The following is a 144,179-nucleotide window of genomic DNA, read 5'->3' as shown; positions in this document are numbered from 1 at the left end:
AGCAAACAATAGTGTGTGTGACTAGTCAAATCAAGTTGTATCTGAACACTTGAAGGTTTTAAGAACCCTTTGAAAACCATGTTTAGGGGCACTTGCCAAGAATTTACTATTTACCCAGATACTTCAGCGATGTTTCCCATGTATCCATGAGCCATGAGAGCATTTCTACATTTCTGCATTTTGCTGTGTGGATCCATCACTTGATTTAGGTTTTATGAAACAAATACTGTTTATGAAAACTAAATATTAGCACAAATATTTTCTTAAAATGTAAAAACAGAGAGGGTTTATTTTCTTCAATGTGAGTGTTCTCCTTAGTTTCATACTCTAATCAGTAATGTTAACTTAAAATACTTGTGCACTTAAAGGCAATTTGTAAAAGAACTTGCTGGAAGATGCCGGGAAGTTTAAAATCTCCAGATAGTTCCATTAACTGCGCTGTTTCTCAGTGAAGAATAGCAACGTTAGAAACATTAGATATTAAAAATTATCTTCTGGATAGTATAACTGTTCGATTTTATTTCAAATACAAGCATGGATCCAGGTTTTTTCAACCTAGAAGCAGATAATTTAAGAAACTTGGATCAGATATTGACTGCATACATTGATTTTAGTGCTGAGAATTCTTCCTCAATGAAAATGTTGCACGCTTTGATTATTAGAGCACTTCCAGTGTGCCCCCTACTACATCATCTGAAATGAAACTTTGCCTAAGGCAGTTTTTAAAATGTCAGCTGTTTCAAATATTTTGGCAGATCTTTAATTCTTTCCCTGTCATTACTTCATCTCCCAGTCTCTTCAAAATGTTGAAACTAAGCTGGAGCTGTTTTGCCCAGCACCAGAGCATGTGTAATTGTCAGCTATGATTCCAGACATCAAGAACAGGTGACTGGATGTGGCTGCTCTTATTGCATTTTGGAGGCAAAAAAAAAAAAGAAATCAGCTGCCCAAGAATGGCTGAAAGTAAAATATTTTAGAAATCTGCACCACTGTCAGAACTGACCTCAAATTATACTGTAAGATCTTATAAGAAAGCTGCTTGGGAGCCTTAAAACTCCTGTTACACTGTGGGGAATGATGTTCTACAGGTAGCAAGTCCTGCTGTTGATATTATCTGCCACCACTGAATCACCATGGGCCTGCCATGTGGACCATTCGTTGTGTTTAGGAATAAACACATTTCTGTGTCAATGCAGATCAGGCTGTTTTGTTATATATGTGTAACACTGAAAGTGCAATTGCTTTAGTTTTCTTATTTCTGTAATCTCTATAACTGGACAATTAGTTTGAAATAAATTTTATTTATAAATGGCAAAAATTACTGACTGACACATTCCCACAGAACTTATGGTCCTGGAAGCAGAACAACAGTATTCAGGCAGTTTTCTATGCACACTTGGAGTGAATCTGGTTCCTCAGAAACCTTGCTGTAGTAAGAACTTATATAAATTACAAAACATAGTGGGATACAGCTTGTGTGTTAAAAAGAACCAGTAAAACTCACAATTCTGTGCCCTCTGTTTTCCCCAATGCTTTGCTTTCTGACTGTAAAAAAAAAAAATGATACAGGTACTGTAGATTTATAAACAGCTTTTCAGGACAGTAAAGACTTTTTCTACCTAAGACCAATTTCTTCAGTGGTTTATACTATTTTTTCATGTCAGCTAATAAAAATAGAAACAGGCTACAACTCCCACCAGTTTATGATCCTATATTGTTGCTCCAGAAGTGAGTCAGCTGAGGTGTCCGAAATAAGGCTAACTTGTCTTCAAACACATATTTTTCAGGAAAAAAAAGATACAAATTCAGCAGCTTTAAAACTTCTTGTGTATTTGTTTTGCTATTAAAAAACTAAATTTTCTTAAGTACATATTGTTTAACAATTTCAAAATAAAACATTTCAATTTTTCCATTCAAGATTTCTCTTAATTTTTAAAAATCTTTTCAGTTTTGTTTTTAACTAAATCTTAGAACTTATTTCCAAAAATATAATGAGTGTGGGAAAATTTCTTCTTTTAGCTGACGAGGAGTTTAGGAAAAATATTGAGAAATTAACAGAAAATATTCTTTCATTTATATGATAATGTTAAATAAAAAAATATTATTTAAGTGAACTCCCTGTTCAGAATACCACATTTTTTTAAACATTTTTCTCATTATTTGCCTTTATGCCTTCCTGATCTTCCTTTACTTAGAGGGGTTATAAAAAAAAGAGGGAGAATGACTTTTTACACAGGCAGATAGTGATAGGACATGGGAGAATGGTTTAAACTAAAGGAGGAGAGATTTAGATTAGATGTTAAGAGGAAGTTTTTACTCAGAGGGGGTTGAGGCACTGGCAGAGGTTGCCCAGAAAAGTGGATGTCCCACACCTGGAAGTGTTCAAGGCAGCTCAGAAGTGCAGCCCCATGGTCCTCTGCTGTGCCTGCTGAGCTGCAGCATAAAAGAGCTGCAGCATAGGGACTTTTAAGACCAGACCACCTGGATGTTACACAGTAGGAGTATCTTATGGGGTTTTACCAGTTACGGTAGGGAGGTATCCATCATTACGTCTATTATTTTGTGGAAATTGAGAGATTTGGAGACATAACGCTTTTCAAGTAAGGCCAAGAATCACACATCTAGTCTGAGATACTGAAATAGTAGCCTGATTTTAAAAATAAAGTAGTCATGTCCTTATTACTGCCATAAAAACATCAGGTACTTATAGATACTTCTTTCAGCTTTACAATTTAAACTTTATACAACTAGTCCAGAAGTTACTTTAAATTCCATTTCTAAACCTATACATTAATAAAGAATTTTTCAAAGAGGCAAACTAACTTAATTCATTTACCGAATAAATTCAGGAGTAGGTGAACAAGAGGCTATGTAAAAATCAGGAGAGAAAAGAACCCCCTTGCAGACAACATGTGTGACACAATGTTTCATCTGTCTTTGTTGTGTTCTCCTGCCATGACTCCAAGTCAACACAATAGCATCTTGTTCCTGGCAGCAATGAGCCAATAAAGAGACTCTCCAGCAGTCAAATCAATGTGTTTGGAAGTGCCCTTTTTCTCAGATCTCTTGCTAATTTCTGGGAAAAAAAACCCCAACTTTTCAGTTAAAAGTCTTTTATTAGTTTCCAAATGCTAGATGAAATAATACCTGAGGAATGTTATAAGATACACTTTAAGCCAAATTCTGTCTGTATTCCTTTTGAAAAGCAAACTTTTAACCTTGTTGAATAAAAATTATGAAAATATTCATATTAACTTCAGGTTCCATGATAATTTCATTAAAAATATACCTGAGGTGAAAAATAACCTCTTCCAAGAATTGCTTAATTTCTAAGAAGATCTGAGACCCAGAATACCAAAATGTTTCTTCTTGATACAGTAACAGAAATGTCTTTACTGAAGTAAACGCTGAAACCAAATTTCTTTACTCTGATTTTGCCAAACCTCAGCAAAGACCCAGGTGAAGTAGGGCTGGTGATTAATTGCATATGTAATTAACACTTGCTGTTTAAGGAATTTTTTCTACCAGTGTGAAGATAGTTTTATCTCACCAAGGGCTGTTGATGGAAAGACTCCTGACTCCCACTTCAGTGTGATGAAGACTTTTTTGACTAACTGCCCTTTGTCTTTTGGGCCTCCCAAAAGCCTTCATCTGACCTCATGTCATTACTGTAGAGTGAATGTAGGAGATATGCAGAAGGTATGCAAATGCACAGAGGGGGAAAACATCAAGGAATATTTTCAGAACATGTTTTTGAGGGGATTTCCTGCAGCTTCAGAGAGGCAAGGATTTAATCTTCTTCTAACAGCTTTTTCTAATGCTTCTTCTCTGGATCTCTTCAGCACCATGATTCTGTGCGATTTTTTGGGATAAGTTATCAGATATCTTTTACTTGAATTCAGAACTTTTTTACAAGAAAGAAAGCCCATAACATGTTTACTGGTTCATGGGGAATCAAAAATAAAGGCAAGTTGAACAGAGACGTACAACAGCCAAAGTCCAGCATTTACATTTCACCATCATAATGCAAGCATTCATCTTAAAATAATTACTATTTTAACCCCAAAATATTACCTTCAATATAATTTGATCTAATTTATTATTTTCTAATTATTCTTTTATAATTTTCCCTTTCACAATGAGAAGTTTGACAGCATAGTCCACTTCTCTTTGTTTCCCTCTCAGGCTCACTCTTTTTGCTTATATAGTTTATGATTAAATTCTACTTTCTGGGTTTCAAATGAGGGGTAAAATCATTTTAGGGCTATAAGTGGGAGACCCAAAGAATTGCAGCTGAAGTTGTTATATCATGTGTAACACTAAGACCATTAAACACATGGAGTAGAAAGAATCCAACAATGTGTCACCTCTTTCCCAGGGCCAAGTTCTTGTGCCATTCTGGCAGTGTAAAGCAGCAGATCTGGGGGTGAGTGCAGATAAACAGAACCTGCTCTCTGGCAGTCCCCACTCTGGCAACAGAAAGCTTGCTCAGTTCTCACTGCCTAAGTACCACTCTTGTTGTACTCAACACTGAAGTAAAGATTTGCCTTCAATACATGACTTGTGACAGCACTCCTGTTCCCAGCTGGATCTACTGACCCCTACAATGGCGTAAGCCACCGTGTTCAGAGATGGCTTTCCTCAGAGCCCTGAGCTGGGTAGTGCAAACATACTGCAAAGAATTCAGCTTCCAAGTTGGATCAGTTTTGTTTTGCTTCCACATCCCTTGAGTTATCACCTTTTCTAGAAGCAGGCAAAGGCACACACACCAAATTATGTTATGTGGTTAGCAAGTTTCAAGGTCTCCCAAGTACTTTTCACTAAGAAAAACTGAAAATTGAGTCTACAGTCTTTGTGACAGAGTTATTTCTTTGCAATAGAATTAGAACAAAGTGAAGCCCCAATTACTCCCATCCTGCAGGGATCTAAAATAGATATTTGTTCACAGCTTCAAACATCTTTCACCTGATATATGAGCCCTGAAATCCCCTTACCAAGCTTTTATAAGTGTCTCTAATGTGTCGTTATTCTTTGCTCCCTGTTTCTAACTTTGTCCCTTATGCTCTGCCTCAGAAATTAAGTCAGAAAACATTTCTCCATTTATAAGTAGGTTACACATGTACTTTGCTGGGACCTAAAGCAGTTCCACAGTGTTTTCACATCTGACTAAAACACCCATCTCATAGTAACAGCTGCTCCTGGTGTCCATTTACCACCTCCATGCAACCTATAGGTCTGATTCCATTGAGGAAAAAGCTCCACTCCAATAGTGAAAAAAGAAAATAAATTGTGTGAGAAAGGGGTGAAATGAGAAAAAATAGAAGAATATGTGGTATAAGACCATGTATTTAGAAAAATTTGAAATTATTATTAACCACTAAAACATGTAGAATTTCTATTAACAGCAAAGAGAAAGGCTACAAGATTGACACGATAAGGGAGAGTCTATCTCACACCAGAAAATGAACTTTTAACATCCAGGAAAGAGGCAGGAAGAATTATATGTTATTATCTGTGAAGTTTTACTGTGAGGGTTAACACAGCTCAGAAGGGCCATATTTAGGCTGGAAGATAATACTGACATAGGAAAAAAATGGATATGAAAAGGCCAGTTATAAATTCAGCTTGCAAAATAAAAGGCTTTTACTCATTACAGTGAGTTTAGAAACAGCCATTCATAATGAGAAGCCTTGGGTAAAAAGAGTGAATTTGTTTTACATTAGTGCTTATAATTTAATTACATTATATAAAGTGGTGGAGCATTTTGCAGTAACTAGAACACAGACTTCATGACTCAGAAAGTCTTTGCCAGCACTACAGTCTGGTGTGAATCTCAGATCATGCATTCTTAGCTATTCTCATCATGTTTTTCCTTTGGAGTATCTTTGGATAAATGATAACTTTCTATCTCATGGTAGTGCCATTTAAACAATATCAAGAGCTTCTCTTTCCATGCCAAGTTTATATTCACTGGGGTCCTGAGTAATACCTTGTGTTCCTGAGCAAATCTGCTCACTGGGGCAGATTCCATTTCTTTTGTTCTGTTGGAAATTTCATTCTTCTGGAATGTTTCCACAGATTATACTCCCAGCTATATGGGTGAAAAAAATTACCAAAACTTTGGCCTTCAGTTTTTCCTCACTGGCTTTTATGACTAATTAGGTTTTCATCCAAGTATCCAAAAGTATTCTTCTCCTATTTCAAGCATTTAGATCACCCCAGAATAAGACAAACCTAAGTTTATCTTCAGCAAAACTCTTCCCTTCTTCTAAGGTGTGAAATCAGATTTAATGTGCTCCTGTTATAATGTCTCTTTATGGCCATACACCAAAAATCTCAAGTGTCCAGAATCTAGGACTTTGAGGCCAAATAGTCCAGCTCTGAAAATCTTTCGAAGAAATCTTTTTGGCTCACGGCCTGAGAGCCAGACACAAGTACTGCCCATATGCACTTTACATTTCCACTGTTTGCTCCTGCCAGCTTTTGGTGGTAAAACTAGTCAAAGGTATTTGTAGTAGGCTGGCCTTTGATAAAGGATTGGTACAAACCAGAGAGCTCAAGCCCTGGAACGTACTGGAATGAAGGCTTCCACAAGAGACACAGAAGAGACACAGAAGCCAGTAAATGTCAGGATCCCCGAGCTTTCACAGGTCTTCAGTTCTCTGTATTTATTATTTTATCCCAAACCTTTGGATAACCCATTTTGATGAAATATAACATAGAATCAATTCATTGGAGGTTCTGCTGTCACCTCAGCTACTTGATGTCTCATATCTCATATATCAGATTCAAATAAGATCCAAGTTGACCAAAATCTCTTTGGACTTCTGAATTTCATAGGGCACCTTCTGGTTTTTGTCAGTCATGATGCTGCTCTCCCTATCAGTTCTGCTTTTGTGTCAGTGAGATCTTCCCAGAGATGGGCTTCCCAACTTGCTAGTGCCTTTCATTGACATTGTTTCAAGAAAAGCTTCACTTTCACACCAATTTTCAGTTAACTCTCTTTTTACAGAAACACTTAGATGTGAAGCAGTTATTTTTCATTCAATCCAGATTTTGATGCTCATGTGTGTAAATGCAAAATTCTGATTTTATGTAAATAGTTCGGCTGTATTTTATTACTACATTTTTCTAATAATATATTTAAACTGATTTTTCTGTGTCTCATTTTCTTATTCCTTTTGCTTTCCTTTCCTCTAGTTTTTATATAACACAAACAAGTACTAGAAGGGCACTGCTTTTATTCACTTGGGGTTTTAAGAGCTGTATCACTGAAAAAACAGTGACCAGTGGGAGAATCCCATCACCTGAACATGTGAAACCTGGTAATAGTGTATCTATCTAAGACAATGTAGTTTCCACAGGAAACTGCTGTGAAAGAAAGGCATCTGTCATGCATAAAACTAAACCTAGATACCTTAAATGTTCTTTGGTGACTTTACAGGTAACTTCTCTGGACATCTAAACATTAAAGGAATTCTATATATCTTTCTAAGGATGGTTGCAGGAACTATTAATTTCTGAATGTGAATAAGTCTTGGGTTTTTTACCTCCCTTTGAGCTTTCAGGCTGTTTTATTTATTATATTGAATTATATATAAAACCAGCTGGATCTAAGCCATATAATTTTAGGCTTTATTTGGGATGCATACAAGTTTTTCGTATTCTAAATGGACTTGGAATTTCTATTGACGTGAGGCAGTCAACCAGAAATTGTGTTAAAATATTTTAAGCTCCACAAGTATTAAAAATCTTGTTAAATCGAGTTTACTTTATCTTGGATTATGTGGATTCAATAGAAAATGCATATCAAGCTGAAAATTTTCCTGTTTGATTTGCAAACATTCAGAAAAACCTTGGTTACTAGAATCCATGGCTTACCATTAAAGTACATGAGAATTGCTTTATCCATATACAAACATACAAGATGTTCCAATTGTGAAACTCTGAGCTGAGATGGAAAGAGGTCGGGGGAGAAGAATATGATTAGAATTAAATTAATATCTGGAAGACATAAGTGAAAATCAAAGAGTCCAATCTGAACATAAATTAATATGTATTAATATGTTAGTAAGGAGGAAAATAACTTTAAATGGGCATTAAAGCAGAAGAGTTTAGATCTCTTGGAATTTAGAACTGATGAAAATAAGCTGCTTATAAGCTGGGGGCCTTTAACCTGTGTTAAGAGTCTTTCAGAGTGTGCTCATACCCAACACAGTATGAAAGACATCTGGAAACACAGCTCATACCAAACCTCACTGACAGCTCCCTGGCTTGCAAATCTTACTGCATAGGCATGATGGAGCAGTCTTCCAAGTATGATCCTAAATGCTTTGCTTGGTGGAGATGCAGGTGCTGTTGAAGAGCTCCAGAGAAAACTGGCATTGGCTTAAGCATATCAAGTGCAGGAGGTCCTGCCTCTGGAAGCTTCAAAGATCATAACTTTGCTTCACTGCAAACATACAAACTAAAGTATTTGCTTTAAGTGCAATGTCATTTGAAAGTTCAAACTGTCTCAGATTTCCTGAGTTACTGTCTCAGATCTCTTCACCAAAACCCTAATCAGCCTAAGGCATTCCTAATAGCGATATAAGCCGTGCTGGTTAAGCAGCCACAGTCACAGGACCACTACACAAACAAGACAAAACACAAAAAGTACACCTGTTGGTTCAGCAACAAGCTATAGCTCCTTGTCACACAGTTACACAAAGCAGAACAATTCTTCTGCAGCTTTTCTAAATTCCTGATTTCTCTGTGATTTTTTAATTTATCTCTCTGGAGAGATATGTGACCTTCGCCCCAAAAAGGAGTGTTAATTATGTATTGCAGCTTGGAAAATAAAGCCACCAGCATAACAGCAATGCCCTGAAGTGTTTCTCTGGACATGGTATGGAAGAGGAAGGAATCACAACACAGACAAGTGAGGACACCCAAAGAAAAGGCTGCATGGGCTAGGGGGAAGATGGTCACAGGTAGAATCAGCTAATACAGGAGTGTATCAGGAGGACACAAAAAAGACACAAAAGGACACACAAGAATGGGTGAAGAGAATAAAATTAACAGGATTTTTATCTTGCAGTGAAACAATGAAGAACATAGTGCTGATTTACAGCTGCATTTAAAAATTTTGTGAGCTGTACTTGTCATCAGTGGCATTATGTTCGGAAACCGAGTTTCTCCAAGAGACAATGTACCTGTCAAAATGCAGTGTGCCTAATGAAAATGGATGAAACTCCCAGCCTAGAGATGAGACAGTACCTCATAAATTCTTTCTGCAAATTCAATGCAAACTGGCATAGGAATCAGGATAATCTGGAAAACTGTTAACATAAGGTAATCAAAAACATATAGAAAGTTTCCATTCAACAGTCTTAGATGATTTTTTTGATTTCTGGCCTGTGTAATTACAGAGACAAAATAACTTCATGTGTTGTTTCTCTGTTTCTTGCTGTATCTGCCCAATGCCTTTGTGCTACATGTGAAGGGGTACCTAAAAAAATCATCTGAATACATAGAGCTAAGTATCAATCTATGTTTTCCAGTGCCAGAAACAAATGAGTTCCTTTCCTCTTTCACCTTCTTTCCACTTTTTATCCACAGTCTTAGAAAAAAAATAAAATGTTTATTTAAAACCTTCAAGCTGAGCCACCTGACACGGCTCATTTATCTGCAGAATATAAGGGCCTGTTGGAGAAGGAGGTGCTGCAGAGCTCATGCCAGGCTGTAAACAGTGGAAGAGACCATTTGATCTGAAAGGCTTTTCATTTGGGCCAGCCTCACATCCTTACACAGGCACTCACCAGATGAGCTTTGTTCATTTTCTGAAAACAACCCTTCTAAATGATTGTGGAATGACATGACTAATTACTATACTACTTGTAGGATAAATATTTCCAAAATAAAACAAAAGTTTCATAAATAAGTGGGGGGGGAAAAAAAGTGTTGAAATTGTGGTTGTTCATTGCCAGAAGAAAAAACATCAAATATTAATTTCTGTAAATTTTATGCTGACTACTGGAATAAACAAAAAAATGCTTATCCACAGGGAACTAAGTAAAGCAATAGATGAGGGTGCTTATAAATAACTTGTGGTAATGAGGGAAAGCTGTATATATTCTTGTTCTCCACATGTAATATGACAAAAGGAGAACATGCCAAAAAGCATTACGTTAAGATTTTTTAAAACCACGAACAATTTTGGCTCCTATGTCTACAGATGTCCTATGAGAGCTAGATTTATAGGTAAACAATTTGTGAATCTGGAAGATACTTAATGGTTTACAAAAACTATTCAACATTCATTTCTGGAAAAGCAGACACCCGGACATGGCCTGCAATGTCCGAACAAGCCCATGAAGGTAAAAACGAATGCCACGGGTGACAATCAGCATTTCGTGTTTAATCAGAGTGGGACCAGTATGTCACCCCTTTGAATGAGCCTCTTGTTACAGCCCAGAAAAGAGAGAGGGGACTGGAATTGTGATGTGAGAAGGACATGCAAGATTTCACTTACTCTGCAGTATGTATTGTGTATTGTGTGACAGCATGAATGACTGTGCAACACCAATCCTTTGAACATACAAAGAAGTATTAAAGTCAATGTATCTCCAAAGGCCCCTGATGCTAATCTTCTTTTGCTCATTTTAATAATGTGATGTTTTATACCAAGTACATATACTATAGGAAACCTTCCAGGACTTGTTCAAAAAATATATTAAAATATTCAGTTGATATATTTTGACAAATAATCTTGGTAACAGGGCTTCAAATGTTTCTGGTTTGTGGACATTTTGGATACCTATCACATAGTAAGGCATCCAACATGCCATCAGAAAGAAATGGAAGGCGCTCTATAAGCCTTGCACTGCAGAGAAGTGTGTAATCTCCCAGATAGTGCTATAATGGGATGTAGCCAAACTGAAAAAGAGGAAGAAAATGAGTTGTCTACCCAAGGAGAAGGATCAGAAATTAATTTCTCTCTGCAACAGAACTAAACTGTGCATTCTAGGAGAGAAAAGAGCTGAGCTTAGCCTGACAGGATGTTTGGAGAGGGAGCAAGCACAGCACAGGCTCTGAGAGATCAGATTCTGCATTTTCAGGACTCTCTACCCAAGGAAAAATGTAATTTCTTTTGACCCGACAATTTGTATACTAAAGACAACTGGCTGGAAATGGCTGCTGACACATTCTATAAACTGAAAACTGTCCTAGAAAGCAGAAAAAAAAGATATTGGTCAAGGGTGATAGGCCTGGAATGATCCTTTGGAAGCCCTAAAATGCCAAGCAAGCAGGACATCTGATCAAAAGGTACAGGGCACATCTGCCCTAGACACATGTAGGGTCCCAAAATTGTCTCCAACACTATGTAAGAAGTTTAATGTTGATATTAAATGTCTTAAGAAGGCAGGGGAGGGGAAAAGATGAGCAGACCTCTGCATGACACCCAGTATAACCATGAAACTTGCCAAGGCCAGGTAAGCAAGTATCTACATGGTACTTTGTTGTCAGCTGCAGTTAAATCACAACAGGAAGGCAAGTAGGTTACATGTTTCAACTTGAATGTATTTATTTCTTCATTATTAGTGATTCTATGCCACATTTTAGAGTATTTTTAAGCCTTGTGCAAAGCCTGTCTACAATACGAATTTATCACAAGTCCGAAGGTTACACGGAGTCCCCAGAGGACCCACATGGAGAAGTGGACACAGATGAACCATTAAGATTTCTGTGTTGGTCCAGGAGGCTGCAGAGACTCACAAAAGTAAGAAACACATAAAGTGTGTCCAGAAAATACACTGATGGAAGCAGGAAAGGAAAGAGCCTGCTGATCCAGAGAGGACTGCAAACGGAGAAAGGCTGACTGAATGCGGAACAGGTGGTAAATCCTGCAATTTTACTCTAAAGGAAAATTTATTAATTTGAATTCTGCATGACATTTTACAATTTTCATTGCATTAGAAAATGAAGAATTGTTTATTTCACAGAAATGTCATTAGCTATTTTAAAATGGAGTGTGAATTACCTCTGTAATTACCTCTGTTATTCACTGCACCTAAATATTGCCTCAGGAAAGCTATGACCACATAAATAGTCCATTAAGACCCTATTTTGTTCTTAAATAAACCAGACCTGAGACCTAAGTAATTATGACATTCCTTCTCATTAAAGTGTACTCTTCCTTTCTTAGTCTCCCCATAGACCTCTGTTAAATCTGGGCCTTTTGCTCCACAGATAAAATCATAGGAATTGCAGTATTTTGTCCTAGAACTGATAGTGGGAATAAATATACAGAAATAAGAGTAGCAGTTTCTTCACAGACTAGGTTTCCCTCACCTAAGCTGGTAAAGCAATACAGAAAACAACCTGGTCCAAACATGTTATGATAACATAGTGTGAGATCTAATTTGAGCCTTCTATTACAGTAGCATCAAAAATATCCTAGATGCTGCTGAGAGAAACAATTAAAAACACTTATTTGGTGTCAGCAGACAGATTATCTGGTTTGCAGTCAAGACATATCACAGAGGCAGAGTCTTTGGTGATGTCTCAGCACATAATATTTTGGGATGACATAACTTAGTCCTGCCTTATTAGGCTCCATGCTGTGCAAATAACTGCAGTCCTCCTGAGGTCACCATATCTGCTTTTTGCCACCATTGGTTGACTACAAAGTGCCCAATGGCTACCTCTGCTCTTATGTGGCAGCCTGCTGTTTTTTAGAACTGCAATGATCTAGTCAAAACAGAGGAAATTTAAGTGAAGCACAGGACAAAAGTTTATGTGGACAAGAATGTATTTACCTTGACTTATTAGGAGAATTTCCCCTGATTACCTTTAAGGAATAAATGTTCTGTTCTTCCATGAGTGAAGGCAGTAGAAGAGAGCCAGGGGAAGAATCTGGAGGGCTGAGGACAAAAGTTACACACTGAGAGCGCAGCCAAACTAGTGAGGGGACTGAGAAGCAGGGAAACACCAGGGCAATTCCTGACTGAACCAAGCCTTGAAAATAGTGTCAAAATGCCCTAAAAGGCTGTGCTAGGAACACAGGGAGGGAAGGTGAACACTGGCAGCAGCTGGGATGCAGGCTTTGCACCACATGCTTTGTCAACAGTGTTATGCCCCCAAGATGAAAGCTGTTTCATAAGGCAAGGGCACTTCTCCAATATGCTGAGTGACATTTTTCTCCAGGCTGCCACTGCTGGCAGCTCTGTGCAGATGTGCTCTGAGAGACACCACTCAACTCCCATCCCCACCCCACAGATGCCTGGGCAGGGCTCACAGCCAGAAGGTGCTCCTGGGCTGGGGAGGAGGTTCAAGCTTGATGGTGTTGGCAAGCCCCCCCATGCACAGGCAAGAGCTGCTCAGAGCATCTGCAGTGAACTTCTCTATCCCAGACTTCCTTACAAGACTGGAGGCTCTTCCAGTTGATGACCGTGAGTGAAACACAAAGAGAAATACATTAGATTTATATGTAAATTTATGTATTAGAATTGTATTTCCAGCAGCGCAGCTCTTGAGTAGCAACACAGAAATATCCACTCGGCAATACGCACAAGTCTTATTCCAAAGCTGTGGTGGCACTGCCCTGGGGTGAGGTGTGTGGGCTAAGTGAGACACACTCCTGCACAGGGCACAGCAAGGAGGGAACAGCGTGGCTGCCCACATAAACTCACCTTCTGTCCACCATGGCTCATTTTTTGTGCTTTTCCTTCTAGACCAATCTTTTCTCATGTCTTGTACAAAGATTTTGAGCTCTTCAGGGAAGCATATCTTCGCCTCTGCTTATTGCTTGCAGGTTTGTCCACTGATTTCCTCCAATGCACTTCTGTCTGCACCAGGACCTACACAGGACTATCAGTTTCTCTTCAAAATATGCTAAATCTATACTAAATCCCAAAATTAGGTCTGTAAATCCACCAGTATAGGGCAGGAGGCCCAGAGCACCATTGAGAGAAAGACAGACAGCAATCTTGCTCTGGTCTTTCCATCTTTCTCTGCAAGACTACAGTGTTCACGCTGAACCAGAACAGCCCTCCTCAGTCACAGATGTGACTTCATTTTATATTTTTTTTTTTACTGCAGAGGACTTCTTTATTCCAAGGAGCAAAGCCTACAGGTCACAAAGGATCTGGTAAAGCCATTTCTGTTCTGCTGGCTGGAGCCCAGTGGCTGGGTCAGGCACCTCATCCTAACCAGATTCTTCTAAGAAGAGCAAAGGTGAGTGACCAAACCCAGAGACTCTGTTTCATGACAGATGAACATGGGAATGGCAGCACTCAGAGCAACCCACACTTCTGGTCTGGCATCACTTCCACAGGGCTGCTCCACCACTGCACCTTGTCCCCTCGGGCTACCTCTAAAACACACAGATCAAACCACCTAGCAACCAAACTCTGGGCTCAAACACCTGTAACACATTCAGGCAGGAACTGCAGAAGGAGAGACGCTATTGACTTTGGTCCAGATAATTATTTTGCTTAAGAAAGCTAATATAATCCTTATTACTGGGATAATGGAGAATTTTAAAATAGCTATGAATAATTATAATTAAATAAAAATAATAAAAATAACTATCATAAATATAGTCAACATGAATCACAATAATGTACTTTGCATATACTTCTGATTCAATATCTTTGACATATCAAAACCCAAGTGATTTTCTTTGTCATTTCAGGTCCCTAAATTGAGAAATTCTCTTGGAAAGGAAAAAGATGATGAAAAACCTTGGGTTTGTTGGTTCAAAGTTCTAAGCAATCTAGTTTTTAAGTTTTATGTTCCTACTTTTGTTTGCATAATACTTGGGTGATGAACCTGCAGACAGAGAAGGAAAAATAGGGCACAATTATTAAAAACAGGGGGTGATGTTCTTCATCACTTCAGCTTCGAGCAAAACCAGCACTTCCTCTATTACTCAAGTCAAGAGATGTTCTTAAGAAAAAAAGATAAGTTACAAAATTGGTGCAGATGATGAATATCCATGGTGTGCTGAGAAGCAGCCAAGTTACTCAGCTTTTTCATGTGTTCTGAAAGTAGACCTACAAAATGCACAGAAAGAACTGAGGGAAGAATTCAAGGTTAGATAAATGTTGCTTTTGTTTTTAAGGGAAAAATAAATAAAATCTTCTGCAATTTTGTTTCTTCCTTAAAAAAAAAAAATTAATTTTCTTTGTTTAAAAAAAAGTCCATTACAATTATAGTAATTCCAAAACTGCAGAACCAGCCAGCTCCTGCTTCCATGTCCTTTGGAATTTCAGCATTTGGACACAATAACTTATTTTGCCTAAATTGTTGTGAATCTGTCAGTTTCTGGAATGGGAGCGAACACCTGTATCTATATGAAATCCAGGGTAAGACAAAAAACTTCTGTTTGACCCAGCATGTTTAGAATCAGTGAAAAGATTCCAGATCTTAAAAGTGTTACTACATTGAGACCCTTTGAGCTATCCTCAGATAAACCATATTATGCAAAGCATAACACAAATCACAGATAATCAGGTGAGAATGTTTATTTCTCTTCCATATTTCTGCTAAGATTCTTATCACAGTTGTATGCTTTCTACCCATTACAATCAATTTTTCTACATTTTTTTAACATGCTATTGTAAAAAAGAATTTAGTATCACTTTTCTTCCTGTTTACAAAACACCTGACAGATTTTTCTGGGACATCTCTTCCTGCAAACTATCTGGCTCATCTAACGTAGGACCTTGCAAGAAGACCAGGGAATGTCCCTATACTAAGAACACCAACATAGAGTACAGATGACAATGACTTGCTATAACTTGTTGTGGGATTGCATCTTGCCTAGGGATCAGGCTGGATTAGGACATGCTTGCAGGTCTTCTTGAGTTGTCTGCCGCTCAATACCGTCTCATCTGTCCGAGGTCACCAGGCCCAAAAGCCATCCATCCCCAACTGCACTGTAGCAAAATTCTCCCTAAGGTGAAACTAATGTTCAAGAGATGTTTTTCTTTTTCTTTTGGGTCAATGTTGTGCTGAGCGGATCAGAGCAGATACAGCTGGGTCAAGTCAGTGAATTTATTTTCCCAAGGGACACATTTGTGTATCCCATATGATGATATCAAAAATCATTTAGATACACCTGTGTGAATTGGGGGCATTAGCACGGAAGGATGTCTGACTCCCTTTCCTCAGAACTGTGATTTACTCCACACAAAATAAATAATCAGTTGTGCAATATGTGAAGACAACATGGTGGACTGGAGTGACCAGGTGTTCACTAATACAAAATAGACTCCACAAGCTGCTGAATTGCTCCTCATAACTGCTTCTCCTTAGTTCTCTGCTATGGAAGTGACAAATATTTAACATTAGAGTTTGTTTTTCATTTTGTTTTTCTCCTGGCTCTCAACATGGCATTCATATTGCTACTCTTACGTTTGCAAACAACCATTATTTTCATCATCTCTTCTCTCACATTTAATTTTTAAAAAAACCCTACACTTCTAAGTGCATATTTCCATGTTCTTGGAAACCAGTACTTTGGATTGTAGTAATTTTATACTCTTTTTTATTATTAAGATAAAGAGAAGAAAGAAGCAAGAGGGATAGGGAGTTACATGCCTCCAAAATCACATCCTCTTGCATACAGAATGGAAACAAGGCCAGACACAGAAGAGCTGGAGAGGCTGCCTGGGATAGATTGTGTTGCCATTACTGAACATGTCCTGTTTCCATTAAAGTAGGTTCAAAGTTCAAACTCACTGTCATGATTTATCACGGGCTACTATTTCCATCATTGTGACAAACCAGGCTGTCAGTAAATCAGACGTGCAGGCCACATCCTGAGACTTTGAGGCTACAGTTTCAAGACACAAAAATGAAGCTGATCGGCAGGTTTGCCTCATCTTTAATCCCCAAGCTGAGCTGTGTCCACCGTGACACCCCAGGGCCTGTGCACTTTTGAACCCTGAGTCCATACTTTCTGTGAGGAGCCACAGTGAAATCAGTGATCACAACAGCTCTCTCCAGTTACCATGAGCGAACAGCAGGACACTGTGTTACCACATTCCTGCATGTAGTTTCATGTCCTAATGACAGCTTTGCTTTGAAACTAGTTATGCTTTTTAACACAATTTTAAGGGGTTCCAGAAGTAGAAAATGTGGAGTGCCAAAAGGCCCCATGCATTTCAGATGGCTGCTAGAGAGGCCATTAACTCCAACTTCATGAACCCTGATGGCCCAGGAAAACAGTGCATGCCTGGAAGGAACTCAAACAGCAACTTGAACCTTAAGTGAAATCCAGACAGACAAACTACAGATCCAAGATCTTTCACCCCCTGTCAGCAGTGGCAGGCAGAGAAACTCATAGTGTTCAGTGCACCACATGAGGATAGAGGCGCAAAAAAAGAGGGAAGTTTAAGGAATTGATGAAAAACTTTAAAGATAATATCTAGACAGCTTACTGTGTTTTTTTAATAGCTACTTGGGGTAACAGTAAAGGAGAAGGGATAAATAAGATAGAAGTTTTTCAGAGTTCTGCATCTGCAAAGTAAATTCTGTGAATATGAGATATGAAAAGGCTCTTTAAATGGCAGATTGTATGAATAAACATATACAGGTAACCAGGGTGACCGCCTATCCACAGTTGAAATGCAAACAGTAGCTTTATTTCATTACCTTGCTAGCAACACCAGGCAGCAGAGACACACAGGGGGACAGGCTCCCTTAGGCTTAGCTCATCCTAGCAAAAAGGGGGAACCTCTTGCCTGCCCCAATATGTCAAAGGGCTTCATGCATGCACAGTTTATTACAAGGCTGTGCTTTTACTGTCTCTGTCTCTTCCAGCAGAAGGCTCAAGCATGTCTGTGAGAGTGTATTATCCCTGCACAGGAGTACACATAATCCACAATTAGGAAGAGATATTTGTAAATCTGTAGCAAGGGAGTCACAATATACAGCCATCTTCATACCACCTATGAATCGGAATGACCTCACCTTTAGTGGTTTGACTATGGCTAATACTTTTTTTCTTAAAAACATGAAAAGATGAGCTCTGGCCACTCCCAAAGCAAAGAAGGAGAGTATCACACATAAAACTGAAATACTATTCGTAAAAAATACTCTATTAACCCCATAGCCTTTGCATTATATCTTGTTTGATAGGCCAGTCCTTCTCTGGAAAAAAACAGAGAATGAGATTGCTGCTTCTTCCCTTATAACAATCGCAATAATATGACTGTGCAAACTTCAGCCAACAGAATTCTTTAGGGTATGAATTTTGCACGTGTGACGTTCACCAGGTTGTGATGAAAAAACAAATGAAGCATTTTGCAGGGACAGATCCAGGCATACACTACCAGTGCCTTGGGATAACAGCTATCTCTCTGTAACACCAGTAAGAGCTCACCCCAGGCAGGATTAAGGCGGCTCCTGCTCCCTTTGCACCACCTGTGCTGCCTGCTCATGCGCAGGACTGAGAGCTCAGCTCCCTCCCTCCCTCCAGGACCTGCTCACCCAGCATATGCCAGGTCAGCCATGTTTGTACAGTTCCTAGCACGATGACTCATGGCTGCAAGACAGCTCCAAATCATTCATCATAGAGGAACCAGGACTCGTGCTGGCACCCTCTTACAGATTAACTGCCAGCAGTGGTTGTGTTCTCAGATTATGATACTATGACCTTAACTGTTTGTAACATTATAAATTTCCCCTTTGCTTTACAAGACTCAGCATAATCTTCTAAAGCTTTCCTTTTCATTTTCAATAAGGATTGTGATTATTAGAAAATTCTGCAATACACCTGTATACACTTTATTCTTGCTTTTTCAATGTTGTAGATGCTACAATAAGATTTGAGGTCTTCAGACCCATTTACTCTTAGACTCTGATTATGGGAATTTTCTGACTTTTTTGCAAATTTGCAGATTTACAGATTTCTTCTCTAGGGTGTTTCTTTCAGGTTCTAATTGTCCACAATCCCTGGATGATTCAGAAATAAAGAGAGGATAGAGGCTGTGGGAGATGTGTTACTTAACTAGTTTAGATGACTTTAAATGCTTAACTCAAGTGCGAGTGTAGGATAAAAGTTAAGAGTTTATGTTCTCAGGAGAATCCAGAAGAGCAGATTCTGGCAGTGCGAAGGGAATAAGGAGCTCATTGAAAGAGTTTTAAACTAGGGACAAAAGGATAAAATGAGCCTTGCTAGAGATAAACCTGTGGGCAGCATACCAATATTTGAATGATGGTGTGTAGCCAGGTCCTTCAATCTGTGAAGGTAGAGCATGAAGATCCTTGTGTCAGCAAAGACACAAGGGCTATCAATGTGATAAAAACCACAGAAGTGCCTGAGAATGGTCACAGAGAAATTTGGGCTTCCCTGTCCAAAAATGTGGCAGGGTCGATGACCAAACTGAAGTACATCTACCCCGATGCACACAGCATGGGCAACAAACAAGAGAAGCTGGGAGCCATTGTGCAGCAGGAAAACTATGACATAGTTGCCATCATGGGATGACTTGAACAGCTGGAGAACTGCAGTGGATGGTAATAAACTCTTCAGAAGGGAAAGGCAAGGAAGGAGGGGTGGTGTGGTAGTCCTGTAGCTTAGGGAATGTCTCAGTTGTCTGGAGCTTAATGATTGTGACAATAGGGTGGAATGTTTACGGGTAAGATTCCGGGGAAGGCCAATGAGGCAAATATCCTGATGGGTGTCTGTTATAGACTCCCCAACCAGGATGAAGAGGCAGAAGGAATATTCTGTAAGCAGCTGAGAAAATTCTCACAATCCCTAGGCCTTGTTGTAGGGGGACTTCTGCTAACCAGAGGTCTGCTGGAAATACAGCAGAGCAGAGAGGGAACAAACCAGGAGGTTCCTGGAGAGAGTGTTAAGACAACTTCCTGACACAGCTGGTCAGTGAGCCAACCAGGGTAGGTGCCCCACAGGATATGTTTTTAGTGAACAGAGAAGAACTAGCAGGGGATGTGATGGTTAAAGTCTGTCTTGGAAACAGTAATTGTGAAATGATAGAATTTTCACTTCTTGGAGAAGTCAGGAGGGACACTGGCAGAACGGACAACTTGGACCTCCACGGTCAGATTTTGGCCGGTTTAGGAGCCTGGTTGACAGCATCCTGAAGGGCAAAAATGTCCAGGAAGGCTGGATATTCTTCAAAAAGTAAATCTTAAAGATTCAAGAGCAGGTTGGACAGACCAATCAGGAGGACTACAAAAATTTTGTGATGTTATGCAGAGAAAAAATTAGACGGCCAAAGCCCAATTAGAACTTAATCTGGCTACTGCAGTAAAAGACAACAAAAAATGTTTCTATAAATACAACAAAATTAGCAACAAAAGTAGAACTAAGGAGGATCTCCATCATTTATTGGATACAAGGGGAAACATAGTGACAGATGATGAAAAGACTGAGGCTATTTGCATGTCTTTAAGAGTAAGACCAGTTGTTCATGGGGTACCCAGCCCCCTGAGATGGAGGACAGGGACACAGAGAAGAATGAAGTCCCCAGAATCCAAGGGGAAATGGTTATTGATCTGCTACACCACCTAGACACACACAAGTCTATGGGGATGGATGGGATCCACAAAAGAGTACTGAGGGAGCTGATGAAAGTGCTCACAGAGCTACTTTCCATTATTTGCCAGCAGTTCTGGCTAACGGGACAGATCCCAGTTGACTGAAATTCAGAAAATTTCCTCCTCAGCAAGTTCACTGAGGATACAAAACTGGGAGGAGAGGCTGATACCTCAAAGGGCTGTGAGACTCTTCAGAGGGATCTTGACAGGTTGGAGAGACAGGCAGAGAAGAACCTTCCAAAATTCAGCAAGGGTCAATGCAGGGTCCTGCACCTGGGGAGGAATAACCTCAAGCACTGGTACAGGTTGGGGGCCAACCTGCTGGAAAGTAGCTCTGTGGAGAAGAACCTGGGGTCTGGAGCACACATTCTGTGAGGAGCATCTGAGGGAATTGGGATTGTTTAGCCTGGGGAAAAGGAGGCTCAGAGGGGTCTTTATCACTCTCTGCAACTACCTGAAAGGAGGCTGTAGTGAGGTGGGTTTAGTCTCTTCTCCCAGGTAACAAGGGATAGAACGAAAAGAAATGGCCTCAAGTTGTGCTGGAGAGGTTTAGATCAGATACTAGGAAAAATACTGAAAGGGTCGTCAGACATTGGACCAGGCTGCCCAGAGAAGTGGTTGAGTTTGAAAAATGTGTGGATGTGTTACCTGGGGACATGGTTTAGTGGTAAATGTGTAACAGTGTTGGGTTAATGATTGGAACTGAAGATGATCTTAGAGGTCTTCTCCAACCTAAATGATTGTAGGATTCAAGGATCTACCTGAGATACCTACACCAACCAAAAGGTCTCCCTCTTCTATGCATTTCTTTAACCATATTTCAGTCCTAGCTTTTCTTTGATGGTGCCTGTCATGCATTTACTTTTGGATAGATAGATAGGTAGATAGATAGATAGATAGATAGATAAATAGATAGATAGATTTTGCATACATATTCATTGATATCTGTCACACACAGTCACCTCTTTTTTATAAGTTATTTTGCTATACCTGTCACCAGTAGTACAATGAGAAGTATTTCTCTCTCAAGGAAGCACTGGCATTCTCTAGCTTGTTTAATATCCAAAAGACAGCATAGTATAACTGCACTTTATCAAAGAGATGCTCTAAAGATTGATCATCACTAATGATGTAATCTTGACTTCACAACCTGTACCAATGAGTTCCCACAAGGCCCTGACTGATTTAATTAGCAGTAAGCAGCTATATTCTTCAGGTAAGTGAGAGAATGTCATGGGTTAGCAAGCATAGTCCTGGAAGTGATGTTCTTGCAAAGGGGTGCTTACAGCTTCCTCTGTGACTTGACAGAACCTATCAGCTGGCCAGTTTGAATATGGACAATTCTTTGAGCCACTTAAGATTGTGACCGTCTCTGTGATCCACACTTAAGAACAGACAAACCCTGGGCAGAGCTCTCTCTCGTTTGTGGTGCTGGGACAGGTGGCTGTGGGCCCCGTGTGGGGGCCAGCGGGCCCGGCCAGGCTCTGCTTGGGCCAGGCCGGGCCGGGCCACAGCCATCCTGGAGCCAATGGGCCCTGTTCCACCCGCAGAACTCCCGACAGCCTTGCTGTGAGCAGCCGGAGCAGCCCGGCTCCCCCTCTCCAGTGCAGCCAAGATTCAGCTGAAGCTGCCCTGCTGTCCGGCAAAGATCATGTGACCAACAGCGATAAGCGACATTCCAGCTGCAAGGCCTAGGTGAGATTAACCCTTTTAGCACTGTGAAGAGCTGAAAACCTGAGGGAAGAGAAAGAGGAGATGCTTAAAGCTGAAATTCTGTTGTAAAGCTATGATGTATCAGAGTACCCATTGTAATTTCATGAAGGCATGGGGGGTAGAGCGTTCAACTCGTAAGCAAAAGCACCTGCTCTGAGATAGGCAGATGCTGATGCAGCTGTAATTTCATGAGAAGTTTGAACAGGGAGAGATGGAAGCGATGAGGACTTTGGTCCAAATGGGAAAGGAGAAACCTCAGTTCCTAGAGATGCTCCCAGAAATAGTCCTAGAGATGAAGATGAGGAGGACCCTTTGCTCCAAGGGAAGGAGAAGGGCCTCTACTCTTAGAGATTAAATGCTCCCAGAGATGGGTGAAGAGAACTTTTGTTTCTGAAAGGCTCAACCTTTAAATTCTACCCCAGTAATTCAAGAGTGGACCCTCGAAAGCAGCTGTGGGAAAAGCTGCAAGTCGGGGAAGGGACTCACATGCAAGCAGAGAACCAACCTGGGAGGCTGTCTCGTTGTGATAATGTTTTCATAGCATGGGCAAGAGAGACTCTTCTTCCTAAATGGACTGAACAAGGTTATTATGGAAGTGGTAAACAGACTGAACATCTCAAGGGTTGTCTTTTTACATTGTCACTGGGAGAAGGGAGAAAGGTGGGGGAGGAGAAGTGTTCTGAAGGTGTGGTATGATTTCACCCCCCCCCCTTCTTTTAGGTCTGTTAATAAATTTCTTTACATTCTTTCAAGTTTGGTGTCTGCTTTGCATTTCTCCTAATTCTTATCTCCCAGAGGGTAAATAGTAATGAGTATTTTGGACCAAACCACTACACTAAATTGGTGTTTCTGCCCGGTTACAAACCCAACCCGCTACAGAGGATTACATGAATACATGCACCCATTGACATGTTTTGGCAAAAGGAAACATCTTATGAGAACTGGGGCCTTTTACAATCACACACTCTTGCTTTGCAAAGCATTGTCCATAGACTGTATCTCATAATTATCCTTTAACAACTTCATGTTTTCTGTGCTTCTGCAAACTGAACTTATTTTTGACGATTGAGCGGGATCTGGATGTTTTTGATGTAGTGTCACTAATGGGTGCTTCCCCTTGGGAGGTTTCCAAGAGAACATTTTTTTAGTGGAGTTTGCTTGTTTATCATGATCTGATGGAAACAGTCCCATTTCAACAAGACCTGTCAGGTATGTATTGCTTGATTTTCCCTCGGAGATTGCTGCACTCCTGCACAGGCAGTCCCTGAGCAGGCAGCAGCCAAATGTCCCACTGTACATCAATAATTTTCCCTGAAGGATTTTGAAAATGGGAAACTCCGTTATGGGATTTCTGGAATTCAAGCAAAAAAATATTTGAAAATTTGAAGGTACACTTCACCAAGCCCAGGACAATTTCCACATTGGGTCCACATTCTCAACCAGATAATGAAAACAGAAGTTATATTTTTGGATATTAGATTCAAATGTTGCAAATTTCTTTGTTGATTCTTTCCAACAATAAAGCAGTAAAGACAGACAGATATACCTGTAAAGACAGCCCAAACACCATGCAGGCTTTTTAAAGATCTGTATTTTCCCAGTTCTGCCTCGTTCTGCTTCTTCTCACTGACATCTCATCCACTAGTTAACATATTTCCTCCTTGTTCTTAACTTTTACTTCACTCCAGACTTTTCAGTGTAACTCTTCTTGACAATGTTTCAGGTTGCAGTTTTCAAAGCCATATATGTGAGAATTCAGCATCAATACTGCAATTCCTGATGGCCTTACTGTCTCTGCTCTACCTTTCCCACATGCTATTTGTGGGAGTTAGAGGCTGCTCAGACAGGGAGACCAGCAGGAGGCACTGAGGTACCTGCCCTGCTAAATGAGAAGAGACTGGGAAGCCAACTCAGCCACTCCACACAGTCTGTCCACTCTTCTGTCATTTTATCTTGCTCTATGGTTCAGTCTTGGTGTGCTCCACCTAGCTGTCTCCCAGACAACATCTGAGTATGGCTCTGGGATGCTTTACTCCAGTGGCCCCTCCAAAAGTCAATGAAAACTGCATTACATCAGATTTTGTACCTGTCCTTCAATACTCTCTGCACTCTGAAACATACCCCACAAAATTCCCAGCTCCCTCTCCCCAGAAGGTTCAATACACAATCTCATTTTCAGGTTATGAAAACACAATTTTGCAAGCTGCAACACAGCCCCTGCACTGTTTTAGATACCATGAATGGAAGCTTGGCACATGCTCTTTAAATCTTAGACTCACCAGACAGGGCCTAGAGAAACCCAGGATAAAGAATTACGTATAGTGTGGCTGCCATGTTGACACTGTCTTTCCAGGAGCATTGGTCACAATGCAGGGAGATTGCAGATGTCAGAGAAAAATTTCCAACCATACTTTTTCTAATCATTACCTGATGTCCCTTGATGTTCCTTTTCTCAGAGACAGGGCACTTGTTCACAGCCCATCCTTTGGTTTTACTCGTCTCTGCATTTGCCCCCACAACTGAACCAAGCTATTGAACTGTTACAGCTGCAGTTCCAGCAGCCTAGTCACCCCTCATAACAGTTCATGTGCAAACCTCATCTCCAGCAGCATTAAAGCAAGCCAGACATGAGGTGTCTCATTAATTCTTGTTCCCAGCTTCCAGCAGCCGCTGACACACCCTGATGCAGTTTAAGCCTCAGATGTCAGATGTCATTGTGCAAAGCTTCCAGACACAACCCTCTGGTCTCCTCCAGTACCTCTGCTACTTGTCAGACCTATACTCCACAGTTTCCATTCTTCACTTGGCAAGCACTCTGAGACACTGATTCCATTTCATTTTCCAGTGAAATCTCAGTTCAGTAATACTTAATTGGCCTGGCTTCCTATGTAGATATTTCCAAAGTATTTTTAAAAACAAAGATAAAAAAAAAACAACCTCTGGATATCTCTCTGAGGTACCTCTTCTCAGCTTGATTGATGGAAGGGTTTTTCTTCCACTTCACCACTCATCGTAGATGTCTGCTCATTGATACATTCTCTTACCAAACTGTCTGCTTGCAGACTTTCTTCACCTTGAGCTCACTGAGTTTTTCCATATGTGGCTAAGTTTCACCTGGGAGACATGGTTTATAATTCTCTTGCCTTTTTTAGTGAAGATTATAAGCTTTTGCTATGATGATGACTATATTTTACCTTGAGCAGTGCTTCTTTGGCCAGCTTTTATCCTTAAAGCAATTACTACCGCCTACTTTGTGCCTCATCTGATAGCTTGGTATCAACACCTGCTATGTTATTTTCACTCATCAGAGAGAGTTTGAAAAAATAACTTCACATCTGGTGATCCAAAATATTAGCACCTGCTCATGCTTTAAAAGTAATCAGATTTGTATCTTTATAAGACGTTTGTATCATTGTAAGGGATTTGTATCTTTATATATCTTCATATATTTCTGTATATCTATTTTTTTCAATATCATGAGAAAAAAAATTAATGTGTGGTATCAGCACGCCTTGCAAGCTTTTAGACTTGCGAATTATTTACTAGTCTATGTGCTTCAGTCACAAACGAACCTAAAGAAATTCCTTTTTGATTACAGCCACCAGTTTCCTTATCCTTCATTCATTCTGGGCTGCAGTGCAGTAGCAATGCCACCCAGGTTTAGTGTTCGATCTGAAAACATAGCATCAGCCCTTTAAAGTAACCAGAAATTCAGTTGTGCCAGGCACAGAAGGTGTTCGAGGCCAGGCCGGATGGGAGTCTGAGCAACATGATCTAGTTGAAGATGCCCCTGCTCATTGCAGGGGGGTTGGACTAGATGACTTTTAAAGGTCCCTTCAAACTACTTTATGATACTATTGATGCCTTAGGTTTTAACTTTTATATTTTTCAAATCCTGTACTGCCTGGTGTGCAACTCTGAAGTTTCTTGTAGCCTGTTAATTTCTGCTCTCTCAGGCTAGGTAGACATAACAAAGCCTCTCCACACCTGCTCTTCAAGGACACTCAGATCATCCTAGGCCCAAAAGTATAAATCAAAGAGCTGCTAAGGGGGGTAAGCTGTGGGGAAAACTGAAGCTTTAATTGGAGAATTAACCCTTCTATGCAAATGAACCAAACCTATAAAAGTGTGAAGAACTCGTGACGTGGGATCCATCTTGGGGTCCCTCTTGGCAATAGCCTCTGGCTCCCCAGGGGGTACCTTTGAAGGCCTTTCAAATAAATACCTCTTTTAATCCTTTACTCCTATCTAGTCTCTGTTTCTAGGAGGCCTCTCAAGGCATCACTATCATCCAAAAGCAAAGCTAAGTTCCCATTCAGTTATTCAACTTTCAGCATATGCAGGATGTATTTTGTATTGAAAGATAAGAAAAAAAAAATACTGGTATGCTGCCTCTTTGAGACAGGAAAGACATTGTCATTCTTTCCTTGTCCTCTCAGATTGAAGCTGGACAGAACCAGAATAACTTGAAAAGATGTTAATAAATCCTTGAGTAAATAAAGATCATTTTAAGTGATCAGTTCGACTGAGTTGTAGGCAATTAGGATTAATCAATCTAAAGCATTTTAAAATTATTTCTTCATTCTTAACCTCAGTTTTCCTTTTAATCCCCTGATCCTCCTTACTTAGCTTGGCCTCTATGCACTGCTACTCACAGTGAAAAAAATTAATGTGGTGATGATGAGATGGAAATATCAGTCCCTGCAACTGAACTCTGCCAACTGAACCTCTGACTTCCGCATGATGTAGCTACAGAGCAGAGTGCTGCTGGACTACTCAGAAACGCTGCAATTTTTTTTTTTTTTAGTTAATGTAGGTCAATTTTGAGTGAGTTTACTTCAGCTGTTATGAGTATGACCCCAGAAAACAATTTCATGCAGTGTATAAATGACACAAAAATGCATCTTTCACATGCAGCTTTAAAAAAATTAATTGGCTGGTTTGGACTGTGAAAAACAAGTGTGTTTTTCATAAAGGCAAAAGATTTTGCCTTGCATTTAGCTGCTCCTCCCTTTGATCCTGCAAAGATCATTTCCCAAAAATTTTTGACTTCTTTAATCAGATTTTATTCTAACTGAGGGGATTCCTAAAATTCTTTTTCCAAAACAATAGGATTTCAAGAAATAAATCATAAAAGCATGGAAGAAGTCACTGCTGCAGTAAAGCAGATGAAAACTCAACACATATCTCCCCATGAAGCTGACAAGTTGATACCCACTTCAACAGCAATTGAATAGCAAATGTACTGCAAAATGTTCTTTCTTTCCTTGATTTTCTCTTTATTTCCCTTAGGGAGGTAGCAACTGCCTTTCCACTGTTACCAACTTTTTTAATGCTTCACAGAAATCACTGTTGAATGCATGACTATAAAATCTACTTTTATATTGAGGCACTGAAAGTTATAACAAAGGGAAAATATCTCCCCTGAAAAAAAATAGTCTGATTTTTATCTAAGAAGTCCTATCAAAAAAATACTAAATATCAAGGAGAACAAGAGCCATCAGTGAAATCAATAGTTTCTAAAGCAGCTCTAGGATTGCCATAGGATTTCTGTGTGCCTCAGTGGAGTAGTGGTTCTAGAGTCTAAAAAAAACCCTGATGGATGGTTCAAATGGTCAGTGACTGTGCTGCTAATGATAAAACTTTCATCTCCTCAGACTTAGGGCTCCAATTCTCATACTGATATTTGCTTCTCAAATATGCAGTGAAGACCTTAGAGATACAAAGTCAGAGACAGAATTTATAAATGTTTTGAAATTATTTGCAAGTATGAAAAATATCTCAAAAATAAAATAATTTACAAATCTTCTACTCCCAGAGTTGATTCTTCTCTGTTAATCCTATTGTACATCCTTCAGCAGCAGTTGTTAACTTCATGACCACTGTTAGCCAGGAAAGCTCTCCTTTACACTTCTAAATGGTGGAGAATACTTGATGGATAGCAAGGACCACTGAACTGCTTGTACCTGTTGATCTTAGTAACTATAAGTAGTAAAAATTATCTGTCTGAAAATCAAGCTCTGATTGACTTGCCTAATGTCAGAGTGAGAAAGAAAAGCCCTCCAACTGCACAGCTCTCTTTCCTTGGGCTAATATGTCTTATACATGGAGAAGAATGTAAAACACGTTCCCTTTTGTATGTGGTAAAGGTAACAGAAATACCTTCAGCAATGGAAAGTACAGACTGGGATTTTTTTCATGTTATGCAAAAATGTACATGTACAGTAGGAAAGCACTGTTTGTTCCTAAGAACAGGGGATGCCAGGGGAAAAGAAATAAAAATTCCACACTCTTTCATTGCAGTCTAGGACAGCAGCACAATGCCTGTAGCTCAGGAATATCTGACATTGCTTGAAGAAGTATTGATCTCAGAGCAGGTTCCTTTCCTGTTTTCTCAAATGGATCTTTCATCCCATCTGGAGCTTCGTGTTTTCTTGGTTACCCTGCCGGCCATATTACAGACAGTGAATTAAAAGCTGCTCAGTGGCTGTAACCACAATGGAAATCTACTCCAGAGCTGTGACTTTCAAATCAAATTAAAAAAAACCAAATACACCACTTCATGGTTTTAAGACACACTAATGTAAAAGCAGAATATTCAGTAAATTCATAACTTCATTTACATCAAATGCTGCAGCTCCTCATGTTCAAGAAAAGCACACCCATTTGTCTCAGCCAGAAATCCAGCCCAAGAAACTTTCTGTCACGGAAAGTGCAAGTCTGGATCTATCTCTGAAACCCGGAGAATTATTCCAAGTTCACATCAGCAGAACAAAGATCAGAATCTGACCCAAATATTAACTGATTTTTGGAGTCTCTGTGTCTGGCCATCAAGAAACGCCTGCTGGACGCAAAGTCTGCAGTCTTCAGGCAGAACACAAGGAGACTAGTGAGGAAACAGATGTGGATGGTATTTTCTAACACAGGATTGTTGAGCAAAGTGTGCCAAGAGTTGTACATGTTAGGTACTGAAAAGTGGAACATTCCAAAATTAAATCACTCCCCATACCAGAGACTACATCTCAACAAAGAAATGGTTTGCAAGAATTAGCTTGCTGTTATATTTTAATCTAGATGTTCTTTTCCCTTTAATGGGTCAGCCTATGGTATTACCCAGGCAGGTAGCACTATGGAGTCACCTCTGTTGCCTTGCTGCCCAACTCCACTAAACAGACCTGTGGTATCTGTACTCTCTTTGGAGCATCTCTTGTCTCAGTAGGTGTCTTCATATCATACAAAACAGCATGCTGATGCTGAAACTAGCACTGAAAGAGTACAAATATCCATGAAACACTACTGGGACATAATGGAGATAATCTCCCAGATCCCAGAGCAGCACAGCAGCACTGACACATGAGCTAATGAGGGCTTTCACAAACACTCTGTTGGGGTCCCTCCCCTGCCATGGAGCCCTGGGAGATGGGCCCTGAGGGCACAGACACGGGGTTTCCCTGACCCTGGTCACCTTTGTTTCCCATTGGTTGGTTTGTGTTCCCCGGGGTGGCCAAGGACCCTCGGGTCCCGTGACTGCGGGGTTCCTGGGGACGGCCCCGGCCATGCGGCTGGAGAAATAAACATCTCTGAAACATCTACCACGAATCTGTCCATATCTACTTCCTTTCCACGGGACTCCTGGTTTGAAATATACTTGTTGCAGTAATCCCCGCTGCAACAACACTCCTCAGCTGCAACATTGCGCTGGCCCAGCAGACCTGCCACTAGATAGGAAGAAAGCCCCAGCAATGTGAACTTAAGCATCTCTGTGCCTTTCTCCACTGCATGGTGTAGAGTACCTGAAATAACACAGGGGGTGAGTTTTTGTCTCACGATGAGGAATTCTATTACAGATGAATGCTGGAAAGTGAAATATTGTTAATGAACCCAGGAAAAGCTACTTCCTATAAGAAGCCAGAAAGGCAATGTAGTCCAACTATTTGGGTCATTTCCTCTGCCACAAAGTGTCTAAGAGCTAAATTTTGTCTAGTTATCCTTAACATTTCTCAGCACTCCTAAATAATTATATTGATTATTTTTATGCAAAAACTGGGTAAAAAAATACCAGAAATACAATATGCAACTTCTTTCGAAACTGATTTGGAGTAACACTAACAGGTGATCTGGGACATTTTAAAGAGAAAATACTTTATTTTTTGTAAAGTTATAGGAATAAAAAATTATTATGAAGCCTACCACTTCATGAGATGGAGCAAGACTTTGTTGTCTGCCACTTTACCTGGCAGAGGGAAAAAGAGAGTCCTGAGCTGTGCTCCCTTCCTCCCTGCCTTCACAGGAAGCAATTAAAAGATAAAACATGGGGCTTAGATGTACAAAAGTTAATCTCCTTCCTAGTTCAGTGCTCCAACCAAGATGCCACAAATCTGTGCCCTTCTGTTTACCTCTACTCACCAAGGAGAACCCAGAGCTTTCTGGTTTCGATACAGCTGTGGAAGGTGGAAAACACAAGTTTGAAGCCCATGAAGATGAGACCAGGTGAGGCTGCACTTTGTGAGACGCTGATCTGGCAATGCTCAGGTACTGGGAAGAGCACAGAGACAAGAACATGTGGCATGGCCCTGCCAGGCACGAGCATGTCAGACTTATCAGGCAATGCCATGAGCATAACACCTTGCTCAGACCAAGGCATGTGCAGACCATGTCCAATGCGTCGGGTTTGTTGCTGGGCCTCAGCAGAGAAAGGCCTGAGGCAGGGCCGGGCTTGAATTAGAAGCCAAGCTGGAGAGACAGGCATGGAAACTGATCCCAAAGCCACAGGGACCAGATAAAAAGATCTCTGATGAACATCAAGGTTATTAGAAAGTTTAAACATTCTCAGTGTTGGCTTGTATTCAGCAGAGGAATAGAACATGCATTATTTTGTCTAAGCCTTTTGGTAAATCCTTGTATCTACCCTGAGGACTGTGAAGGAGACCCTTGTGTTTATTCTCTGACAGTACTCAGCCTAAGTAGAGTGGAGAGCAAAAGAAGAGTGTTGGAGACTTGGACAATACTCTAAAAACAAATAGAAGGTTTCTTTCCAGGTTTCACCTTTGCTCACAGTGACAATTTGCATGTCTTCAGCTCAGTTACCTTTGTGTTATCTCATCTGCCAGCAAAGCTGGTGACAGTTCCTGCCAGCCACATACACAGCTACGTGAGCTTTTCGACCACGCAGGCCTCCTCACAGGCCTCCCATATACTTGATTTCCAAGCTGCTCTACCCGATGCCAGCCTGTGTATTCAGCCAGTAGACTCAGTCAATTCATTTTGGAGGGAAAATACTCAAGAATATTAAGAAATTCCAGACTTCCAGAGCCAAAAGGTCAGTAGTGAAAGAATTGGTAGAAGGATAAAAAGTGAGCTTGTTTTCCCAGGTAATGAAGATCTAAATTTTTCTAAAGTTGTAGTAAAGAAAAAAAAACAAATAGTGGAAATAAGGATGTACAGTAAGATGGTAGGATAGATACTGACTTCATCCACCCAGCTTCTCTATATCTTATAGAAAATGGTTAGGGATGCTTCTTCCAGCACTCATGGATTATCACTTATCCCTCATGTTCTCTACTCCAAACTGTACTGGACAGCTTAAAAACATCTGTGTCCAATCCCCTCCTTGGTCTATACTTCTGCATCATGAAACTATGCCTTCAGCATCACCTCAGTACAGTGAGAGGGACCCAGAGGTGTCTGGGACCCAAACTGAGGAAAAGGTCAGCAGGTGTTGCAGAAGGGAAGCACTCACACAAAGACACACATCCGACCTTCCCAGCTCCAGCAGCACAAAGAACTGATACCTCTGGGAAAAGGAAGCCCTCACAGAAATAAGAGCAATCTCACCATCAGAACAAATAATTAGCACTTCTTAATCTTATTATTGTATTAATGCCATACATCCCAGATTTTAAGATCCCACTCCCATGAGAAAAATAATTTTAAAGGGTGGTATTTTTTGCATTCCAGTCATTAGACAGCTACAGTACAGGGCCACACATGAGGTATCCAAGATCTTTTTGAAATGTAAGGTTTCCTGTAATAGATAGTTTATGCTTTGTTGGGAAAGACCTGACCTACTCCATACCACAGCCATGAATCAGCCTTTCATGAAGCATCTGTCTGTAAGCCAAAAGATACTACTTATGCTTTCTCATGATTTATGGCCTTGAACCCCTGTAGGCACAAAAACCCCTGAAAACAACAAAATTAGTACAGTTCAAGCCAACAGGAGAAATAAAACCATGAAAACATCAAGCAACACACTTGAGATGGTTTTTTATCTATATTTTCTTATTTTGTTTCTTGGTGGAGATGTGGGGGAATAAATTTACATTCCATTCACAACCTCCACAATATAACCATTAGGAAGTGGAAAAATACTAATCCTGTAAAGAAATAGAAGTCCTTCCCAAAGGAAAATAATCACTTGTTTGTCTTACACTGGCCCTGACACCACTTGAAAATAGAGAGCTATCAAAACCCACAATAAGAAAGAATCCTTGTCATCCTCAAAAATATCACCGAGACAATCCCCATTAAATAATTTCAAATCAACAACGGCCATGAGAAATTGCCTCCCTCAGTGAAGCAATGCTTTTATACTACTATTATTATGTTATATATCATATAGTATAATATAATCATATATAATAAATATTAAAATATTGTAGTGTATTATTATTAACAACCCTTTCCCTGTCCCACACAGGACAGGAAGCAAGAGGCCAACACCTTGGCCATACTCATGCTGTGTCTCCAGGGAATCCATCAGCAGGTGATCTACAGGAAAGTGGGTTATACCTGACGTGCAGGTAAGTTGCAGGGTGCACATAGTGTAGGGGCAGACTTATGGGAGTACTGGTGGCATTGCCTTCCCTCCTACAGGAGGCAGCTCTGCAGCCTGAAATTTGTGCACATTCTTAAACGGTGGAAACTATAGTCAGGTTATCCTTTATTTCCTCCATGCACACGACCTCAGCTAACCTTTGTATGGGTTTGTCTGTAGCTGTGATTCAACAGAGCCATACACTGAAGGTGCAGTTCCTCACCAGTGTTCCTGAACACTGTTTCACACTGGCACCCAGAAGCCTGCCATGTCATTGCCATGACCTTGCAGCTAGTCGTATCTCATCTTATCTTCCCTCCTCATCCCAGAACAGATTCCAGGAACAGAAAACATTCTGCTCTGACAGGTCTTTCCCAGCTGACCCCTGGCACTGTGGACCTTCAGTTCAGCATCCTGTGGTTGCACAACCTGACCTTGAGATATCTGCTGGGCTTAGTCAGGAGGATAGCCCTGCCCCACACACCTCCAGCCTCCTTTCCCACAGTATTCTGAGACATCACCTGCTTTCTACATTTCATAGCTAGAAGCAAGAAGGTATAAACACCATTCTCAGAAATCCCTACTTATAATAGCCAGCCCTCTTGTGAGATGTTATGGGGCAAAACAAAGAGCAGGCTATGAAAAAGTTGGTTCACATGCCTCAAGAAAGGTAAGAGATATCTCACAATTGATCTTCTCTACCATTGTTGACATTCCTAAATATTAAAATACATTCTGTCTCAACTGCTGCCTTTACTCATCGTGCATGGCAAGGGCAGCAGTAAGCAGATGTCTGCTGCTTAGTTCTCTCTGTCATAAAACTTTCCAAGTTAACAGACACAAAATACTGTTTCCACAGAGCTAATTATAATAGGTCAAAAGAAAACATCCTCTGAGCAACTTTAACTTCTAAGGAAATCTTTCTTACTCCGGGAAAGTGGAGATTACTCATAGCATGACAAATCTGGAAGAATTATTAAAGGTTTCACTCCCACTTGTCACCAATACGTTAAAACTGACTTCCAGCTTCCAAAAATATTAATAATTTACCTAATATGTCCTTGGAAGTACATTTCCAAAAACGAGAAACTTATTTCCATCCTTTAGGGGACGGTAGATATTATGAATTCAGCACAATTTTTCATTAGTAGTCATTTGCCCTGATATCAAAGAAATTATACTATTGCTACATGGACCTAATAAAGCATTTACACATATAGACAGCTTCAATGGGAATAGTCATGTGCTTAAGACAAACATACCCCTAAGTACTATTTACAGATAAGAGCACCTTTTTCCAGGCCCATTTCCCTAGCTTGTTGAAATACAACATAACACAGCCATATAGAGCAGCAATATACCAGTTGCAGATACTTTAAAAGACACCCCACCTATTACATAGGATCAGATTTATAAAGAAAAATATCCAGTAGCTGCCCACAGAGGAATAGTCCTGACAAAGAGGAAATATGAGAAATAAAATAAGCAGAATAAAACTGAGACTTTCAAAAGAGTTATACAATTTATGTAACACAAGCAGAAATTTCATACTGTTGGGAAAATTCACCAAGTTTTTCCCTCCATAGGTGTACAAATAGGAGAGGGATACAGCTGACCTCTGACTGAAAACCCAATAAAACTAATGAGGTGATAGAAAGGAGACAGGATACGAGAAAAGTGCTGGTCTGCGGCAGCTTCATTCATTGGGTATGAATGTCTTTGAGGTTTTGAATCACAGCTGTGGAAACAAGCTACTGAATTTCCTCCCCTAACTCCCCCAGTAATTTTGTTATTTAAGTATAAATTCTCAGGAAGTCAGCATTAACAGCAAACTGCTGAGTGCCCTTTGTGAGCAGAGGATGCCAGTGGGAGAGAAACTGCCACTTACAGCTGTGTTGTCATGCAACTAAGGAGGCACAGAAATGAGCCAGGCAAACAATGCTCAAGCTGGTTTTTTCTGGATCAGGAGCTGATCTACGTTATCTGAACTTTATAGCAAAAGTTAGTCCATTGATCAAACATTTTTAACCTTGCTGATTATACTAGATTAAGGACTCTGTGTTGCAGTGCTCTGCCTGAATCAGAATAAAATGTTTTCTATGAAAGGGAAGGTGACATTTGGATTTATCTTTATTCCTCAGACACATTATTTTAAGCACCTGTCATTTTTTTGTTCCTAAGGGGCACTGTTCTTACTCCAGGAGGTGCTGGTCCACTATTATTCTGGTAAGAAAGTCACTCAGACTCTATAAAGTCTCATTTTAAAGATTTTTTTTTAATTAGAGCTAACTATAAAGAAAGGAAGTATACTACAGATAATCTCATGTACCTTTAGACCCTGGGAACCCAGAGTTGTGTAGGATGAATCAGGTTCCAATCTGCATGCAGCATGCAATGCAGACCCTGTCTGGGGAGAATTTGCTCCATTTGGGTCACTCAAGCTATTGTAAGGTTTCCTTATAAGAATACAACTGTACTCATCATTTCTGCTGTCAAGTGGAGACATCTGCAGAGTTGTTGTTGATGCACTTATAGATAAAGGCAATGACATGCTGGTGCTGAGTGGAACTGCCTTGCAAGTTCTTCCATCACCATCACCAGACTGAGTTTACCCAGTGCCAAGGGGGATGCACAGCATGGCATAGGCCTGAAGACAACACTGCAGGTGCAGAACAGCACAGTCCTGCACCTACACAGGTACCCATTGCTCCACAGAATCCTGACTCCTTGATGTGCAATGCTCTTCCCATCAGCATCATCAGAGACATCCTGTGCTCACCTACATTGTAGGAGACAAACAGGGCAAAGCATTACAGAGTCCTTAGGGTACACGGAATAGATAGATAGGTAGATAGGTAGATAGATAGATAGGTAGATAGACAGATGGATGTTCTTACAGGCTTTCAGGGACATGTCATGTTAGGCAGCTGTATCAGAGGGATGAGATCTTCTTCTGGAGGTTTTCAACATTATCTATCTCTCTACATCAATAAATACTCAATGTAGGGGCTTCTGACTGCTTTGCTATGTGCTCAAATGTGAGCACAAGCTTGTAACTCAAGTTAGGCAGAATATATCGTGCGATCTTTTCTTACCTCCCACAAATTCACATTCTCTTGGACTGCCTTGATGTGAGAACCCAGAATACAGAGAATACTTCTCTGCCTGTTTTGAAGGGTTCTACCCCCCTGGACAACACTGTTTTTGACCTTCGCCCATGGAGAAAATTGCCTACCCTCTAGGAAGAATTAGAATCTACACTGGTGTGAACTAGGTGATAGAATACTATGTAAGATTGTCATAGGGTGAAAAATTTAGAGGTTTTGGGTTTATTAGTATAGTAAGTAGATAAAAGCAAAAAACATCAAAATGGAGGATTGTTATTGTTCTCCAGACCTTCTTCTTCTTCTCCATCTACTCCATATTCTGCAGTAGAAGTAGTCTGGGATGATTGGATAAAGAATTCCGCAGTTCCTGTTTGCATGACTAGATGATTTATTAGACATTGGTAGAAAAGTGAAAATATCTTGCGTTTTAAGCTTTCATTGGGTAATTTACTTTTAAAAAGGCTGTGCAATCTTGATAATTCAGCTTTTCCTGCATTCTCTGCTTCATGCTATGTCTGGGTCATGTCAGTGGCCTGTACTTTTCTGATAAGACTTAATAAACAACTACAGAAGAAAGAGAAGGCCAAAAGTCCCGTTCGTCTCTGACCCTAAAAAGTCTCCCCCATCAGGGGAGGCACAATCAAGGCGTGGACTGCGTTACCTTGACTTTTCCAATGGCCACATCTTGAAAGACTCTTATCTTCAATACTTAAGGAAGACTGTTTTCTAGTCCATTTCTCCTCATCCATGTATGGAAAACACTCACATCATTTCAGCATCACTACTGGCTCTGTCCCACTGTCCTGTGGGAAAGGAGGAGCAGGGAGAAATAGGGCTGCAGTTCAGATGTAGCTACCTCATGAACTATGAATGCAGAGAAGGGAGAGGAGCCTAAGAGCTCAAGCAGCTCAGAGGAACAGGTTTAGGTTGTGGCAGCTCAACAAAATGCTGCCTCTTTCTGCCCACCTCAGCATTATGCCAAAAGCTTTAGCAGGTGCAGATGGAAATAATTGCTGAATTCAGTTTTTCATTCAAAAATCTGGGTTTTATTGGCTCTGACATACTTTCAAGTGCTATTGGAGGTCGTACAGAGCTCTCCAAAACATCAGAAAGTCCTCCCGGGAATAAGGTAGGACAATTTTTCAAAATTTTTTCACTAATTTTTTCCTGGTTTTATAGCCACCCATCCCAGCAGACATTAAGTGCCTCTAGTTGAGCAGACAGGAAGATGATTACAAAATATGCAACATTTTCTTTGGAGTCCCTGTCTCCTTCCCCTTTTGATGACGAGCACACAACCCAAAGAAACACTTTTTTTCTCTCTCTGTTTTTGGTAACATTTTATTTCGATCAGCTGAGGGAAAGCTCTGAGGACTTCTTAGTCACACTTTGTAGCCAACAGGATATAATCAAAATTTTATTTCTGGGTAGAATTATTTTAGAGCATTAATCTCCTGAACCCCTTAAGAGGTGTGTAACAGACATGTTACACACATCAGGACACAACAGCACAGGGCAGATTTATTCTAGCTTTCTAAGAAAGAGGCTTATTTCTCTATAATTTATCATAATCTGTTGCCTGAATTCTGGCAAGAAATGAGGCAAGCTCTGACATATGGCAGTCTTTTATGCCATTATATTTGAACAAAAATAAAGAAATGAAAAGGAGGGCAAGAAGGAAACTCCTAAAGGATGGTGTGTTTGGTTCTCCTTTTGAAAACATCCTCTGGCAGCACCACAAGAAAAGGCTGTGCCTGGATCACCACTTTCAGACCTTGACTCATTCATCATAGCTGAAAAAGTCAAAAGGAGGTCAGGAGGAAAGAAGAGTCAAGCTTCATCAGAATCTGTTCCAGAAAGACTTCACATACCCTATTGCTAGCAAATACCTGAAACAGTCAAAAAAGCCTAAATTGGACTATGGAAAAAATCTGTAAACAGTCCTACAACCAGAAACATGTTGTGTTTGCTGTTTTCCTGGTGTATCCAGGGAAACTGTACCTGTAAGGTGGTTCTGCTAAAGCCAGCGGACCTGCACTGCTGTGGATGTTGCTGTGTCACAGGGTCAGAGACTGTCAAAAGGCAGACCTGACTTTATCCTGTCTCTGCCAGGCTCCCTGGGATGTGGAAATGGCCTACGGCTCTAGAGGTAAAACTAAAAAAATTAATTCTCTCACTAAAAATGAATACCTAACACGTCTCACTGCCCAGCCTGGACACTTGCCATCTATGCAAATAATAACTGGGAAAGGAAAGCCTCTACCTGAAAATTAGGCAGCAAATTAGAGATGCTAACCTAAGGGAGACACAGAATCACAGAATCACAGAATCACAGAATCACAGAATCAGAATGGGTAAGGTTGGAAGGGACCACAGTGGGGCAATCTGGTCCAACCTCCCTGCTCAGGCAGGGTCATCCCAGACCACATTGTACAGAACTGCATCTAGACAGTTCTTGAATATCTTCAGTGATGGAGATTCCACAGCCTCTCTGGACAATCTGTTCCAGTGCTCGGTCACCCACACATCAAAAAATTTCTTCCTCATATTCTGGTGGAGCTTCCTGGTTTCTGTCCCTTTCCTCCTGTCCCATTGCTTGGCACCACTGAGAAAAGCCTGGCTCCATCCTCTTGACACTCTCCCTTCAGGTGCTTATAGACACTAATGAGGTCCCCTCTCAGTGTCCTCTGTTGCTAATGAAAGGTGTTTTATGGTGAACTACTTTATGAGTACGTGACAAATAATCCAGCATGCTGAAAGGAAAGAGACTTGAGACAGAAAAATACACAGAGCTCAGAATTAGTCAAGAAAAATCCAACAGAGTCAAAAAAACCCCGCATGCTGTGACAAATAGCAAAAACCAGTCTCTGTGAAAACAGAAGGAATAATAATAACTGATTACACTGCTTGCAGGAACTTGACAATGTCATCATGATGAGAGTAATGTGGACAAAGATGACAGCAGAAATACAAGAAAAAATTGGAAAATCTTTCTTTCCTAGTACCAAAAAAAAAAAAGTCACAGCTGATAGAGATACAGATATAGATATAGATACAGATATAGATAGATATAAATGATACAGATATAGATATAGAGATAGAGATAGATAGATAGATAGATAGATAAATAGATATAGCTGCCAGGACAAAAGCAGGAGAAGGCAAAACAAAACTTGGGACTTAAAATATCCATCTTGCTTTGCTAAAGAAATATGGGAGCTAATAGCAAACTAGAATAAATAAAATGTCTAACATTATCACTAAACAGCTAAAAATATATTTGGCTTTTGTTGTTGCCTAAAGGCAGTACTAGGTCTGGAGCCAACATATTTAAGCAAGATCTTGACACCTCTTCAGAGTTTGGAAGCTCTCAACATACAGCATAGAATAGTCCAGAAGTCCCATACAATGACAAGAGGGAAAGCAAGCACTAAAAGAAGAGTAAAATAAGATAACTTCTCCAGAAATCACAGCCAAGCAAATGACACCACAGGGTTTGTATTCATCCATGATCACTGTAGGAAATAAATGTAAAAAATCTATCAGACAGTACAGAACATAAACTTAAAAAAAAAAAAATATATATATATATGTATATATATATAAAGAAACATATATTTTTTCAAAGTTTTTTCAACTGAAGCAATAAGTATTTTAATATTTGAATTTTTATATTTTATTTATAGGAAATATTTTCATGCTTGATGAATCAAAGAGGCGATAGGAGGTACCCATAAAAATACAGTGATCTTTTTGCGCAGAATACCCTTTAAGGCATATTCTTTCTTTAGTCTCTATCTGAGCAGTTAAAAAGTTTCCCTGGAAAATATAATCAATATTCCAGAGTAGATAGGAAAGTATATGTAAAGGTACGACTAGGAGTCTCTGAGCAGATTTCAGAGGACACGTGCCACTCTGATCTCATGTCATGTTAAAGAAATAAAAATCTATAGGAATAAATGTACCATGAGTAATGCTGGGCTCATTGCCCACATTCTGTGGATCGGAAACCATTACTTGAGAGCAGCATTGCTCAGATGAGGATCTGAAGTGGTGTGTAAGATATGAGAGTGATGTGACTGGTCTGTGAAATAAATGCATCAAAAGTATGCATATTCTCACCGTACAAAAATGTAAAGTGGAAACTGATACATCTAATAAATTACCATTAGAAATACATTCTATTTTTCAGCTGATTGTGAATTAAAGCCAGGATATTGTACAAGACAGTTGGCAGAATTCTTTTAAGAAAAGTTAGGCTGTTTCTCATCTGAAAAAATTTCAATTAACACATCTCTATAGTATTTGAATGCAGCGAAGTAGAGAAAAATAGGGCTGTGTGAGGAACACTTAAGACTTAAAATAAAATTTGCGCTATCTTGAGATTCTTGTAAAGAAACAGGAACAGTGTCATTCTGCCTGAGCTCGTGACTGAAAAGGGAACAACTTGAGAGGACCCCAAACCTTGTAATGAAAGCAAATTTGAATGCAAAAGCTGTTGAAACCTCAGATTAAGGACCCAAGATAGGACATGCCAAGATAGGAAAAGCTGCACACTTTCCTGACTTATGAGGGGTTAAAATAGCTCTCCTCAGTGTTCTGTGATTTAAAATTGTTATAAAATTGGAGGCTAAATCAACCACTACGCATGGTGATATTTCCACTTTCCACCTTCTGGAATTCAAGGAAACAGCACAGATAGAACTATTACTTCCCCGGTGAGGAGGCCTATGCTAACAGGCTCTTGGATGGGATCAGTAAATGATGGGAAGTAGTAAATGTTCATCCCAAACATTACTAGGGCAGTCAGTCTAATCACACACTGATTGGGATAACAAGCTGGCTCTTTTCTCTAGGTACTTCTTTCCCCTCTTTCCATTTCCCAGATTATTACAGAGCATTTATTCAAACATGTGTTCTTCCATAAGCAGCAAAGGATGGGACATGCATGGGCCATTAGCTGTAAGACTTGGAAATTAAACATTTGGAAGTGCTAATAAGCTCTCAAGCTCTCTAGCTATGCTTAACCCTTGAGCCAGTGCTCTAACAGGAGAGAAACAGATGCTGCTCTTCCTGTTCTCCCTCCAGCTCTCCATGTGGTGATAAGGAACTTGGATACATTCCCCCAGTAAGAGCTGCAAGGTCCTCCAAGAGACGAGTGTGTGTGTGAACTATGCTCTGTTCGCCTCTGCTCAGTGTCCAGCAATGACGTGTGCTGTTTGTGCTCTAACTGGAAGGATGCTACAGAGAAGATGTATCTAGCTCTAGGTCTGATTTCAGCCAAAGGAAGCTGCAGAGACCACACTTTAATTACAGGTCTGACGTGGTTCAGTGGACAGCAGGAATAATCTTCAACATAACAGATGTGACTATACATGACAGAGAAAGAAACTAAAACAGACAAACCAAACCAAACAAAAAAAACCCAAAAAACTTTGAAGTGAAGACTAGATAGGCCTTTTACTCTACCAAATGTTATATAACCAGTGCATTCATCATGCCTTCATTTAATAAAATCTTCAATGTAAAAAGGAAAAGTCAATTAAAAGCAAAATAAAGTCACCTCAAAAATGACCAAAATTCACCTACAGCTATATCCTCATCTGTTCTCACCAAATTTCAGAGCAACCAATGAAAAATGACTGCCTGTGGTAGAAAGTCTGAGCAGTGAATGTATCTCACACTCCGGCAGCTCCTCAGCAAACTGGAGGCACGATGTACCTAGTTAACGCAATGTACTGTTCATTGAAAACAGTGAAAAACACAGCAAAAATTGGAGCCAGCTGTCATAACCAAGAAGCAGGATAGACCCTGTACTGCTGTGAAAGTATGTAAACACCTACGAGCCCATATTGTGTTCACAGCAGAACTTTCAGTGACAGCAGCGTTTGCAGTATGAGTGTCCATAATGCATCCATAATCATAGGCAGAGTCAACAGCGAGGGAGGATTATCTTTTAACTAGTCTGCAGTAGAGCATGAAAAGAAACTTTGATCCCTTGGAAACCACTTCTTTAAACAGGAATAGGATTAAACACTAACATCTTCCTTTTTCACCTTCCTACACTGTAATTCATCTGGAGTGAAACAGAACGAAGCACCAAGCCTCAAAGGACATTGAAATTATTGCCTTTAGAATACAATGTATCCCAGAGATAGTTTCAAAACATTGCTCTTTGAACTTTTAAAAAAGCCAGTTTCTTAAGCCAGTTCTTGGAAACTGATAAACCAGAGAACCCCAGAGCCTACATCTGCTGTCTGTACAAATTAGGAATTACTCAATCACTGAAACTGAGATCATCAGAGCAGCAGAGGTGAAAGAGGGCCTGTGTTGTCCATTCTCCCTCTCTTCTTTCCCTAAATCAAACCTATATTGAGCACAAGGGCATGCATATAAAGCCACACGTACTTGTACATAATGACTTTTCAAGGAAAAATTATGAGTTTCCAATGAAATACATTTTCACTTGTTTCTTTTTTTCACTCTCTGCGCATGATTATTTTGCTCATTTCTTGGTATGGCTTACTCATAATTCTGTATTTGCCTGATAGTATGCAACTTTGATAAACAGCATGCTAAAACACAGCCAGATGTTTTCAGAGGCTGTGTGTTTTTAAATAATTCCAGGGGATAAAGGTGGTGGAACCTCACTTTTCCCTGTAGTGGGAGAAAACAGATGGCAGTAGTTTTGACAAGAGCCAAAACCTATAAGAGGAAGGGACATTCCAGGAAATATCAGAGAAAGGTTATAATTATGAGACCCCCTATTACTGATGGATTTTGAAATACCAAAAAAAAAAGATGTGAGACTAGGGAAAATACAGGAGGCCTTTCCCTGGCATTTTCATGGCTGATCAGGTGATCTGTGCCAGGAGGACTGGCACAATCAGTTTCAACTTACCAACTGTTCCTGAAATCCCTTCATGTACACATAATCACGTGGTGCGTAATCACAGTTGTGTGTGTGGCCAGACTTACAGAGCTCCCCTTCCTGCTGTTGGTCAGGCCAATCCACACATTAATTTTGCATTAGGCTTATCAAGTTATTATAGCGGCTATTTCAGCTTTTCTCTTCATCTGCTTTTCTTTTTCTCCAAGATCTCCAGGACTTAAAATAACTCCTGCATTTCTGTTTTGATACATTAAATAATGTTCCATGGCTTCATGCCACTATCCACTGCCTTCAGCTCTACAGAATTTAGGCAAAGCTGTCTATAGAAAGCAGCCAGAAGAATAAATCATAAACCACATTACATTTCATATAGTGGAGTTAAATTATTTCACTGCTACCAGGAGTAGTATTATTATTTTAAACAAGAAAAGAAGCAAGGATTTACAAGTAAAGCCATTTAGTTTCTCTTAAAAGTTTTGATATTTACATAAAACTCATTATTGGGCAACTTACTCATTCGCACCTTAAATTCAATCGTCTATAAATTCTTTCATTTTTAAATGCCTTTGACTGTTGTGTCCTTCAGACCCATTCAAGCTATTTTTATGACTTCTTGGTTTCTGTATTGCAGTCTCAAGTTTGTCATGGCACACCAAAAAATGGGAGCTTTGTGTGATGCCCAGAAAGGATGTTCCTTGGCTCTGTCTGAGTCAACAGACTATTGCAGTCCTATATTCAGCTTATAGCACAAACCCATCCCTTTCCTAGCAACTCCTTCTTCTATCCACCCGTTATGGCAGCTTGCTGAATAGCTGAGGTGCAGTAGTGGCACTCAGCAGTGAAGACCATACTATGAAGGGAATGAATTTGGGAGGATAATGTGGTAGGAATCAATGCTCACTGGAAGAGATGAAAATGTATGAAAAGAAAATTGCAGACTTAGGGCTCCTGAGGCATGGAAAGAGGAGGCTTTTGGAGGATAGAAAATAAAAAGGCCACTACATGCAGGGACCTGTCTGTATTTTCATAGTATTGGACCAAGTATTAATACTCCTATGCAGTGTAATACTGAGAGAAGACATAATAGATTATATACTTCATGAAGACAAAATTCAAGATTTAGAGTGACTTGAAATCGTATGGTTTCAATTATGGTTCCATATGAATTCATAATGGTTTCCATCAGTAAAGCGTGAGGTGGAAATGTACCATAATGCCAATCTGCCCTTCAAACCCTGTCAGCAGAAAACCCACCCAGCCTGTGGTTTAAACTCAGTGAACTAAATTCACACTCATTCAACTGCTAGAGAAACTTTCTGAGTTTTGACAGTATTGGTGTGCCTTTTTTTTCCTCATTTCACAATGTTCCAGCATAATCATATCCTTCAGTCAATTGCACTTGTACTGACAAAAACCAGTTCAAAATGATTCAAAGGTACTGTAAGCAGAAAAGCCTGCAGGTCACTTTTAAGTTCAACAGAAATCCCTCACATTGTTTTTGGGTTTATATGTAGTAAAGGACATGCATTAAATACATCATTATTAAATACACATTAAATACATATGTGCCATGGATGAAGGTAACTTGCTTACTTTCTTCAGGCACAGACATTTGCTCACACTTGCAACAAGAATAACTTGCAAACTTTTGCCAGATTCCCTCACATGACCTCATGCTTTTCCCCAGCAGCATATGGTGGACCCCATCTCCAGCTGGTCTACATCAGATGAGTTTCACTGAAGTATATTAATTCCATAATAAATTAACCACAAAAGTTCAAAATAGCACATAAAATTTTGAAAGCACTTTCCCAATTTTCCATAGTATTTAATCTGCTAGGAACTGTACCTGTCAATAAAACCTGTTACTTCAATCTACTGTGTTAAGACTTGTGAGCCCTTTTGTGACCTTACCTCAAGGACATTTTCACTGATACACCCTGCTGCCAACTAAATTAGTCTTAATATAACATTTTAACAAATTATTGGAAAACTTATTAATGGATTTTCTTCCATTCTGAAAAGTCCTTCAGACAAGACAAATCATGTCCAGAATCTGCCATTGTCAATGAAGAAACTCTTTGATGAGTTCAGGAAACTTGAGTAGGCTTCTATGTGCGTACCAGCCTCTTTACCAACCAACAAAGCTGAAGCTCCTGCGAAGATGACTGCTACCAGGTAGAAACAGAGTAATTTGAAAGCATTTTTGAGGAATTTGAAGAATTCCTCAAAGAATGAGAGAAATACTTTGTGTGAAAAAAAAACAGAGAAAAGCCATTCCTCTGACGAAAAATAGAAAACATTGTCTTGCTGAACTGTTCTTGTGAGTTTTCCTGGTTAACACACTTTTCTTGTGACAGTTCTTGTGAGTTTTATTGGTTTACACACTTAAACACACACCAGCATGGAGCCCAAGAGGACAGAGGCAAGACCAATAACATGGAATACCTGAGCACATGAGCAATGCTCAATAATTACTGAAAAGGAGGGTCAGCTTCCCAGCTACTTTCAAAAACTCTGGCAGGCTCAAAGCCTGTTACAGCTTTGTCTATATTAAAAATTAAAAAAATTTTCTCTTAGCCTAAATTGTTCCAGTAAGCAAAAACAAGCTCAGTGAAAATGAAAAAAATCAGTGTCCCAAATCAACAGAATATGCATCAGTTAAAGGGACTTGTTGCAACTCCCTGTATCTTTTTTTTCTTCGTGTAGCTGTAACAGAAATCCGTAATGCACGTTTTTGTAGACCATGTGCCATTTCTCGTGTAATGTTAGTGCTTCTAAACTGCATGGTTGTAGAATGAGAATCTGGACCTTTGTGTGAAACTGGTCTCTTTCTGAGAGATAAGTTTTGGAAGAAGTCTCATGCAAACAAGTCTTCCATAAACATAAGAAGAAAAGCCACAAGAAGTGAAACTGAAGAGAAATAGGTTTTACAGAGTTGCTTTTTACATGACATAGCATTACACCGTGTGAGTCATTGCTTTGTGATTCATTCAAGCATTGGCCAGCAATAAACGTAGAATTAGACATTCATACAGATAATAAGAACATCCAAAGCTCTTTTTGAAAAGGTTAAAGATATGTATTATTCTTACCTTAGCTCACAAACTAATGAAACAGCCAGGAGGAGGAAGAACCTTCTGAAAGGCAGGTTAGCTATCTGTCTGACCTTGCATATATCTTTCTCAGATGTCGGCTCTGCTAGGACTGGATACTGAACTGAAGGAGCAATTCTTTCCAGCTCAGAGATAAGTACAGAGTTCCTGCTGTTATCCATGGTGTTCTCAGGTATTTTCCAGAGGCCCCTTGCACATGCATTACATTCCGTTGCTCACTGCACTGCACCCGTCCCCATGGCTCCTGAAGACCTCGTGCTTCCAAGAGTTTCTCTTGCTGTCAGCTGGCCTGGAGACTCCAGTGAGGGGTCCACAACACAGAGCTGCACCAGTTGTTATGAGTTCAGTCTGCAAGAGTTCAGCCCATTTCTCCCCTGAGATCTTGGAGGGGAGCACTCAGCAGAGCAGGGTCTGCAGCCCTGCTCAGACAGAACTGAGCTGCACAGCCACTCAGAAGAGCTTCCCAAGATCTGATGGACACCAAAGCACACTGCAGAGCAGCAGTATGCCAGAATACACAGTCATATGCAAAGGGCCATGTCCATCTTGAGGAAATGGGCCCAAACCAAAGCCCATTTGCAAACCATACGTGCAAATGACCCATCCCTTTACCCTAGACTGAATCCAAGACTCAGCCGTAAGGCCACAAGCAACTCTAATACTGGAATTTGTTCGAATTGGGATCCGAATCAGAGATTATGGCCACGATTTATGTTTAATATTTGGTAATATTTTGCTCACTGTAACACAGTGTGGAGGCCAACTCTTCTTTCTAATTGCCTGGCGTCACACTGTTGGATGGAAAATAATATTCCTATATAGTCAAGACCTCTGGTTTCCAAAATATATATTTTTTTTTTTTTTTTTTTTTAATATCAGAACAACTGAGCTATAGGTAAGAGAATGCTTTCATTAAACAAACAATCAAAATGTCAAATTCTTATATCCTAGTGGAATAAGAGGCTGGAAGCCTGAAAGATGCAGTCACTTGTAACTTAAGCTACTAACACTCCAGAGAGTACTGACAGATTTCCAGCAAGGCAAGCACTGGGCCCCTCTGTACATGAATAGGCTGTATCCTCCAGAGGAGCTCAAGCTGCAAATGCCAACATGATTTTCCCAGAAACAAACTGTGCTTCATAGCAGCATTCATTCCAGACTGCAGGAGGGACAACACCAGAAGGCCAAAGGAAAATCAGCATAATGACCAAGTAAGTGATTTATAGCACTTATCGAAGGCAGTGTTATTACAAAATGAGGAAAATGCCTCCTCTTTCAGCACTTTAATCACTTGGGGCAATGTAGATGCCAAAGGCTCACACCTTTGTATGCAGCCCTATAATTACAAGACATAAAGCAGAGGAAAGAGACTAACAACTCAGCTGTGCTGAATGAGAATAGTTACAACATCAAACAAAATCTCTCACTAGTCATTTTGAAGAACCGGGTTAGGAAACAAAATAAACACATTCTCAATTTATACAAAGCACTTTTGAAGCTTTTCACCCTGCTGTGGTGTTCAGCAATACAAATTTCTCTCTCCCACTGGCACAAGCAAGTAGCAGTGCAATAGTATTGACAGGAGCAATGAGATCAGCAAATACTTTGATTTCTACTTCACCATCTGCTTTTTCTCTATTGAGCTTCTCCTGATAGCTGGAGAATCATTATCTATAAAGCTGTAGTTTTCTGCAGTTTTGATTTGTTTTGTCTTTCCAGTTGCTTTCAGTGCCAATTCAGTAACTGCAAAGATGCCTTAGGAAATAGCTCCCAGAAACATGCCCTCTAACCAAGGAACTGGGCTGCTCCCTCACATATTCCTTCTTGCCTTCCTGAATGGAAATGTACCTACTTTCTACACCAAGTTAATTATGTGGTGCTGAATGGGCTCAAAATAGATCTCCTTGCCTACCTGAGACTTAGGTGAACAAGAAAACAATTTGCTGCTAATGGTCAAAATGGATGATAAATAATCTGAGGTTTATATATCTCACTTTATTTTACTGAGCATGGAGGACAAATAGAAAGTCTCCAGTCCAGGATTTGCAAAGCTACAGAATACACAGACTCAAATCTGAGAAACAAGACAGATCATAAGAAAAAGGAAGATTATCGGTATATGAATTCATGTTTTTCATGGAAAAAAAAAAGAAAACAAAAAAAACAGAAAAACCAACCAAACAAAAAAAAAAACCAAACCACAACTAAACAACAAAAGAAACAAACAACAAGAAGAACCAAAAACCCTCCAAAACCCACTTTGTTTTTTAATCACTTCCTTTAGTAATGAAAAGATCACTCTCTGCTTCCATGTGTGCTGCCATTCAGACTCCTGGCTGAAACTAAAAATACAGATGAGGAGTATCAGAGCTCACCCTTGGAAATGCCACTTTGTGTTTCCGGGTCTGTTTTGCACTTGATGCTTTAAACATACAAAGGAGGGATTGCCATATGAGAGCAGACTTCTGATCCATCTATCCAGTAAAAGCTTTTGGGATAACCTATCTGAAGAAGGAATGCCTTGCTTCAGACTAGTTGCTCCAGATGGTTGCTGGTATTCTGAAGTCCAGGTACTTATCCAAAACTAACTCAATGTTCCCATTATATAAACATGTCTAATCTCTGGATGCCTGCCAAATTTTGCTCCAACAGCTCTTACCACAATCACCTAAAGAACTTCACCATTAATTGGAATGTTTCAGATCCTGATGAGTTGTCCAGACTCATCTTCTGATGAAAATGCCATGATTTAGAATACTAACATACAACAGCATTGGCAAACCTGGTAAAGAGTCAATAGATAAAGCATTAATTCTCAATCAAATGAATGTCTCTCATTGAAACTGAGTGTCAATGGCATGCAGGAAGAGCAAGTCTTGATTTGCACTTTGCTTCCAACAGAAAATGTGTTACTACAGTTACAAATAAGTTTTAGAGATCTGGTGTCACTGGAGGAAAATTAGGTTATAAGAACTAGGGAGCTACTCAGCCTGGATTTCAAACCTCAATTCTGGAAATATTATTATATTAGTATATGCTAACTAATATATGTCTATGTAGAAGAGAATAGAGCCAACCTCCTCTGACTCATTAGTTCAACTCCTGTCCAAACAAATTAAGAGAGAAAGTTATCTATTCATTATATGGAGTGGAATGGATAATTTCAGTTGGGAAGGTCCTACAACAATTATCCTCTCTAGCTGTCTGACCACAAGTTAAAGTATATTGTTAAGGGCATTGTCCAAATTCCTCTTAATCACTGACAGGCTTGGGGCATCGACCACCTCTCTAGGAAGCCTGTTCCAGTGACTGACCACTCTCCCTGTAAAATGATGCTTCCTAATGTCCAGTCTTATCCTAATGTCAAGTCAATGTGATATGTCATACATGATCAGACATATCAGATAACTCCACGAAAGGCAGATTTTCACACTACATTGAAGTTGGTGCTCTATGTCAGTTCTGTGATAAGCAGGAGGGCCCTTCAAATCGTGCACATAGCAAAAGTGAAGAGGTGCCAGTATCGAATAATAACTGCTCCCCCAGTTTCCTTAGGAAGCCCTCTCTGACAATGGGATTTAAATGATGGGAAAGAAAAAGGCTCCCTCTCAAACTTTTGTTGTTTTGCAAAAGAAATAATGCTCCAGGCTTGTCTAGAGACCTTTTCTATCTATAAAACATGTTTTAAAGGGCAAAAGATGTGAAAGAAATGTCTCTGATATGCAGATACAATGTCAAAGTACTGCCAAATATCTGTGAAGTCAAGATTCTTCGAGAAACACAGTGTCAGCAAGTACAGTACCCTGGCTAGTTGACTCCAGCTGATCTGTTTTGTGTTTACTAGCAAAAACACAATTTGGTTTTTGGGGTTTTTTTTAGAGAGAGCAGTTTGCCTTCCCCTAAAACACAGAGTTTTTTAAAGACATGCATCCTTTTCAGTTTGCATCTCAGGAGCATTTTCTCAGAAGAGGCGATTTGGTGCCAAGAAAACAAAATATCTAGTTAGTGCTTCTGCTTGCAAGCAAAGCAAAGAGGTCAGCAGCCCATCCAACACTGCATCTCTCCCTGCTTCTGGCAGAGCAGCAGCACACAGAACAGAGCAGCTCTTGGGTGAAGGGGCACCCACTCTCCCTGGAGCTCCCAGTCCTTAATCTGCTCAGGCGTTCAAGTTTTCTCCACCCATTTTGCAGTTTCAACCTCTCCTTAGCAATTTGTCCAAACAAAATACAGAACCCTGTAACTTAAGCCCACAGCACACATGCTGTACAGATTTTCTCAGAAACTATTCACAAAACCCAAAGAGCTGTGGAACAGAGGTGAAAAATACCACCATCCACTTAAAAATAAGTAGATAATGGCTACACTTTCCTGTAAGGAAAGCTTAAAATGAAATTACTGCATTTATCCAAAGACTGGGGGCCCACATCTCTCAGAGGAGACTTCCTTGACAGCTAAAGCAGGCAGGCTTTACTGGGAAAAGTCTCCCAGTCATGACAGACAGAAGTAAATAAATTAACAAAGAAAAAAAGGAAAATCTTTTATCAGGCAGTTAAAGAAAGATCCTTTGACTGCCTTTTCCCAAAGCTTCCTTCAGGGCTGTACATTAGAAAATGATTAATGGAGTGTTATTTAGCACCACCTTGTGCTGACTTGTCCTTTTCAAAGGAATGCAATCAAGGGAGAGAAACAGATTCAGTCTTGACAACCCAATGCATAAGGCACTGGGTAAAACACTTGGGTGACTGGGGTGGGTTTGTTAGATTGGGATTTTTTATCACAACAGCAATTTCAGAATGTAATTAGCAAGGGTAAAAATTGCCATTTTATACCATTTAAAAATTACAACAACGATTAAACCGACCAAACAAAACCCCCAAACCTGTATAGGCAAGAGTGCATTTGATCATAAATAAGAGGAATTTCTTAAAGTTTGTACTTAACTGTATATATTACAAAGCAAACAGATTATTATATTTACTATACTACAGATAGTCTTGCCTCTAGAATAAATTTTTACCACACTTAAATACTGAAATTAGATATCAGTGTAAAAAATATAAGTTTACTTAAACCAACTACTTTTTGAAAAATGTGAGAGGGAAAAATCTGATTTTGAAGCCTGTGTGCCACAAATTTAATACATCAGGGCTGATCTCCCTGTGTCCATGGATGGGGTTTTGGAGTCCTGGTCCTCTACCTCAACCTTTCAGTGTTGACAGTGATGCTCACAGCCCTGCTCACAGACAGACCTGTACATCAGTTCATCCTCAGACACCTCTTTGGAGTAGGAAAGGGCTATTATCCCTCCCTACTGTGAAAGGCGTCCTTTGCTTTACCCCCTGCCCACAGTTGTGTAGCACAGAGTTTTTGGACCCAGAACTGGGGTTAGATTTTATTTCTGTGGCCTCTTCTGCATGTGCTTCCAGTACCAAATCCAGTTATTGATGTTGTGTATAGACACTCCCAGCTCTGGGTAAAGGGTCCAGTCTGAAGCCTGACAAAACTGTAGTAGCATTTTCCAATTGCTTTCTGTGGTTCTTGGATTAGATGCTATGAGAACAGGTGATGTTCCATAAAGAAAAATTTCAGTCTGCCAAAAACTCCTCTCTCCCTAACAAGAAAAACCTCAAAAACCAAAAAACCAGAAATAAAGTATTTCAGTGATTTCTAAGAATCCACTGATACCTCGGAGCTTGGATTTTCTAATACTTTTAATGTGCAACCTTTCCAAAGTCTGTGAGTAGTTGTGAAACACAGCAAAAAAGCAGCCTTTTCCCTCATTTTGCTGCAGAAAATCTGCACAAGGCAAGCCACACCTCTGCAGGGAGCTCCCACCCTGCATCAGCCCTGACACTGAACTCCCTGCTTCCAATCCCAGCTGGGAAGGTCAAAGGACTGCTTTCCTGGATAAACTGTCCATAACAAGTGTGTAAATAACATGTAGGTTAAACAAATGCTAATTATGGGCTGAGGCCCTTGGCAGCATCTCTACTCACTGCCTGGACAAGGTGGTCAGGGATTTTGCATCACAGTATGCCTCAGAGAGAAAATTCAGTCTTGGAACTGCCAAAGGTTTATGGAAGAAGGGAAAGTGTAATTAAAAATTCCCCTGAGAGAAGCTGCATTAGGCCAGGTTGGATGGAGCTCTGACCTAATTCCAAACCTCCTGCCATGGGCAGGGACACCTTCCACTAGGTCAGATTGCTCAAAGCCTATCCAGCCTGGCCTTGAACACTTCCAGAGATGGGGTACCCAGAATTTATCTGGGCAGCCTGTGTCTCATCACTCCCATAGCAGACAATTTTTTCCTAATATCTAATCTAAGCCTACCCTCTTTCAGTTTAAACTCATTACCCCTTCTTCTATCATTATGAGTGAAATCATATACATATGAAGCTGCAAAATTACTTCTGGAGTACTGTTCAGGATGCTTTTTAAAGGGAAAAATGAATACTTAGCTTCATTATACTGAACAGCCCAGAGTGGATTGGAAGTATGAAGAGGTTCACTGTCAATTCATTAACAAATGACAATTAGCAAATGACTTGAATCACAAGTCATTGATAAAGACAGTACCGCAGATCTATCACTCATTATCACACTTTTGGTGTCTTCAGTCAAAGAGCTGACATTATCTAGAGGGTTTGAACTTGATAAATTTCAAAGGGAAATAGTGCTACAGCAAGTGATCTGACAATGAACCTAATTAAGTTTAGACCACAGAGAAGGAAATGGTTTTGTGATCAAAAATTATTAAAGGAAATATTTCCTTTGGTGCTACTACCAACTAAATCCTGTCTTGCAGAATCTACCATGATCTGCAATCAGCCTATACAAAATTATAGCCAAATAAAATAAAAGGAAACAGGGGAAAAAAAGACAGATAAATTAGCCTAATGTCTCTGGATTAGGTATCAGGCTGTAAAATGGGTTCAATGTGCCATTGCAAGTGCAAAGAGACAAGCGAAGTTGAAATATGAGGAGTTTCTCAGTTCAAATAGAACAGGGAAAATTGTCCAAATTTATTAATTCTGGCCTGCATGTATCCCATTAAAGACAACTATTTGGAAATAGTTCTTTTTAAAGGCCTATATTAATCTTAGGTTCACAATAATTCACAATGCACATCTTCATTGCCCATTTTGTGCACTCAGCTTGCTTATGTTCAGTGGTTGCCTCGAGGATATGAGTTAGACCTCCTAAAATTAGCACCCAGTTATGCTGGAACTTAAGGGAGAGAAGCAACAGTGTCTGAAAACCTCTGAAGGGAGATCCTGTTTCCTTGCTCTATAGTCAGAGAAACTGATACCTAGATCCACTTTGAATCAGCTACCTCTCTTTCCCCTGAAGGACTAGGGACTTCCTGGCCACATCTCCTACCTTCTGCAAAGCTGCAAGAGCACTTTCAATGAACTGGCTTCCTTCAGTCAGAAGAGGTTCAAACCCACATCTTCCACAAGACAGCCCTGGGATTCAGGATAGCAGGTCGCTCAGGACAGGTGATCTACCTGCTGTGTGATCAGGCATGCAAGAGTCATCAGACTAAAAGGAGAGCAGCTACAAGTGATTAGAGGCTAGCAATAAGGACACTCAGCTGGGACATAAGTATGGAAAACCTACCTGAAAGTCAGCAACAGAACTCTGGATCAGGTTCCGCCCCCTTTTCTTTACCTTTCAAATCACAGGTTTCTCTCAATACATTGGTGAACAATCTCATGGCAACATCTTCTTGGAAGCCATCAACTGTCTTGTTGATACAGAGTTACAAAACTCTTCCTATCACCAAGAGATATTCTGCTTCAATGTTTGATTGAAGATGCATGAACTTTCAGAGAAGTGATTCCCAGCAGACTTAACTTACACTGATTTTCCCACAGCACATCCAGACCTATTTACCAATGCTGCTCACTGAAGAGTCACCAAGGACATCGAGTATAATACTTAATGACAAAGATAAGATTTCCTAAAATTTATGGACATACATGACAATCTTCTGGTATTCTACTAAACTGAAACTTTTCCCCTGGTTTTCTGAAGAATAGTTACGTTGTATCAATACATTCTTCAACAGTCCTGTGATTCGTATCTGTAAAACTGAATGAAGAACCGGATACTCTGCCTGTGGGAGTCCTAGGATCTAAAAAAGATTTGCTGAATTGAAAAAGAAGTTGTCTCTTTTTCAGCCCAACTTCTGTTCACAAAGAAGTTGAGTTACATCATCTGAAACTTGAGCATAAACAGGAATTGGTGGGTTGGGAAGTGTGAGGAGGAACAATTTTTTTTTTTTTTTGAAAAATGTGTTTCTGCATAGAAACATTCTTATATATGCATGAACATGTTCTTTTGCTAAGTGTACAAATAACTTTTTTCTACAATATTTTTAGAGCTATAGTTTTCTTACCAAATTCAGCAATTACATATTATATGACAAATAATAAGAGTTCATTTCATGTCCACAAATCCAGTTCAAAGCTACCTACCTCTAGTAGCGGTAAGACTGCCAGATCACCAGCAGAGCTGCAAAAACTACCATACTTGAGAATTTTCCATTATTAGTTTGTCCTGAAGCAGCTGCATGAGGAACTCAGTATCCCTCCTGCTCAACCTGGGAACTTTTCAAGCTTCCCATAGCCAAAAATCTAGTACTTTCTGTTAGATCATGTCTAGACACAGTCTAGACCATATCCAGCCCCCCCCAGACAGGTACACATCCCAGTTCTCAGGCCCAGATGTCCATACCCCAGCTTCTCATCCTAGTGGGTGTGTTCCCTGCCTACACACCTCATCCTCCCACATGCCCTGATTTTTCTTGCAAAGGAAACCCACACACTTACCCTGGACAGGCTCCATGCAGCCTCCACCAGCTGCTGAAGATGCAGGACTGAGAGGCCAGGACCGTGAGGACAGCTGATGTGGCCAGGGTCCAAGCTAAAAATCCCATTTCTGAGATGCAGGGAAAAAGGAATCCAAGCTGATTCAGTTGTCTGGACACTGGTATCTAGAGTAATTTTTTAATTACTTACAGTAATGAAGACACAGATCTGGCAGGTGCGACAAGAAGCTTTGGATGACACATGTGCCTAAAGAAAGGCAGCTCAGCCCAGAGAGCCTACATTAAGACCTCCAACACATTTCCAGAAACCCCAACTAAGTTCCTCACAGTTCTATAAATGATGGAAGTGAAAAGCCATCTTTGTTTTTTTCAAAGGCTAGCTAAAATATTTGCAAAATAAACAGCTAGTACAGAAGTAATTTATCACCTCTAGCTTGATTGTCTTCCATAGCTTATTCTTGATTCCACCAACAACCATACTCAAACTCATCAGTAATATTTTTTTCCTGAACTTTACCATAACTAATGTGCATGTAATGTGTAATACACTTTTTTTTTGCTTTCACTCATAAGTCCATAAATATCTATCTCAGTGTCTCTGTAAAACAGCAAAGTTAAGGCACACCAGTGCTTCATATTCAGCTCCACATGCAGGAAGAGCAAAGCATCCAGCATCGTATTTTCTCACGCCCAAAGCGACTAAGCACCATTGCCCAGCTTAAACGTGGTGATAGATGAGCAAAGTACAGCATCTACAATGAGTAAAATTCCAGTTTTGCAGCAAGACAGCCTCACCATTTTTCAGAGTTGTGTGCATTGACGGAGCTAACTTCAAAAATCAACCCAGGTTCATTCTGCTACTCCTCTGACATAAAGAGGTCTAAAATTGTCTTAGCTGCCAACTACCTGCACTAGATCAATCAAATGTTACTAATCAGGCCATGCTGGGGTCTGGCGCAATGTGTGCAGTGAGGTTACAGACAGTTTCTCCTGCCTGATCCAGGCATCTAATCATCTTTTATACTGTCAGAGCATGAGGTCTTCGATCAGTCCTTTCTGCTGATCATTTATGCCTTGGGAGTATGTAATGCCTTAGCAAAGTTACTATACATTTTAACCAAAATATTAAAAGCCTGAATCTCCACCTGAGGTTACACTTCAGATACTTAGAGCAAGGTGTTGTTTATTTTAAGTTTAATTAATTGTGTCTCCAATTTTTTCTACATAAAACAGGATTTCAAAAGCTTATAAAATACATAGTTTCCTTTTTCTTATTAACAATTTTTTATTAAAAGTTCTTTCTCCCTGAAATACATACAGAGAAGTAAACAGCAGAATTCTCCAAGCAAAACCAATGTCAATCTCATTGACACCCAACAATAAAATTTTTATTGACTACTTAAAGATGAGGAGTACTACTTAAAGCCAAGGAGTAAAGAGTATCAGTGGAATGTGACCTAAGTATCAATCTAAAGCGTAGGGTTAAACCCCAATCCAAATACCCATGGAGAAATAGTAAAGACACTGCCACAGTATTCCTCAGAATGAACTCTTTCCATTGCAAACTATCCATGAGGTAGTAGAAGATAAGGTTTTAAAGGAGCTCCAGCTGGCAATTTACTGTGCCTCCTCTGAGACAATTATTGTAAAATAGCATCACATGGTTCATGATTATTGGGCCAAGCACAATGAGTGCATACTGAATGTATGTAAGTATTTTTTTCCCTAGCACAAATGCAAACAACTGTGCCTGGCTGCATTAATTCAGGTTCACGCAGCATGGCTAGACATTATGAGGGTAGGTGAGAATTCTGTAGCTAATTCAGGAGTTTCTGCAGGCTCCAGTTCTCCTTCCAAGACATGTCAGGTGTTTAGTGCTAGAAGGAGTCAAATCTAAAGAAAATTTATCCTCAGAAGAAGCTGAAATTACGTGGATTGCTGCCTTTCTTTTCATATACCAGCAGTGGACTATATACTTATATCCTCAGAGCAGGGTCATTTGACATCATGTCGAGTCATTTTACTTTACTGTCTGGAGAGATAATATTAAGACCACTATTTCTACAAAGAGGACTGGAAGAGTAAAATCGAGGCTTGCTGCATAAGTTCTCCAGTACAAAATCTCGAGATCTATACTCATGAAAAACATACTAAGAATGTAAAGACAGCTTATGAGTTACCATAAATAAAAGTTAAATGGCATAAGGAAATACTCCATTTGCATTTTGAGTCTAAAGTGGACTTCCAAATCTCTCTGCATACTCTTGCGTGGAAGGAAAGGAAAAAAAGCTGTTAGTTTGTTTCACTGATTGAACACGGTGTAATATGACTAGTTTGGGCATAACTGGGACAAATGTCCTGTTTTATATTTATTCTTCTCTCTGATTATTACAATACAATCTGAGCTACTTTCATTTGGAAAAAAGGGAACAGAAGACTATGCAATGTTGTGTCTTTTTCCCATCAGTTCCCCAGTAGCAGAAGAGAGCAAAAGAAACAGAAATAGGACAGCTTTGTTCTGTTGCAATTCAGGTTTTATTTGGTTTGAGGTTTGGGTTTTCTGAAGGAGTTGTTTATTTCACCATTGTATTAAAATTCAGAGTCACATATACTTTTCTTAGAAAAAGCCAGATTAAAAGAAAAAAAATATGCTGGCATTTGCAATGATTCTTAGTTCCCCAGTGACTTCCTTTCAAATTGTCAGACTTTGCCAGGAAAACTTCATGAGTACTGCATTGTACAGAGATGAAAATCATCAACCAAGAGATTTAGAACAGATTTTAGATATCCTTGGCCTGAGGCACTGAGTGTTTTGATGAGCCCTTGAAACTTAAAACAGCCACAGGAAGCCAGAGTTTGTCTGAAAGACAAGTTTGATGTTAGTACCTGTAAAACTGAGAACACATGCAGTAGTAAACTGCATTATTTCAAATATCCTGAGAGTTAAAGGACTTATGTCCAGCTAAGTTACATTATAATAGTGAATGAAAATATTAAAAAGGCATGATTAACTAACTCAGCTTAATTACTTTATGTAACAAATATGTCTGATGCAGGATATTTTTTCCCTGGCACATCTTCCCAACGGCTGTCAGCCAGTGGTTTAGGGTGTCCCTGAACCAAAGGTCACATCCAGATTATGAAGTTTACTTGTCATCTGGGGATCTATATTCCACAAAGAAGATGCAGTACTTTTGCCTACTTCTGAATTAGACTTCTGCTGCCACAAGTGTTTCATGATATAGCAAATCATTATGTAGAAGATAATTCATTTTGTTTATTTTATCTTCAGGTTATCAGCAACTATCTCTTAAAAAGAAAAAAAAAAAGCTCATTATTGAAATTAATTGTTCCAAGTTTTTAAGAATCATGCTTTGTTCACCTTCTCTAACAGTCTTTTGGAGATTGTTATCAAATTCCCCTATTTAGACTCATTTCTCCCCAGCTCCAACCTGCTGAGTCAATCAGCAGGTTCTGCAGCCTTTTCTCACTGCCAACACTTTGTCTTCGGGTGCTCATGACCAGTTCTGGCATAGTGTGGCTGAACCTTGGGTGCAGCTGCTGGGACAGAACTGTGTGAGAAAGATCTAAGAGACGCCTCACTGGGGACCTCTTCCCAGCTTGGGATCTGCTTTTGGCCAGAGTCCTCGCCCACAGTCTTTGTCTGAGCAGCACTCAGGGATGCGGGTGCCTGGCCTCGTGCTGCGCCCATCTGCTGCCTTGCCTTCCCAGCATGGCTTCAGACCAAGTCTGTCACCACAACCTGGTCTAGAAATGAGGGTCATTGACTGCCCTGATAACCCCCCAGACCTGCTCTGCTTCTCTTGTTTGGGTACCATGGGACAGGGCTCTTGTCCAAGGGTCTCTACCCTTCAATACAGGCTCTATTTTCTTTCCAGAGCAGCCCAGCAACCACTACACCCTGACAGGCCTGAAAATGTCGAAAGACACTATGTTGGAGATATAAGCCTCTTTCACTACTCAGAAGATACATTCCTCAAGGAATTCTTCTAGTAAGCTAACCTGGATATTACTTCTCCTTGAGGCAAGATATCTCATAATCTGTACTGCTGAAAGCTTCTAAGAGACCTGACAGATAAGCATGGGTAATTATACATTGCTCATTGTTAGGAAAATTTATCCTAATTTTAATGACAATAAGATGGAATCAATTCTGTGAGCCAAATGGGTGATGCAGTAAAATATAAACAAATATTACATGGACATGTAATTTAGGCATTTAGGCAGATAGTCTATATATCTACTGAAGAACAAAGGATGTTATAAAGGTTGTCAGATGGCTAGAACTTACATAACTTAAATATGTTTCCATAGTGTTTTTAAGACAATTCCCAGTCTTGTCACTTTTTAATCTTTCCGTAGGGGAACCTTACTAATTGAAGAGCTTTTAAAGGAGTTTTTATACAAAGTTAAAGGAAAATCACTTGCCAGAGTAGATAAATCACTACGAATTCAAGAACCTTCCTCCTGATATAGAACCTTATCTAAGGGAATAGTTCTACACTAGTGTAAAAATCAAGTGTATGACCAGGAGAATTGTCTTTCTTATCTGATAGCCCATCTATAATCCAGGTGTACTACAGCAGATGCAAAACAAGACCTAAATATTCTAACCTCCTCAAGGATCAGTCTAGATGAACAGTTTATCACGTATTCTGAGTAAGGAAGAAATGACCACATTCAAATTGAAACACATAGTTTCAGGGCCCAAAGCTCCATACTCCACATTACATCATAAAAAGGTAAGGGGGTGTTGGGGGGAGTGTGTGTCTGTCTCCCTGTCTTTTTCAAAAGAAAGTTTCCATTATTATTCTTAGCAGCACAGAAAAAGAGCACTGTTGTGGGGGAAAAAACACCAGAGGGAAAAATCACATGAAAGTATTCCCATTCACATTAGCTTGGATGTCTAGACATAAAACGTGATAAGTTATCATTAGCACATTAACTTAACACATGTCCTTTAAAGATTCATATGCAAGCAATGAACTTGTTTTATATTTGTCCCTGGCACAACTCATAATCATTCTAAGCCAATAGCTGTAGACATGTCAGGTTTGCAAATATCTTTAACATTTTTATTTTACTTTTATTGCTTGTCTTCTTTTTACCCTGCTTCTCCCTTTACAAATTCTTTATGCTTTTGGAAACTGAAATCTTCCTCCATGAATTCTTGCCTTAATTCTGAACCAGCTATAATTTAAGAAGCTACAGACTACACTTTTCAGGTTAGACTTAGTGGAGTATATACAGCTCTTGGATACTTGAAATAACTAAAAGATTGCCTAAATTTCAGGATGGAGATTTTCTGTTGGAAAACTGGTCAACAGAATTTAACTTGTAACTTTCATAAGTCCAGAGTAGATAAATTAGGAAAAAAGTACCCAGGAGCAATTTTACATGCAAATGAGGTAGAATATGCTGAGCTGGAAGTAGCTGTCATAGTGATGTACGGCAAGTACAGCAATACAGGCTTTATTCATCACATGAACACCCATATACAGAATGCACATGGATATGCAAAAAAATAGGGAAATAAGTTCTTTATAATAAAGCTAAAACTTTACATAGAACTACACAGAATATAGTAGAGATAAAAGAGACCAATTACTTGCTACAAATTCCCTTAAATTTATATGAAACTATTATTTTCTTCTCTGTTGAGAAAATAAACATAAATCCTTCAAACAGAAGCACATACTGGTAAACTGTCAGAAAAAGTAGATCACAGCACACTTACAGCCTTTGCTCACACAAACTGGAAAGCAAACTGGAAAAGGAAGCACATAACTCAAAGCTCATAGTGATGCCTATGCCTGAAGTGAGGATCAGAACATCAAAGCTTCTGCTTCTGACTATTTTTTGACCTCAAGACAAGATACTTAAACCCATTCACTGGGACTCACATACATGCCTTCATTTCCAAGGAAGGTGAAATGAAGCCACCCACTTGAAGACTTACTCAAATTCTAGCACAAACCAGGTTCTTTGCTTCCCCTTACTTCATTTGTTCACACAATAAAATATTGTTAAAAACTTACCTAAATGAGTTAGTATAGGATTTTAAAGGACTATAAAATTTTACTATTACAGATTCCGTCTATTTTCTAAGGCTTTCTAATAGACTATCTTAATGGTGTTTTCAATGTCTTGAGCAGTGGTAGTTCAGATGCCTTAGTTAAAAGGTTAACTGTTTTTGGGTTCACTGCCATTGTCTGGGTAGGCCCCAAAGAAGTTTCTGTAATACCAAAGGAGACAGACAATAACTTTACAATTAAGAATCAAACTTCTTAGTCAGAGCTTCATGTTTTACTGGAAGATGTGGGCTTCTGTTCATAAGAATTGGAATCTGGGTTGATTGTGACATCTGACAAACAATGACCAATTCTCACGTAAGTAGTTCACTCCCACCTTCCTTCCCCACAGGACCTTCTTTACTGCCTGAATTAGTCATGTAGTCAGACTGATGTCTTACCACCACAAATAAGCAAAGTTTTTCAGCTGTAAAAAAAACCAATTTCAATGAAAAGTGTTGATTATGTTTCCACATGCAAGAAAATAAATACATGGTAAGGATGATTCACATTAATTTGGAAATGTCTAGGAAGTCATCAAACCTCACTGTTCCTCACAGAGAAATATTTTGCAGCATACTTCACTTGTCTGTCATAATAAAGTCCAAGTATCTCTGTGAGCCATAAGTATTTCTTAGTTACAACATATTTAACCTGGAAATACTCAGAATTTGAGACGAATTAGTTGCTACAAATGTCTGTTAAATTTATACAAAATTAGTATTTTCTTCTCTGCTGAGAAAATAAACATAAACACTTCAAGCAGAAGCACATACTGGTAGACTGTCAGAAAAAAGCAGATCACAGCATGTATACAACCTTTGCTCACACGATGAAAGCAAGGTGGAAAACGAAGTGTGTAAATCAAAGCACCTGTCCATATTGATGCCTACACCTGGGATGTAGCTCCCACTGCTCAATACACATATATGCAGCTGTATTCCCTGCCTCTTTAGTACCACTTTTCCCACAAAATAAATCAGCACCTCCCAGTGGGTCTTCTGGGAATGGCCAAAACCAGGTGAAATTGTCTACAACAGGTCATATCCAAAACCACATTGTTCCACCTCATTCACTAGTGGAAGTTGAGCATTTGGAAGACAACCCATCACTGGGGCATAAACCGAGCTCAAATTTTGACAGTGAAAGTACTCAAAGATGACTCAGCTTCCCAGAGCAGGGACACTCCCAAGCCCTGAACTTCTGCATGTTCTGAAAATAGGTTAATGAAATCTCTTAAGAACTAGCCGGCTACATATTGCCTTTTCATAATCTCTTTCAGATGTTCACTAGTTTGTTATGATTTGTATTGTCATAGTGACTGGAAGTCTCAGGGACTCTTATGGTAAATGACACACAAAAATGTACTGAGTCAAAATCCCTGCTCTGGAGAGCTAATTTAGTATTAAAGTGCTCTGATTCCTGAATGGAGACATAACAAAACAGGGCTATTGATGAAACTTCCACCCCAGAAGTCCACCTTGTCTCCAGTGGAAGGAAACAAAATGCATTAAACCACTTACAAATCACCCTCTGAACTGCTCCAGTAAAGATTATGGAATGTAAGGAGATGAAAGCTAGTGACACTTTACTTTAGATCATGACACTGCAGTTTGCCACTTCATTAGTTGATAAATAGTGAGTTCAGCTGCCCTCACATGAGAGGGGTGAAAGGAGAGGGAGGCATTAACTTCACTTTCTGTTCTATTTCACATGAATTGAGGCTTAAGGCAGAATACACTGATGAGACTTTGAGGGCAAGTAGTTTTCCCACAGACCCACAATGGTTGGAGACAATATTCTGAACCCAGATTTTTAGAGTGACATCTCAGGGTTGACCACAAAATACTTTAACTACACTCTTCAACTCAATGTTATATTGCCTTTTCCCCAAAACACTGTACAAAAAACCCCACAGGCAAACTAAACAAAACCAGTAGGAGAAAATCTGACTGGGTAAAGAAAGCCCTGCATCTCAAGAAGGAACAGCCCTGTGGTTACAACAGTTTAAGAGACTTTATTTTTCTAAATAATTTTAATAATTTCTTTGTCCAACAAGATAAAGTGCAAAGTCCTACATGAGGGGATGAACAGCATTAGGCAGAGGTATAGGTGAAAAGCACACACATAAACCAGGTGAAAAGCAGCTCGACAGAAAATGACCTGGGGTTTCTTGTGAACACCAAGTCAAACATGAGCCAGCAATGTGCCCTTGTTGCAAAGAAGCCAAGGTTAACCTGGGCTGCATTAGGCACAGCATTGTCAGCAGGTCAAAAGAGGGATCCTGCCCCTCTGACACTGGTGAGGCTACTCCTGGAGAGTTGTGTCCATGCTGGGCTCATGTGTGTGTCAGAGACTGAAAACAGTTCATGCCTCAAACACTGATATAAAGTTTTGCGCATTGTAAAGAAGCTACAACCAAAGAAGCTTCCCTGAAGAGTGGCACTTTGAACTGAAAGTCAAACTGATGATTAGATAAAGCGTAATGTCATCTCAGGCTGAAGGAAAGGTTTGCATCCACATACGGCCAAAGCCACCAGCTGCAACTATCCCCGGCTGAGTTTGGGGTGGGGGAGAGCACAGCTCACAGAAGCCAGGTTTACACAGGCTGCCCCCAACTGAGGGGGGAGGAGGAGGTTTTGGGTGCAACCTCTGGTGAGAGGCACTAAACACAGGGGGACATGGCCAGACATGCCCACCCAGCCTGAGCATGTACACCCATGGGACTCTGTGCCTTCCGGGGGGGACCTTCACCACCAAGAGACCAGCTGGAGAGGATTGTCAAGGCACCAGTGGGATCCATGGAGTGGTGATATTTTCCTTATTCTGTCCCTGTCACTCTTTCTGTCCCCCCCACTTATTTTCTACTTCTTTCTTTCTCTCTTTCTGTCTCATCAAATAAAACCCTTACTATTGTCACTAGCATGTGGTCTCGTTTGCATCTTAATTTGGGCAGAGGCATTTCTAAGAACCTTAAAACCAGATCATAACTGTGTGCAACAGAGATATGGACATATTGTAGAGAGTGCAACAAATGGCCACAAAGATGATACAAGAACAGGAACATCTCCCCTGTGAAGAGAGGTTGAGGGAGCTGGGACTGTTCAGACTTCAGAAAAGAAGGCTCAGGTGGATCACATCCACGTATACAAACACCTGAAGGGAATGTTTAAAGAGGACAGAGCTGGGCTCTTCAGTGGTGCCCAGGGAAAGGACATCAGAAAATGGGAAAACACTCAAACACATGACGTATCATCTGAACATCAGGAAACATTTTTTCTTGCTGTGAGGGTGACCAAGTGCTGGCACATCTGGCCCAGGGAGCTTGTGAAGTCCCCACCCTTGGAGACACTCAAAACCCAACTGGGCACAGTCCTAGGCAACTGGCTTTAGGTGGCCCTGCTTAAGTAGGAACATTAGCCCAGACAACTTCCAGAGGTCACTTCCAATCAATTATTCTGTGTTTCTGTGAAAATAAATAGTTATTTCAATATTTACAAGTGTGTGCTCATCTTTAACTTATTTCATCTTTTCTTTCTTTTCTTACTTCGCATTTTATAAAGTAGTTGTAAAAAATGAAATGCAGAAAAGACTTACCACACCACGCCCTCACACTGCCTGTCATGTAAACACTTCATTTTTTGTTGACTGTAAATGTTTAGTAGACTAAGGCCAGGGTTTATCTTCCTTAACTCTGTTTACGTAAGTAACTAAGTAACTCATTTGTCTGGGCTCCTGCTGCAAGCAGTACAGTTCATTACAGGCATTGTTAACTGTGGTTAAATGGGCATTTTTATGCAACAGAAACCTGAACTGTTACCAAAAGGGACGTTTCCACATTCCCCAAGCTCTTGCATCCCTCCAGGGAAAGAGACAGTACACTGGAACCTGATCCTGCTCATTTCAGCAGCTGCTAAAAGAGACACAGAAGGAGCAATGAGATGAATGGAGCCAGAGGCATGCTGACTTAGAGTGGGCTTCTGGCCATGACCTCAGTCTACTTTTCTCCACTGGCTTAGAGGAGGTTTAAAAAAATAGCTCACACTGGCCTGTCTGCTAGAAAGAAATTAATCTCTTCTGCTGTAATTAAAAGCATTTCATGTTAAATCTGACCAGTTCAGCTGTGTCCCAGCAAAACCCTACAATCTTCAGTGGTTCAAAATCAAGTCTTGTGTGTCTGCATGCAGTTCCCAGTGATGAAAATATATGCAAGAAAAGAAAGGTAGAATTTTATTTTTGTTACTTTGATCAGACACCTTTACATCAATTGTTAGAATTTTAAACTTACTGAGAATAGGAATCAAGATTCCTGTTACTACCTAGTGCTATGTCCAGATAAAAGTGAATGTGAATGACAAATATCCAGAAAGTACCTACTGAGAAGTTCCACTTAGGCACAGCAAAACACATTCAAACATAGCATGATAATAGCAAAGAATGTGCCAATTATCCAGAATAACACTAACACAGAAACATGCTGTCTTTGTGATAATAATGTGATCCACAAAAACTCTCCCAGAAGGAATGAGATCAGATTCCAGTCATTTTTAATATGGTCATTTTTCATCTGTTCATTAATCTAATTCATCATTTACATTCAAGATTTGCATATTTAACTCACTGGACATCTGTCCATTGCTTTCAGTCTAGCTTGTCTGACACAATGCTATAAATGCTCCCATATGTCAATTACTTCATCCTAGTAAACACAGAAAAGGGATGAGGGTGCCAATGAATCTTGCTAAGCTTCTCCCAAAACTGAATCACTGTGGCACAAAAAATAAGATACTATAAAAGAAGTACTAGGAATCAGTCACAAGAAACAGCTGCCTAGATTCACAGCCTGGATTAAAGCAACATAACTGATGTTGGAACCTCTGGGGCTATGACTCAAAGGAGAAATAGACTGTTTGTGGCTATTCAAGCGACTTCTCTGGCTTTGCCTGAAGTGTTACACAGCAATACCCTGCCATCCTACCGCTCCCAGCAATCACCTACTGACTCTTGCATGTCCAGAAGCCCTTGAGAAGTGCCAGAGGCACATGTACAAATCTGTTGCACATACACAGTCTAATCCAGGGGACATGGAAAACTAAGCATCTCCAGGTTTCAAAAACTTTCTATGCAAAGTTCATTCTTTTTCAAAGAGCAGGCAAAAAGTGAGCTTAAAACAATCCTACCAGAAATATAAACATTTGCATTCACATAAGTGAAGAAAGCTGCAGAAGCTATACAATAACTTTTTGAATACGGAAATCACCAATTCATTACAATATTTGGTTTTGTTCTCAACCTTTCTAATCAACTACGGACTTTGGTGTCTCCAGCTTACTTCATGACAAAACAAACATTGCTACACCACCTCCATGCAGTCAGCTTCCCTACCTCTCTCTTTTCTTCTGCCTCAAAGCCAAAGTAGTAACGCTAATTTAAAGCCCCTACCCCCTGGGACCTGAGAGGCTTGGACAGTTCAGAGCTACTCAGACAATCTGAAGTAGTGCATACAGAAAAAGACCAGCAGGAAGACTGCAGGACAGAGGATCCTTGGTAACAGGCTACCACATATTAAGCCACAATTTTCAAATGCTTTACTAAGAATACAAAACCTTTTCATTTGCTAAAACTTCTCCTTGAACGAAAAAGAAACTGAAAAAAAGAGTAGAAGAACCCAGGTAATGAAGTGGAAAGCCTGGAAGGGAAAGGAAGAGGGAATGATGCATTGTTCTGTAAGTCCGTAATATTTCTCTTGCCACAGAAGACCAAAAGAAAATTAGACCCCAGTTTTAAGCCTATTTAATTTTTATTAATTATTAGCCTCCAACTATTACTCTAGAGGTGCAAATATAAGCTGAGTCATCCACATGAACATTAAGATGTTCTTACAAGTTTATAACTGTTAGAAGTTACTTACAAGTTTAAAACCGTTCTTACAAATTTATCTGGACTGATTTCATTTCCCCATTTAATTTAGCTGAGTTATGACAGCAGATTATTTTAGATGTGCAACTGTGAAGAAGGTGGAAGCACAGAAAAACCACAAAGAGAAACATTTTTTTTAAGTATAATCCATAGTTTTCATATAAAGTTCTTCCTCTCAGCTACACCTGGTTCACTCTCCAGGTTTTCAGATTTCTTGCAGGTAGTCTTGGCAATAGGGGTGCAGTAGAATTACAAGTACAGAACTAACAGCTCGGTTACTTCTCTGTAAATCAGTGTGGTGAGCATGGAAATCCCCTCTGTCCAAATGAAGATTTGCAGATTGACTTCCCTGGTCACTTGCTTACAGCTGCTACAAGAAGATGTGGCTAGTCAATGGAAGGAAGACTAGTTTACAGTTTTCTCTTCATTTTTAAATGAATGACCTGTTCCATTCAAAAAATACTTTATTGTGATCAACCCATGGCTGTTTTTCTCAGCTTTTCAAATCAAGTTTCTTCATCACATGTAATACATAGAAATACAGTAAAGTTGGTTTTCTGCCAAAATAATTTCCCACTCAAAAATGAGAACACTAAAAGTCAGTGAGAAAGTCATACAGTGACTCAGCAGGAAACATGTAGGACATAGACAGAATCTTAGTCAGAGACGCAGAGTTTATCGACTGTTGTGCATCTCCCCAGGAGAGAGATGTCAAACAATGGGCCCTGAAACATCTGACTCTCAAAACAGAAAATCTAAAATGAAGAACAACCCTTCATTCTTATGGAAATCTGTGTGGATTTGAAAAGTGATAGCACATAAAATACTCAAAACATAAGGACAATGCTGTACCTTAAGAACATAAGAGCTGCCTTCCTAGCTACAAAAAGAGGTTCATTTGATTGAACAGTGCCCTCCAACACTTGATTTAAGGAAAGAGAATAAAAATATAAGTATGGAGAGATCTTCTTTTAATATTTTTTTCATTTCTCTCAATTTCCAGTCCAGGGACATGCTGAGCGAGATTTTGTATCTAGACCACCACTACTGAATTATGCAGAACATCTTTTACCCCTTTGACTAACCAAAAATACCCTTTTTTTCCTCTATTTGTATAACGAGAGATTGTATAAAGTCATTCTCTTACTCAACTTCTCTACCAAAGTATTCAGAAAGTACAAAAATTGACTGCAAATGCCTTTTCCTCTTTGTATCACTGAATACAAATGCGTAAGTAAAGTTGAAAAGCTTCCCCCATATGTGGACATAGTTTTCTTCCTTTTCTTTTTTGCCATATTACCATTTTTTCCAATGAAGAGGCTATAAACTTACAGAGAAGAGGGGAAAAAATAAAGAACATAGCACAAATCTTAAATGCTATTCTATTTCATTCTAAGCGGAAAAGGAACAAGGAAAGAGTAGTTGTGAAAAAAAAAACCCTTACACCATTTAGTCCAACTCTTTCTGGGTTTGCAAGAAAACTCCAGCTGGAAACCTTAGCTAGACAATACTCCAAGCTATGTGGTTTTCACATTTATCTGTCCAAAGAATATCTACTATATCTGCTATGCAAGCCACGTGTTATTTGCACTGTGCTGGGGGCGTGAGGTGGCTGCAGAAAAGGAAAATCTATCATTGACAAATCAGACACATAATGAGGGGATGACATAATCCATTTTTTAGTGAAACTTTGCACACCCTTTCATGCAATCTTGAGCTTTCCACTTGAGTGCTTGGGTAGCTTTCTCCACGTTTACAGAGGTTGCTCTTTTTCTCAAAGTGGGACTGATTGAAAAGAGTGGGATTTTTTCTAAAATCACAACAGGAAACTTGAAGCGAATATCTTACTGGGTACACTTTCAACTGCTTTTTCTTTGGATAATTAGAACAACTCTGAAGCAATGAAATTAAGAGGTGAAGCTTACTGGTCAATGAAATTATGTATTTTATGTGCCATCAATTTGTTGCAGCAATCATATTTCTTTTACCTTGTATTTCAGTGAATTTCAGTACTGCTCAGCTGTAAAAATAGAATACTTTTGGCTAATAAAAACAGCCCCTCTCTATGCAACATGTTTGTCACACAGGACTATCTATGTCAGAACTAGGTGGACAGTGTATGAGGGGAATGATGTGTGACACTGGTCAAGGCACGCAGAAGGAAAAATTAGGCTGAAAAACCCCAAACTTTGAGAGACGTATTAATGTTAGCTAAAAATTTCTCTCATATAGTCCCATGGGCAATTTTTCCTGACTGTAATAATTAATGATGATAAAACTGATAGAGTACCAAATTAAAGAAAATATGAGGAAATCTGGAAATAAAATTTTATATACCAAAAAATAAAAATACTTTAAAAAAATCTGTGGAAGAGCATCTGCACAAAAAAAATTACTTGGTTACAACCAAGAGAAACCTGGTGCCTAAGTGATGCTGGCTTGCTGATATCTGGAGAGCAGACTTCTGTCTTCTGTGAGAAGACAACAGAAGCTGCCCCCACATTGGACTGGGCCAGTTCCACCCACCTTCATGATGAATGCACCACTGGCCAAAGCTGAGCCCATCAGAGAGACAGAGGTAATGTCTCTGTCAAAAATGCTGCACAGCAGCATCTGGGAGAGAGGAGTAAGAAAACGTGAGAGAAGCAGGTCTGCAGACACCAAGGACACTGAAGAAGCAGAGGGAGGAGATGCTCCAGGTACCAGAGCAGAGATTCTCCTGCAGCCCGTGATGCAGATGATGAGCCAGGTTGTTTCCCTGAAGTCCCGAGGATCACAGTGGATCAGATATCCACCTGCAGCCCATGGCAGGGCATGCTGGAGCAGATGGGTGTGCCCCAAAGCAAGCTGCAGCCCATGGGCATCCCACACAGGTGAAGGATCCTGGCAGAAGCTGCAGCCTGTGGAGAGAGCCCAGAGTGGTGCGATTTGGGAGGATTGGGGAGCAGGATTTGGGAGCCCATGACGGACCACACTGAAGCAATCCATTCCTGAAGGACTCTTCCACCCTGTGGAAGTTTGTGAAGAATTGCAGCCAATGGGAAGGACTCACGTTGGAGAAGGTCACAAAGGACTGTAGCCTATGGGTAAGGATCCCACACCGAAACATGGGAAGAAAACAGGGAGGAAGGAGTGGCAGAGACATGTGATGAACTGATCACAGCCCCCATTCCCCATCCCCCTGTGCTGATGAGGGTAGGAGGAGATGGAGAAGTTGGTAGTGAAGCTGAGCCCAGGAAGAAGGGAGGGGTGCAGGAAGGTATTTTAAGATTAATTCTTATTTCTCATTATTGGAAAATAATAAATTAAATTAATTTAATTTTGTCAAGTTGAGTCTGTTTTGCCCATGGTGGCAGTTGAAAAGTGATCTTTCTGTCCTTAACCCACCTACGAGCTTTTCATTGCATTTTCTTCCCCTGTCCTTTTGATGGAGAGAGAGCGATAGAGCAGCTTGCTGGGCACCTCATGGCCCAGCAGGACAGGAAGGCACTGGAAGGTGAGGAGTATACAGCCTGTAAACTCTCACAGCTAGTGAATAAACCTTTACTTCTTGTGACCACAAGAACTGTGCCTCCTCAGTCTTCCTGCTGTGCCAGGAGTCTTCCTACATCTTAGACTGTGACATTATTTGAGTGTTATTTGAGTAATCAGTACTGAACTAAACCTTCAGCAAAATGTTAAAATAAATTCTGAATCTAAAGTTGTCTCTTCTTTAGAGAGAAACACAAACATAAGCCACACATACTCTGATTACTCCTTGAAAGTCTCTGAAGTTCAGAAAGGCTACCCTAATAGTTGGAAAAACTCCATTTGAGGCATTTCTATTTATTCTTTACTATGAATTCTTACTCATTTATTGTCATGAAATGTTATCTACTTTTTGATATACGGTAGAGTAAATGCTGCATTTGAAAGAGGTAGCTGTCTGAAATGATATACAAGTAGTCATTGCAGAAGGCATTAGTTTCAGACAGAAATAGCAAAAGGCAATGCCAGAGACTTCTCCAGCTTACAGCTGGATCAACTTCAAAATCTCATTTATTTGTCTAGCCATTCAGAATAGAAGAGTAAGGTTTTTTAATTAAGCCTGTTCATAGCATCTGCAGAATTGGAGAGTTGCTGTCTACATCAGAATAATGCTTGAGCTGCTTAAAAGACAAGGTTATGAAGTCAAGAGAAAGAACATACAATATTTATAACCCACATCATTAAATTTGTAGTAAAACTCTTCTTTAAAGAAAATAACAATTACACCAATTACATTACTTCTGAAGGATCCCAAAATTGCAATTAAGAATTACTTCACAAATAACTGAAATACAGCTGTACTTGAAAAACTACTATTTATTATAGTATAATAGTAATGCTATTCAGAAGGCCTTTTGTAAAGACAACATACAGTTACATAATTTCTGATTTAAATTTCTAATTAAAAAATTTATCAGGATGTTTTAACTGTCTGAGTAGCACTGCGAACTTAAAACCAGGACTGGATTACTCATATGACATAAAGTTTAAAACATAAATGCAGGACCACTGTCCAACACTTCGGGCATGAGACAAAAATCTAAGGTAGATTAACAGAGACATGATTAGCAGAACAGTAAAGGACAAAGGCTTGAATCAGTGTCAGACTTTGAAGATGACATTTTGATGTCATCAGACCTAGAGAGGAATCCAGTGACCTTAGAGATTTCCAGTTTCATGGACAATCCAGAACACCTGCACAGAGCTGACAGCTACGTCACAGGACTTGCAGGAAAAATGTGGAGCAGCTGAATTCCAGGAATGTACCCCTACCACCAAAAAGGGCATTAAGCTCCCATGCATAGGAAACAAAATCTTCTTCCCACCTATATAACAAACTGATCCAGTTTATCCTAAAAGAGACACCTACAAGTGATCAGCCAAATAATCTTTGAAGAGTATTGGGTTGAATTAATGCAAGTGAATCCCACTCTGTTCCCTGTACTGATCTCTACTATATCAGCATCTGAGGCACCTCACATGAATATAGAAACTTCTTTTGAGACGCAGAAGCTGAGGTGACTGTACTCTGGGCATGACTCCCGCCCTTGAGTCCTCAAAGATACACATACTTGAAAGATACCTGTAAATATAAATAGGAATTTAAACCAGAAATAGCATAGCCTGTCTGGAGTTCTTTAGCGATTACAAATGTATAGGAACAAATAGAAACAAGTGGGATGTCCTCAAGTATCAAGTCTATTTTTCCACAGCTGTAGAATAGCAAGTCCAAAGTAAGAAATGTCCTTTCCTCGCCTTCACACACACCAGAAGCCATGACACACTTTATTTCCCATACCAAATGTGGTATTCTTAATACAAAAAAACAGTAGCACCGAAAAACAGCCCTTGCCACACCAAGAGTTTAGACAATACCTAAAAGCACCACTGACTTGAGAATATGCAAATATATGTGACCTGCAAAGTCAAAAAATATGTTATTTCCGAGGCAGCAGTTTGTCCTGGGCATAGTATTAACACTTTTAGCAAAACAAAACAAAGACAAAACAAAAGAGACCTCAGATTGTGGAGGGACCCAGGTCAGTGAAAGGTGCACTATGCTTCTTTTAAAGCCACAGGTTTTGGGCTGGCCGGTCTCTTCAGTAAGCCTAACTTCCTACACCTTCTTTCAGGACTGAAATGAAATCCATAGGCAAAAAGTCCTTAAAATCATGAGGAGTAGATGTTAGTTTTGGTAAGACATTTATTTTAACACATAAACAGAATTTAAAAGCCAACTTTTCAGTAACATATGGAATAAATTGGCTGTGTTCATGTAAGAAAAGCCCAGATACTTTAGATTTCAGTATCAGTTCAAAGCTTTGGATCTATTTATCATTTACAGCATATGTAAACAAGTAATAATTCATGAAAGAAAGAAAATAAAAAGCCAAAACAAAAAGCAAGCAAATTCTCATAGGAGAGCTTTCTGGATTCTCTAAACAAAAAGATTCTGTCTGACTCTATCTGGAAAGCAACAAAAAGAAAATGGCTTTGAGTCAATGTTCTTCTTAACAGACACACTTGAGGCTCATAAAGCTGAAAAGCAGAGGCTGCCAACAGCTGGAAAGAAACATATATTCTCAAACAAAATTATGACCTGATATATAAGACAAAGTTACATCATAAGGATACTTGGCCTGCTAACCATGCGATTTTTTCCATGCTCTGTCAGCTTAGCAATATTTAATCTGACTTCTTTTCAGAACTACTTATTCATAAAAAAGACTATTATTTATAGTGAACACCATTTTAAAACGACCTAAAACAGAGGCATATTGAAAAATTTTAAATTTTGAGGCACAAAAATATAACACAATGACATTCTTTCTGGGCTTGAGAGAAAAAAAATAAAGGGTCCTGCTTTCAGCTATTTCATTCATCATTTATTAATTTTACTACAGTTAAAACTAGTATTAAATAACTTAATCCAGACTTCCTTTAAGAGTCTCACCACAGAGGAGTCCCAGCTGCCATTTCAGGTGTGTTAACTGGAAGCATAGCTCAGCAAAATCAGTGTTTGGTATCTCTTCGATTCGTACAGAAACTCTGCAGCTGGCTACGTTTCTGATACCAGAACTCACCTGATGCCTAGAGTGCTGTACCTGGGGCTTGTCAGAAGAAATGTGCTCCTGATAGCTCTGAAAACTCAGCACCTATTTCATGCATAATAAACCAGGTAAAGTGTTCCTCCAGGCCCAGGCCTATTACATTAAGAGCTCAATTCTTGAGGCATGTTCAGAGCACATGCAGTGTATCAATCTCTCCATAAGGGAGATTGAAGTGTCCGTCTTTCCATCACTGCACAATGATTAGTGTGACTAGCAAAGATTTTGTACAATGGCTATATAAGTCCACTCCTTTCTTGGGTGATTAAAGATATTGCTCCTGCTGTCCCAGGGAATCCCCTCCCCACAGCTCTAGGATGTTCAGAAAAATGTATGTTTCTAGCATAAGACAGGGTGAGGAAAGAATGGAGAAAATGGGAGTTATTCTTGTTAGCTCCATTCAAATTGGGCCATTTTTCATTGTTAAGAAAAGGTTCTTCAAACTAGATAGGGAGAAAGAACATGGAAGACAGTGAGAAAAAGCTTCAGAGAAAGGACTGATAAATGTGGATCTAATCTTTGATCATCTTTTGAGAGCAAGGACTGATGTTGCCTTAGTTTTGTTACTATGGCTTTACCTTCAAAGGAATTCCTGTGTAATGATCCTGCTGCAGAGAAAGCTGGGAAACGTTATGATTAACAACACTGCTGTTTACAACAATTTCAACAGTGCAGTGTATATGATTTCCCAATCAGCATGTTGACACTCATAAAATATCCACAGGTACTTAGCTCTGCCTAACATAATTATAGTATGTTTCCACCAGAAAAAGGAGCATGCCAAAGCACTTGCTCTGCCCCTTCAGCAACCTGACATAGCATGGTGTGCATGCAGCCTGATAAACTCACCACCTTCCAAAACAGAGTGACCTTGGGCCAGATGCCAGTTTGATGGCAGAGACTTGCACATGGAATCCATCTCCCAGAGCTTGGAAGTGGCCCACACACCTCTCTGCATGTCTGATAGGCCACATGCATTGAATAACTTCAGACACACAGATGGGCACATGCTCACACATGGGCACTTGCTGAACGCACTGTGTCTTAACATGCTGCCTCTGCATGCTCATATTCCCAAAGCTCCAACTGCTTTGATTTTTTATTACTTATATCCATGTCAGACAGCTTTCCATGCTTTCTGAGGCTTGCCTTCTTGGTTGGAGACAACAAAATTGTTAGTCAGCAAAGAATCCATGACACACTTAACCCACACCTTGTCTTGGGACTCAGCAATACAACAAAGAAAAGTGCTACTGAGGCCCAGAATTCCTTTCTAAGGCCAATTGTAATAAGGAGGGTCTAAGTTTGCTATGCATTACCTCTTAAGAGAGGAAAGGTCTAAGGCCTGAAAGACTAACACCCATTGGCAAGACTACACTGTGCTACAAGTGGGATGACCAACAATGGATGAAGAATTTCCCCATACAGAGGGCCAACTTTGGAGTTCTCTGTGGAGAACTGGCCCCGGATATCCACCTTGAGACCATGACAAGCCACCATCACAATGGAGAAAAAGATTGTCATTCTTTACTCTTCATTTCATTACCCCAACTTTTGCCAAATACTGGGTAACCAAATTAGTTTCAGAAAGTTTCTGGCATGCAGGAAGGTGTATGAGATTGCTGAAGCAACCAACTACACCATCTACACACGACTACTGCATAGCAGCAACGCTTGATTATTATTTTTGGCATAAGTAGTAGGACAGAGATGCACTGAACAAGTAACTCTTTTTAAATTGAGTGTCCTGAACGACAGTATCATGGGAAAAGTAAAATGTGAGAGTCAAAAGACTTAAACAACTGAGGCTTCAAAACCACGGTTTGTTCATACCGCAACATGGGGTGGATCAGCCAGGTCTGGCAAAAAAAACAAACTATCCTGGACTGTCAGTGCGCTACAGCAAAAGTTCAATCAAGTCTACAGTAACAAATAATCACAACATGTACCACCCTTCCTGCTGACAGAGATAGGTAAGTTTGTTCTGCACCATCTTACAATATTGTGAAAAATTTAGAAGAGTTCACATTGCTTTTCCTAATTTTGGTTCACTAAGACAAGTTGAAAACAAATCCCAGCACATAGCCAAAAGGATTTCCTTTGCTAGGGAGTATTAAAAATGCACAAACACATCACATTGCATTCTCCTGCAAATACTGGTATCAGACCTGCTCAGAAACATAACAACAACTTTCATTGTCCAAATTCAATCAAATCTGTCAGTGTGAGATTTTAAAAGAATAATTAAGCCAATTATCAAGGAAAGAATCTTAGTTATTCTGGATAAAAACACAACTGCATATGTGAAATTTTAAATCATTGATTTTTTCAAAAAATTAGGAAAGGAGGGAAAAATGATAAAAATAAAACACTATCAGATCTTTCAAACATCTTGCTCTCAGTTTAATGTTCAATCTTCTGGCTCTCCCACAGTCCCTTCAAGCTGTGGTTTTGCAGCTTCACTACTCCAGAGCCACACATGGCAGACGTCACATGTCAACCTGATCTGGGATTTGTTGACTACTGGTCACGTAATATGGCTACTGGGCTGGTAGAATGCCAGCAAAGCCAGGAGCACAATCCCACTGCACGTGCCTCTATAGCAGCCACAGCCCTCCCCTGCAGCTCCCCCAGCACTCACTTGGAGCACACCTACTCCACAGGCAGGCGTGCATCCGTCCTGCAATGCCACGGGCACAGCAAGGAGCTGGTGCTGCTGTTCTCACCCCCACTTGCAGGCACACATCCATAATGCATGTAGACATCAAAATGACAAATGAATGCTGTTTTTTTAAAGTCTGGTCACTTGAGAGAGATGTCTCAGATATGTTAGACACTGATCTCATAACAAACAATGGCAAAGAAATGAGCATCACTTCCAGTCTGGATAAATACTTATTTCTTATCTCTTCAGGTTGCCTGTTCTTGTCACAAGATGGAGCTGGTCATTTCAGGCTTACAGTCAATACAGGAGAAAAAAGAATGTTTCCTTTCTTACACCAGAAGCAATTTGAAGCTCCTCATCTGCTGTCCCTTGGCCTTGACATGCACTGGTGTAGTCAGAGTGTTAAGCCTTTGTAAAGGTTTGCCATGAGCCTTGTGGCTCTCTTTGCTTTAGCATGCATGGATTTTACAAAAGGGAAACTACTAAAGAGCAGAATAAAGTATGAACAAAGTACTGATCATGTGCTGTATTTTAGCTACTCATAACAAGATTAAATCAGTTCTTACTATCACCAAGTAAAGTGCAGAAGGCCTAGGACCGTGTGTGAAATGCTGTGTCAAAGACCTTGCCCATGCTTTGGGTTACAAACCATTAGTATTGTGACCCCTTCCTTTAAAATGTTGCTGAGAAGGTTACAGGACTTGAAGAAACCCTTGTTCTACGGAACTAAGAAAAATTCCTTATACCTGTCTCTGATCTTCTTCAAGTAGACACTTAGATAACCAGTGTATAAAATGCAATCACAAAGCTGGAACTAAAACGGCAATAGCAATTTAATAGAATTTTAGAGATATATGAATTAAAAAACAGATTAGATATTTTTTGTCACTGCTCTATAATTTTATAATAACCATGGACCTGCCAAACTGACCTACTTCAGCAGTAGTAAATACAATGGATTATTTAGTATTGGCTGAGTAATGTAACATATTCTAAATTTCCATAATTTTCCATAATTTCTCAAAAAATTCTCACTTCTGGCAACCTCCTAAGAGATTTCTCTCTAGTTGATTTTTAATCATTTACCTTAGCAGTACAGCCCTGACCTCTAGTGGGTTCAGTGCACACTACTGCAGGCAGAATAACATGCTAACTTGGTTTCATAAACAGTATCATTTAAACCTGGAAAATGTAGAATTTCCAGCAAAGCCATGCAATCAGCCAAGGAATAGCTGTTTTATTAAACAGATGAAAATTAATTGCAGGCTAACAGCAGTACTGTGTTTGTCTTATGCCAACATCCATCTGGTTGATGAGGTGTTTTGATTCTCAGCAGATGACTGCTCATTCCCATTGGGAACTCTGTATTAGGTAAACCCCATTATTAGTCTCTTAGTTATCCACATAGTTTGCTTGACTTATCTTTTTTTTTTTTTTTTGCTAACTTACCTTCAGACCAAGAAATACCTATTATTGGATTCAGAAAAACAAGTAAGACAGGTTAAGTACATTCCCATTTTTCTATCATCTAAGAATTAGATTAAGACCTAATTGCTGCAAAGGCTTATGAACCTCTATTACATTCAGTAAAAATTTAACACTTGCATGATACAGTCCAGTTACTCAAAGACTGAGGATTTTAGGTTTCCTGTTATTTTTGTCCCACAGTGAAAATTAAACCCAGAGCTCTGAAAAGATTACTGCAATGATTTTCCAATTAAATATGGGAGGCTTCCACATAAAGACTGCAGAAAATATGCAAGAGACAACATTAAATTCAGCTGCCTTCATCTAGAAGGTCAAAGAAAGACACAAAGTGATAGAAATGTGGTCTGCCTCTTTCAGACCACATTACCTCTGACACAGGGTAAATGATGCATGGACAGCCTTAACAGGATAGCCACAGATACCCTGCCATGCTCCTTCCTACATGCCCTACACGTGTCTCCAGCACAGAAGTCCTCATGAAAACACTCATATAGTTGATTCTCTTAGTCACATTATGTACGCACATTCACGTATATAATGTTGTTCTGATTTGCTGTGAACTAAGCAAATGGGAATCAGACCAAACTAGACAGAGAGAACATTGGAATTATTATTATTATTATTAATAATAATAATAATAATAAATTAAACAAAGATACCTCTTCCAAAGAGTGACAAATGTGCTGCACTTTCACATCATCTGTAAAAGTTAAAAATGCAAATATGCAGATATGTTTTCCAGATTCTGAGTTCTGCAAGAGAAGGCCAACAAATCTTCTACTCGTGAAGTCTGGAATACTCAGTCAGAGCAGCCAACCAAAAATTAATTATGTAGAAATAGTACATTTCTTTGCTTATTCATTACAGAAGCAGCTCAATAAAGATGCACTTTTTATTCTTTCAAGGAGAAGAAAATATCCTATTTCTATCCTTACTACAGATTAATTAATTCAATATCTACATTAATTTTGTTCATAATCAAAGCACATATTTTATACTTTGCCAAATAAGAATAATGTTACAAAAATTTCTAGGGATCCTGAGGCTGCCCTTAACTTTGTTACACTGAGATTCTTGCATTCAGACATCATTGTCTTAATTAGAGGGCCTTGTTTTATTGTTCCACTATGGTTTGCCATGGCAACCTCACTGTTTAGTTGACTGCTTTGATTGGTCATGTTGGATCAACTGGTAGTGGACAAAATTCTCTTCCCTGACATACCCTAAGTATAATGGCTTCATTGTAAGCCTTCCTTTATATGCTAGCAACCTAGGTAAGTTTGGCATCATAGATTCATACTTAGATTTTTTGGCTGTATCGGTACTGCCCTAAGTTCTCCTTAATGTGCCTTCAGTGCCAAACTCCTCCAACCACAGGTTCCCTGGCTCTTGGAAAGAATATGACACTTATTCCAAATCCAAATGCAAACAACAGACTGACCTAGCACCATGAGACATTAATTAGTATAGGCATGCTTTAGCATTCTCATAATGGTTTCTGTGTAAGCCCACAGCAAGAAAAGGACCAGCCAGAGCAGCCTTCCTACATAAAGTACAACCTGGATTGCATAACCTCCTCAGGCCCAAGCTAACACTGCCTTGCCTGCCTCCAGATCATCAGGGAGCCGATCTACCCTGACCACTGTCCATCTTCTCAGTTCTTACTTCCTTCTCCCCACCTTTCTCAAGAAAACAGAAAAACTGCATCCAAAAATCAGTCCTGGGAACCTCATCCTCTGGCTTACTCTCCGTGGCTCACAACATTTCAGATTTATCATCTCTGTTAAATCTCCTTGCTTTATTTGCTATCCTGAAAAGGATTATTAGTTCCTAAATTCATTCCCTGACATCCCCATTTCTGTGTACAGAAATCCAAGTCTTTACGCACCTCATCTCCTACTGAACAGTTTTTGTTATGTCCATTAGGAGCCATCAAGTTTAAACAAGTGGGGAACAATGGAAGAAGGGATGGGAATTAAATATTCTGGGCCAGGTTGCCCATCCTGCTCCTCTTTTATGTCTCCTACATGCTGGTAGGAGTGAGACAATCTTTTATGTAGGACTGGGGAGTAAAGTGTTAGAGGTGCAAATAAGTTCAGGGTAGAGAAAAATGGAGATGTTGAAGAAGTCACAGAATAGAGATTGTCTCCATGTGTTCCATATATCTGTAGTGTGAATTCCCTGATCATCCTCCTAAGGTTTCACAATGTCCTGCAATGTCTATAGGATAGTCCAGCTTTAGGACCTTCACTGCAACTTCCATCAGAAGAAAACTTTCAAAATAATACATGATTGGAAGAGAGTAGCTTCAATTGTTATATTTGTCTCATAGAGATCATAGATAATTTGCAATCGTAAATCAATTTCTTTAGTAATCGGTCCAGACAACCAAAAAAGATGCCTAAGACACTAAGTCAGACAATTCTGAAAATCAAGGCTGTTTTAAGGTGTCTCTACTAAGCATCTCAAAACTGAGGCATGAACAACTCTTGCAGAAAGGCCCAGTTTGAGATGGAGACAGATAATTCTAGGTGTCTCTATGTGTTAATGCTCCCATAGTCAGAGGAACCCTTTAATGCAGCCAAGAGGTCCCAAGGGAGTGACTTAGTTGACCAGCAGGAGGCTGACTAAGACAGGGGCAACGTCTCCAGCTGAAGGACACAGATCTCCCTCAAGTTCTGTGCTACATTTGCCAGTCCTCTAAAATTCTATTTAAACAGTCAAATAAGAAATACCTGCCTACAAAAGACTGGATGGTTATACCTGACAAGGTGTATCTGACCTTAAAAGTAAATGGAAGCTGTGGGGCTTCTGCATGTCTGCAAATCATTTAAGTCCTAAATACATAACCAGGGTAGGAAATGATACCACAGGGATTTATAACTGCCCACACAGAAAGTCAATGACATAACTGAGTCAGAATTCAGGAGTTCGCATCTGTTTGCCCTAAGTATCATCCACATGCCCACAGTCTGTCTCACTTGAATGAAGCACTTTCTACTCACAGCATGCTGTCATTTCTTTTTAATGTTTGTACTCAAATGAGAGAGACCGTACTTGAACCACTGTCTCAGCCTCAGCATATAAATCTGACTCAGATTCATAGGCCTGCAAGCCATTTAATTTTGAAACAGCACAGGAAAATGTAAAACAGCTTTGCAATTTAGTACTGGGACAAGTTTATCTATATGGCTACAGAACTCTGGTACTCCCAGGCACACAACACAGAACTTTAGAGAATTTAGGTCAAAGGATGGCACAACTGCATCCTCAAAGGAGCTTCAAAGTTGGATCAAATGCAGCTGCTGAACTGTTGGACCATGTACCTATTTAGTACCTAGATGAGTCAAGGAAGAACTGCCACCCGCTCCTGGACCAAGACAGGATCCTGGTCATCTTTTCTCTGGTGTTCAGGAACAACATGGGCTCCTAAAAAACTCAATAAAGTAGCCTTCCAGTTGCTGAAATTAGGTGTCCATCTCATTTATGCCCAGAGCTGAAGAACAGTGATCTCATCAGACGTTTTATTCTATGCACTGAGAACATCCGAGAGACTCCAGGCACCACTGGTAATTGATTCCCAACGTTTCGGTTATCCTGTGAGACACAGAAGGGCTACTAAGAATCCAGTGCGGAAACCAAAGCAGTGTCAGCACCAAGACAGAGTACCCGGGTAGTTCTACAAGAAGCATTTCACTCTATCCAGAGCTACCTGGAGCTCCCAATGTCTGAATTTTCTCGGGTTTTCAAGTCACCTCTTGCTAGGACATGTCTGCATCACAAGGTTAACAAAGGCATTGAAGAGTGGTGTTAGGTATGGCTTTTCCTACAGGACTGGCTACTGGTTCACAGGATAACACATTTGCTCATTGCTGTGAACAAATAAATTATGACTCAGCCAGAAGTGCTAGAAACGACTGGGAAAAACATGCTACAAGTCATAAAAGTGCTCTGCCCATGGACATATGTACAATGTATGGCGTAGATGTCCCTGGCAGAGCTTGGAAATACTTAAAGAGTATGGATGCCCATAGACTCCATATGCCCATGGGCTCCCCAGGCAAGTGGTCACAGTACCAGCTTGACAGACATCAAGAAGTCCTTGGACATAGCTCTCACGCACATCGTGTGACTCTTGGGGACGGTCCCGTGCAGGGCCAGTAGATGGACATACCAAAACCCTTCAAATATCCTCACAGCAACCCTGACACACACAGAAGCCTATCCTGACCTTCACACGGGCATTGAACCTTTGGCTTGCAGCGCTCTTTACTACCACCAAACCCTCCGAACTCCTCGGCCGCCACCCGCGTCCCTCAGGCACGCACCCTCCCGCCTCCTCAGCGGCGCCGCGGCCGCTCCCGGTGCTGCCCCGCCCCTCGCGGTCTCCACGGCGACCTGCCCGCCCCTTCCGGCCGCGGCTCGGAAGCGGCCGGGCGGAAGCGGCCGGGGCGCCGCGGCGGGGGCGGATGCGCGGGCGGGCGGCGGGGCCGCTGTGCCGGGGGCTCCGCGGGAGAGGCCGCCAGGTACCGGCGCTCGGCGGGCACGGGGAGCCCCGCACCAGCCGGGGAGGGGGCGGCGGGCACGGGGCCGGGGCCGGGGCTGGGCCGGGCGGGACGGGGGGGCCCGGCCTGCGCCCTTGGCTTGGGCCGGCCCGGCCCTTCCCGGCCGGCCGCTGCCGTCGGTGGCTGCGCCGCTCGCTCTCTGCCCTGGCGGCTCCGCGGAGGCGGCCGCAGCAAGTTATTTTCATTTCCTGATTGACAGCTTGCTGTGAGTCAGTATTAAACCAAACAATGCCACAAGACACCGCTAGTGGAGGTGTTGGCTATGGAATAACACCTTCTCAGAAGCAAAACAAAGCTGATGGGGTGTGCTAAACGCTCTGCTTGTCATTAAACGTTTTAGCCTTGTGTGCATCTGAGGATGTGACATTTGGGATAGTCTAGGTAGACTGCTGCAGTAGAGAAAAGTGTATATATACACTTATAGGCTTTTTGCTTTACTATTGAATAAAACCACTGTAAGGTGATTGTGAAAAGCAGTAGTAGTCATTGGACTGAACCTCTGCACTAGCAGCGAATGGAGCTCTTGCTCCTACTTTTGGAGGAAAGGAAACTATGCAAGTGAGATTTAAGTACAATTAACCACTAAAAATGTTGTATTTAAATAAAATGCCCATTTAGTTTTTCAGTGGTATTTTTTTTCCTTGATTTTTTTTTTCTTTTCAGTACCCCAAGTCTGACCATCAAATATGATTCTTTGCCTGCTGCATGAAACTCCTTAAGTACTTCTTTTGCCATTTGGCCACATGGCTTCAACTACAATGGTAAGTTAAGATTCAGATGATGTATTTTCAGATCTTTTTCCTCTAGTCTGCTAGCTGTCTGGCTGATGAGAAGGATGCCATTAATATTTGACATTTTCTTTAAAAAAAACCTAGTTTGCTTGTCACTGCTGAATTCTGATATTTCCTTCTTCAGGGGTGTCTTCTTTCATAGTTTGTGAATACTACTAAACACTTACTGGCCAGTGCAGCATAGGAATTGCCTTATCAAGCTAGTGGTGTCTTTTCAGTCAGGAGTGTTGGCAGAAATTTGGGTGCATATAAATCCTGCTTCTACATAGTAGTCTTGTATTCACAGATGCTAATGTTGCCATGGGCTTTTACCTAACGCTAAGCAGTCAGTGAATTGAATATCTGAAATCATGCTGTAACCCATTAGACATAAGCGCTGTAGATGTTTCTACTAGATATATCCACTTATATAGAAAGCATCAGTATTAGACATTTTCTTAAAAACACCTAGACATTTGAAAACTTAAATGTTCTGTCGTGGCAGGTTCTACCACACAATAGCACAGTAAGTAAGTGGGGGGATTTTCATGAACAGGTAAGAAATTTTGTTTTAGGTGCATTACATGAGTGGTTTTGTTGTATATTTCTTTGTTGTTCTTTTGTTGCTGTGTAGTATGGTTTTCTTCACTGCATCATATTCTAACATTATCTCTGTAATAACTGCTGCTATCTTGGATTGGAGATGGCTCATGTGTCTTCAGTTCCTTGAGGCTTGAGTAGAGGTGTTTGCTTTAAGGAGCAGCTGATAGGGATGGTTTAAACTGAGGAAAGAGGGCAAACACACATTTGGGAAGAGGTACCTATTACAAATGTTCCTAAGCTTTACTGAATATTAGAGCTTGTCATATGTACATTCCTAAGGACTTTGTCCACCTGCCACCGAAGTTAATGCATTGCTTCTCTGGACTTACCTGGACATGAATCAAGACTATGGCGTTCTCCTACAACACTTTGGTTCTTAATATTGTTCTCTCTTTCCTCCCTGCCCCAAATCAGTTTCATTGTCTGGTTCATTTAGCAGCTGCACATTATTCCCACACAAAGGAAGTGTCAAAGCTTAAGTGAGTGCCAGAGAAGGAACATTAGGAGCCAAGGAAGACTTTCTTGTTTTTTTTTGACACTGTTGTCTAAAAACTTGTTTATTCTGGTTTGAAATACTTGTCAAATTTTAGTCCAAGAACTCATAATTCTGATCTATGAAGCTGTTTGCTCTTTTTGAAATAGAGGTATATCAACTGCAGGTGAACTGAAGTAACAGACATTCCAAGGGAGCTAAATTCATTAAAATAAATGGTATTGAGTATACTATGCTCTGGGATATTGAGAAGCTTTTGCAGGTTTTGCTGTGTTTCGTAGGGTTGGGTGGACTTTTAGCATGCCTTGGAGGAAGTCTGTAGTGGGAGCTGGTTTTGTTTCCTAGCCACCTAACAGTATGTTCATAAGGAACACTTGTCAAATTGTATTACATGCCAAAATAATGTTCTGAGCACAAGATCTTTGTTTCCATTTTGTGAAAAATAACTTGACCAATACTTGGGCACCAGTATCTAAAAGTTAAATGTTTTCTTCCTGGATGTCTGTTCAGGGATATTTTGGCCTGTTCTTTCTGTTAGTTAGTGACCAGCTTAACAAAGGAGGTCAGGTTTGCTACTTGTCATCACTAATTTGGTTAGTATTTGCTACTGCTTTTATTAGGTGTAATTTCCATTCCTACTTTTAATTCTAATTGCCTTTCATTGTTCTAAGGCTTCATAGTTTAGCCAAGCCTTGCGATGCAGTTACATGAGTTTTTAGCTGCTAAGTTTAGTATGTGCCAAAGAATTTTTGAGCCCATCTTCTAATTATAAATTCCTATCAGGAGTAGTAGAGTTTTTGGGGTGCTTTTAATGTATGAGGATGTTTAAACTAGTCATGTAATTTCTAAAAATCCCTTTGTGATTCTTGCAGCAACAAGCTTTAGAACTGGCATTGGATCGTGCTGAGGTAAGAAGCAGCTAAATTACTTATTTGCACATAATATATGGCTCTCACAGTTATAAAAATACAACAGCTGTTTTTTATTTCTTTTGAAAAGCAGTGGAAAACCACGTTATATAAATATATACGAATGTAACCACCTGTATATGTAACACTGAATTTGCGAAATTCTCACTGAAATTGCTGTCATGTATTTTTCTCTTACTTACTGTACTGAGAACATCAAGTGCAATGGTGATAGACTGTGCAAGTGATAGACTTGAGCTTTCCCCTTTTAAACCGGTAAATCTGTGTGTTGTGAAATAAGCAGGGCTCTACAGAGACACCTGGCAGAAATATATGGTAAAATCCTGTTTGTGTTTTTAGGAGTAGCCCAGTGAAAATGAAGAGGCAAGTGCCTTCACATTCATGTTCTTTCATGCTGACATCTGGTATAACAGTTACCTTGAACCCTGTTATGGGAAATACATGTTCCTGTGGGAGAACCTCTCTTCACATAAATTCTGAACTAAGCTGTTAATCAAAATACTTCAAACAATAGAGATTTGAAAAAACTTTGTTAGAATATAAATCACATTTACTGCAGGATGATATTTCTCTTGTTCTTTTTTAATTCAAATGTTTAATGTACGTGAATTGTATTTATAATGTAAAGCTCCATAGAGAAAAATAATGTAAATGCAAAAGACAAAGTGAGAACTTCCTGAAATTATCATGTTGAAGAGTACTTGATTTGTAAATGTTGTCAAACCAGTATGCATAAACTTGGTTATACCTTAGCGTGTTAACCACACTAATTTCAGTAGTGGTAACTAAGTACAGTAGTGTTGTAGTGTTAGTTGCTATTGTAATTACAAGATGTGAGTGTAGAATCAAGACCTTGCATGGAACTGATGCAAAGCCATGAAATGCTGTGTTTGACAGCTAAGTAGAGCTGTGTTCTTATTGATGACTGTAACATAAACCAGATGGTGTTTAGTGCACTTTTGGAACAGTCATGTACCATAACTTTTAATTGCTTTCTGTATACATGGAACGCTGTCTGGTAGTGATCTCAAGTTGTGTGATAACTAGAATTAAATTCCTTTGTAATATATGCTGGTTTTTTGGTTTACTTTTCTCTTCTAGTATATCATTGAAAGTGCCCGTCAGAGACCTCCCAAAAGAAAATATTTATCCAGTGGAAGGTACTAAGAGTTTCAGTATTTAGTTTTTTAATAGCACTTCTTTGATTTAATTTTGGTTACATGTTGAGTTTTTTTAATTTCAGAAAATCTGTATTTCAAAAACTTTATGATTTATATATTGAAGAATGTGAAAAAGAGCCTGAGATAAAGGTAGGTGGAAATTGCTGAGAAGCTTTTCATTTCTGTCTAAACAGGCAAGTTGAGAAAATACTTTGGTTTTAATTTCTTTGTTAAAAGAAGTATAAACTCTTCTTACTGTAGTAGTTACCTAAAGATAAGACTACATAATATGGATAGTAAGGCCTAGACTGGCTTGAGTGACCTGTTCATTCTGCCTTAATCCTGCGTCACCAAAGGCACTTATGTTCAAGTTCAGGGTCCTTGTCAATGCCATGTGCATTGTTGTCGTTATCACTGTTTCACAATCAGCTGCTTAGCATGACTGCCTTGGGAAAAATGTGGATAATTTTTTAGACCCTGTAATTTTGTTGTAAATTCAGATTTATTTCCCCAGCTGCTGGTAAACTAAGAGGTTTTGTGAAAATTTTTCGTAATATTGGCAAAGAGGCTCAAGCAGGCTTATCAATGCTAAATATACGGTGTAAAAGGCACAAATTACTTTGCTAAACACTGAATGCAAGTGGAACAAGAAGAACAAGCTGTGGAATCTGCTGTATTGCTGCTTTCAACGAAGTAAAAATGAATGAGAAGACAAATGAGCACTCAGGTTAACTCCTAATTAATGGTTGTACCCAGAGCTGGTATTCAGAGATGAAGTGTGGCCTCCAACCAGAAGCTGTAAAATTTTCTGAGGTTTAGAATTCATTGTCTTAAGTTGTAAGGGGATTTCAAATGTTTCAATTTGTAGGATGTATATGTGGTCTCTGAAACACACTAAGTGAATTATAAAAATCTGCTATATGTGCATCAAAAAAGTAGTTTTACAGTTAAATAAGGGAATAATGTCTGCAGCTGCTGGATGAGATTTCAGCAAATACAGACAAGAAAATGCAATTAAGAAAGCTTCCAAATGCTCCAGTTCATTATTTTAATCCTGGAGAGAAATATCTTCTCCTGTTAGGAATGTCTGAAAGTACTAAATATTTTGTTGTTGTTATCAAACAAGTTGTACTGGATTGATGATCTTCGTAGAAGTGGTACAAATAATGGTGCACGCTAGAGTTACAACATTGTAGCATAGGGGTTTTCTTATTAACTGTTGTCTGTGGACTTCCAGTTCTAGGGTTTGTAATTTAGAAGTGGGATTTTTTACAAAAATCTGTGTGTATAAGGATGTGTGATAATGTATAATATGTTCTCTCTGTTGAACACAGTACAATTAAATTTAACTGGGCTTGTTTTCATGTGTAATTTGTCATTAATCTAAATCATGTTCTAGCAATTGTTTTTATTTCTGCTAATTATTTCATAGTATTATGTTCATGAGCAATGTTTACTTTTAAAGCAGAAGCTGAGGCGAAATGTGAATTTACTTGAGAAGCTGGTTATGCAGGAGACGTTGTCATGTTTAGTGGTGAACCTCTATCCAGGAAACGAGGGTTATTCACTGATGCTCAGGGGAAAAAATGGTTCAGGTAATATTCTTCTCATGAATTTTTAAAAATACTCAGAATGCTATATAAATTGTTAGGATGTGTTGTTGCTTACATTTAACTGTTTCACTTCCAACATAGTTCTGGGGGTGGATGGGGGCAGGGAGAACAAACAACTGTACTTGAACTAAAAATCTACATAAAGCTCTAAGCTGTTTATCTACAGTGTAAATCTGTAGAGAGGAGTCTTTTTGATAGCCTTCCATTCTCTTATTTCCCCTTAGTTTCTGGAGCTGCATGTCCGAGTTTATCTCGCTTCAGGTTCCTTCTGTTGGATTGTTTCTTTCACTGCTTCCCATGTCTAGGTCTGTCTAAAGGCATTTGTGTTCCAGTTTGGTGACACGTTCATGCCATTTGTACTGTTGTGCAATAAGAGCATACGCTATGTCACTTGGAAGCAAAAACCAGCACAGTAAGAGCAAATTAAAGCTCTGGGAGCAGAAATGGATGTAGAAATTAATACTATGCAAAAAAATGGTCTGTGTGGGTAGGTTTCTGCCAACCTTGCTTTTTCCTGTGGCAAGTTTTAGGTTTCTCATTGGTAATGTTTGAACTTGAAACACAAAGGTAATGTGTTTTGTTTAAATTCAGATTCTGAGACCATTCGTCTGCCTTATGAGGAAGGAGAGCTGCTTGAATATTTGGATGCAGAGGAACTACCACCTATTTTGGTTGATCTTTTGGAAAAATCTCAGGTTTGAAAGCTTTGTTTTCAAAAAGAACTTACGTATGGTACCCAGATAGACCTTGATTTTTTTTGAGTGCTTCACATAGGTGATTGTAAGCAGAAGACATAAAACACTTATGCATTTGAAACTGTAGTATTTAATGCCCCAAGTAAACACTTTATCGATATATAGGGAAAAATATATATCTATATCTCCTGAAGAGAAGGAGATAAAAGAGAGATTGCTATGATTAGGGCTGTGGAACATCATCAACTCTGCTCTAGCAAAATTTCCTTTGTTCTTTATCATTATGGATAATTCCCATTTGGCATGGGAATTCCTTACAACTGCATTGCTGGTATATGAAAACACTGCATTTGAAGCTTGTATTTTTGGTATGTCTAGGTACACAGGAAAGACCATTGGTCTGAAAAACACAGTCAGTAGTTTTATTCATAGTTTCACTGAATTTTATATGTTTTGTAACAAACTTCTTTGTAGAGGCAGGGGCAGATTGGTAAATATTTGTTTATTCAAAAGTTGGTGTTTTTCTTTCAACCAGGTTAATATTTTCCATTGTGGATGTGTCATAGCAGAAATACGTGACTATAGGCAGTCTGGTAACATGAAATCTCCAACGTACCAAAGCAAGCACATTCTTTTGAGACCTACAATGCAGGTAAAGAAGAGCCTTGAGTAATTTCTCAGTGTTATGTACTGTAGTTCCTAGACTGGATATGCATTGTTACTGAACATATATTAAGAAATCCTGTTATTCAGCTGAAAGCTAATTACCATTATGTCTTTTTCCACAGACTTTAATTTGTGATGTGCATTCTATAACAAGTGACAACCACAAATGGACACAGGTAGGTTAGAGGTTATTTAAAAACTTTACAGTGATGTTATAAATACACAACAAAATAAAATTTATTAAAATTTTTTGTTTGCTTAACATTTTTTTTCTGTTTTTCTAAGATAATATCCACATGCATAGGTATATAGGAACTTAACTAGTGTAAAAGTTGTCGTATTTTCATATTTATTAATAGCTGTGTATATTACAGGAGGACAAACTCCTACTTGAGAGCCAACTTATTTTGGCTACAGCAGAGCCTTTGTGTCTTGATCCTTCAATAGCAGTGACCTGTACTACAAACAGACTCCTGTACAACAAACAGAAGATGAACACTCGCCCCATGAAACGGTAGTTTTCAGTACGAAACACGTTTTCAAAGAAAAATATAAGTAATGCTTTATGTGAAAATTTAGCTGCTCCTATGTAATACCTGCTTAAATAAGAATGTGTCAGAAACAGTAAGAAATTATATCATATTTTTAAGTGCTCAATATTGTATTATATTTCAGTTACTAGTAGATGCTTTAGTATGCTAATTTTTGTATCAAAGGAAAGTGTGTATGTTTATTTTCTTAACATGATCTGTTATATTTGCAGTTTGTATTTGGGGGTTTTTTTGCATAGATTTTGTGTAAGCAAAGTCAGATGGCAGCTCAGTAATGTAAAATACATAAATATTTTGTTGCATATTGGTCTCTAATTTGTTAAAAGTTATGTATAAGTTTAATCCTGAATGAACAAATGAAAGGAATTATTTGTCTATTTGATGTTGGGGCCAAAAAGAAGTGTAAGTATATAAAAATCATGGAAAAATTTAAAATAATGTGGTATGTACTATGTACAAAATGTTGAAATTGTTTCACTTTTGTGTATGGTTGGGCCCTTTTTTATTTCCACAGAAGCCTGAAACATTTGTTCATCATGTTTGTTCTGCCACAAGAGTTGCATTCAGTCCGTAAAAAGGAAAGATATTAATGGTCTGTCACAATTACTGAAATACTTAAAACTGGATTTGCATTGAAATACTGTGCTAGTGCCAAACCAGTGATAATTTCTAAAAAAATTTAAGTAATGAAATTGATCAAGCTATCCTTGAAATTAAGACTTGGTGGTCAACAAATACTCCATTAAAATAATAGGAAAAGTGCTTAAATGAATGTACAGAATGGCATTACTGTACCTATGAGTTTGTCATGAAACAAAGACTACAGGGTAGTTACTGTCTTTTTAACTTTATAGTTACTTAAGTATTACAGAGATCTTTTGCTGCAACGGAAATCTATGACAATACACAAATATTTTAAGCTTGGCAACTTCTTATTTACTCATTTTGATGATGAACTTAAATTATGCATTTTAAAAATAACCCCATTCTTAGTGCTGAAACAGATGAACAGAATACAAGTATGTTTTATGAATATAATCAAGTTTTGAGGTTGTGCAGTGTAATCCAGAAAAGCTATTTCAAACTGGTATTTAAAAACTTTCTAGTCTCAATGTACGTAGCAGTGCACTGCATATTTCTGTGTTTGTACACAAGACAGTGGAGAATTTAATGTTTATGGTTTCACAACATTAAGTGTCATTTCACCATAGGTGCTTCAAAAGGTACTCAAGGTCCTCTCTGAACAGACAGCAAGAAGTAGCTCACTATTCAACTCCACCTCAGCTCAGACTACTTGACTACTTACAGAAAAGGAAGGAGAGGAAAGCAGCCCAGCAGTATGACCTCAAAATTTCAAAAGCTGGAAATGTACGTGTTCTGAAAAGTAATGTAATACACTTTTAACTATTTAATTAAAGTATTTAATATATTAATCCTGCTTTTTCATCTTCCAGTGCGTGGATATGTGGAAACAGAACCCTTGCTACTTGACTGCTCCTTCTGAAGTAGATGTAAGACCACCAATTATGTATAATTAGCAATTATTAGAAATTGTATTATATGAATAAGTATCTAAGAAGTAACCAGTATCAAAGAATGACTTTTAAAAAAGGGGAGTGACTTTAACATTTACAATTACTTTTCTGTACCATAAGGTATAAACACAAGTTATGCCATACTGTAATGTATTGCAATTGTAACAGAATAGTTTGGATGAAGTAATCAGTGCAAACAAATTGTTAGTATTGTTCTTCCATGGGCTCAATGAGCACATGTCTGTTTGAAGTTGTCTGAGAGTACAAAAGCCAGAAAAACAAATGAGGTCTGTAGGTTATTTAAAAATTAGTCACTTTTCATCCTGGTAGAAATTCCTCTCTTTTGCTGTATTATACTATGGGACATTAATCTTTTGTAAAGTTTTAAATTTTATACAGAGAATTCTGGTTGAGAGTTCTTTTGTTCACTCTGTGTGCATTTTTCTCCCAGGCCCATTCACATTCTTAGTTGCTAGCACTGCTAAAACACATACTACTAGTGTACAGAAGGGACTGACAGAATATCCTGAGTTGGAAGAGACCTAAAAGGGTCATCAAGTCCAACTCGTAGTCCTGCAGGACAGGACAACCCCAAAATCATACCATGTGTTTTATGCAAACACTTCTTGCACTCAGGCTTGATGCTGTGCCCTGCTTGATGCTGGGGGGTTGGGGGGGCCTGTTCCATTGCCAGCCACCCTCTGGTTGAAGAACCTTGTCCTAATATCCAGCCTAAACCTCCCCTGACACAGCTGCAGGCCATTCCCTCAGTTCCTGTCACTGGTCACCACAGAGAAGAGATCAGTGCCCGCCCCTCCTCTTCCCCTCAGGAGGAAGGTGTAACTGCAGTGAGGTCTACCCTCAGTCTCCTCCAGGCTGAGCAGACCAAGTGATTTCCTCATATGGCTTCCCCTCCACAACCTTCACTAGCCTTGTGGCCCTCCTTAGAGCACTCTCTAGTAACTTTATATCTTTCTTACATTGTGGCACCCAAAACTGCCCTCAGCACTCGAGGTGAGGCCACCCCAGTGCAGAGCAGAGCGGGACAATCCCCTCCCTTGCCCAGCTGGCAGTGCTGTGCCTGATGCACCCCAGAACATGGCTCCAGGCTCCCATGCTCCTGGCTGCCAGGGCACTGCTGACTCAGATTTGACTTGCCACTAACCAGGACCCCCAGGTCCCTTCCCACAAGTCTTCTCTAGTATACTGAGATTCTGAGATTTTTTTTAAAGTGTAGACTAGACAAGACTGTAGCTTTGGACATAGGGCTGGCAAAAATGTGAATTACACATGAAATGACAGTGTAAGTTTTACAAACAAACCTCTCTTTTCACTTCAACTGTGTTGTACCTGACATAATCAGAGGCTTTAGGAATTACTGTTACTGTGAAGTTACTTAACCATTCCACATTGCAGGCAATGATTTCAATCTGTAGTCTGAAACCATGTTTCACTCTTTTGTTAAGTTTAACGTAGCAAATATGGTGTAACGCTAAAAATGTAAAGTTCCGAAGGTTCTTCAGTTAAGTTTCTCTGAATTCATAACATAGGGAATTCTTTCTTTTCTGATCTCTCTATTTTCTTTAAGGTGGAAAAATATGCCAAAGTGGAAAAGTCTATCAAGTCTGATGACTCACAACCAACTGTCTGGCCAGCACACGTGAGTAGTTTAGACCTTTGGCCAAACTTCACTGTCTCTAGTTAAAATGCCTCTTATTTCAACAAAATCAATGTAATGTGGAATAATCTTCCCTCCCCCAATTTAATTAATCTTCCATGTGTTACAGAGACATGGGAAGATTACCAGAGATACTTGTAATTTTATACAGTAAGCAAGCATGTAGTCAGTCTGATTTCCTCGAATTTTCCAGAAATACAAGGATTAGCAGCTTGTACGAAAGAAAGGATAATAATTTACATGGAGCAGTACTTTGCACAACAAATTGCTTTCTTTACTCAGACACTCAAAGGCTGATGAAAAAGAGCTTTATTGAAATCAAAATGTTAAATTTTGGAAGTAATTAATATTAAATGCCTCTTATAAAAAACTCTTTCTGCAATGTTTAAGTTGAATCTTAAGATTTTTGGCACAAACTATGTGATTTGATCAGAAGTAGTAATTTAATATAATCAGACATAAATAATTGATTAATTTTTATAATTTCAGAGGCAAGATCCTATCTTTATTAACAGCATGTATCATGATATCTTTGTAGTTGCATATTGGAAAAAAGTAATACTTTCCCATATAACTTAATGTTCAGCTCCAGTATTTTACTCTGAACGTTTTTCACATTTTCATAATTCATATAAAACTGTTTCTATATATGTTTACCCAGTCTGCCTTTCCATGTCTAACATGATTGTTTGGGGTTTGCAATATCTTTGTATTTTTAAGAGACAATAAACTCTTTTTCCTCTCATCCTGTTAATATAACTTCTGGGATCAGTTTCATTTTAGATAATGCACCCCTTCCTAGAGAGTGTTACTTATGTTCAGAGTTACTTATACAATGTTTCTTACTCGATATTGTATGTAGAGCTGCTCTGTTTTACTCACTGTTTCAGCTAACGCTTGTTCAAGACTTAATAGTTCATTCTGTCTTTTTAGGAAATGAAGGATGATTATGTGTTTGAATGTGAAGTTGGTAATCAGCTTCAAAAAACAAAACTGACCATTTTTCAGTCTCTTGGCAATCCCTTGTACTATGGTAAAATTCAGACACTCAAAGGTGATGAGGAAAATGACAACCTATTAACTCCATCACAGTAAGTTACATGTTCTTTTTTAAACAATGCTGCGATCCAATAGGTGAAGGAAAACAAACATTACTTATCATTTTCAGTCATAAAAATACTCTAGAGCTAGATGTCTGATTTAAGATTTTTTAACACGAAAAAACTCAAACCAAAACAAAATGTGTACAAGCAACCATCATATTTCAAATGTGCTTTCTTGTTAAATTGGTGCATTCTTTTACATTAAAGATACATAGAGGGGAAAATAAGACTACCAGCAAATCCAATCATGCAGATTGTGGAGACACCATAAGAGATTATTGCTGCACTCTTTTTTGGTGATACTCAGAATTTTAATTGTTCTCAAAATTTGCTTGATGCTATGAAAGCATAAGACTTGACTATATTCTGTTTACTCTTAGATCCAGTTAAACTAAATAAATGAAGAAAAACATGAGCTTCTAAGAAGCTTCATAATTTTGAATTGTTTGGAATATGCTGGGTTTGGCTGTGATTCTACAAAGATTCTCTGTTCTTGGCTCTTTTTGTTGTATGTACCAGATTATTTGTGTAGAGGAACCTGTGCAGCAGAGTAGAGCCCATAAATTTCAGTAAGGCAAGGAGCAGTGAGACTGAGCAAACTTTTTAGTTCTGCTAATGAAAGTTACTTTTATCATCTAGTATGTAATCATTCTCTTATTTTTATGAAAATCTTAAAAGTATTAAGTATTAAGAATATTTTATCCCTAGACTTGAGCTATTTACTTATTATTTGTTTCCATACTGTTGTGGTTTAACCCCAGCTGGCAACTAAGCACCATGCAAGCACTCACTCCCTCCTCCCCCTGCCTCCGTGGTGGGATGGGGGAAGGAATAGCAAGGGTAAAAGTGAGGAACCGTGTGGGTTGAGATTAAATACAGTTTAGTAGGTAAAGGAAAACCCACACATGCAAGCAAAACAAAACAAGGAATTCATTCACCACTTCCCATGGGCAGATAGGTGTTTTCCTGTCTCCAGGAGGGCAGGGCCCCATCACACCTGATGGTTACTTGGAAAGACAGATGCTTTCTCTCTAAATGCTCCCCTCACCCCTCTCTTCCTTCTTGCCCTGGCTTTATATGCTGAGCATGATGCCGTATGGTATGGAATATCCCCTCCTTTAGTCATTTGGGGTCAGCTGTCCTTGCAGCATCACTTCCCAACTTCTTGTACACCCCAGCCCTTTTGCTCATAAGAGACAGAAAAGGCCTGTGTAGGTACTGCTTAGGAATTGCTAAAACACCTATGTATTACTAACACTGGTTTCAGCACAAATCCAAAACAGCCCTGTATCAGTTACTATGGAGAAAATTGACTCTATCCCAGCCAAAACCAGCACACATACTTAGTACTGATGTTCCCTGAACAGCAGTGCTAGCTTAGAGTTCTGTAATAAGGCTGAGAATTAAATTAGTTGAGAGGTTTTAGATGCCTGGAGGGTTTTGGAAATAACTGGTAAGACACTGACAATTAAAGTTCATCAAAACTTGGATAACTCCTCATTAGAAAACTGCCATATGAAATGAAAGGAGAAGTAAGCATTTTTGTTGTTCAATAAAATAAAAGGGTTTTTTAATAGCTTTTTCTTTTTGGAGCTGGAGAAAGAGAAAGTTCTGTGAAGTTAAAAAGCATAGTAATAAGTTTGCGAGCCATAACTGTTACACAAAAGAGAGATACTTTTTTAGGAGGTCTGGAAGATCACAGGGAATTGCAATTGGCATAAGTAAAATCAAACAATGCAAACTGAACGTTTCTTAAAATATTATGCCTAAGGCTGTTTTTGACATCTCCTCAGGACACTTGTATTTCAGTCTGAGTGTACTGGTATGTTGTTAATTTATACATAACTCTTCCTTTGTACTTTTTACAGTAATAATTCTGTAGCAGTTACTCACTCCCATTTTTTTTAATATATAAAATCCAAAATTTCTATATTCTGCCTTTTGCTTTGTAGGTGATTTACTATTAAAGGAGACCACATTAGATCATGTGTGTATATATGATATATATAGATAGGAAGTCAAGTGTATTTCAAGTACTGAATAATACCCAGTCCATTGAATGGATACATTATTGTTTGTATTTTGAGCAGGTATGAAAAAAACACAGCACTGTCATTTGTTTGAAGCCTTGTGATAATAAAAATATGTTCTTTTAGTCCAAGTAATGACTGAAAATGTACTTTACATTTTAGGTTCCTTATTGGTTCGAAGACTGATGCTGAAAGGTAAATTAATATAGTTTGTGCATCTATTTGGATTGATGACAAATAATAAGCTTTGTTCCTTTTTGGCAGTTATGGCTGCCAGTGTTATGGTTTGTGGAAACAGATGCAGAACAAATGAGGAAAAATAAGAGGAACTAATCATCATAACAAGAAGTAGGATAGTGTGTAGTTTCTGTATTTACCAAGCAAGGAAGAATAGAGGACATCAAATACGTGAGTACAGCTTGTCATGCTACCTGAACTCTGAGAGCATTGCCATTTGGTATGGTAAATTAACAGTGATGGAAATGGTTCATTTGAACTTGTCATTTGAAGTGTAATCTAGGATTTAAGATTTATATGTCTTAGTTTTGTGCACTGTGCATGTCTTGATTCAGCCTTCCTAGGGAAGCAAGTAATAAAACAGTTTTTCAGCATATTTTAGTTGTAGAATGAGTAGGAGTAGCAATTCAGGGATATCTGAGGCAGCAAAATAAGTGGTTTTTAAGTGTTTTTCAGCATGCATCACCCTAGATTGCCTGTGCATATGAGCACAGAACCATTAAAAAGCAACCTCTGTCAGAGCCAGTTGTGTTTTTGTGCCCCCATAGGATACCTCCATCTGATGTACATGCCATAGCTCTTATCCCCCTGCACCTCTTATGTGCCTGGCAAATGAGTCTTCTATTTGATCAAAAACCAGTAATAATGTTCTTTTTTTAAATAGGTAATTTTGATTAAGAAACTCTTTGCTTATATTCTCTCCTGCCTCCTTTGTGCTGATACTTTTGCTGCTTGTTCTGTAAGCTGAACTGGGGGGGGGATTGGTTGGCTGAAAAGTAAAACAATGTTACAAGAGCCTAGTTTTAACTGGGATTGATTTCCTGATCACGTTTATCACTGGGTTGCACAAGTCCTTTTGTCAGAATCAGGGTTTCAGGGACAAGGACAACTAGAAACAGTAGAGGGGGGCAGGATGACCTTTTCAAGTACATGGCATTTTACTACCCTGATTCCATTGTAATTTTGAGTCAGTCTAAAATCTAATTGCTAAAAAAGGTACACTCCCCCCTTTCCTCTGTTGTGTGTGTTGGGATCTTTGCTTATGCCTGCAGTAGTCAGGTAACAGCATATGACAGAAGCAGGGCTATATCAAAATAAAGTGTATTTCGTCACATTTAGGTGTGAGGTAATGGAAATATTCCAGCAGGTTTTCACTGAGGTCTAGTCTGCCAGAGTGTAAGTGACCACAGCACTTCAGCTTGATATTTCAAGGTCACTTTGTATATTCTGCTCATCTTTGTGAAACAGTATTCCCTCAACTTGTTTCAGATTAGTAGAGATGTATGATTCATTTTGATAGAACAGTATTTTAAACTTGTTTGCCTGATGCTTTATCAAATGTTTGTCATAATGTTCACAGAGGAGTGATTGTTCAGCCCTTGCATTCAGACTCCTCACCTGACATAGAGCTCAAGCTAAAGGAGGGTCAGCTGTTCCACAGGCAGAAGAGACACTTCTGTGAAAAGATTCTGGACCTCTGTAATAAAGGGGGAATGGGATCCCCGTTGACTGACATCCTAAAGATCTGCAGTTGCTTTTGGGAATGGAACTGTTCTGTCTATTGTTTCCCATATTCTTCCAATAGAGTGCTTCTCACACTGTACTTTGCATTAGAAATAAGAGATTAAAAGTTAAAATGGAATAAACCTAAGAGCCCAGGAATATAATGTAGAAAGATACAAAGAGGTATAAATATGTTTTTTATATGTGAATCTCTATGTTATGTAGAGATATGCTCACATAATATATAAAATATATGACTATAACATTCACAATTAGGTGTTTAATCTATACTTATCTACTTTAGAAGTTCAAAGTTGTTAATCTTTTTATGTCCTCATTGTTTGTTTCAGGGTGGTGAACCAGTACCAGGAGTTAGTGCAAAATGAAGCTAAATGTACTGTGAAAATGTTTCATAATTCAAGTGGATCAGTCAGTCATCTTTCTCCAGGGAAGGAAATGGAAGTGAGTTTATCAAGTTACGCATTTCTTTTATTTGTCCTTAATTATTGAATTAGTAGAATAATTTTTGCTATCCACATTTAACAGTAAAATAACCTAAAAATGTCATCCTGAATGAATTTTTAAATGTGTTATGGTCATGATCATTCAATGTGAGTATATTGGAAAAGTTAGTGGAAAGCATTTATGTTTCCAATGTTCAAATGTTGTCTTTTAGCTGTTTTGAGGGGTGGGGGGTTTGCTGTGTATCATGTAGTTAGCTCCAAAGTTTTGTTTTAGCATTTTCCCCTGTTCAGATGAAACTTTCATAGAGCAGTATAGTAAAATGCAGCTGTGTGTCTTGTTTTGCAGGTCAGTAAACACAGAAGCAGATGGAGTAGCTGAACTTCTTTTACCTTTTAGAAATTCAAATTATTTTCTCTTCAATTTGAGGAGGAAAACTTTAAAAAAAAAAAAAAACACCAAAAAAAAAAACAAAGGCAAAAAAACCTTCAAACAAAAATGGCAAAAAAATAAACCCAAACAGACAAAAAAAACCACCAAAAAAACCTCCAAAACACAAGCCCCAACAACTTTAAAGTGTGTATGTTTACATGCACACGCATTTCTACATTTCCAGTATAAATTCTTGCATTCCCTAATTTTCGTGCCTGTTGGCATTGCCTTATGTTTTACTTGCTGCTTCTGGCCTTTTTTGGTCAGAGTCAGTGCTTTAGCAGTGAGCTGTATGTTATGCTCCACCTAGTAAATGAGATTTGTATCCACTGGGGTATTTCCTAAATACCCTAAATACCTTCCTATGAATTAAATTTCCCCTAAATATCTATTTATGAACTCCCAACAATGTGTCTCTGAAAGAGGTAGTTCCTGGTGTCAGCCAGACCAGCAGCGTTCCAAGGCCAGCAGTTGCAGAAAGGGATATGAACGTTTCTCTGTATGAGTGCACACATACAGGCATGTACATGCACGTGTGTGTATATACATTAAAATCATACAGTGATTGGGGTGGAAGGGTACTTGTGGAAGTCAACTTGCCTGCCTTTCCAAGCCTCCACCAAAAGCTGGACCAGAGTTACTCAGGTTACTGTATTTAATCATCATTGGAATGGGGCGTTGGTCTTTATTTTCAAAATCAAGAAAGCAAGAAGCAGATTTTAATAGAAGAAGAGAAAGGTAGTCCTCAGAATTTTCCTCAAAAGATTCGTTTTTATAAGCAAGTAATTAGAAAATTAGAGGGACTGTCTCTTAATACTGAGAATCAGTGGAAGCTAAGCTCACCAAAATGGGTGATTCTGCACAATGCTCTGATTTCTTAGCTCATGCACATCTGATTGAGACTCCAGTAATGAAATATTCTGTTCACTATACTGCCAGCCTCATTTCCTAGTTTCAGCATTTTGTGAACTGTATGTTTGTGTAGACATTATTTTCATTTATGGATACCTGCTTTATAGGTAAAAACACATAGACTGTAACTGTGAATGTGTTTCACTGCTGAGTCTTTTGACAGTGTCAGCTATTGGAATAATGGATTTAGGGTCTGTTGTGAATGACTGAGAACTACAGACTCGAGTAGCTGAAGTAGATTTATGTTCAGACAACCTAATAATTAGGTTATAAGAACAAACAAAAAGGCTGCATCTTCTCTCTGAAAATATGAAGTTCTTGTCCCACTGAAGCCAGTGGGGAAATGTGTCTTGATTTCTCTGCATTCAGGATTTTCCTGAACTTATTTCAAATCCTGCTCCCAGAATGAAGAATTCTGATCCTGTTCTTTAAGTCTGTCTTGGTTGAAAATGGCAGGTATATATGAATGAATGAATGAATGAAATTATGTAATTTTTCAATTAAAACCTAAATGTTCTGTTACTTCAAGTGTATTTGTCACTTTTGCATTTGTGAAAATTACTAAAAGAATTTCAGAATTATGGAGTAAATGAAACTCTTTAATTATTTTACTTACTTCTTTGCTCAGTTTAAATTTTTACCAGCATTTTCATGCTGCTTCTTGATGGTAAACACGTTATCTAAAGAGAGTTCATCTGAAATGTCTGAAAGGAATTTTGTCGTAGTTCTGAGAAGCCTTAATACAAATCAGTCGAATTGTCTTTTCTGCTAGCTATGTGGAAGCTCTTATCATTGCTCTGGTAGTGTTAATTTCTCTTTCCTCCCAGCAGCCAGAAAGTGTATCAGGCTCTGTTCAGTCTTCAGTACTGGGGAAAGGTGTAAAACACCGACCTCCTCCTATCAAATTACCTTCAAGTTCAGGAAGTAGCTCTTCAGGTAATTATTTTTTGACTCAAGTGTCTCATTTTAACACGTTCTGCCTGTTGTAAAATGACAGGATATCCCTTTAGTAAAGATCTAATAAAAAAATACCAGCATCTTATCTGTGAGAAGAGCATGTTTTTTTGTGTTTTGTTTTTGTTTTTTTTTTAAATTTCTGATTATATTGTTCACAAAATTTTATCCTAATATTCAAGTTAACATGTACTCACAGAATAGTAATGTATTTTAATTATGCTTTTTCAGGTAATATTTTTAGTTCACAACAGTCAAGTGGCCATCTAAAATCCCCAACTCCACCTCCTCCTTCTAAGCCTCCTGGTCTTTCTCGGAAACAATCTATGGATCTTAATCAAGTTAGCATGCTCTCTCCAGCTGCCATGTCTCCTGCGAGCTCTTCACAAAGTGAGTCACGACCTAAATTCTCCATTAAATCTTAGGCTTTTGCATAAATGCTTCCTGAGATAAACTTCTTAACCTGTGGAATGATGAATTTTAAGTGTACAGTGTACCCTAAATTGTATAAGTTGTGCAGCTTTAGGCAGGTCTCTTGTTCACTGTATGTATTTTATGTTTATTGTAACTGTGTTCGTTTTCTGTATATATATGTATGCACCCTCTGTGTATACGTTTTAATACATTTTATGCAATTAGCATGATCTCCTCATATATGAAAAGGCTGGTAGATGATGTGATGAGATAAAATTCCAAAGTGTAGATTTTTTTTTCCTCCAGTGTAAAAACAGTATGTTAGATCAATTTGCCTTTACGTAATTTAAGCATCTGGTTTTTAAAATGTTATAGGAGCTGGTGCAGTTGTGTATCTATGTATGTATATAATCTGATCAGTCCCAAGGTGATGATACAATAAACAATAAGATGATTTTTTAAAAACACTCCTACACTGTTTTACAAATCATTGCTGATTGCAAGTGTGGTGGTGATGCTGCTGATGATAGCACCATATTCTCAGGTGTTAAAATGCAAATTTCAATCAGAAGTGACATCCTAGTTAAAGTATTTTCATTAACACTGACAGAATCATTGTAATCATAGCTGTAGATCATAAACATTTTCTAAAACATGTATGCGTCTTGAGCCATTTCGTGAACAGATCTGTACAAAGAGGAAAACCATAGCTGCAGCTTCTCAGTTTTTTTATGAATAATTGTATACTGCACATTCCAGTATCCTGCATGGTATTATAATATGCTTTTTGCATTAAATAATTTAAAATCTGGGTAGCTCAAAAGGTGTAACTTCTCTGCCTTCTTGTTTTGCACAAGATGAAAAAGGAAACTTATGAAAGTTTTCTTCCAAAATACTGAGTCTGGTTTTATGTTAGTATTATGAATTATGTAAATCTGCTGCACACAGTTGTTACTTTAAGGCTCTGGTCACCATTCATATTTATTTCCTTTCTTTCTGCAGGACACGAAAGCTAAAAAAAAAAAAAGAAAACCAAAAAAAACAGCTCAAGCTTTTTAGGGGTTTTGTTTTGTTTTTCGATTGATAGACTTTGCCTACTGCATCCACAACAAATACAGCTGTATGTGCTACATTTAAGCAGAGGGAATTACACAGTAGATTTTAAAGATGCAGTATTATCCTCTGATTCTTAAATATTAATTAATTGCTTTTTATTTGGTCAATATTTGGCAAATGGCAGTTTGACTGTCTGATGAAATTTAGATCAGCCCCAGGATTGTTGAAATAGTACATGTTCCTGCTGACTCTCTTGTTTTCCATATCTTTTTAACACCATGCTATTGTGCAGGCAGTACATGGATACTATTTGTTTAACAGTTTAGGACAAACATTAATTAGGTTAAAATGGTCACTAAGAAATTATTTTAAGTATTCCTGAATGGAATTACGACTTTATGTACAATAAATTATGGCAGCCTTAAAGGAAAATAGAAATTGGTGTATGCCACAAGGAATGAAGCATGGCAAATGGGTTTTCTTTGTGATATACTGCATCCTTAACAATGAGTGTGTGCTGCAACACTTGTGTCGTGTAGAAATTAACACTTGCAGTCTAAAAAACAGAAGAAATTGTCAGTGCTAAGTAAGATTCCATTAACCTTATTATACAAAAAGGATTGGCCTTTTATAACAAACTAGCACTTTTTATTTTTCTCAATGAGCAGGGTCTGGAACTCCTAAACCATCTACTCCTACTCCAACCAACACCCCTTCATCGACCCCACACCCTCCTGATGCTCAGAGCTCAACTCCTATTACCCCTTCTGCCACCCCTACTCCCCAAGATTCAGGCTTCACCCCTCAGCCCACTTTGTTAACCCCGTTTGCTCAGCAGCAAATGTCTCTGAGCCAGGCACTGCCTGTAATGACCATTCCTCTTTCCACCATGGTAACATCCATTACTACAGGAACAACCTCCACCCAGGTCATGGCAAACCCTGCAGGACTTAACTTCATCAATGTAGTGGGCTCTGTGTGGTAAGTCTTTTGTTATGATGGTTTCTAAATTTACCATGGGGGTTGGTTGGCTGGTGGGAGGGGGTGTGGTCCAGGACTGTCCACCATCCATTAGGGTAAATATTTTTCAGGATGTGCAGTACAAAACAGATCATTCACCATCTAATTACAAAGTGAAGAGCCACTAGAAACTATTTGCATTTCTCAAATAGAAGTCACCTACTATTAGAATACTGAAAAGATCTATTAAGAAAGGCCTTCATTGCTTTCATCTTTTTGGAGTCATATAGGTTCATTTCTTCAGGCTTTATCTCAATTTAAGTGATTTCTGAAGTTTTGCTCTATAAGTTTGAGAACATCTTTTTATTAACCAGAGAGGAGGTAGAATATCATATGGAGACCAATCTAAATGAAAAATGGGAACAGATTTGTTTCTATCAACTTAGAAAAGCGTTGAGGTTAAACAGTCTTTGATCCTTAAAACTCATTCTGTGGTTTGAAGAAAATGATAAATGCTGTCAAGAATAGATTGTATGGTATAACATGAACTGCTTTTTAGACTAAGGAAAATTCTACGATTACAATGGTCAGTGTAAGACACGTAGTGTGCTTCAATGCAGGTATCAGACATTTATGCAGCTAAGGTGTTCAGCAGTTGGTCACTGTTGATAAGTTAGAGATATTTTTAATAGGGGAAAAAGAGAATGCAAACCTGTTCCTTTTATGATAGTACAACCATTTTGAAAACCTTTTAGTATTTCTAGAATAAAAGGACCACTTGTGGTTTATCTTCCTCAGTTGATAGCAAAGAAGAAAAAAAACTGTATATGCCAATAATATGGAATGTATTTGTTATGCTCTGGGCAAAACAATTTTTTTTAAGCTGCAGTGCTGCTTTATCCATAATTGCATAATTTACACCAAGCAACTGTTTTACTTGCCATAAGACAGAGGGCAAAAATTTAGTTATTCAGGTTTACTTGTGCCACTTGGGTTTGATGTGTTGTCTTTCCTCTTCTACAGTGGAGCACAGTCACTGATGAGTGGTTCAAACTCTATGTTGGGGTGCAACACTGGTGCCATAGCCCCTGCAGGTATAAATCTGAGTGGCATTTTACCCCCAGGAGGTCTGGTACCAAGTGCGCTGCCCGCTGCAATGCAGTCTGCCTCTCAAGCAGGTCAGTGTGACTGAGTGGAAAAGCTGCCCTTCAGACAGGGACAGTGTAAAAACATTTTGTGAGAAAAATGGACTGAAGTGGCCATTGTGTGAAGAGGGTTGTGTATTTGATGGCTGGAGCTCAGGAACAACAAACTTGCTTTTGTATTCGAGGTGTAGGCTGTGTTGGAGATTGTTTGAAGATGGTTTTTGGTGAGCTAGGCTGGGGATACATAGTCAAAACCTGGATTGTTTGGTGTGCTCAGTAAGAACTTTGAAAGAAACTTCAAATTCAAATGCAATCTTTGAATTGCATTTGCCAAAAAAATGGAATTGAATTTTTTGCCAAAAAAAAAAAAAAAAGGCATGACTGAACTCTAGAAAGAGGCTTCACTTTTTAAATGTATGGGGCATTTTATTCTGGTACTGCTTTATTCTTGTACTACAGTTAAGTAGTTCCTCATTGCCTTCAAATGCAACTATATAAATCTTAAAAGCACAATTTAAATATCAGTTTATTTTTTCTGAACATATAATAAAGAAAAAAATCTAATGTATGATTATAGAAAGAGAAGAGTAAAAGACTTCAAGATATCTGTCCCTTTTGCTAAGATAGTCAAATCTGTCTAAGCCATACTGAACCAATGTTTATCTAAACTGTCTTTAAATACCTTCACTAAAGAAGATTCCAATCTTTCTCAGTAGCTCTTTGGAGTAGTTCATTATCCATGCAAAATGTTTCCTTCTAATTACAGTGCATCTCCTGAATTGCAATTTTTTTTTCTCCTATACCTTTCAGACGTGAAAAATAGTTGTTCACTCTTTCTCTTTACCTTCTAAGTATCAAACATGCTGTCATGTCCCACATTTGTCTTCTCTTTCTGATAGGTTGTATTTTTCAAACCTTTCATAATCCTGTCACTCTTTTCTAGACTGTCCAATTTGCTTACATCCTTCTTAAAATGTGATAACCAAAACTGGACACAAGCCTGAGCTTGGCTGATTTACCACTGTGGAGCACAGCAGAATAAATGCATCTCATCTCTTTCACAACATTCCTGTTAACATTTCCCCAAATGAGGTCTGCCTATTTTTTATCTGTATTTTTTGCAACAGCATTACCTTAACGTAAGAATGGCTTTACTGGTTTAGGCCAAAAATCCATCCAGTCTATATTCTGTCTCTGACAGTTGCCATTAGAGGATACTGAGGAGAGAGTATAAGATGAGGCAAAAGTGTGAAGTGAAACATCCCTTGTCTACAACTGTACCTCTTCTGGCAATCTACAGCTTTGAGACTTTCTCAGCTGAAGAATATCCACATGGATCTTTGTGCTTAAAATCCTGTGCTAGATTTCTAGTCTGTGGATTTATCTAATTGGTTTTTGAATCCATTAAATTTTTGGAATCTCTAAGGCATCTTGTGACAGTGAATTTTATAAAGTAAACTGTGTGAAGAGGTTCTTTTCTTTTGTGTGCTCTGTAGTTTGTGATATGGATGATTTGGGTATGTTTGTGACTTACTGTAACTTCTCATGTCCTTCCTTGCTGTATAGACACAAAGCTAGTTACAATTTTGTACTTGGTCATTTGTCTTTTTTTAATTCAATGTTAGTGAGTTTTGGACCATTTCTTCAATTCACAAAGATCACTTTTAGTCTAGTTCTGTCCTTTCAAGCACCATCAGCCTCTACCAGTTTGGTGTCACAGATTTTTACATGCTGTGCTGTCACCCACACAACAGATGAGAGTAGTGATCTGATCTGGGTCTGTGCAAGACCTCCTGGGCTTCTATTTGATAGCTGCTGTCTTAGGGGAGCATTGCTCAGATTTGGGGTGGGATTGTTTCCTGTTAAAGGTTAATAAGAGTGTATTGCTTGATTGAGCCCTTGGATTTTTTTGGATTTACTGTACCAACAGTAAAACTTTTTAAAGGAAGAAGGATCACTGACAAATAACTGCTGTGGTGTTCTCCACAATCACCTTCATTTAAATGCATTAACAGGTTATAGGTCACAGGGTGTAGTGGTTAGTAGTGGTACAGATTTCTTTTCATTTAGTCAGCTCTTTTGTGCTTTGAGCCTGAATAACTGTGAACTGCATTATGGAAAATGCAGCATTGTATTAAGTATGAAATTTACACTTGCCAGTTTTCCAACTTCAAAATGTTTAGAAATAGTCCCAGTGAAAAGGTGTACTGCAAAGCACAAATACAACTGAGTAAAGACTCACTACTAATAAAAAGATGTTTTCTTTAACAGGCAGCCCATTTGGTTTGAAAAATACATCAAATCTTCGGCCCTTAAATCTTCTACAGGTAATTGATATACTTGGACACAATAATAATAATTTCATACCTTTCTGTAGAGACCTGCTTAGTGCTGCTTACTGTGCTGCCCCACACAGATCTTTGGAGCCAGTTGGTCAGACCATTTACTGCAAATCGTAATTGCTTATTTAAGAGGCTTAGAATAAGACAAAAGACTACTTCCATAGAGATACCACGTGGAAGTTATATTCCTAGCTCAGAACAAAGCAGATAATTCTCAGTAACAATAGATGCTGACATTTGGATTCAAAAGATTAATCCTAAAATAGAATCTTTCAAGATTTGCCTAAGCTTTCATTGCAGATCATTCTTTATACTAAAGTTACCATTACAATGTACAAAATAGTGTAGTAGAATCACTCAGAGGTTACACACAGAATGCCTGAAAGCCAAGCTCAGCATGCACAGATAGCTGCAGTAACAGGTTTAAAGAGCTTCTGGTCTAGGAAATGGAAGTTCACATAAGATAGGGAGTTTAGAAGGTCTGTAAATGCTTTCTTTGCACTAAGCAAAGAAATACATACAAACATGAGCAGATGTTGTTTGTTATGTCAGAGTTGCATTTAAAAGCAGAACAGGGACTGTTTGTGGAACTGGGTGGAGTTCCCAGACTTTGAAGTCAGCTGCCAGATGCAGGTGCACAATTGCAGCTTCAGTGTTCCACATATGTTGCACCATGCTTCAAAAAATTATTACCAGCTTTGCTACTTCCTCTTCCCACTCCTGTACACACTCCAGAAACATGGCAAAGGGCAGGCACAGGAGGTAATTACGTCAGACTAGAGCTCTTCTGTAGAATTAAATGCTTGTATTCTAGTGATTCCACGTTGAAGGACATCCTTTCAAGCTAGCTCTGCCACTCATATAAACCAAGGACAATTTGGCTGAAATAAGTGCAACTGAAGCTGGGGTAAGGGAGAGGAATCAAGGCCATTTCACTATCTATTAAAATTCAGTGGAATGTTTTGAAAGTGGAAATTATATACAGTGCTTTTGAAGACTGGCATTTACCTTTCAAATATCAGTATAGTATCTGCCATTTTAATTAAAATAATTAAAATGTATTTTTCTATGGAAGTATCTTGCTATAAGTTCATGGAAGTTTGTTTTCAGAGCATGAGGCTTTTTCACAAACAGCAACAGTTGTAAACTGATTGATTTTAAAGGAACTTTAAAACAAAAACCAAGCCTCTAGGAAATACATCACTATCAATACTGTGTTCATCCTAGAACAGTGGGAAACTCAGCAGTTTGATTAAATTATGCCTTTTGTTTTAAATCTTTAACAGCTTCCAGGTGGTTCACTTATTTTTAACCTGCTCCAGCAGCAGCTGTCACAGTTTTCCCCATAGCAACAATCCCAGCAGCCTACAACCTGTAGCCCTCAGCAACAGGGAGAACAGGTGTGTGCTAACAGCCCTTAGTCTGGGGTGCACGGATGAAATAGTTTCTCTTATTCCCCCCATCTCCACCAGTAAATGAGCCATTACCCAATAGATCTGAAGCAGAGGGGGAGAAAAGCCTTCCTCCTAAACCTTCTCAAACAGCAAAGACTGACTACAGTGGCTCTGTTGCTATGGCTGGAGCTGGGTTATACTCCTTTATTTATATCCCACATAGAAAAGCTGTAACAAACCAACTGGCTGAGCATTGTCTAACTGTGTCATGAAGAGACCCAGCCCCACTGTATGAGTAGTATAAAATCAGCTTAGTGCTATGTTTATCGTAACTAATAGATACATCAGATGAACAGAGAAAAAATGCAGTCAGGGTTATTACAGAGTAACTAGAATTTGTTACTTACACTACTGTGAGTTGGCTTACAACCCTCACTGCTGTAGTTCAACAGAATTTTCTTTGCACCAAAGGAAATACCAGTTGTCTTTAAAGCTGTAATCTTAAGACATTAGCTCTACTGCTGCCTGCAATTAGTGTTAAAGGCTTTAATCACTGAGGAAGTCTAAAGTCTTGATAGAGACCAGTCTGTCCTCAAAATGACAAATTTTGAGTGGTCAGTTGCACCTTAAAAATCCTAAGGTGCAGGTACCAGGTCAGTACTTAAAAATCCTAACCAAAGCTGATGCAGCAATTTGGGAAAACTAGCTGCTCTGTCTTTGTGTTCTTCTTCCCAGACATAAGACTCTTTACTGGATACTCAAGTTTGTCATAGTTTCACTTGTGCTACTGTAGACTTCATAAATAAGATGCCTCTTTCAAATGTTTTATGGTATATAGCCTCCTGTGCCACAGGCCTTGTTCTGGATTGTGGGACAGTTTAATGGGAAAGTTTCAGATTTGTTCTCAGCATCCAGATCTCTGAATGCCATTTAGTAGTTGAGTTACTAAAAAAAAAAATCATGTGACCTTGTACTGTTGGGTTTTATTTTCTGGACGTTGAACATCAAGGGTGTTTACAAAACGGCTGATGTAAGCATAGTCCTTGTGGCAGAAAGTTCTTCTGGAGAAAATCAATCTGCGCATTGGTTAAATTGCCCTAGGGAACTTCTCTCGTACCTTGCATTATAGAGTAGGAAGTCATTGAGTAAAATGAGCTATTAGGAACACTAGATGCCTTAGCTTTTATAGGGATAAGAACGTATGTGCTCACAGTGCTTAGTGGAAAAAACCTAGGCCCAAAAAGAACAATTTTCTGTGCTACCAACATAACATAAATATGCATTCTCATCTCATACTTAGGGGTTTTCCCCCACGGTGGTTCTATGACTCTTAGTCATCATGGAGGTGATGATATCTCAATGAGCTCTCTTTTGGTCTGGTTTTCCTAGATCTTAGTGGCATTATAATGTAATGGTAAAGAAGCATTGCAACTCCTGGACTGCACCAGCTTTTTTCTGACTGATAAGCCAAGTTTTCTTGGTTTGTGCATATAATGTTTTATTTCCCTGTGTTATAAATCAATGCATAATTTAAGTTCTAGAAGAGGTCATAATTTAGCACCCTTTGACTTCAGGGCACACTAGGTCAGACTACAGTAATTCCTTTTAATGTGATTTAAAGTGATTACCGTGAAAACTATTCTGTCCTGAAAATGTAGTTTTAAAAGCAGGTTTTCTATTTTTATGAAATTAAGGAGTGTGTGTCACAGTATGAACATGGGAGTGTGTCAAGCTTTGCACAGTTTGATTAGGACCTTTGTACGTGGATGATTTCAGGGGCCCCTGAAGACTTTAGGGCTGGGAGTGGGACAGGAAATTGTTGTAAGATTACAACCAAAAAGTGTAGTCTCTGCTACACTGCAGAGAAACTGACAACTACATGGGACTTCTGTTGGGTAACAGGAGCAATACCATTTCTGCCAAAACAAAGCTGTTTTGGGTGTTCAGTATCTGTTTGTTCTGCTGTTAGTCACTACATTATAGCCTGTACCTACACGCACTGGATGACATAGCATTAAATGTTTTTAAATGGCACTTCAGAAGTTTGCCTTCGCACTGGCTTTATTTGCTTATTCGTTGATACGGAAGTTTTGTAATAAGGATCAAGCTTTTCATTTTTGCTAGGGGTCTGACCAAGGTCCATCCAATCAAGATCAGGCATTATCTGCCCAACAAGCTGCTGTAATTAACCTGACTGGAGTAGGGAATTTTATGCAACCTCAAGCCACAGGTATGTGCTTGCTGAGCCTCCTTTTGGTAGCTAAGTGTTTATGTTGATGAATTCACACTGAAATGAAGTTTGGTCTTAGGGAAGTCTTATGTTAGATCAGAATGATTTACTGTTTATTATCAGCACATGAATTATATGAGAAATACTTGACTTCTAAAGCATGCACTTCTCTGCTTTGTTTGGCAGTTAAGTGCCATCAATTGGTAGTATCACATGAAAGTAAGTTACACTTGAAATGAAAATGCAGGGAACTTCATGCCAGACTTCATTAAGGAATGTTTCCTTAACTGTGTGCTTAACATCCAGTGTGAGAAACCTTTGTGTCTCCACAAGCACTTCATAATCTAACTATGTTCTAACTAACAGAGTATGTATATCATGTATACTTTTTTCTGCAGTGTTTCCAATGTGACTCTGAAACTAATTCTATTGATCCCCCTTTCCTGTTACACTGTACTCCTACATCTTCCTCCCCTGACCAACTCAACCTGACTTCTTTGACCTGCCTGCTTTCCCCTTCTCCTTTCTCAGTGTTGTCTCAGCTTGGCTCTGCCGTGAACAGACCTGGGCAAAGCCTTCCTCAGCAGAGACTCCAGCTCTCTTCTGCCTTGCAACAGCAACAACAACAAGCCTTGCAGCAGCAGCAGCAACAGATACAAGTAATCCAGCAACTTCACTCTGACTGTGTTTAAAAAAACAAAATTAAAAATACAATTCTTGGCTCCAAAATCAAAAATATTGCCCTTTTGGCTCTCTTTTTAACTAATGCATTTATGGTCTCACAAATTGAAATTAAAAAAAAAAACCAACAACAAAACCAACATGTATTTGGCAAACTGTCATGCAAGACCTGAAATCTGTGGTTCTCTCAGCTTGGAGCACTGAATTTATTTTTATTCATTTAAGCCCTCCACCTTCCTGATTTGCAAACATTCAAGGGGTGCTTGTGGCACAAATCTAAATACTATGCCAGGTGCCAACAGATTTCAAAATGGCATTGACGAAAGCACCTGGAAATTCAAATGTGGCACTGCTACAGTCAGTACATGGAAGCAAGAGCTCTGCAAAGCATTCCTTCAGCATTCAGATGCTTCATGAAAATATTTTAGTATTTTTTTAGCACACAGTCTCATCTTTGCAGTACATTCAGAAAATTCAAACGATGCATACACTGAGAAGGTATTACATTAAAAATGTACTGTGTAACCCAAACACTCAGTGAAGTTGCTGAGTTACTGCAGTTACTGCAATGAAGAGAAAGGGCAAAGAAACAAAGCTGTGCACATACACATGTAAAATGTTAGCTTGTGCCCTCAGCAGGCTTCTGTGCCACTGGTGCTGCTTGACTGTACCCATTGCCCCAGTACATGGTGTGTTCCTTTTGTCAACCTGGTGCTTCCTCATTTTTTTCTTTCTTGTCCCTCCCCCTTCATTGTTCCTGATGTGAAAGCTTTATAGTCAACACTAACAAGCTTTTTCTCCCTTCTCCTTCATGGCAGCAGTTGCGATTCTTGCAGCATCAAATGGCTATGGCAGCGGCAGCAGCACAAGCAGCTCACCTGCATCATCAACAGCATTCAGGCAGCCACTCAAAAAGTAAAAGGAAAAGAGGCACACCGGCCCCTCCAAAATCATGAGACTTGCCTCCCCCCAAAAAAATTGATTCAAAGGGGGGTTTTTTTCAGATTATTAAGGAGAAGGCTTAAAATTAAATTAGTGTTTTATATTACTTGTGGGAAAATGAATTTTTGACATTACACTAAAAGAAATGAACTGATTTTGGAAGCCAACCTTACAGAACTTAAAAAATTCATCTATAAAGTGGCTAGAGTCTGGTTTCCTCAAGTCACATAATTTTTTAACAGAATGTTTTATCTTGTATTTTTTACCACTCAACAGCATTGTACATAGAATAAGGGTGAAAAACATTTTAGAAAAAATGAACTTTGTAAATGTAGTATTGGTATTTGTTTATTTAGTATGAAAGGTTTGTGAACACTGTAACAAATACAATTTTTACAAATCCATTTTTGAAAAGAGCTCTCTTTTTGTTCACTTGGGTGTTATACTTTTTATTACTTTGTCTATCAGCTTCTTTACTTCTTTGTGTCTTGTAATTGCTCTGGTGATACAGTCCTGAAGCTTGGCTCCTGTAAGAGGACTTCCACCTAAACATTGAAGGGAACAATATGATTTTCTACTTATACTTCAGTTACGTGTATCTAACTGTGATTTCCAAACATGAGTATAAATACAGTAATTGTCATGACCAGCACCTTTCACCTGGGGAGCATACAGCTTTCCCAGCCCTAGCTTCAGGCAAAGATAATGGAAACAAACTAGAGCTGTAACAGGAGACAAAATTTGTCCTCTGCTATATGTAGGTCAAGCTGTGACTCCTTTTTGAACTTCAGTCATGCCACCATCTTAAAACTCCTTTCAAGAGCAAGTAATTTAATGACTATTCAAGCACTCTATTTCCATAAAGCACCTGCATCTCACAAAGCAAGGCAGGTACATAATCTTTTCTTGACCTAACATTAGGTTTCTTTGTAGTGAATTTAGAAGTACCTGGTTTATGGACAGAACACAGTCTGCCTTCTTCATCAGTTACAATGGTTACTGTTCCAGTTGCTAAATCTTCTTCTTCAGCAGTTGGATCAACAATGAGTAACGTGCTTGTGAAAGAAAAATGCATGCAGATATGTTGGTATCCATTGCTCCATTAATGTTATTGTAAAATACAATTTTTACTGTAGTCTTACAAAATACTTGTAGATGGATTTAGTGCTCAAGCTTTTCTGTTTTCCTATCAAAATGCACCAATTTAAAAAAAAAAAAGGAAAAAAGCCAAAAACTGTGGGAGATTCCACATAATCAAGTGTGGAATGACTGTGGAAAACAGGCATAAAAGCTGTAGGTTTCATAAATTTGTGACACCAGTGAATTGCAGGAAAATGCCACTCACCTGCCATTTGCAGTAAACAATATGAAATATTGCAGTCATTATTTTGTAGTTCCACAAAAGACTAGCATTGGTTTTAGGCGTAGGCTGCACTAATTTCTACCAGACACCTTAAAGCAAAACTAATTTCCAATGGTAAGTTCACCTAAGTAGTTCTCAGTTTCTTGTCAGTGAACTCTAACATCACTCAAGACGGGGAATAGTTCAAACCCAGATTCACTGGGTTGCTTAAGACAGCTCATTTTGGCCGTCATACCTCACATGAGCAGCTCAGTGCATGGCTGTTGCTGATGTACAGGAGCAGCTCTGCACCAGCAGTCCTCAGCCACAGCCACACTAACCAGCTATCTACCACTTTCATTTTTTCAAGGAGGCCTTTTATGTAAAAGAAAAATGCCTCTGGAAGCCAGAGTATGTAAAGCATTTTATTTTAAGGGCTGTGTCAACAGCTCTAGAAAAACTAATAAACCAGAATTTAAAAAAAAAAAAAACCTCAAACCACACATCACAAGCACATGCCTCCTCAATCTGTAGTTTTAGGAGCTAAAAGGAGACTTAAGTAATGTGTTTGATGCAACAGCTGGTTTCAGGGAAGGAAACAAACCCCAACAGACACTTGTGGAAAGCTGCCTTCCACATGCACCTTTTTGGTCTATGTGTAAGTATGTGTGATTTGTGTGTAAATAATATCCTACTGACAGCTGTCTGTCTGGTATGTTACCCCAATGCTCAGTGTACATCAAACTTCAGACCCACCAGAAATGGTATTAAAGCAATTAACAGGGCACTCTAAAGTACCAAGTCCTGCTCTGATGCATTTTGGTAATCACTTGGTCAACATTTGAGATGATTGCTCTCCCCACCCCATTTGTTACTTGGATGAAAGGCCCTACTACTGATTTCTGTGAATACAGATTAATGTGCCATAACCCTGCACAGAAGAGATTTAAATCTTGAATAGCACAGTGAGCACTATTGTCACTTTATACTTTGCAAATGGATCTCACCAGACTGCACATCATATAAATAGCAGCAGAACACATTCTTAACGTTATTGACCTAATGAAGAGCCAGTAAACAATTTCAGATGAAGTTATCAGATGTGATTACTTTGAATTTTCATAATCAGATGCTTTTCCTACATGAACAATGACTTAAGTGTGCTGGTTACACTTCACCTTGGGTAATTACGTTTTCAGTTATCCACAGGTTCTATTGTTCTGACTGGACTGTTACTTCTTACTTCCTTTGTTGACTACATCCTTGGAATAAGCTGTTCAAAAACTACCATCTTTTATATCAGTTACTTACGCAGGCGTCTAAAACGTTAATTGCATTGGTAACGTTTTCATCTCAAAAGATACTTCAAAAACCTAAAACAGTACCTATGCCTGTACTTTTAAGCTTATCCTTTAGGTTGGGAACTACTTCTGCTTTAAGCCACAGGAAGAAGCTGTACAGACTGCACTTTGTTCTGCACACTCATTACATCACAGAACTACAGGCCTGTTCAATGAGAGAGGCCATGGATTTAAGATGGATGGAGCAGCGCTGCCTGAGGCTCCACACTGGTCACAGGCAGAAGTGCAGAAACATCACTGGTGGCATCCTCTGTCTTTCATTTGTTTTATAGACACTGTTGTTTCCATAAAGTACAAAACAGTTTAGAACTTACTCATCAAATACAGCAAATGATGTGGCAACCGGATGTTTTCTGATAATCAAAGGATTCTTCTGTTTTAAGTTAACTTCTGATAGACCAGTTTCTTCATTTATCGTAACTGACGGCAATTGTACTGAAGAGATGAAACGAATACAATGGTCTAAAATTAAACATTGCTGGGTTTAGCAGGCCTAGAGATGTTGACAACTACTGAAATATTGAAGCTGTTCTTCTAAGCCACTGAAAATCAATCAGAATAGAGTTTTGCCTACATTAATGGTACTCTACAAAAAAAAATTCAAGAAACTATTTAGCTTGGAACTACCTGTTCAAGGAAGTTATTTGCTTTTTGTACCTAAGGTAACAGAAGCTTTTCTCCTTACACAGAAGTTTTTTCTACTTCTAAAATGCCACACAATTAAAATACTTTGGAGTCATATTTAATGAAAAGCATTTTTTCCCCAGTAATGTCTACTGGACATAAAAAATTAGGAATATAGTCTCATGTCATGAGCTTTATATATCTGTAGAAACAGTACAATCTGACCTTCAGCTAACTCTTGCTGTGACAACCCATACATTGTTGGAGACAAGGAGGAAAAGAGCAAAGTAGCTAGGGGAATTCCAAGGCTGGCAATTCAGTTAGAAAGGGAGGCCTTGCCATCAGCTTCCCTTTAAGCTGCTGCCTTCATGCATCTACAAGCCACATGCCTGTGAACAGTCAGTCCATACAGTTTTTTACGAACTATAATCCATTAAGCTAGGAAAGGAATATTCTGTCATGACAAAGTATTTGTGTAAGCAAAGCCTCCAACTGCTCATTCTGCCTACACAAAATACATTATCAAAGTAATACCCTGATTTAGATGTTAAACTTGTTCATGGCCACTGCTGAAAGGCTCAGGTATCCGACACCAAAGAACACGTGGCAGAATAGCTGTTAGTCTTTTAAGAAAGCAATAATAAGCATACAAAAAGATCCTGTTTTCCAGGTGTTACACACCTGTGGCACCCCACCATCATTTCCACCTTGTGTTTGCATTCAAATGACAGGAAACAAACAGTCCCATGAACCAGTTACCTACTTATCAGGGTTCAAAACTAATGGACTTCTCCAAGCAACACTAATCAGAACGTCTCTTGCTGTAAGGAAGACTTACCATTTTTTAATGCTGCCAACAAAGCAAAGACACTGGCATCCAGAAGGTTTCCATCATAGTCCAGACATATGATGTCACAGTATAACACCCAAGCAAGCTATCAGAAAAGGTTTGCACATGTGAGATATTACATCAGCTAAGCAAATGGTGCAATATATAAGAAAATTCTGGCCACATTAAATACAGATACTTATTTCTATCATTTGATTTTCGCACTTAACATGTAAACCAAGCCACGAAGACTGAAAAGCAAAAACAACAATCAAACCCCCTATAACCCCGAATACTTTTGTATTTGTACTTGTGTACAAGTACTGTGATCTTGTTACTATCTCCCTCTTCATTCTGAGATACAACTTACCTTGCCATTGGCAATACACAGATCTTCTTTCACTATCATCTGTGAACTAAAATAAAATGAGAGTAAGCAAGGAAATAGAAAACTGTCTTGCAGAGTTGCTTGTATTTTAAAAGCACTAAGATGGTTCTTACTTTTCAAGCACATCTGCAATGAACTGGCTCGCTGCTTGAGCCTCTTCACCCGGTGGTCCAGAGCGAAACCTCTCTGCACAGAGGGATGGCAGCTCTACATTTGGAACTAGGCAGCAAGAATCATTAGTCATTAACTGAACAAAGCAAGCAATGGGTAATCAAAAATAGATAAATAAACAACAGACGCTCTTAGTACCATTTTACATACTTCAAATGAAAGGCAAGACCAAGAATTTTTCAGTCGAGCCTTCCTACTTCTCCCCTCAAAAATAAAAGTTATGCATGAGTTTGTATTAAAGAACTTGTAGTACTCTCTGTACTCAGAAACTATATATTCCATGGAAAAGCACATAGTCCTAGCTACCACTTTCTGTTTATAATCCTTCTCTGACTATCATGACCCCACATAAACTCTTCTTTATGTGTTAAGTGCTCTTCAGCAGATCAAGAAACAGCAGCATTTCCATCCCACTGCCTGACTTTACTGGTATGCTGTCTGCTTTTCATCAACCATTAAAACCTGAGCCTTTAGACTTGAAGCAAAAACATGCATAAACATTCATGAAAAAACTCTAAGCATAGTCAAGCTCACTGAAAACAACAAACTTGGGAGATGCCTTAGAAAAAGGGGATTTCATCTAAGCTCTCAGTTCCATAGAATTATTTTATTTCCAAAGAAACTCCAAACAGGAGTGAGGAGGTACCACCAGAACTTACAGTTCTTTGCGAAATAAACAGTTTTTTATTTCACTGTTTTTAGGAGTTACATTTTTTGCCTACTGGGACTTTGAAACAGAAGTTAACATGCCTTTGCACAACCCTGCATGCCACTATCTTTTATAGATTACCTTTCTCCCTCTTAATATACACACTGCTGCAGGTTTCTTTCCATGCCCAGCCTGGAATCAGCAATAAAAACGTAGCTGTATATGGAAAACTCACAAGCAGAGCAAAGGGAATTCTAGATTCCTAGATGTCAATTTTGAAATTAATTTCAAGGGATGTAATACAATTTGGTCCAAATTCATTCTTTTAAGAAATCTTCACAACAGAATCTTACAACCTTTTAGCTGAAGCAATACAAAACCTGAATAAGATCCATACTGAAACACTTACCAATATATCCCTTATCAGCAGAATCCACTGCTGGTGCAGCAAGTTCCTGGAGAAACAGAAAAGAAAAATGAAGACCAGAATTTTGTCCAAAATATTTTCCAGCTGTTCTATATACAAATGGTTGTTTTCTTCCAGTTACCATGACAATGAGATTTACAAAAGCCATTTTTAATCAGTCCTTGTCTGTAAATTTCCTATGGAAAAACTCAGTATAGGAATGAGCAGTCATTTGTCTTGTAGGTCATGGCAGGCCAGCAGTACAGTTGAGGCTACAAGGCATTTAATAGTCCAGCCAGCTCATTCCCAGTGCCCTTACTGATCAACATTCAGTAACTTTTCAATTACAGAGCTTTTATCTAGAAATAAAAAAGACTTTAGTTTTGCACACATCTTTCCCCATACACAATGGGCATCACAAAAATACATGTTCTCAGACTATACAGGTAGGATTATACAATTACATTATATATTAACTTTCAGGTCTGGAAGTAACTCAGGTGAAAGACTGTAATTGCATCTGACTGGCACATCATTGTAACTCCAAGGGTGATAAATTCTAAACACAAATGCATGAAGTCAGCTAACAGAAAAATAAAGATAAAAACCAACCATACCGCTTTTACTCCACAAATCACCGTGGTATTTCCTAACTTCACCAGGGCAGAACCATCTGCAGTTGTAATTGAACCTGAAGAGAAAAAGGACTGTTCAATAAAATCTATTTTCCATTCAAAGGGTGGTAAATAACGTCCAACCTTCACAAAGTGTTTACTTTCCATCATTTTATACTAAACACAGGCTAAGCAAAGTCTCAAATGCAGAGTGGGACAGAATCTCAGTATTAAACAGTCAGTCACACAGAATGGCTGAGGTTCTCCAGCCTGCTGAGGCCTCTCTGCATGGCAGCACAACCCTCTGGCCCATCAGCCACTCCTCCCAGTTCGGTGTCATCTGCAAACTTGTGAGGGCACCTAAATTGTGCTGCACATACAGGAGCAGAACTGACTAATTACATTGTGCACATTGGCCCAGGAACAGGACTGAAAGCAATGCTCAGGGATACTATCGTACCACCGATTCTCTTTCATGCTTGTTGAAACTGTAAAGAAAAATCCTTCCTCTTCCTGGTTTCCAAATGCAAGAATCAAGAAAACCAATCAGCAAGTCATTAAGGTCACTACTATAACCTGATATTAATAATAGCTCCCCCATTATTATTATTCCACACAAGCACTTGCCTATGTTGACAGTGGTTGTCCGAAATTCACCTAACTCTCTTCCATCAGGCCGACAATTCTCTTTCTAAAGAAAAATCACAAAGTTCAAATTAGAAAACATATTTTATCAAATAACACAATAATATTTATGCTACAGAAGTTCATAAAAAATAATATTCTCTTCTTTTTAGCAGAATTGTACAGCCTCAAACATGCTAGGGAAATCTCGGTCACCCTCTAGCTAGCTTTTCATCAACTGATACATAGTTTGTGGTTGTAGACCTGCAAAAGAAAACCCCTGATTTTTAAAATCCATTTTAATTTATTTTGACAATATAACAATAGACTGATTGTCTCAAGGGTAGGTACTACAAGAGGCTAGATTCAGAATATCATCCAAGAATGAACTGGTAACTTAGAGTTTCTACCTGTCTGCATTGTTTAGTGGAGCTCTTAAAATCAGACTGAACTAAAGGTAAACAAAAGAAAAACCCTGCACCCAAAGAAAACCCAACATTCAAATACCATCAGTCAGAAGCTGTACAATACATAACCCTTGTGTTAGAAACTGAAACAATATTCCATCATAGATCTGAATTGTTACAATTTCAAGCTTTTCAGAAGCAGACTTTTGGTTGAATTATGAGAACCCAAACTGACTGCATGTAGTGGTTTGGTCCAAAATACTCATTACTGTTTATCTTCTGTGAGATAAGAATTGCTAACCTATGACACTGCAATAATACTGGACCCATTTCTAAGTCAATACAACTTCAGTAATAGAGGAACTAATTTAAGGTGACAAAAGTCAGTGTTTTTCCTCCACAATTACAGTGCGCATGGCTAGCAGCAATAGTCTCTATTATTAATTTCTGTAGCATCTAAAAGCCTGGTTTGACATAATTTTGTACTAGACAAAAACCTGCATCACCATCTTGGTCAAATTTAAACTGAACTCCTTTCAAGACCAACAGAAGCATTTACCCATCAAGATGAACAGCACCAACACCAAAGATGGAAAGAAAAACATGTACTGAAGAGAACAACTGTTTCTCACTTGCTCAGGGAGTTTCTTGGGGTTTTTTTTCAGTTTCCATTTCCATAGTTTCAGATTTCCATACAGACAAGTTAGAGGAGTGGAAGCAAGCAAGAAAAAATTCACTACAAGGAATTTATACAGGCATCTCATGTTTCACTCACCAAAAACCTCCTGTAATATTCCAATGGTTCCACAGTTCTAGAACAAATAGAAAGAGAAATTCAAATGCAAGCTCCTGAGTAGGCAAGAGACAGCAAAAAAAAAAAAAAAAAAGATCAGCAAGCACAAACCCACAACAATAAATAATCTTGGAATCAAGATGCCTCACAAAACTGCTTAGCAATATAGTTGCAGAACAATGAGGAAACTCTAAACTAATATAAAACAAAGATGTTTTCCTACATTCAGTTCCAAAATGCTTCTTCCATACAAGGAACCTGCCTGCACATACACTTAACAAAAACTGCTAGCTTTCACTTCAGTAATCCTATTAGCTTTAAATCTAAAGAAGTGTTCAGTGACAGAAGGGTGTAGAATGTCTTTCAAGGAATGCAGAAAGGAAAATCTTACTACAGTGTGTGAAATATCTGTTAGTTCGAGGACTGCATTCAGATGTAGAAAATGGTATAAAAACTTTTAATTATTCAGTTTTTCTTAGAACATTTGAGAAAATATAAAATTACAAAATATGCTTCATGCAGTACTTCAGACGAGAAATAATTATTGCTTACTAACTATACACTACTAACAGTATTTGTGTATTAGCATTTTAAGCAGGAATCAATAAAGTAAACAAAAGCTTTTATAAAAAATCTTGCTAATATTTAAACAAAGCATTCACAGTTTTGTTATAAGAGTGCTTCGGGGGAGGGGGGAGGTGGAAAACAGATAAAGGAAACAGGCAAGTTTTCCAAATGCAAACTAGCATACACAGGCATCACAAACATAATGGCAAGCAAGAACTGGCTCCTGTTGGCTCCACATATGTTGGTCCTGTACTACCGGATTGTAAGCCCAACGCAAGGTCTGTTGTCTTCCAATTCATGTAACAGGACTTGCTAAACCTTGTTTGACACATTTAAGACATAAATACAGAGGAATCAAGGATGCTGAGACAGACTACCCAAAGAAGTTGTGGATGGTCCGTGCCTGGAAATGTTCAAGGCCAGGCTGGATGGGTCTCTGAGCAACCTGGTCTAGTGAAAGGTGTCCCTGCCTACGGCAGAGTGGTTGGAACTGGATGATGTTTGAAAATCCCCTCTGACCCAAACAATTTTATTATTCTAAAACGAGTAGCTATAAATGGGAAGCCATTGAATTCCCTACAGTCTGAACTTCCTTATAATGCTATCAGCTGTGTCAGGGGAAGTTTAGGTTGGGTAGTAGGAAAAGGTTTGTCACCTAGAGGGTGTTTGGGCACTGAAACTGGAACTTCCCCAGGGCATAGGTCACAGCATCAAAATTGCCAGAGTCCAAGAAGTGCTTGGACAACGCTCTAAGGCACATGGTGTGACTCCTGGCGCTGTCCTGCACAGGGCCACGAGCTGGACTCGGTGATCTCTAAGGATCCAACTCGGGATGCTCTGCGATTCTGATCCCAGGTAGCTCCGGGCCTCACTGAGCTCCGCTTTTTGGCCTTTTTCCGGCTGGCCAAACCCCGCTCGCTCAGCCTTTCCCGCACACGTCGGGGCTCCGCAGCCCCCGCAGCACCGACCGCATCCCCACAAGACGCGCCGATCCCGCTCCCCTCGCGCGCCGCCGCGGCAGAACAGGATAAAGGCCTCGGGGGTCCCTGCGGGGCCTCGGGCGCGGGCAGGGGCGGCGGGGCGCGGGCGGGACGCGCTGCGCGGCTCCGGCGGGACCGCGGCCGCCGGGCCCAGCACTTACTTGAAAGCCGCGGCCATGGCGGCGCCGTCCCCGCCCCGGATGTGGCGCCCCCTGGCGGCCCGCCCTCCCGGCCGGCTCCGCGGGCGGACCGGCGGCGGCAGCGGCAGGGGCGGCGATGGGAGCGGCGGCGCTGCCGCGCCCTGACCGCCGGGGGGCGCCCGCGGCTCCCAGCGGCACCCGGCGGGCGGCGCGGCCGCTTCCGCGTCCCTGTCGCGGAGCGCTGGGGCCCCGCGGCTGCCGCGGGCGATGGCGCTGCCGCCGCTCCCGTCCCTGCCCCTGTCCCTGCCCGCAGCCGCGCTGGCGCTGGCGGCCCTCGCCGCCTTCCTCTTCGTCCTGGTGAGAGCCGCGCACCGCGGGCACGGCGGGCCCGGGGGGCTCCGCGGCGGCGGCGGTGCGCGAGGCCGCCCTGTGCCCGCCCCCCGGTGCGGGGCAGAGGCGCTGCCCGGGGTCCCGGCCCTGCCCAGGGCTCCCGCGGCCCCGCCGCGCCCCGCAGGCGGCAGGGCCGGCCCGGGCTGGGCGGCAGCAGCCGGCAGGGCTGCGCTCGTGCGGGGGTTGTGCGGGAGACGCGTTGGGGCAAGGCGTGGGCAGCCGCGCCCGGCAGAGGGGACCGAGACGGAGCATTTCAGCCTTGCAGCACGTCTTGGGAAATGTCCTGGTAACGCCTTCGCGTTAACCATTTGGGAAGCGGCTGTGTTTCTGTGTATCTAAAATGCCGTGCGAGACTGAGAAGTTCGACCCCCGGGAAAGCGAAATTCTGCTGCTTGTCCACAGTGCCACGTATGCATCCTGCCCAGGGAGGTGGTGGAGCCACCGTCCCAGGAGGTGTTTGAGGAGAGACTGGACGTACGTGTGCACTCAGTGCCGTGGTCTAGTTAACGTGGTGGTTTTGGGGCATGGATTGGTCTCGGTGATATCAAAGGTTTTTTCCAACCTAATTGATTTAGTGATTCTGTGTAAGGTGCCACCAAGTAAAAGTGCTCCAGAACCCAAGTTCTACCACTTTATTTTAGCCATGCATAAAGCAATCAGAGCCTCGGTTTTGCATGCACGTATGGCTGGCTGGTCATGAGCAATGCCATTGATTTCAGTGGCTTGGTGGGGGATCAGAGGTGGCGCCTGCTTGTGTGCTCAGGGTTACTTGGGGAAGGGGCTTGGACGACAACTTTGGAGGCATCTGGATGCTTTGCAGTCAAAAACAGCAAGAAGCCAATGATGCTGACAGTGATCAGAGTGGGAGTAACCATGCCATTCATGAGAGGTTTTTGGACCTGTGTGATTTAGTCAGTGGATGAAATTCCACCATTGACCCACCTGTTACTGAAATATACTTGGTTACCAGGGTAATCATGTATATTTCAGTAATGAGGTAGCACATTTAACAGCTAGGTAAACTTCTAATAAAATGCTCCACAATTTTTCTCGTTTCTTTTTCATCACAGACTTGTGCAATTGCTCATGTAACTGCCAAAACAATGCCACACGAAGACACTGAATGCAGGAAAGGTTCTGCACCAAATATACGTGATCCTGCTACAAGAGAACTCTCTGTCGTTGTGCCTTCATACAATGAGGAAGACCGGTGTAAGATTTTTCTTGTTTTGAGGAAAAGAAGAAAATCTATCTGTTGTTACTGTAATAATGCAGAGGTCAGTTGTGTTAGCAGTAGATTCTGGCAGGCCAGATTATGTATCAGATTTTGGACACAGTTTCCAGAAAACAGTCCAAGTCCATTGAATTTCAAAATTAAGGAATTGTGTAACTTGATTTCTACTGCTAAAAATAGCACTTGTAAGAATCCTCTTTATTTTAATGATCCCCAGAAGAATGGCTGTTCATTTCCCCTGTAAATGCTGCAAGTCAAGAAGTAGAAAAATACTTTTAAAATTGATTTGAGAGCTTCCCACTCTTTAAACAACAGCAGCAGCTTCAGACAAGCAGAAAAATGGATGGTCTCACAGGTTTGTGTTTGACTTGGCCATAGATAGGAGTACCTGATACTGAGTGAAGGCTTTTAGATGTGATAGAAATAATCAAGCTCTAAAGCTGATGTGGCAGTACACATGCCAACAGGTTCCTTAAATAAAGTCAGTGCTGGTTTGCAGGGTCAGTCATGAAGACCAATTTTTTTTTTCCTTTATTGTTGTATAGAGAATTACATACTTCAAAATGAAAAGTTGGTTCCTCAGAAAAAATGTTTTTATCCTTTTTATCACGTGTGTGATTTTCATCAGTGTTTTTTCTGCAGTCATAAAGGACAGCACTTAGAGTTGCAGCTGCTAAGCTTTTTTACTGAAGGTAGTGCTGTATGAAAGAGTTGATTTGCTCAGCTTCGCTTTGTGGTTGTTTTCAGCTTGCTTGTGCAGGTGCTTGTGGTGCTCTTCCTGTTATAATCTACTAACCTAACCTCCTCCACCTTTTCTCTAGTACCTCTTATGATGGACGAAGCTTTGGATTATCTAGAAAAAAGACAGGTATTCTTGCATTCAAAATTCTTTTTTTTTTCTGTGTATTGTGTATAACAAGTCAGTGATCAAGTCACTTTGTTATGTTAGTGTACATTAGAACAGTAATACCTGGCCGCTTATAAGTAATGCTTCTGTTTCTTATCAGTTATTTTTAGATCAAGTGCCAGAAAGGATTTTTAAATTAAGTAAAAATTTAATATACTATTATAGGATGAAAAAATCTTCGTATGCATGAAATCTGTCCAAGACAGAGCTAAGGATTAACCATGCATTTAACTTTCTAAACTAAATCCTGGTTTGTTCCAACGAGTTTCTTAAGCATCTGTTCTGCATTAGGGTTTGTTCTCTGCATAAGAAGCTCGTTGTAAAAGTTTGTGGATTTTGTTTTGGTTTGTTTTTCTTAACAGTGATGTTCTTCTGAGCTTTCATCTTCTACAATAAATTGATTTCTCAGTTCTAGATGGTAGCATGACAAACCAATGTAATTGTACATGCATCAAATGCGACAAAATTCTTTAATTATCCCATCTTAACAAATTTTCTGCATTATATTAGTGTCTGTTGGCAGCCATGAACAACTGCTAGGGAGAAAAAAGTAATGATGTTTGAAAGTCCTACTGCCTACTTAAGAAATTGGATGAAATGCATTTTTTCTGCTTTTATTTTCAAGAAACGAGATCCTTCATTCACTTATGAAGTGATAGTGGTTAATGATGGTAGTAAAGATCAAACTGCAAAGGTAAGAAAAAGAAGTGTCTTCCCAAGCAATCAGAGGCATGGATTTTTGTTTGGATTTTTGTATATTTGTGGGATATAACAATGTTTCACGTTTATATTTTGGTGCTTGAAGCAGTTGACAATTGAAGTTCACATTTCTGATTACTTTCTGTCATTTTCGTATATGCATCGTGGATGTCACATATGCACATGAATACACATATAATTCTTTTGCAAGTTCTAGTTTTCTTGATTGGCAACTGTGATAGCCATTTTCCTGCAGCTGAGATTCTAAGAATTCTAATCCTAACTTCAAGAAATTTTGCATTAAATACTCCACATGTGCATAGCGATGATGTGAATATGAATTCGAGGAAGCTAAAAAATCTTTTTAAATATCCCATTCATACTGTGATTGGCAAAACAGCTGACACAGTTCTTTCCCACACCCTTCATGGGATTGTTCATTTAAAAATCGACGTGCCAGTAGTAGTATTTTCAAAATAGTTCTGTGTTCTTCTGCTTCAACTTTGGTGCATGTCACTGGCAAGGAAGGCCAGCCAGCTTGCGGTGGTTTTTTCCTACTGCTTGGAAGGTGTTTGAGGTAGCTACTAAAATGCATATTGCTTTTTGATTTTCTGTCCTTAAGTTTGTCCATTAAGGATTGCTCATATATATATGTGACTTCTGTGCATTCTTTCTGCCATCTCTTTCAACTGAGCATACAATGGCTGCTGGCCTCTGGACTTGAAAGGACTCAAGACAACCGTTAGAAAAAATTAGGAGAAAACTCAAGCTTTCTTTTCCCACAACATGTACTAAAATGTGCAGATCCTTACAGTGTGAATGGGATTTTAGATCAATGTGAATTTTTCTTCAAACCCACAAATAGCAGCAAGACATGTGAGAAATAGGTAGCTGTCACAGAAAATTCTATTTCTTTTATTAACTATTGGTGTTAATAGAAAAGGTCTGTAATAGTATGATAGAAATTAAATTAGGATTGAGTTTTTTGGAGGTGGGAGGATGGGGATTGAAATTGCTTAGGGAAATATCCTGTTCTTATTGAACATTACTTAGTTTCTTCAGTCTTCTTGTTTTGACTGTGAACTGTTTTTTATTTTCCCAAACAGACTGCAGCGAACACTGGCAATGTATTGTGCCGACTGAAGTGGTTATAGCTCTGTGCTATTAATTTATTTTCTTTTGGAGGGTGAGCAAATGTAAACTTCTCCCTTGGTTCCTGGTTTTGTTTTATGCTGGCTTTTTGTGTATCTGTCAGGTTGCAAAGGAGTACTGCAAGAAATATGGAAGTGACAAAGTGCGAGTGATATCTTTGGAAAAAAATCAAGGGAAAGGGGGAGCAGTCAGGACGGTAATTAATACTTTCATCTCCTTCTCTGTTTGAACTACCTGTGCCCAAATATACAGAAGATAGAGCTGTTCTGACATTTTGAATTTAACGCATTAACAAAATGATTATGAGAAAACTGAGTACAGATTCTATAAATTAAAGCAAAAACTTTTTTCAAAATAAGTTTATTTTAGGTCTTGGTAGCAGTGTTGTCTTTCCAGAAAGATCAGTAGCAAAGACATTTTTTTAATATGAGAATTCAAAGTGGAAAAAAATGCTTGAATTTCATATTCATGTTCTACTTAGAAATAGGCTTGCATTTATAAAAGCCAACCAAAATAAACCAACCAAAACTGTTACAGATTAAATTTCAGGTTTTGTAGACAAAATAGAGCCGAAGTTGCAAACTTTGCTCTCCAGGTCATAGCTGTGGTTTTTAAGATTGCTGATAAACAAGCATTCATCCAGCAAAGTTTATGTTTACTGCAGCCCACTGCTATCACCCACATTCAATAGTCAAAACAGCACAATTTATGCTTTCACATAGACATTATTATAAAGTGAACTTGTTCTAAAAATAAAATAGCCGTTACACATTTAGAAGGAACATTTTATTCCTGTGATGAATGACACTTTGCTTTTCTGAAAAAGGGTGGTATCATCTGTGGCTTGTCAGTGATGTGTCTTTATCTGTATTTTCAGCTCTATCTTTAATATGTCAATTTATTTTTTAAGAAAAATGAGTAACTATAGGAAATGGAGAGAACATATGGAACTGTTTTGAGGTTATTCCAAGAGAAGGAGAGCAATTTTCTGTGTGATACACTTTTGTAATGCATAGTATAGAGTGAATGTGTGTACAACTACTTCCTTGACAGGCTTTTCCAAATGCTCACATGCTTGGTTGTGACAGTACTTTTGTCAAACCCACTGCTAATTGTTTTTCAGTGATACTGTAACTTGAGACTTAATCTTAAATTAGTTTTGAGAAATAGCTCTTGAATTTTCTTGAAACAGTGTTAGGAAAAACTCGCACTACATCCTGCTTTCCTTTGCTCACATGACAAAGAAAAGCCATCCAGTGCAGTGGCAGCTGCTAATCACTGCTTCTTAGTGCTCCCCTCTAGAGCTGACTTTTAGATTTAGATTTTTAGTAGCAGCTTACTGACTTTTAGATTTAGGTTTGTAAAGCTTTTAGTTTGCAAGCTTTTCCTGAGAGAGATTGTTAGCCTTTCGTGTTCATGCATTGTCTGTCACTGTGGACACCTCAGTGTGAAGTCCCTAGATGTTATTAGACTATAAATAAGTAATTTATTGTTAGTAGCAGAATATTAATATACCTGTTGTGTAGAATCTGTGAGCTATCACTGTCTTGTTACTACATTAGGTTTTTGCAGTGTCTTGCACCTAGCTTTCAACAAGTAATTGATTTCAAATGTGTTCATTTTTTTACTGACTATTTTCATTGCAGGGTGTCTTTAGTTCTCGAGGGAAAAAGATTCTTATGGCTGATGCAGATGGAGCTACAAAATTTGCAGATATTGAAAAAGTAGAAGAAGGTCTCAACAATCTCCGGCCATGGCCTGTGAGTATAAATTCTCATGCTTTTACTTTAATACACATGCATACTTCAATACACAAGATTGGCTTTTGTAATTCTCTTCAACTTTTTTGAGATCCAGGTGAAGATGTAGTTGTAAGTCTGAAAACTTAAGTGTAAGGTTAGAAACCTCAAGAATGGGCTGTCAGAAGGAGCTTCCAATGGAGTTCTGACCTCCTTTGCATCCGTTGTGTCTACTTCAAGGCAGTACAGAATGTTCTATTTGCTGTTTATGCTTCCTTCAAATTGTTTGAAGTTGTTCTGTTCTGTATAAATACCATGTGGTGCCTACTTAGTTTTCTTTGTTAACTGTTTTGTTTTTTCATTTTATCTGATGTCATCCTATATACCTTTAAGGGTGCATCTTAATTCCACCCTCTTTTATACAGGTTTTCTTTTCTCAGGGTCCTTAGTTTAATGACAGTATTTGGAAGAACTTTTATTGTAAACAAAAATTCAGAAACCTGTGGAACAAGAACACCTCCCTGCATAGTCATTCTCTTTTGTGAGCTTGACTTGAAAGAACCGAGGTTTATTTTCTGCTTAAAGGCAGATGAGTGAGGTACTTGTAGCAGGTTTCCCAGAGTGCCAGAAGGGATGTGCAGCCTTCCAGCCAGAGCTGCAGGGGATGTAGCTGTGGAAGGGGTCACAGTCTGCAAGTGCAGGAGCACAAGTGCGGGACCCGATGCGCAGCGTGTGGCCCTGATGCTTTTCTCTACCAGGGTGGCAGCAGCTGCTGGTTCTCCAGCATTGGCCTCACACTCTCAAATAGAGTAGATTTGAGAGATTTCATGTGAGAAATAGTAGTGCAAGAATAATGTTAAACTTTTTGTTCTGATCATGTTGATTTGAGATTATATTTTTGGCTGATACCATGGCATTTTATTTGTTTGAAGATACATCGGTGCAACAAGTACCTTATTCTGTTATCCCTTCCATTGTGCAATATTTAAGGAAAATGTACATTTTAACAGAATTTAGTTCTTAGGAATTCTATGTGCTTATCTGTGCTGTTAAACACATTTGTCATATGTGTCCAGTAAACAATGTAAGCTAAACCAGACCTGAATAAATTGAGGCAATTTGTATGCATCATGTGCAAATTGTAATAAACTTCATATTGTCTCTTTATTGTAGAAGACTGGTTTACACTCAAAACCTAGCAGTACAAGAAATGCAGCTACAGGAAGCAGAAAAGTATACTGCTTTGAAGTTTTTTATTTTACAGTTGTCAACACAAGGTTCTACTGATTCAAAAAAAATTTGTTTAAGTAATAACTCTTTGAATTCCTGTACAGAAGGAGATGGCGATTTCCTGTGGTTCTAGAGCTCATCTGGAGAAGGACTCAATAGCAAAGGTTTGTTTCCATTTCCTGCTGTGTACTAATACCCAAATATTTCCATTATTTGTTTCTGCTCTACAGATTTTGCAATCAGATAATCAATATTTGTAAAAGAATGGAAGCTAAAAGTAAGAAAAAGCTTATCATAAGTGCAGGATGTGCTCCATCATATACAAAGGATGTGTTCTAGATTTCAGGCACTTTGAACTCATTTCAGTTAGTGTTCCAATTTATGGATTTATTTTTTATTGTTAAGAACATCTCACAAGCAGAGCTTCTAAACCCTGAAAGAATTACTAGCTAGTAACCAGTACTAGGGCTGGAATGGAAGGCAGCTGATGAGTTCATTATTACTGATTTCCTTCCAGTGCAAGAACTTGGCCTGCAGATCTTGAAACCTGTGTAAAATGAGTTAGGGACAATTAGCAGCCAGCTGTTTGAAGAGTACCTCTTTTCATGGGAAAGTGGTTTCAGTTTTCTGTATTACTCCTAGTAAAATTTTTGAGTTTTGAACACACAGTACTGTTCTGTGTGTGACTCTTGTGTAATAAACAGTGATGCACAGGCACATGGCCTTATCTTGCATCTGATTTTCTGATGTCTTGGCAGGCAGTAATTGACAAAGCACAGGCATGGAACTTGTATTGCAGCAGACACATTGCTGGGCTCGTTTTTTTCAGTGTCATTGGATGTGCTCATCATGGTGAATGTTTGCAAGAGTAAGCTTTGTTTATACTGATGTTTAGTACTTGAAATTATTCAAAAATACATACACAACTACTAAAATAGTTACAGAAGCTCAAAAGAAGTTACACTGGTAATGTCCAGCCTCTGGTAGATCTGTAGTTTTTTCTCCTGGTTTATCGGATAGTATTGGAGTGGTTCACTCGAAAGAGATCTTGCAAATACTGCTGCATGTATATTAGCATCCAAACAAAAAAAAAGAAACAAACAAACAAAAAAAAACCCCTTCATCAGTATCAGAAACTAGGAACTACTACAGGGGAGCCTAGAAAAAGTATTTCATTGCATGGTCAAGTACTGAATGTGGGCACTTTTTTCAGTGCATTCATACTTCTTTTCATCTTTGAAGCTCTTGCTACATTAAGGAGAGGAATTGGAACAGGACTTTCATCTTTTAATACAAAAGTACAATTTTTAGGACGTGTCCATCCTTTGCTTCCTGTTTTTCCCCATATTTCTGATTTTTTAACAGAGGAATCACAAACTGGTTAGGTAGTACTGATTTGCTTGAACTGTGTAGCCCATTTTGTTTCATCACCCAGCTGTCCCTAGACTGGAATAGAAAGACTACATTTACTATAGTGGAAAAAGACTGTTGTATAGTGCAGTAGGTATAAAAAAATTGCAGAGCAATCTTTTAGATGTTAGGATTTCTCTCTGGACTTACTGGCATCTAAAACAGTAGAATGAAGCTGTGATAAGCAGCTGTATTGAATTTATTAACATCAGAATTTCACCCTTGTGTTCAGTCTCAATACATCAAGAATTCTGGTCTGCTTCCAGAATTGTTAACGTCCTTTAATGAATCTATACTATGACTTGCATAAATAGTCTTAGGAGTGATAAACATAACCCAGGAACTCCTCTTTGTGTAGTAAGTGCACAGTTTGACTGTCTGACAGTCATGCAGCCTCCTAGCACTTCCCTTTTGGTACTAGTGTGAGCCTTATGTTCTTGGTCACAGAGCCAAAAGAGCCAAAGAAGCTACACCAGATCCACCATAAACCTGGGGCAGGATCATTTTTCAGAAGGCAGAAGTGATTAATTTGGTTTTCCTTAATCAAAGGCTATTACGTAATAAGCCAAGCATTTTCTCATTTTTCAAGTGAGATTCTAAGTTGTTGGCTTTAAAGGCATCTCTTATTACCCAGAGATACTTAACAGTTGAATTGTTGGCTCCTAAAGATTTTACATGATATGTGGCTTGCAGTCATAGATACAATCACTTAAACAGAGCTTGAGAATGGCAGTGAGTTCAGAAGCAATTTGTGGCTCAGAGTTCTAGTTGTTTAGGAACTGTCTTGAATAAAAGACTAAGGGGTACCTCTGCAAATCCAGGCTCCAGCCTCTGGAGTCTGTGGACAAACTTACCTGTATGATTCATGCCAAGAACACAAGTGTAACCAAAGAGTAGTTTGGGAACGTTCTTCAAAAATATAAAATACATCTGTGAAAGCAAAAGAACAAAAGACATGACTGTAACATTACTGGAAATATAAAATGAGATCTTGCACATAAGCCTTTACTTTAGACCTAGTTTTCACTTGGTCCATCATATACTTCCAAAGAATCATGCAGTAGATACTATGGCTGTACCACTAGTTATTTAAAATCCAGGTGCAGGTTCCTGCTCTAGTTAGTAAAGCATAATCCAGAGTGAAAAACTGCTCTGAACTGGGGAGAGCAGAAAAAGGGACTTGGATTCCTCCTATCCTAGACCATACACGTGCCTGGCAAGTCTTTCCCTAGATCAAAATCTTTCCCTTTCAGCTAAAATTTTGTTTGACTGTAACAACTGGTAAGTTCTGTTTTCATTCCAGTGCAAAATACAACCAGTTTACAAACTTTGAAAGCTATCACAAAACAGGGTTACTGTCGTGTAAGACAGCTCTCTTCAAGCACTTCACTCATCACTCCAATGAAACCATCTAACATCTTGCCTTTGTCCACAGCGCTCTTACTTTCGAACTCTCCTCATGTATGGCTTCCACTTCCTGGTGTGGTTTCTCTGTGTCAAAGAGATCCGGGACACACAGTGCGGATTTAAACTTCTAACCAGAGAAGCTGCCTTGCAGACTTTCTCAAACCTTCACATAGAACGCTGGTAAATTGTTCCTTTTTTGGTTGCTAGGTTTCTTTTATAATTGAACATGGGTTTGAAAAAGTAATTTCAGTATTGCAGCTACAGCGAAGCATGTGATGTCTGGGTATAAATCCCAGCTGCTGAGTTTAGCCATTATAGTACTGCCTGCATGGCAGCTTCGATTTCTTGTTACGTTAAAGTATCCTGGTAATCACTAGAAATTCTATATTCCTATTAAGATACATTTTAGGAAAATAGTTGGGTATTTAATTTTATTCTTTATTTAATTTTATTCTCTTTTCTCAAAAGAGTTATGTAATCCTAGGTAGGATATTTTGGTTTTGTGTTGTCAGAGGAAATGGTAATTGATTAGGAAGGAAGAAAGGGAAAAAAAAAGAGGGAAAAGGCCTCAAGCAACAGAAAATCCTAGTAATTCTTCCTTATTCAGCTCCAGAAAAAATTTCAAACAGACAATTTTTCATTGTGCTGTAATCCACTCCCTATTTCTGAGAGTCCTCTCTCCTTTTGCAGAAATGAGCCATGCAAGCAGTGTAAGAAATGGAGAAAAGCTGTTATTGTGATAAGGGAAGTTGAGAGTTACTAATCCTATTCAAAACTTTTATCTGTCTTATTTTTTATACATTATAATTCAGTACTGCTTAACCAAAATATTTTAAGTAAAATCAATATCTGATAGATATTTAGAATTGCTGAGGACTCTAAAGTGAAAGCAAATGCCTATTCTTTACTTATTTTCTAGCTAAAGTGTTTTATAAGAGGACTACTGATAGATTAATTTAAGACAATAAAAAATTTTGCATAGTCTTTTAATTAGTTTAGAGCTCCTTTAGTTGTAATTTAGCTAGAACAGTTCCCATATGTGAGTGATACAGCCATGACTGCTGTTATGGGACTGAAACACTGTTTTCACACAAATACCATAATTTCTGTACATTTTCTATGCCTCAGTTGTTGCTAAAAGGGATAGTTTAATTAGGTATAATCAAACCTTTTCAAACTGTTGTCTTCAATCAAGAAAATCGCGCACGGGCTACCGCTTGCTTGACAGGGAGCAGAACTCTTGAACAATGTTCCTGTACACAAACATGTGCAATCCTACAGTCCTAGTCAATTCCAATGTGTACAGTTTTAGGTTGACCTTTGACAGCTACACTTCTCCTCCAGACTGCAATTGCAAAGGTCATGTTTGGGCGCACGAATCTGGTGTGGAATGTAGAGCTACTGTTGCATTGAATCTGTAACTGAGGAGAAACAGACAGAAAATCACTTTCCCACCCAAGTGGTTTGCTTGTTGCTCTAAAGGAAACTGTAGCTGAGGCAGAAGTATGATTTGAGCTGCTACCTCCAAACCCAGTCTTGATCTATAAAATTCTGTAAATTTCAGGGATTTTCTAAATACAAGGTTAAAAATATATGTGAGGCCCAGAAGTGCACATCTCAAAATTGCCTTATTTAACTTCACTTTTTAAATTAAGCACTTAAAGAAGAAAACTGAAAGAAATAAATGAGGATAATCAGTTTCAGCTGTAAAAATGCAATCTTAAATTTTATTGTTTTTTGCAATTGCACTTATTGGTTATATAAAGTGTTTTCTAGATAAAATCTTAACAAGCTTTCTTCTGCTGCTTCAATTATCTAGCACTAAAGAAATGAAAAAGTAATTGTGCTGTACCCCATTACCCAGCAATAGAAGCAATGAAAAAGGGATATTGCTAACATTTTACAGTAATTATATTGTTGGTGTGGAACATACCAGATCTTCATGTCTTAGTTCCATGTGCCTTGTATATGCCTCTAGAAAATGAGCCTACTATTCTTGCTCTTCTATCTACAGTAATCCATAAACTAATCCCCTGTCTGTTTTCTTATTTATCTGAAATGTCCTGGTTAGTGATGAAGAATGCTTGTTTTGTGTCAAGAAAAGAACAACTCAAATTCTTCCAAGAAAGAAGTTCTTCCAATAATTCCGAGTCACAAGTTTGCCTAAAAACGGCTATAGGTTTTTTGGGGTTTTAAAATTTGGTTTAATTCTGCTCAAACTGGCAATGTATTTTCTGGTTTTATGCTCATCTGTCAATCAACAGTCTCTTCATTTCCATATTTATTGGCTAATTTAAACCAAATCTGAGAGAACAGTAGAGATTTCAAAATGAAAAGCTGTGGCAAAGTTTGTGGAAAATGAAACCCTCTTAGAGAGAGAAACTCAGATTATTGTCACTGCTGAAGAAAAAAACCCTATAATAAGGTCTAGAAGGTTACTTACCAGTTCCACAGCTAGTCATTGAGCATGTGTAACTAGAAGATAGCATGTCAGTGCACAAAACAAAGTACTGTCCCTTTCCCAGTTAATATTTATAAGATCTGGAAATAAACTGGGAGATGGGGAGGTATAAGTATGTGGGGAGAGTGCATATATTCAGGGAAATGATAGTCCTAAGTGAAATGTCAGTGTTTTACAAACAATTGGGATAATTGCAGTTGGAAATTATATAGGGATATCAAACATTCATCCCATAGACCTCCCATTAGATTTCTTTGTATATAATTTTGTAAGAATCTGAAACAACTCAATACTGGAAACTTCTTATTTTAAACAAATCTGGCCCCTGATATCTTTCCATTGTGTAACATGTGTGTAAAAAGGCAAATAAAAACTGGTTAGACATTGTGCCATGGAGGTTCTGTACATATCATGAGTACAGAGACAGAAGAGTAAGAAATAGTAGTTGGTATTGTATTTCTGCTGACCTGGAACAATGTGGAGCCCCCCGCTGGGTCACAGCAACTTGTTTATATTGAGACCATCAGCAAGGGGTAGCAGAGACACCACTATCTTGGCACTGGATTAGAGGCTCTGAAATGTGGGTTTATTTCTGCTTCTGCATCACTACAGTGGGGCTACTTGACATCCAAGGAAGTTATTTGATTCTCTTTGAATCTTAAAATGCCACAAGTGGGGTGCAGCTCTGTTAGGTACTGGAGTGTTCAGTGCAGTGTGGTCTGTGCTCAGATGTTCTGGGAATAATGGAGGAGAGTGCTGGAGAATATTCAAGGAACAAGCAGCATTTAATAGGATAAAAACCATCTGAGCTAAGCACCCTGGTCCTTGAGTCTGCCAAGGGCTCCCCAGCTGCTGCACTGGAACACGTGGTGAGCTGCTGAAGGGAATGAACACCAGGCTTCTGCAAAAACCAAATCATCTGTCCTGTCTGCTCAAGCTTAGTCAGACTTGGATTTGTGGGGGTGCTACAGTGCTAGGTGAATTCTTATGGAGCACATGACAAATTATTTAGATTAAAATTGATGCATGACATGTTTACTCATGAAGTCAATATAAAATTACTATCAAATCAGCTATCTAATAATTCCCGCCTGTTTAGACCCTCACTTCTTTATGCTTTCTCCATGTTTTTCCCATTCCAGTGGACATTGATGTGAATATCACCTTTTGCATATTAAAAATACTAGAAAACAGACCAGATTTTTCTTCTTACTGTGCTGAATTTGATTTATAGATGCTTATATTTAGAAAATCTTGAAACTGAAGCATACAAGGGAAAAGTACAGTTTTATCATTATGGCAATAAGGATCACGTAACACTTTTTAAAGAGAGACCAAGATACTTCCTAGAATATTTTTTTAATCTAACCCTGAATTTTAGAAAGCATTTGAAAATTAATAGATTCTGCGAACTGTTTATGTATTTGATATTAGGAAATAATGCTTACATCCTAAACTAGCTTTTTTTTGTGAGTGTTCTCATTGTCTTTTTTGTTTAACTATCCTTTGGCTGTGTATATATGAATATAAACGAAACATTCTTGAAATTTACTTTCTAAATAGCAGAGTTTTGACATTAGTTTGAAATGAGAGCAACCTTTTGAACAGAGAGCATATGCTTTGTGTTTTAGATTCTGAATCTGATTACACAACTAATCTGTTTTGCAGAAATGGATGGAGCACATTTTTTAATTTAAAACTTAAAAGAAAATTAAAAGAGATATTATAAAAACATAACAGAGACAGCTGGAATTACTTCAGGCTACAAAAGAAGGTCTAGTTCTGCATCTACAGTCTTGACCTGAGAAATGTAACTGTTCGTGTTAAGTTTTGATGCGTAGGAGAAATACTGGAAAATTAAATGGTCTCACTGGCCAAGTTTTCCTATCCTAAATTTGGTCATTGATTTCTTCTGACAACAAAAAAAATGGTGGATTTTCTTCCAGACAGAAAATGTCTATCCCTAGGAGAACTAGACATAGCAAATATTGTCCTTAGTGATAAAAGGAGGGGAAATTCAAAATGTAGTTCTAGTCCTGGTTTGGTTGACATATTTTTGTGAAGTGGCAATTTATAATGGCATTGTACAAGCCAGCAGATCACTGAACAGATCAAATTGTGGCTATTACTTTTGTCTATAAAATTTGCCTTGTGTGCTGAACAAGCCATGCTGTTTCACATATAAAACTGTAAAGAGCAATATAAAAAAATGTTTGTTTCTCCAGTTTGTCACTAATCTCTAAATATGAGTTTTTATATAAAAATTCAGAAAAATAAGCATTCATATTGCTACAGGGATTTTTTTCCATTTCTGTGCCATTATAGACCAACACAAGCAGTGGAATTAAATGGTTTTTTCCTGGTTTTGTTCAGAGCAAGTAGAATTGTTTATGAGTGTCTAGTCAATGCAAAAATATTTTTGCTGTTTTAACTGTGTCTGTTTTGTCTTGTTAAAAGTCCTGCTCTTGGCTGACATGTGGACTTTCAAAAGCCCCAGTTTAGCTAGGGCAGTGCTGGCAGTCTAGCCCACTTGGCATCATGTTTCATTGTTAGACCTCTGACCACTGGCAGTCTTCGTTGCCTGTAGGAGTTCACTGGAAAAACATATCTTGGGTGTACAAAACTCGTAAATTCCAATTAAAATGTTATAACTGAAGGCCTGATTTTGTTTTCTGAAACACATAATACTGGACCAGAAAAAAAGAGTCCTAGTGCAATTTTAAAATACGGAATAATTTTTCAGGATAGATATTTTATAAGTTCAAGCATCTTACGGATTCAGTTTAAAAGCACTGAATTCAACTAAACCCCTACAACTTGGTGTTCAAATGAATTTTAGCCAGCATTGTCTTAAATTGTAACTTAACCAAAACACAACCATGTGGAGAATTTTTTCTTTACTTTGCATTCCATGTTTGTGGTAATTGAGCCACTATTAGAAATAGATGGGGAAATCATTCACACTATATATTTTTGGGTATCTAACTCTGGGTACTTAGATTGGAGCCTGAATTCTTTCAGGCTGGAGCCAAACTTGGTATTCTGAGCTGTGTGTCCCCCTGCCAAGAGGCAGCAGAATTCAGTACATGGTGTGAATAATACCTTGCTGTTTCTAGGAGTGGTTCTGTCACATGTTGACTGCTCACAAATGGCTTTGTGGCAAATTGCATGAATTGTGCTTACCAGCTCATCCACTGGTGTGGCTTCGATCTCCTCTAGGGTAGGCTCCATCTAACATACCCATGCTTAATCCTGGCTGTGGAAGCTTCTGTATGGTTCTCCTGTACCATCTGGATCTGGTGGTCTGCAGTATGGGTGTAGTGTAATGCTGTCAGTGTATTGAACATACTGTGGTCTGTATTCCCTAACTATTCTGGTATACTGAAAGGTGGTGGGGAAAAGGGAAGAAAAATGATAACCCAGTGGTATTCTACTGAAGTCATTCTCCTTTCAGCCTTGAATAGTTTTGTTTTTTTTTTAATTTCAGGATATGTTCACTCTTACCCAAATGGCAACCACATGTAACAATATTAGTGTTCAACCTGATTAATTCCTGTGCTTTTAATCTTTTTCTTTGAGCCCTGTAGTTCACAGAACTATTTAATGTTGTTGTTCTGTGATGTATGTGCTGACATTCCAGTAATCAGTTGTCCACAGGAATTACTGCAAATAACTATTAGTTCACTAGGCTAATAGTTTATGTAATACTTTTAGAGCAGCTCATATAGTCTAATTCATCAGACAATTATTCTGCATCTCTTAAGATTTTTAGTCATTTAAATAGTAAGTATCACAAAATTAGATTTCGTCTTAATACACATGATTCATAAACAATCAAAGGTGAATACATTGGGGTTTTGGCTTACAAACGTAAAATGTCAGCAAAAAAATTAAATAATATCTCTTCAGTAGAAGAGACCATGGAGTGATTAATAAAATAATATTTAACTGTCACGTAAAGAAAGCAGTGAAATGACAAGGCTCCTTGGAGCAGACTTAGTTCACTGAGGTAAAAAATAATTTATTCTTGTAACTTTTTTGCTGACAGTGAGAAGGCCCGTGTCCTAATCAAAATCAGATTTACAAAGTAGCTCTAAATTCCCTATACACAATAGCTGTAGTCTCTGTAGATAACATCTGTCTGTGCTGCCTTTGCTTATTTTAATGCTGTCCCGTGTGGAATCAGTGGCTCTCCTGTCACAAACACAGAGAGCATGAGTTCAGGTTGGTGCATGTGTGTCTGTGATTCCAGCAGCAAGCCAGTGTGCTGTGGTCTGTACTCCAGTGGGAACTTACCTGTGTCTGTCAGACCTACAGGCACATTTCAAAGTGGGCTGTTGTTGTTGTTGCGCTCATTCATAGTTTTACAGAAATGCACTGCTTAAAAGGAGAGGGTGGCTTGGAGTAGAAGGAAATAACATCTGAACTTGGCAAGCAACCTGCTAAAGTGTGTCTTCTTCCTGCTCTTGATCACCTTGTCTGTTCCTTTCCATCTTTTCTCTGGTGTTAAATGGAATTACCAAAGACATGAATTCAAGCAACGCTTTAAGCATGAATTTTCTTTTTTTTATTGCTTACATTTCCTCCAGTAGCAAAAGATTTTCTTGCATTTCAAAGGAAAACTATCTTGGACTTACCAACGAGAATTTAAGGCAAATCACCAGAATCTTCTTAATTGTGTTTTGTGTTCAACCCTGTCAATAGTAGCTACCAGCAGCTTCATGTGCTGATTTCTAAGCAACCATTAAAAGCTGCTGAACTACTGGTTGAATATCAAAAGTCTGGTGTGTCACAGGTAGAAGGCCTACCTGAGAATGCAGTTGCAGGAATGAAATACACAGACAGTTCTCTGTGCAGAGAACTGAGAGGATTAAGGTGTGTTCTGGACAAACTGAGCAGGGAGGAGCACCTGACAGTAGGATCACTGCCCCAATTCATTTTGCTGTACAACCTGCAAAAAATTGAGCCAACAGAAAAGACAAGTCTCAAGAGAGGTTTTGTGTTTTGCATTAAGGGGTCACTAAAGTACAGCTGTTGTTTGGATTCTGTTGTGCATGGTAACATAAATAATGTCTCACTTCTATGCTGCTACCTTGAGTTCCTTGACTGAGAAAGTAAAAGGAGAACCCATCAGATCAGCATAAAGCCACAGCAAGTAGATGTCCCCTTTGATGAAACTACTAGAGATGTGGAGTGACGCTGTACATTTGACTGCTTGGTGTTTATGGTCTTCAAAAATGTTTAAACTGTGGCAGAATGAAAAGCAAGCAGTGGGCTGAACACAGAGTGATCTATACCTTCAAAAACAGAGCACAGTGAAGTATTGTTATTGTTGTCTGTATGTGGGCTGTGTTCTGAGATGTTTAGTCAGGAAAATTAATTTCCCTTCCATGTGTATCTGACCCATAGAGCAATGGTATCAACTGCATAACTGAACAATCATTTAATTAACTTTTGCACTGTCTTTCTTCTGGGAGTATGTGTGACTATATTTGGTATTTCCTGTTCTTCTTCAGGGCGTTTGACGTGGAACTTCTTTATATAGCCCAGCGCTTGAAAATACCTATAGCAGAAGTTGCTGTCAACTGGACTGAAATAGAAGGTAGGGAAATTGTTCATGTTCTTATAAGGTTCCTTACATGTCAATCCAGAATAACAGATCCAAGGTTATTGCCATACTTACCCAGTTTTGATAGCATGCAGCCTTTTTTCCATAAAAATTTTGCATTTCATGTCCTTGCCAGCCTTCTGCCATGGCTTGGTACAGAAAGACTAGGTGAAGGGGTAGCACAGGAGAGAAACTCTGTGCTCCCACTGGAGACAAAAGTAGGGAATTACACTGCTAGGACAAAAACTGCTTTGGTATGTCCTCTTGCTGTGATGTGTTAATAAATTAGTGCAACTGTAAAACCCTGTGCAGGGAGTCTAACCATCATCACTTATTGGTTCAATTCCATTTCACCATGTCTTGTCTTCCAAAATCTTAAGATGTGATACTCTTTCATACCTGTAGGGAGGTCTCTGCCACTGAGTTACTGGGAAGTATAGCTCCATGCATATTTCTTCAGTGCAGAGCCAGCTTAATAGTTACTGGTTACTGCTTGCTTCGGCTCACTTACCCCCCATCAAATGCAGTTCCTCTATTTTTTTCCCTTTTCATGTCTTTATCTTTTTTTTAATCGGAATCTCTCCTCCTCAGCACAACCCCCAAACAACAGAAATGATAATGAACTGCAGTGATGATGAAAGGTGGAATCAGAGAATGTCCTGAGCCAACTTCACTTGCAATGTTTCCTTTCAGTGCAGTTCCACATGTACTTTGCACCTAACCCAAATGTTAGCAGAGATTATAGAAGGCTTGGTTTTGTAGTGTGGGTTCCTTGCCTTGCCTGAAGATTGGCACCTTCATATTATTGTTGTAAGACAAGGTGGCAGTCCTCTTCTCCAAAGTTGCTAGATAAATCATTTGCTTAATTGTTGATGTTCAGGTTCCTATTTACTTGAACAAAGCCTTGTCACAGAGAACACTGTGCATTTTGTCACATACATGGAATTACTGTGCTGCTTGCAAACTAGAGTCTCCCACCTATGGCATAATGTAATTTCTATAAAGCAAGAGCTTTCAAAATGTAAGTTTTTTATTAATGTTGAGATCTAGGTTGTGGGGCTGAGTGTGCTGAGAATGCAGAGGTTCATGACTGCTTAAATGTGTGTCTTGCCAGTGCTCATTTTTTTCTAACAATGTCATTCTGATTTTCTTCTTCATTAATCACAGGTTCTAAGTTAGTTCCCTTTTGGAGCTGGCTGCAGATGGGCAGGGATCTTCTTTTTATACGACTGCGATATATGACTGGTGCCTGGAAGCTTGAAGCAAAAAAATGTAATTAGGTTATTTACATTTTCCAAATATATTATTATGCTTAATGGAACACGAGAACAGTTTCAATCAAGTGAAGTGGTGGTGAAAGCTGAGATAATTCTTCATTGCTCCTGTTGTATGTTTCATTTTTGCAGCATGTATGTGTTTTGTAAGATTGTCAGCAGAGAATTTGTACATTTTGAAAAAAGAAAGCATTTCCAAAAAGATTTTCTTACGTGGTAATCAGGTTTTTATTTTATTAAATACTAGCTTTAACATGTCTTATAAATTCATTCAAATAAATATATCTGCTTTTGTCTCATCATACATCTGGAATCTCCTTTTGCATATTAAAAAGAGGCACTCTGTTCTACATTGTGCATTGTTTTGTTGTGAATGACCATAACCATTTGTTTCTGTTATATCTGGAAATTTTAGGCCATATTGCAACTTGGAGTTACCATTCATGGTTCACACTGCTGCATGTTTAGATTCAATGTTATGGAAAACATTAATGGATTTTACTGAGTTATAACAGTAATGTTCATAGAGTTGTTCTCAGGACTTTCAGTAGTCCCTTGACATTCCAAACGTTTTTGTCTGAAGCTGAAATAGTTTTCGTGATATAAAACTGCAGATCTTTTCCAGACTGTAGAAGGTCCAAGAAGAAAGCACATACAATTTTAAAATGTCTTTTATAAATATGTTTTGTTCATACATACTTATTACTGTGTGCTCAAGGCTAGGAGTCCTTGGCATCTACAGATCTGTAGTGAAAAGGGTATGGAAAGCTCAGAGCATGCAGGAGTGAGACCCAGTGTACGCTGGGGACCTGTGCATTAGTAATGCCAGTCTGGTGTTGTCACACTTCAAATGAGATCAGAGATGGAGGGAGGGGTCTTGGCACTTTCATACTAATGTCACTCTGTGATACAGTACAGAACAGTTTCATTTGTGCTTTCAAAGTAGCTGTGAATTGCCAACAAACTAAGCCAATCTGTCTCTCTGAAACTTGTACAAATTTGAAGAACTTTAAAGAATGAACGGTGTATGGTTGTACTTTCACATGTGAATTTACTGGTGATTTTTCTTACTTTTCTGTAATACTGACTTGAGTTTTGCTTCTGTTAGGGTTACCTCAGTTTTCTATAAAGCGCTGGAATAAATTCTCAAAAAATATATTCAGTTTGACTTCAGAAGCTTTATTCTCTTACCTTGTCCGGATATATCTCTGTCACTTCTGCAGAATCAATCACGACTCCTCATTGCCATTACTAGAATCAAATATCAGCTTCTCAGGACACCTGCTACGGTGTGGATTCACAGAATCACAGAATATTCTGAGTTGGAAGGGATCTACAAGGGTTGCTTCTATAGGTGTAGCTTAACACATTGCAGTGAGGATAAAAGATGAACTGGAATAAAAAATGGAGCCAACTGGGATCAAAGGAGAGTAGGGAGAAATAGAAAATGAGAGTGACCTGGAGCTGAGGTTGAAAGCCAGAGAGAAACCGAAGATTTACTTTGGCTGAGAAGGACAGTTGGCTTTGCCTTCTGTCACTCATGTAGCAATCACAAGTCTTCTGGGTAGCATATTCAGCTCCTATGCAGTTGTTTGCAGATTATAAATACAAGACACACAGGCTGTAACAGCAGACCAGGACTCACCACACACAGGTTCCAACAGAAGCACGTTTTAGACTCACACTTGGGTTTAGATTTTTGCTCTGCTCTCCTCTGTGTTCCTTCAGGCCCAGCTCACCTCAATTGTTGCACAGTGATCCCAGAATCATGGAAAGATTCTCCTGGGTACAATTTCAGAAGCAGATGTACTGGTTTAATTGCACAGAGCCATAAAGAGGAGTATTCCTGCTCCCTCTACACCTGTTCTGCAGCCGCTTAGAGTCTCCCTCAAGCCAGTTCAGCTCACTAGAATGGCAAGATGCCATCTTCTACATGTTTGCTTTTTTCCCCCCTATCTTCTGAGATAGTTTTGTACCATTTCAGTGATCTAAAATGACTCCCTGAATGGTCCAGCAGGCACAGAGTGCAACAGCAAAAGGAGGGCTTCCCCTTTTAATAGCTGTGAACTCAACACAAGTTTGTAGGCTGACTTGTCACCTGTAGGCTAGTACACTTTCCAAGGGCAGAGAACAAAAATTCCTCCTTCTTTAAGCCTACACAAGACCTGAGGTCTTGTTGCCCTCTCAAAATGAGACCTTTAATTACTGAAATCCATCAAGAAAGATCTGACTCTGGCTCTTGATATGTTCCAGAGACCCCACTTGATTTTACAAAGTGATACAGCATGAAATGGGAGGTTTGAGTAGAATGTTTCTGTCATTACTAGGAAAAAAAGCTGGTTGATTCCCATTTGATGCAGGCCTGCTTAATTGCAGAGATTGTGTAGAGAACCAAGTGCCTTGGATATAAACAAAGAACCTCCCTGATCACCAAGGCTATCACTCAAACCAGTGCTCTGCCTAGCTTGTCCTCATGCTTCTCTTTGTAAAATTGCAGAAATACATTTATTTGTATTTCAGTGGACTCTTCACTTTTACTATTTCTTCCTCGACTTACATTTGCAGGGGTGACCTGCAGGAGGTGAAAGTCTTCTGTGTTACTCACTGTCCTGCATGACCCAGCTCTGCAAAGACTCAAGACAAAGAATTCTCACAGACTGTGAAAAGGAAATAAAAACAAATAGAGAAAATCTACATGGTAATTCTGTAACATTAATGTTTTTGATGACTACTGACATCAGTGTCTGCATAGGTAGTGTTTTCATAAATATAGATTTCAGGTTTTTTAAAAAAATATTTTTATATCTGCATAAAAACCTTACTTTTCTGCACCACTTTACTAATACTTCACAAGAGATTTTTTCAAAAAGTGACTTAATATCAAAG

The 144,179-nt window shown here is 39.2% G+C and overlaps 3 protein-coding genes across 17 annotated transcripts; 2 read left to right on the top strand and 1 right to left on the bottom strand.

Annotated features, from left to right (window-relative positions):
* Positions 1-82,296: 82,296 nt before the first annotated feature.
* Positions 82,297-112,291, top strand: SUPT20H (SPT20 homolog, SAGA complex component). 10 transcript variants are annotated; one of them, XM_048295117.1, is made up of 24 exons: positions 82,297-82,358; positions 83,061-83,158; positions 85,136-85,171; positions 86,294-86,352; positions 86,436-86,502; positions 87,821-87,947; positions 88,557-88,660; positions 89,196-89,312; positions 89,449-89,502; positions 89,701-89,840; positions 91,089-91,245; positions 91,332-91,388; positions 93,001-93,072; positions 94,024-94,181; positions 96,386-96,418; positions 98,314-98,425; positions 100,600-100,705; positions 100,955-101,113; positions 102,862-103,174; positions 104,177-104,331; positions 106,570-106,625; positions 110,159-110,264; positions 110,796-110,923; positions 111,764-112,291. In XM_048295117.1, the coding sequence occupies exons 2-24, from the start codon at positions 83,141-83,143 to the stop codon at positions 111,899-111,901; spliced, it is 2,472 nt and encodes an 823-aa protein (XP_048151074.1). In that variant the 5' UTR covers positions 82,297-82,358; positions 83,061-83,140; the 3' UTR covers positions 111,902-112,291. The 10 variants fall into 10 exon arrangements, 9 of the variants coding, with proteins under 9 accessions (XP_048151074.1, XP_048151071.1, XP_048151072.1 ...); XM_048295114.1 differs by having other exon boundaries at positions 100,597-100,705; XM_048295115.1 differs by having other exon boundaries at positions 87,818-87,947.
* Positions 112,218-121,862, bottom strand: EXOSC8 (exosome component 8). 4 transcript variants are annotated; one of them, XM_048295127.1, is made up of 11 exons: positions 121,804-121,862; positions 120,078-120,114; positions 118,899-118,962; positions 118,275-118,348; positions 117,661-117,706; positions 116,545-116,650; positions 116,414-116,459; positions 116,053-116,149; positions 114,905-115,052; positions 112,836-112,942; positions 112,218-112,432 (listed from the first exon to the last, which is right to left on the bottom strand). In XM_048295127.1, the coding sequence occupies exons 1-11, from the start codon at positions 121,818-121,820 to the stop codon at positions 112,317-112,319; spliced, it is 858 nt and encodes a 285-aa protein (XP_048151084.1). In that variant the 5' UTR covers positions 121,821-121,862; the 3' UTR covers positions 112,218-112,316. The 4 variants fall into 4 exon arrangements, with proteins under 4 accessions (XP_048151084.1, XP_048151085.1, XP_048151082.1 ...); XM_048295128.1 differs by having other exon boundaries at positions 114,905-115,025; XM_048295125.1 differs by lacking the exon at positions 121,804-121,862 and adding an exon at positions 121,318-121,452.
* Positions 121,438-142,451, top strand: ALG5 (ALG5 dolichyl-phosphate beta-glucosyltransferase). 3 transcript variants are annotated; one of them, XM_048295124.1, is made up of 10 exons: positions 121,438-121,517; positions 123,243-123,384; positions 124,228-124,274; positions 124,939-125,007; positions 126,268-126,360; positions 127,811-127,924; positions 129,238-129,297; positions 131,979-132,130; positions 139,928-140,013; positions 141,187-142,451. In XM_048295124.1, exons 2-10 carry the CDS (start codon positions 123,276-123,278, stop codon positions 141,297-141,299), a joined length of 843 nt encoding a protein of 280 aa, XP_048151081.1. In that variant the 5' UTR covers positions 121,438-121,517; positions 123,243-123,275; the 3' UTR covers positions 141,300-142,451. The 3 variants fall into 3 exon arrangements, with proteins under 3 accessions (XP_048151081.1, XP_048151079.1, XP_048151080.1); XM_048295122.1 differs by lacking the exon at positions 121,438-121,517 and adding an exon at positions 122,003-122,139; XM_048295123.1 differs by lacking the exon at positions 121,438-121,517 and adding an exon at positions 122,375-122,646.
* The last annotated feature ends 1,728 nt before the right edge of the window (positions 142,452-144,179 follow it).

The sequence above is a fragment of the Corvus hawaiiensis genome, chromosome 2, assembly GCF_020740725.1.
Source record: "Corvus hawaiiensis isolate bCorHaw1 chromosome 2, bCorHaw1.pri.cur, whole genome shotgun sequence".
NCBI lineage: Eukaryota > Metazoa > Chordata > Aves > Passeriformes > Corvidae > Corvus > Corvus hawaiiensis.
The sequence above is the reverse complement of the archived record's forward strand: the minus strand, read 5'-3'. Positions and strand labels throughout refer to the sequence as shown.

Bases quoted from the DNA above. Each gene is read 5' to 3' on its own strand.
- ALG5 (XM_048295122.1), top strand. From the start codon at position 122,050: ATGGCGCTGCCGCCGCTCCCGTCCCTGCCCCTGTCCCTGCCCGCAGCC. The intron at 126,361-127,810 runs GTAATTAATACT...TTTTCATTGCAG, and splicing joins AAGGGGGAGCAGTCAGGACG to GGTGTCTTTAGTTCTCGAGG. The intron at 129,298-131,978 runs GTTTGTTTCCAT...CTTTGTCCACAG, and splicing joins AGAAGGACTCAATAGCAAAG to CGCTCTTACTTTCGAACTCT.
- EXOSC8 (XM_048295125.1), bottom strand. From the start codon at position 121,361: ATGCCCTGGGGAAGTTCCAGTTTCAGTGCCCAAACACCCTCTAG. The intron at 116,460-116,544 runs GTAAGAACCATC...ATTTTATTTTAG, and splicing joins ATTGCAGATGTGCTTGAAAA to TTCACAGATGATAGTGAAAG. The intron at 112,943-114,904 runs GTAAGTTCTAAA...TTCTTTCACAAG, and splicing joins TCATTTGCTGTATTTGATGA to CACGTTACTCATTGTTGATC.
- SUPT20H (XM_048295113.1), top strand. The intron at 91,389-93,000 runs GTAAGACCACCA...ATTTTCTTTAAG, and splicing joins CTGCTCCTTCTGAAGTAGAT to GTGGAAAAATATGCCAAAGT. The intron at 110,924-111,763 runs GTAATCCAGCAA...CCTTCATGGCAG, and splicing joins AGCAGCAGCAACAGATACAA to CAGTTGCGATTCTTGCAGCA.